General features: G+C 40.8%; 4 protein-coding genes across 9 annotated transcripts; 2 read left to right on the top strand and 2 right to left on the bottom strand.

The window, feature by feature from the left end:
• The first annotated feature begins 37,389 nt into the window (after positions 1-37,389).
• Positions 37,390-83,011, top strand: RAF1 (Raf-1 proto-oncogene, serine/threonine kinase). 4 transcript variants are annotated; one of them, XM_086470418.1, is made up of 19 exons: positions 37,390-37,436; positions 47,668-47,723; positions 56,360-56,575; positions 57,467-57,579; positions 59,385-59,487; positions 61,020-61,177; positions 62,135-62,233; positions 63,684-63,837; positions 65,373-65,432; positions 67,266-67,293; positions 67,386-67,513; positions 68,586-68,703; positions 72,645-72,729; positions 73,722-73,898; positions 74,870-74,916; positions 76,420-76,538; positions 78,898-79,029; positions 80,770-80,904; positions 81,864-83,011. In XM_086470418.1, the coding sequence occupies exons 3-19, from the start codon at positions 56,369-56,371 to the stop codon at positions 82,002-82,004; spliced, it is 2,004 nt and encodes a 667-aa protein (XP_086326544.1). In that variant the 5' UTR covers positions 37,390-37,436; positions 47,668-47,723; positions 56,360-56,368; the 3' UTR covers positions 82,005-83,011. The 4 variants fall into 4 exon arrangements, 3 of the variants coding, with proteins under 3 accessions (XP_086326544.1, XP_009960301.1, XP_086326543.1); XR_015183781.1 differs by lacking the exons at positions 37,390-37,436; positions 65,373-65,432 and adding an exon at positions 81,251-81,404 and having other exon boundaries at positions 47,691-47,723; positions 81,864-81,895; XM_009961999.2 differs by lacking the exons at positions 37,390-37,436; positions 65,373-65,432 and having other exon boundaries at positions 47,691-47,723.
• Positions 83,012-84,356: 1,345 nt separating this feature from the next.
• MKRN2 (makorin ring finger protein 2) lies at positions 84,357-95,829 on the bottom strand. 2 transcript variants are annotated; one of them, XM_086469832.1, is made up of 8 exons: positions 95,804-95,829; positions 95,187-95,315; positions 93,353-93,531; positions 92,334-92,638; positions 90,712-90,926; positions 89,635-89,745; positions 87,440-87,584; positions 84,357-86,837 (listed from the first exon to the last, which is right to left on the bottom strand). In XM_086469832.1, the coding sequence occupies exons 1-8, from the start codon at positions 95,827-95,829 to the stop codon at positions 86,694-86,696; spliced, it is 1,254 nt and encodes a 417-aa protein (XP_086325958.1). In that variant the 3' UTR covers positions 84,357-86,693. The 2 variants fall into 2 exon arrangements, with proteins under 2 accessions (XP_086325958.1, XP_086325959.1); XM_086469833.1 differs by lacking the exon at positions 95,187-95,315.
• A 223-nt stretch (positions 95,830-96,052) lies between these two features.
• On the top strand, positions 96,053-100,039 carry MKRN2OS (MKRN2 opposite strand). Its single transcript, XM_086470318.1, has 4 exons — positions 96,053-96,258; positions 96,607-96,656; positions 97,582-97,744; positions 99,356-100,039. Exons 1-4 carry the CDS (start codon positions 96,053-96,055, stop codon positions 99,573-99,575), a joined length of 639 nt encoding a protein of 212 aa, XP_086326444.1. The 3' UTR covers positions 99,576-100,039.
• Positions 100,040-102,877: 2,838 nt separating this feature from the next.
• Positions 102,878-112,375, bottom strand: TSEN2 (tRNA splicing endonuclease subunit 2). 2 transcript variants are annotated; one of them, XM_086470266.1, is made up of 12 exons: positions 112,202-112,375; positions 111,319-111,400; positions 110,645-110,681; positions 108,443-108,808; positions 108,277-108,388; positions 108,086-108,163; positions 107,464-107,514; positions 106,676-106,814; positions 104,895-104,931; positions 104,131-104,242; positions 103,449-103,538; positions 102,878-102,965 (listed from the first exon to the last, which is right to left on the bottom strand). In XM_086470266.1, exons 1-12 carry the CDS (start codon positions 112,373-112,375, stop codon positions 102,906-102,908), a joined length of 1,338 nt encoding a protein of 445 aa, XP_086326392.1. In that variant the 3' UTR covers positions 102,878-102,905. The 2 variants fall into 2 exon arrangements, with proteins under 2 accessions (XP_086326392.1, XP_009957139.1); XM_009958837.2 differs by having other exon boundaries at positions 108,277-108,808.
• Between the last annotated feature and the right edge of the window lie 30,987 nt (positions 112,376-143,362).

Here is a 143,362-nt window from a genome sequence, read left to right as displayed (position 1 = left end):
TAAAACCTTCAGATTTGAATTTAATTTATCTATGCCTTCCACAATTATCTTCATATCATTGGTTTTAAAATCTGCCTTCAACACAATACAGATTCCTAGATTTACGTTTTTTACCATGTCCAAAAAAAGAAAGAATAAGTCAATGAAGGAAAGAGCAACGTGCGTGCAAGAAACATGTCAGGGTAGGTAGGAAGCAATCTTTCTTTAGAGATTAGTTGAAAAGAAACTGTTTATTAGTGGCAGCTACACAGCACACAGATTAGAGTTTGAACAAAATACACTTGCATTTGAGAATAAAACAGAAGAATTTATGTTTACCCTAATGCACAGAACTCACTATCTGCTTTACAAATATTTACATGCTGAGAGCTTAAGGCTTCTTGTGTGTCCTGCTCTCATGGCCTTGCTCCTCTATATTTCTTGGTGACAGAAATGCAAAAAGACAGTGAATCATAACCAGTAGTGGTAACTCAGTCCTTACTGTTAAGTCATCCAAGCAGCACCCCATTTTCTTTTTATAACTGCCTTAGGCTACCATGTAGTCTTCCTAGAATATCTGGCTGCATTTCCTGCCTAGCACCAACATTTCTGCACCATGCATCACAGAAAAAGCAGTGCCATGTACATTCAAAGCTGTATGTGTTTTTATGTATACAAACACATAACCCACTTAAAATGACTTGTAGCAAGGTTACTTTTTAAATAGGATGTAATATACACTCCAAAATTATACTTTGGGGGTATATATTACAACACTGTAAGGGCTCAGGTTGTGGCTATCCACGCTTTCTCATGGAGGATTCGTCCCACACAGGGAAGAGCCCTGCTGACAGAGCCCAGTGTGGTGTCACCAGTTGTCTGTGCTGGTGTCACACCTGCTTTTCAGTGCTGATTACATTGTGGGTTGTGCTGACCTCAGGAGGCTCCTTGGTGGTAGATCATCCATGGCTGCTTCCAGTTCCCCAGAGACCAGCGTGCTCTAGCATTCGCTGCACTTTCTGCCATGAGCACCTTCTCCAAGCCCTGTGGACCAAGCAGAGAGCTTTCTGAGGCAGCCTTAATACTTCTGGGCTCTCTGACAACTGCTGTGTCAGCTCGCACTCTCTGACATCATCTGTGTATAGGCTGAATATTAGAAAACAGAAAAAAAAGTAGCAGATTGGGAACTCCCTTAACAAATCAACATTACTGTTTTACCAGTCAATGGGCAAATTGCCAATGGGCAAATTGCAAGAATCTCCTACTCATCTTTAAGCCACGATCTGAAGCACTTTCAGGTAGGTGTATCAGGCTGCTAGCCAACAGCAGGAAGAGAAAGCTAAGGCTTTGGGTCACTTAAGGAAAAACCTTGACGAGAAGACCAACTCTACAGAAAAGTTACATCGATATGAGAGACTAGCAAGTTTTCCACTTCAGCTCTGCTTGACATGGCAAGACACTGAAGGATCACAGTGGCAACAGCAGTTCCTGCTCCTACAAAGAGTAACCGAAAAGTTAGAGGATAGGAATACAGCAGGAGGCAACACAGGGCTCGTTTTTACCATCTCTGCCCAGATGTGCCGCAGCAGCCCCATGCAGGCAGAACACCTTCTGCGTGCCTGCAAAGTGGTATCACTCACAGCGGGCAGAACTGCTTCAGGCTGGCTGTCCACGTGTTGAATTAGTTGAGCAAATATGAATACCGAATACCATCTATGTCAAGGAAACATGCTCATGTTACATAATTTGCCCAAACCAGTTTTAAATATGCCAGGAATAAAAAAAAATAGAACCTCCCTTATGCAATGGAGAAAACTGACAGATAATGTTAGTTGCTTTGTCCAAGATCTCTGCTTTACAGTTTTTTTACTCTGCATTTGTTAATTTTGAAGAGACAGAGAAGCTACTTTGTAAAAATATGCATTTTCAAGCAATTTCAATGTTACGCAACATCTATATATTCAATGTATTGGCAGACCAGTGTTCTTGTTCTCTCCAAGTGGAGTTCTGCTGTTGCGGGGCCCTTTGTTCCATGGTAAAACCAATGTTTTTGCTGGTTTTCTTGATTGGCAGTCTTTCTTGGCAACAAACAATTAAGCCTGCCAAAACTTAGATAAATAACAAGGTAAAGTGTGAGGGCAGGAGTTGAGCTAAATGAACTTTATTCCTGGGAGGCTGGGGAGGAGCAGTAGTTCAGTGAGCTGTGTGTGGGCTGGGCAGTCTGAACGCTGTGTTCTGATCTGGGCTCTGATGCTGACTCATCATGTCACCTTTGGGAAACAACTGCCTCCATACACTTGTTTTTCCTTCCATGAAGTGGTCATGCTCTGTTGTAGGTAGTAGTTACCACAGTTACAGATCCTACAATAGTTAGGAAGAACAATTTCTTGGTCAGATAAACTGGCAATCCTTCATTCTGTTCTCTGCTACAAGAAGAAAGGGCCAGAAGTGATAGAAAATGAAAAAGTAAGTTCAAGCAAGGTAATTCAGCTCCTTACTATCAGAAATCAGATTTATTCCATTTGCATACCCTGAAAGGGTAAGGTAAAAACGTAACACCTACTCACCAAAGGCTGAGTGGAAGATGGTGGCCCATATTGATCCTGAGCAGAACTGGTGGTTGCAGTTATGTGTGTATCGAATGAGCCGTCATAACTCGGAAAATCTAACCTGTGAGATTACTGTCAGCAGTGACCAGCTGCCAAGCAGCCTATTCTTATTTATTCTGCTAAAGTCAACCTTGCTGACACAAGCCTTTTTTAAAGGCAATCTGCTTTGTGCCGTCCCGTCGTGTTACTAGGTTACTGGAGAATGAAATATCTCTGTTTTTTTGGTAAATCCCTGTTCTTGCTTTTGGAAGTCTGGTCACACAAATTTGTTGTAGAACAGACCTATTTGCATCTTCCATTTCCACTTACTTACCCCTAACCTTTCCCAGCTATTCTTTACATTTTGATGAACTTTTCTTGCCTCCTTTCCCTGCCATAAGATAAACAGAGGATTCAGACTATTTGATTTTGAGCAGTGCCAAGGTTTGTGCTCTTGGCAGCGTGCTGATCGTGGCTGCAATTCCTGGCTTGCAGGAACTTAGGATCCAGTTACATTTGCTGGCGTCAGGCAGACTCTACAGACCACTGTGAAATACTGAATCTAAAAATAAAAGAGTGAAAAAGTACAAAACCAAAGAGAGCAGGGTAGTAAAATTCCAGGAAAATGTAGAAAAGTTTCGAAGAGGCACATAAACAATCTCAGGGGAAAACACTAACATATTAGGGGAGTTTAAATGAAGCCTTTGGGTTTGCCTTTTTTAGCTCTGTCACCCATGTGATGCTCGAGAGTTCAGCCTGTGGGTCCAGGTATTTCTGCTAACCCAGAGAATGCATCAGAGCCTTTTGGAAAGTCAAAGCCTTTGGGCTGTCCCAGCATCTTGCCTCAGCTCTCTCCAGGAACTGCTAAGCCCAGGTTAACGCTTGGTGTGTTGTCACCACCCCCCCATCCGGGTCCTGGCTCAGCCTTTGGGTTTCTTCTTCGGATCAAAACCACTACTGAGGGTGCTGGTGGGCTTGCTGGGGGTGGGATGGGGTTCCAGGCTCTGGTGAGTCTCAGGGGGGATGGGTGGGGGGAATATGACTTTCACAGCTTTTGCAGTGCTTTTAGTTGTACCGTGACATACGGAAGATTAGTGAAACTGTGAATCCAGGCTAAAGGGTCAGGATTAAACACTTGCTGGACCTGCTTCACAAGGTGAAATTAATTAGTCTGACAGCAGATAGAAAAGCCCAAATGCTATTTCTAAGGGGTATTTTATGAATGTCATATAAAGAATTTGGTGGGAATTTCCTCATTTTCTGAGGAAAAATCTAATAAACTTTGAAATTGTCTTTTCCCATTTGAATATTAAACCAGCACAAGAATTAAGTTTTACCAAGTACAAAGTTGCATTTTAAGCACAATATTTATTGTGACTGTCCTTCACTGAGCAGCACGGTTCCATTTAAGGTTTCAGACTGCCTGTGTTTGAATTGTTTGTAAAAATTCTTTCTAGATTTAGTCGAGGTCTATTTGCAGGAGGCTTCATTTCTGCCTCCTTTTTGATGCTTTGAAATTAAAACCATGATGACTGTGAAAAGGAGATTTAAAAGTAGATGTGTGTTTGCGTAACTGTATTATATGTACACAATACTGGAGCTCTGTGGCTACCCGTAATTGCAGCTGATAGCGTATCTGCAGCGGTAGCTCCTTGGAAGTTTGCATATAGGCCAGAAGTTTCCAAATGATGATTGAGATTATATGTGTTATGAATTGCATTTTCCAAGTATGCCACAGTCTAGTCATGGGACTCATTAGCAGTCGTGAGAGCTGTGAAGTTCTGCTCCTTCACATGAAGTTCTGTTCCTTCACACAAAAGGGAAAGTCCAGTTCTGTGCACCTGAGCCAGCCCTGTTCTGTGTTGCTGAGATACTGCAATGTCTCATCTTACCTCTTACTTTAGTTTCTTAATGCGTTACTGCAACAGCATCTGTTGCAGTGGATGAAGCAACAGGACCCAACACCTTGCTGCCTTGGCCTTGTGTGTTGTGCAATTTTTAGATTTGCTTTGGTTCTTGATCTCAAGTGCAGGAGATCACACTGTGCTTTCTGAAGAAACCTAGAAATAATCTCCTGCCAGTATGAAGTGGACATTTAAAACTGCATGGGTATTTTTGTTGGGGTTCCTTCTAATACTCTAAGACAAAATCTCTGTTGTCTCAACTGTGTGACCTTGAAAGTACTTCACATGCATCATTTTATGCAAGTTAATTGGTTTTTAATAGTATAGCTAAAATGAAATGTTATAATAACATACAACAATTTGAAAGACACAATCCAAGTATTTTAAAAACTACTGCTAATTTGTATTTCTTCATTTTCCTCATTAATTTTGTTGAAGAAATTTGGAACATTATATTTTAATTTACAGCAGAGGAAAAGCTAATGGAACCATCAGGCAAGCATTTGAATCTGTTTCACCATGGCTCAGGCTGCATGTGTTCTGAACAAAAGCCACCTAAAAATAAATATGCAAAATGCCCGTTACTTACGGATATGAATATGGCAGATTCCTTTACAGTTTTGCAGCAGATCAGGTTTGCAGATGAATAGCTGGTAAGTGCATCTTACAGTGAGGGATTGTGAGAGTATGAAGGAACTAAACACATGATTGTACTACCTGACGCAACTTGCCATGTTGGTGAGTCTGATCTGGTGTAACTCAGGGCACAGTTTGTGTGAGGAGTTGCGGCCACTGTGAAATAGCCAGAAGGGCCAGGCAGGACCCCAGCCCCGCTGAGCCAGGCACCCTGCCCCTAGAGCAGGGGTTCACCTGCTTGCTGTTCTCTCTGGGCTCCCCCAACACCTCATCTAACCATTGTTTCTGCTAGAGAACAAATACTTTGAAGCCTCTATTTAATAAAGATGAGTGAATAGGCTGAATTTCTAGTTATAACAGAAAACTGTCAAACTCACCCTCTGAAGATTTAGGTTTTACATTTTTCTCCTAGATAGTCTGAGGTTAATACATTTCAGCTATTTATTTGGAATTCATTTTAAGGAAGAAACAGTCATTCATATCCTCTGATAGAAAAAAAAATCCCATGCTTTTTGATTACTGTCCACAGTTGGACAATATCTGGCAGCAGATCAGAAGTGTCAAGTAAAGCAGTAATATCCTCCTTTATCAAAGCCTGTATCAGCCAGGACATTCAGCACACGGGAAGGTCTGGAGTTTCTGCCAGACTTAAGTTCTTCAGCTGTCTCAGAATTGCAGCTTCTCTTGCCTCCCTCAGCCTTGTGTGCATCCATGTTCTTGTGAAATCCTTCCTCTCACTGCCCAGTGAAAATAAGTTAGTACATGTGTTGTATGAAACCCTACTCTGTCCTTTCTTATAACTGGAACAGAGGGCAAGACAAAAGGTAGGGGACATGAAATACCAACTCCTCTTTTCTACCATGGGGAACTGAGGCTGGGTGAGTTGCTCAAGGACACATGGTTTCTACTACAGCTGAGAGAGCCTCTGTAGACTCGCTGAAGCTCACAGGAGCTGTGAGCAATGCAGAGGAAGAGACAAGCAGGCTTCTCTACCAGAAAGATCCAGTGTAACTGTAGGACAGATGATGTCAAAATAAACGGGTGTTTAGGAGTGGCAGAAAGATAAAGTTCTGAAGGAGGGTCAAGAGCAGCAAAAAAGAATTGTAGAGACCTGAAAGATGCTTAGCACAGTCCCTGTTTCAATGTAGTGAGGAAATCAAGTGACAGGAGTATCATTTATCTTCTTTCTTCATCTTACCTTCTTTCTGATGTACCTTCTAAGTAAATGTGTTAAAAGTCTCATGTAAAGTCTACGTGTTGCATTCAGCCTTTATCGCATGTTTCTAAGAGCACACCCAGTGAAGTGGGGTATGCTCTGGGGAGCATGCAAAAGTTCCTTCAGAGGTTTGATGCAGATGTGTTAAGTTTCAGGCCTTCAGCATTTAAACTCTCTCTCCACCATGAGAAAGGATAACAGATGCAGTCTTGGCCCCTTGCAGCCCATGTAGAAGCCCAGGCTGTTAATTATTTCAGTTTGGTAGGGACTGTAAATGAACAAGTGTCAGCCTGCAGATAAAACTGATGGAAGTCCAGCAAGGGGAACTTCATCAGTCTACAAGATGTCAATAGACACATTCTTAACCAAAGCAACTAACTCACCAAATTGGAAGCGCTTGCTTGAAAGGCTGGGCACACAGCTTCAAATAAATAGTTGGAAGATGCTTAAGAGAGTAAAGCTTACTGTCTTTTCTTCTTGAGCAATTGGTTGCTGCTATTTTATCCATACGGACACACACACACATCACCTTAGGGCAGAGACCCAGCATGAAAATTTGCAGCCCAAACTGTTGGCAAAATAATAAGCAACAGAAATCAGGATTTTATGTTTGGAAATCTCAAATGGGCATGGTTATCTGTATCACTTGGATGTATAGTGTGTCTTATGAGTCATGTTCTCAGACAGCTTTAAGGTCTAGCTTACCTTCTTTATATACTTCATATAATCCATCTATTATTCTGAATTTTTCTTTTGGTTGTATGTAGCCATAGATGTTTCACAGAAGTCAGCTCAGTTTTGTTAACAGAGCTGCCTGTCACAACCCCACAGGTGTGTCCCCTGCTGTTGGCAGCAGACACTCGCTGGGCTGGCACTGAGAACAAATTCAGTGTGTGCACAGGCTGCAGTGTGCCACCAAAATCCTTTGGTTATTGGATGGTCATAGAAATGTTAGTAATTCAAGATTGGAAGTGTTGAGCAGTGTTTCATGACCTCTGCACTAACTCTGTCACCTTTACCTGTTGCTATATTTTAGGCCCACATAACCAGTATAGCAGAGTTAGGACTAGTCCTCCAAAGATCTGGGTCACAACTCACTTTTCCTGGTTTCTGAAGTCGTTAAGGTAGCAGCAGAGTTCATTTTGTATGATGTCCTTTATTTTATGCCTTAGTTTAAAGAATCATTGCTCAGCAAGTTGAATGTGTTGTGTCTTGAGTATTATTGAGGCTGGAAAGCAGCCAGAACAACCAAGGAGCAAAACGTCTAGGCAGTTTTCCATATCTACAATAAAACTCATGTCTCTAGCAAAGTTATCTAAGGAATCCAGGCTGAGAACAACAAATGAAAAAGGAATAACACAGATAGGACCATGCTGTAAGGGAAAAACAGTTAAGCATTTTATGATTTTGGACAGTTTCCTCCTGCACAGTTATATCACCACATTGCTTTTATTCCTCAGAAAAATCAGAGTCAATGTACTGCCCCTTCAGCAGCTACAATCAGATTCTCATTCTCTGGCAACCTGGGTGAATCAAAATTATCTTGGAGAGGCAGATCAAAAGCTATTTCCCGACCCTTGCCCATTCGTACATGAAATAAACTGTGGTCCTCTAGCCAAGCACCAAATGGTTGTGTATACTTCCACCCAGCATTTTAATTATGTGGCCACTTGACTATGGTACAATTGGTTGAATATTGTTCCATGCTTCTTTAAGAACAAGAAGACTGTGGTTTGAATGTTAGACTTCATTTCAAGAAAAAAAAGATCCACATTGCTCTATGAGCCGCACAACTAAAGCAACTTCACTACAGATTTATATGGTCTCATCCATAAAGCACCTTTGCTCCCTACTGTCTTAAATAAGGATATCTTAACTGTGTTTCTCATTTCAATGTCACCCCTGTAGGGCACAACCCTCACGTACTGTGGCTCACTCAGCTGTAAGTAAACAGGGACTGGGCAGCCTGCTATAGCGGACGATACAGTGTACCGTGGCTGGTTCCTGAGCCCTTTCTTTTTTCAGCTGGGGAACAAATATGGTTCCTTTTCCTGTCTTCAGTTGCTGACTGCCAAGAAACTCGTAGAAATGTAATTATTTTTGAGACCTTGGCTCATGTGTCAAATACGTTTGAAATTTGGAGCAAGAGATAGACTGAGCCATTACATAAGCTTCCTCTCCTTAGGAAAGCAAGCTAATCACAATTGTTCCGCAAAAAGCCCGACACCCAAGTGACTGGAAGTGCATTTTTTTTACAACATAGCCCTAGGCCAAACAACAGCCATCAGAACCCCTTTGCCTAATGTCCTTTTTCTTGGCAGTGGTACATGCTTGGGTTTGACAATGAAGCACATATTGTTTGACGTCTGCTTTGAAGAAGGAGTTTACAAGTTAATTATAATGTTGAATTGTGTTCCCAAATTCGATGCAGTTGAATCCAAATCATTAATAGATTACTACTAATCAGGCTGCAGGAGAAAGAATAACAAAATGGAAATATAGTAAGATTTTTTTCCCCAGAATGTTAGGTTACTGCACTCTTTTCCTCTGAGCTCCAAAGCTATACTGTATTTCATTTCATTAGCAGATATCCCATACTTCTTCAAAATCTGAAGCAAAAAGATTGGGATGAGCATTCATAGTATGTTAGATTAATATTGTTGGCTATCTACTCTGCATACCACAATGAAGTCAGCAGTCCCTCAGCTGCTAGCTAGCCTGGATTCTGTTGCTGTAGCTGATGTCGTTGCTATCTGCTTCATTTTTGAAGCCTGAATGCTATCTTTTTTCGGGTTTTTGCATGTTCCTCTAGTATGGATTGTGCCGTGTGCTGGGGTGCTCTGTGCTCCTTCCAGCACCTCTCTCTGAGAGAACATGAGAATACTGACTGTGCTTTTCCTCCTGAGCCCAAAGATACTCTATTGCTCCTCCTGGGAGAGCCCACGGAGGGTCACGGTGCCATACCTATAAACAAGAGCAGTAGCTGCATGCAAAGCCAAAGCATGGACCAGCATTTGCAAGAAAATGACCCGTGTTCCCATTGCCACTGAACAGACCCTTGCATAGAACCCTGTTATATTTATGGAGTTCTCCCACAAAAGATGTGTTTGGGCTTATTTCATTTTTAATCGTGCTGCACTGGAAGATTAATTCCGTACCTGTTCATTTTGCTACTCAGAATTATGTAAACTTTTACAATCAGTTGCATACAAGTAGATTCAGTTTGATGCTCAAATTTAATACTTGTTCATTTTAAGTCCAGAAGTTGTACAGGAGGCCCTGCTTAAAGAACCTTATGTCTGAGGATCCTTAGTTTGTTCCCTCCTTTGAGTATTTCTAGCCAGGGATCAGTCTTTTACCCTGCCTCAAATCTGGTGAGAATCAGCTTTTGTTATCCTGGAGTGTATCAGGCAGCGGTAAATGTTGGGGGGTTAAGGCAGAAACCTTACTTTGGTGGCAGCACAGAAAGGTTCTATAACTCTGTCGTAAGATTTTATTCTGCTCTGTCTTGTACCCTTGTTCACTTGCAGTACAAGAAGGAAGCGTAAGCAGTTCTATAAAGAATGTGGATTTTTATTGGAATGGAAGAACACATCCCTCTGGTGTCCAGACACTCTGGTATGTAAACAATTGTTTCGTTAGGAAAAAAATAAATTAAAAAAAGAATCACAGTTTTGGCAAGCCCTGGTTTTGCACGCCCCAAACACCAGGTAGATACCTGCACGACTATTGTTTGTATACAAACACAACTGTGTACACAGAAGTCTGGGGAAAAAAATGTAAAGCTGAACCACAGTATAGAAGCCAAGCCCCAAATCTCCATCTTTTACAGTATGTCATTATTGAAGTAGTGATAGTTTAAAGTAATTTTATTAAAGGAAAAAATAGACTAAATATTTTTGCTAAGTGAAGACAGATTCACACCCTCTGACACTAAGACTTTACTAGCATTTTTAACTAGCTGACTGAATTATATGCACAGGTATTTCTAGCTGCACCTGCGCGTTGTTTTTGCTTTTGTAAAATATCTCCACACATACCTCCAGTCTTTTAAACTACCCCACTCTATGCACATGCCGACCAAAGCAGCACCACACACGTAAAGTCATCTCCTAGAGACCCTTGCCAGCAAGCTACCTGAAACAGCCAGTTCTGCTTTATAACAGCCACAAGATCGCCAACATCCTTTTCTCTTTCTGAAAATGGGGAACCTGCCGGTGGGCAACACAGAACCTGAGCTGTCCTTGAGCAGAGTCCCAAGCATGGCGGCTCCTGTTGAGAGCCCCTCCAAGCCTAGCGTTGGTGCTGGGGACACTCCCGGAGCACAGCCGGCTCCCTGTGCTCACGCGTGGTGCATCAGTCATCATCCAGGTCTGCACTGAAATGGAGAAAAAGTGGTGAAACTAAAAACATGGATTTATGGGCACCAGGACAATATTTTCTTATTGAAAATATTGAACTGAAATTAAGTCTTCTCAACTACCAGCTTATTTTTTCTCACTTTTACTTGAGTTACTTTACTTCTTATCACACACAGAAGAATAATTTTAGTATTTTTACTAGGAAACTGGAATTTAATATTTGTCTACCAATTCACTGGTACCTAAAAAGCTGGCTAAAACTGAGTATCTTTCCCCAACTTTCATATGGAAAATTATTTGACTTTTTTGTTAAGAAATCTGTAGTGGGTTTGAAATGAACCTTGTAGTTATGAGAACTAAATGACATGAAACAGTTTTGGATACAGAAGCTTGAAACTTGATGCAGAGAAAGCAGTGCTGCTGTCTAGATTAAAGGCTACCCCAGACTTTCTGCTATAATTCCTGTACTTTCTGTGCCTTCCAAAAGCCAAACTTTGAGTACTTGGGATTGATCATTTTTCTGGTGTCTAGCTCAGACTTTTTAAAAAAAATATATACTTAAAGATGTAAGTAAAATTCATTGATCTCTTGATGAGAATCATAGTTAGGAAGGTGAATGTTTTACCAGAAATGTAAAAGTCATTAAGTTTCCTTGTGTGCTGAAATGGCTTTGTGCTTCAGAGAAAGGTGCTGACATTGGCAGACATGGTCTTGGCACATTTTGCAACTTTCCTTCTGCATCGCCTTGGTTGTGCGCCTGATTTCGGAGTCCGGATTCTTCACTACTGGGTCTTGCATTTGGCTTACGTGCCATGGTTGGTTTTAATTTGAATCTGCATGGGTGTACACCTGCAGTGGGAAGCGGAGACGCGCTGGTTGTTCCAAAAGTGGGCTGTCTGGAGGCAGAGCAATGCTGTCCCGCTGCATGCGCAGGGCCTGCCTGGTGACTGGCTGCAAGTCAAAGGGATGGCTGGGAATTTCTGGTGCCACCTTGTCCTGCCCAGTAGATCCGATGAGTAACACTTCAGGGAAACATTTCATCTCCTCACAAGAGAATTGACTTTCTTTCTGCCCAAAGCTCATGCATATTGAGTGAAAAGCCTGATTGGTCTTTGTCTTGTGCTATCCTCAGCACGCTTGTCTGCTGTACTGGGGATGCCCACAGGCCGCAGGGGCCTCAGGGACAGCTGAGGGAACAGCAGGCAGGACAAATCCGGTGTTTCTCAAAAGGAGGACAAGAGAAGAAGAGTCGGTATTTTAATGGGTCAAGCTTAGGCATGCCCATTGCTGACCTGCCAGATTGCTCAGCACCTGAAGCCAGTGGGCAGCAGCAGCGATCGCAGTTGCTCATGAAAGTTCTTCTTGCCTTATTAAATCAAGTCAATACTTGCTCCGTTATCAGAATCTCTCTCAGCTCCACTCTTGGGCTGGAGCTCAGGGGAGGAGACTCATGTGTGGGCTTCATGGTTCTGCTTATAAGAACTAACAAACAGTATAAAAATGAAAGCATGAGCAATCTGTCTTGCGTGGGGACATTATTGAAACCTGGTTTCATGTAGATTCATTCTTATTTGGTGATGGCAACTCCCAGCCTGGAGTCACCTGTAGCAGATGAGGTGGAATTCCTTGGGTGTATCAGATACTTCATTTCCCTTTGGGCAGATTCCAAGAAAAATTACAGGTTCGTTAGCTTGTTCAGAAGGGAAAAAAATGCATTGCAATTAGGGAGCTCATGATGATGAGACTGATGCCTGCCTGGCTGCGCTCAGGGCTGTGGGAAGCTGTGCCCAATGCTGGTCAGTGACAGGCAGGAGAAGATGCTGTGAGTACAAGGCTTTGATTTTGAAATTATATACATAAATATATATACACGTGTAGATTATTTCTTTTATCTGAGGGAAGATTGCCATCACTATTTAATCAAAGATGATGTTTTCAAGGTGCAGAAGCAGCTCTGGTCTTCTTCAGATGATATCTGAAAGTTGTCTATACATTTATAAATCTTGTTCTGTCATGAGCAAGGGCTTCAAATTGTGGCTGTGGTTTTACTTTGAACAGTGTATCATATATTGCTCACTAAGTACAAAAAACGTATGGTTACTACGAGAGTTGAGCATTTAATGTGTGGTAAATTGGTACTACGCTAGTTGTGAAAAGCATTTCAGTACCATAACTAATGTTACACCTGGACTGGAGACAGCTCGAATTCCCTGTTCCCATAAGGTATGTAAGGGACCCTGAGGACAGCTTGGTGCCCCATCTGGGTGCAGGCAGCTCCCGCATTAAATGCACACAGGTTATAAATGCCCTGTAAGGGTGTGGAGCTGGAAGCCCATGTGGCTGCGCTGCTGCAGCCCCTGAGATCGGGTATTCACACAGTCCCCGCAGTTACAAATGGGCATACGCAGCCTGACAGGCTGTTCTACTGTCCTCAGCTTGCGTGAACTGTCTCCCAGCAAAGTTCCCACCCCCATACTGGGAATGGTGGGTGGCACTTTGGAAGTGTGTAGTCATGTGAAAGAGGGGATTCTTGTAGCAATGTTATTCCTGAGAATACAAGATTTCATTATAGAAGCCAGTGATCCTACGGACTGAGATTAAAAAGCAAGACACAGATTTTCCCAATGGAATTGAAGGAACTTGGATCTGAAAGACAAGTAAGAATGCTTAGGTTAACAATATGCTACTTTATTATTATGAAATTATTTGGTTTAGATTTAGACAAGATTCAGTGCTTTAAGAGGAGTTCGCACCTGCCTAGAGCCCAGACTGGTGTAGTTTGGCGCATTTGAGTAACAGGGAGATCCTTGCCTCATCACTGCTCTGCTCCAGCAATAACGACCTGTCCCTGAGCCCACGCTGACGCAGAAACATCCTGGAGCACGTGGAGAGAGTGAAAATGCTCCTGGGCTGTGCTCTGCAGTGCTGCTGCTTCTGCTGTGCAGAAGGAAATAGCCATGGGACGCCGCTGTGGGGCACTGCTGTGGGGCACCGGTGTGGGATGTAAAAGCACAACTGAAATGGCTGCACCTGGAGCCTCTCTTGCAGTGAGCAGCCGTCATGCAAAGGCTCTGTTCCTCTGGCCTCCTCAAGCGAGGGATGGCCATGGCTGCCCCTGTGCAGCTCGGCAGCCACCATCTCACAGTCCTGGTAATTATCTCCTGTCCCACTGGTCAGTGCCACCCCATCCACCAGAACGAAACTGTAAGTGAGGTCTCAGTGCTGCTCTGTGACAATCCACCCAACCCTGGTTCCATTCCCTCTCACCCCCTGCTGCTGTCTCCCCACCAGTCCCCTGGGTTTCACTGCTCTCTCCTATCTCACAGGCGAGTCCCTTCCACCAAGGGCTTCCCAGCACCTCTCTGAACCTGGGTTCTCTCACAGGCTTTGCATTCAAGTGCCTTCATACATTGCCAAAAGCTCGTGGTCCTTTCCTCAAAGTCTCAAACCCCAAAGAAACGCTTTCCCCAACTTCTTCTGGTTCTCGCTGTTACCCCATCCCCCTTCCAGATCCCAAGCTGATGGGTGCTGTGGCAGCCCCACTCCCTTCAGGAGGGTGTGAGCAATTAATAGTGTGTAAAGAGCTGATGAAGCTGTGAGTTTCTAACTCACATGAGCGTATGCCAGTTCTAGTCAAAGTTTATTTGCTAACAAGGGCTTGTGGAAAATCTGTTATTTCATTGAAGAACTACTTAAATTCTTGAGTGTGGGCTAATGAAGAAGAACTGTTACATAAACCAGAGCCAAGTTTTACATGTTTAGGTCTTCGTCAGAAACTTGTGCCATATTGTTTTTATAACTGTCTAGATTCAAGTGTGGTTGTTATACTGCTTTTCTTAAGTCTAAGCAGATGCCATGGCACATAATAAGCACTGGTGTTCTGATTGGGATTGTTGTGAACAAAAGTGATTCCTGACTAAGGTGTTTGTTTGTGGACGAAGACCCAGAGATGGGCCCCGGGGTCAGCAGGCCCATCATTCGCTGCAATGAGCGCTTTGTGCTGGCAGTGCCAGTGCAGCCTGCACATGAATGCTGCTCAGCCCGTCTTTGCCTCTCTTCCTATTTTCCACACCCATCACACCTTTATATTATTAACTACCAATTTCTATGAAAAATGTCACTTACACTATTGCACTCTGCCCCTTCGATAACGACAAACTGCACCAAGTCCCACCTTTCTGTATCCTGTGTCTCCAAATGTGAGTCAATGCTCTCTCAAAAGAGACATTTTGTTTTCAAAAGACAGTTTTTTATTCTCCTGGTTTCAATTACACACTAAACTCTGAGATTATAAAAAGATATGATCTCATTGCTTGTATCTCCAACCATCAGCAGATTAAAGTTATTTTTCTTATTCAACAAGCAAAATGCAGTATTCCACAGCTCTTCTCAACACAGTTGTGGAAATCTGAATGCAATATTGGTAGCTTTTACATCCATGTTGTGGTGGCTTTTAAAAAGACCAGATGGGAAACAAAACCATCCTGGCCATGTCAGCAGAGCTGTGCTGGTCCCTCTCCTGTGGTGCAGTAACGAGACATTGAATATTCAAGTCAGCCTTCCACCGGGGGAGGGAAAAATTACTGAGAAACTGCAGTGATGCTTGTCTTGTTTCCAGCAACTTTTGTGCAAATGGTAACTAGAGACTGTCCAAGAAAAATGTATTTTAGAAATCTTAGTGCCAGAGATTGAAATACCCAATAAATTCTGTTAGCAGTGACTTCTTGAGCAGTTCTTGTATCATAAACATCGAACATCTTCAAACGTCATATCTGAGTTCCCCACTGTAGGAGTATTGACGTGCCCAGCGAAGGTTGTGTCGGAGGGTGGGTAGGCATCTCTTTAATATGTCTAAAGGCAAATAAAACTGACTGGAGTCATCTTCGGCATAAATACTTAGAGTAGCCCCTGGGGAATAGATATACGCTAAAGTTGCTTTCTAGGTTGACATCCATAATAACTTACCTTAACTGCCACTTTTACCTGTTCTACCTGTACTAACACTGGCATGGATATACTGTGATCACATCTTCTCTTGCAATGTGGCAGATATTGTACGTACTCAAATGAAAAAAGACTTATTATGTATCTGCTTTGAAGTAAGCAGAAAGATAATTCAAAACATTCAGATTCTCTTGTGTTCGTTTAATTTAACTGCTTTAATTTAATTTAGCATCCCATAAATTAACACCTGATGGGCCTTAAGATTCTGCATCCATGGAATTTGCTGGGTAAAATCAAAAGCAACTGAACAAGTTCAGAATGAAATACAGCTTCCAGTCTAACTGTAGTGTTCAATACTGAGTTGTCCACATAAATTGTAATTGCTTTCCAACAGGAAGCAAAATATGTTTAATCTCTTTCAGAAGTAGGAATTAGTTGTTCACAGATCAAAATCTATTCAGATGCAAAGATTACTCATCTCTAAATTGCAGCTGCTTTCAGAGGCAGTGTTATTCACTATACCCTGAAAATAACTGCAAGCCAGTTTTTGCACTTGTTGGATGACACTGATGAAGCTCATGATTTTCAAATATTTCCTTGTCCTACACAGTGATTACTCAAAACATATCTGTGCAGAAAGAGAACTCATCAAGGATCTTTCAACAAAATGCTTTGTCATTGGATAATGAGATTCAAAGCAAAAAGTTTTGCATGGAAATTAATTTATTATGGTGAAGCTTTTGTCAGGAAAGGTTTCAGTATTCCAAGACTTCCAAAGTTTCTGGTTTAGATGAGACATCCCTTGATTCCAAATTATCAAATACTGTAGGCGAATTGCTTGGGACAAAATAAGTGCCAGGATTTTGCTCCTATTCATGTGTATTTATAAAGAGTAGATCAGTTCCATCAGGAAAGACTAAAAGACCTACTGAAAACCAGCCCCCAGAGCTGGTTTGGGTCCCCAACTTTGGGTATTGGTTTGGGTCCCCAACTTGGTTATGGCAGTAACGTCACAGTAACTTGGTTACCTACAGGCCCTAGCATGTGGGTAAGAGATTTTACACCTAAGGTTTGTTTTATTTTATTGACAAGCTTCAAAAATTGTCTTGGCTTTATCCTCTAAAAGTTTTTAGGAAGCTCTTCCCAAAACACTCCCACCCCGTAATTAAGTCAGTTCTAATCCAGAGAGAACTGATTTGCAGATTCCAAATGCAGTTGCACTGTTACGGGACTCAAGCTAGGAAACAGGAGATGTATAGTCATCTGGATCACCTGGATTCCTCACTTCAGATAAAAGTAGTAAAAGAAGGAAAACTAACTTTCTTTAAAGCAGAAGCATCCTGCTTGAGCCTTTTGTAACCAGCACCACAGCAGTCCTCATTTTCCCAGGGTCTTCAGCTAGCTCTTTCTCCCCTAGCACCATCCCCCTTCATACTAAGTGGAATCTAAAAACCCAGCTTCCTCCCTCTCCAGTATGCTTTGTGATGGGAGAAAACATGGATCACCATTCTTTTTATCTTTTTCCCTCAGGGTCTAGTCTTGGAGACATCACTAAAAAGAAGAGATTAAACCTTTCTTTTTTTGGGGGGGGGTGGGGGGGGGCAGGACGAGAATGAAGAAAACCCAATCCCAACATGTATATTGTTTTCTGAATTCTTTTGCTATATCTTACTGACCAATTTCTATACCTATGACTTCATGCCACTCTCTATACTTTGATTACTTAATCTTCAGCTAGCACTCCTTATGCAAGTGCTGTGCATAGGCTCGCAGTGCTGAATAGCTGGAGAGTATCTTCAACTATAAATTTGGTGCTGGTATTGCAGAATTAACCTCAAAAAGCACAGGCTGGATCCCAGAATATCCCAGGGAAGAAAACTTCCACACAGCAACAACAAAACCAAGAAAAGCATATGGAGTGTGTGTGTCTATTTATTTGATTATCCTGAGCACTTTGAACTGGGATCCGTCATGGTGCCAGTCCTCCTCGATGTGTAGGACGCAATTTTCCTTTGGGGTACAGGAACTTTTGAAACTGCCTGACAATAAGGGCTCCCAGTAAGGCCTCACATTCTGTTTCATCACTCTTATCTCCTTACATCAGTTAGGGATCCATCCGATGACAACATCCCTTATCAATACTTATGGTAGCCAGCTTTCACTTAATCGTGGGTTTGATGCCATCCTTTACAAGTTGCCCTGATTTACATTTCTGTTCTTTGTGGGCTGCAGCATGTACCTGCTTTTACCTTTGGCTCGAGGTGGCTTCTAGGCTGGAGTCCTCCAGCCAGATGGCAGAAAACCCAAGAGCTTTTCAGTCCACCACCACTGAGAGAGAGAGCAAAGTCCAGTTCCACCATTTGCAGGAACGGTAGGGATGAGGGCTGGCCTGAACTTGTGGACACTTTCTGCTGCTTTTCTTCCTATAAGGGCTGCATTAATGATTCTTCTTCCTATTTAAACTCAGCTGAAAAAAATCATAGTGGGTATCGAAGGAGAGAAAGACAGGTCCATCTGCCTTGTGAAGTCATGACCTGGATGCTCTGCCCCAGGAGATGGGAGTAGCAGACAGTCAAAGGAAATTTCCACAGACAGGGCTGAAAATGATGTGAGAGCTGGAGCTGCTGAATTTCCAAAAGACTGGCTGGATACCAGGACAGAACCATTCGACTCTTGGTAGAACCATCAGAATTAACAACACTGTACTATCAAAGTTCAAAAAAATTGGTCAGGGACTACAGTCTGTTCCTCAAGCCAGACCAAGATTATATTGTGGATGAGCCATACTACTAACTATATGTGGAAAAATTTCCATTTGCAGGATTAAACACTGAGTTGACGTTATACGACTGGCTTCAGGAGATCAGAGGTTAATGCAAACAAAAACTTGTATGTGGCCAGAGAATTCAAGATAAGTTGTGGCCATGTAACTTATTACTTTAAAATTTGCACTGGAAGTCTTCGTACATTTTCAAAGATTTGTAAGCAATACTACTTGCTGTTCTCCAGAACTCCTGGAATGTTAGATCTCGATAGTGTTTAATGGTCCTCCCCATTAAAGATTAGATGAATCAAAGTGAGAGAAAACTGCATGTCGCAGGACAGCTTGGAAACACCTTTACTCTTTAGGGAACTTGCTGATTTGTGGCAGCATTTGCGTTTGATACTTCTCAGATACTTACAATTTTTGAACAAATGGCCTCTCTAAAATAATGTCAGAGGGGCAACCAAGGATCTCTGTAATCACTGCAGCATGAGCTGTTAATTTTCTTGCTTCTTTACAGGTCATGTGGAAAAGAGGGCTGCTAGCCAGAAAAGTGCAAGGTTCATAATATTATAATGTCATCTCAGTACGCTGAGAAGTGAGTAATTCTTAATTTTGATTCTGTTTATGTTTTGGACAGCAAAAGCAGACTGTTTATGTGGTAAGCATGCTAGTGAAACTCTTCCTAGGTAGACATATGAGATTTTACAGAAGTCTGGAAGAAATGTACAAATGCTATGAGCGGTAAGAGTGCAAAAAAAATATTAAACTTAAATCAGAACCAGTTTTTCCTAGTGGAAAAGGATATGCATGTATACACAAGGATATGCATGTATACGCTCTTGGAGAGCATGCCCTTCTATGATGAGTTTCTCTACCGGTTACTGAGAGTCTTTTCCCTCTTTGTTCCCCATGGCCAGTAGCAAAGCAGGGAGGCAGATGCCTCGGATGAAGGAGGAGCTGGTTATTTGCAGGTGGAACTTTCTCTTCCAGACAGTGAAGATTACTGTGCATAGACACCCACATCCACTTGGCCCAGGAACATCAGAGAGGTTCACTCTTGCCTGAATTCCATGGCACGCTTTGCCTCTCGTCCACCAGAAGTGGAATAACACTTACATAGCTGATTCATGGCTGAAGGGGGAACTTTATGCAGTAAATAGTTCTGTTTTCTATTCTCATGTGCTCTTTAATCCTTCCTTTCAAAGTGTTAAAGGGGCTTTTTGTTGTTTTCCAATGTCTCACTCTTCATTAATACAGTTTGTTGATTTGGTTTGTTGTTGGATTTTTTTGTAGCTTTCCAGTGTTAGTAAACATTAGAGATATTTCTCTTGTTGATATTCCAGTTACGTCCAATTCTAGCAGGAATGCTGGCTTATGAATGAGTATGTCCCTTGTATAACCAATGTTGATGCCTCATGAACAGTTGAAAGTGTGGAAAGAAGAAGGGCAGCATGCCTGTTTCCGTTTCAAGGATAGAAAATGGAGGCATCAGGAGGCTATGGACCCTTACTGACAAAATCTTAGAACTGAGTCCTCAGTAATACCCAGGAATCTTGTGATATTTAGCTTATCTTTGCTTCCTCGATGAGGTATGGAGGTGTAAAGTAAGAACAAAAAGCAGGACTGAAGACTGGAGGCTGATGTCTCTCATGTCTCCCAGAGACAACCTCTGAGATGGCCTCTGCAGCACAACCTGCCTTCCAGAGGCTTTGAACCTCTTGGTGCTGCTTTGGGCACAGCTGGAGCACAGTCCAGTCAGCATGCTGTCGGTTAGCAGCCTGTGGCAGGGCAGTAGGTACAGGTGCTCAGGTGTGGTGTGCTCACAGCTGCTCTGGAGATGGCTCCTTCAGAGCCCCTTAGACATAGCTCAAGTATGTGGACACAGGCAAACCTCACAGCAGAAATGACAATGTCACCTCAGTCTTCCTAGTTCACTGTCGCCAAGTCCTGTGACTTCCTTGAAGCATGCGAGTCTGGCGAAGGCTGGTATTAGTCTTGTGAGGACATGAGAAGTTCCAGCCCCACTGTGGGTTTTAGCCCTCCACAGGACAGAACTCTTCTGAAACGCTGCTTTCCTTCTCTCCACACTGCAAGAAGTGGCAGCACTAGTCAGGCTGGAGTGGGGAGCAGAACTGACCCCTGTTAGAGTGGAGGCAGGCGGGGCAGGGCATGTGAGAGTGCTCTTCAATTTGAGGTCAAGTAAATTCAAGAACGCTGGTAATAATATGACATATGCTATCCCCTGGTCTTTTGGGAATATCTGAGGCAGCAGAAAAAAACAACCCTCCCCAAGGGACAGACCTAATCCTTAAACAGGGTTATTACTTTTTTACTTTGGTGTAACCTCACAGTTATGATTCAATGCTGTTGGAGCTACAGGTGTGGCTAACTATGGATAGTCCCTGTTACTGCCTTGCTGCTTCACAATTTTTCCCAACGGATGCACTTTCACTAGCAAAGTAATTCTGGCACTCTTGAAAATCTCTCTCTTGTGTTGAACTTCGTCTCAGAGCCAGTAAAGCATTTACCATCTGCTTAATTCAATTACTTGCCTAAGTGACTTGAGTAAGTAGTTTCTGGTAGAGCCACAATTTGAGTCCTTCACTGCTTTAAATCCAATGCCTTTGTAGTTGTTGCGCATCATAACCTAAAATTTGCTAGAATATTGTATATATTTTTATTGTGCATTTTATCTTAAAACCACATTATTTCCTTATTACCACCTAGCTCCATGAAGAGAATTAAATGGCATAAAGCATCACACTTGAATATTCAAGTACTCTAAAAGAAAACTGGAAGTAATGGAGCTGGATAATAAGAGTAACTTCAACAATGAGGAGCTATGACAGGCTCCACAGCCAAATGAGTCTGTTGCTGAACTCCTCAACGGTGTTATGATGTGGTAGAAAGAGAAGATAACACAGAATTTATTTATGGGATAATTTAAATTCAAGACCAGTTCTAAAAGCTGGACCTGGTAAGTCACGTGCAGCTCATAGCAGATCCATTTCTTTGTTTTGTTTTTTCTTAAAAGACATTCTCAAACTTTTTTTTTTTTTCCCTTTTCTGGCCATATTCCATGCTGGAAGGAGCAATGCTCCTCTCATGTGGTTTGGAATATCCAGCCACTTGACCAATGATCTCATGCACCAGGGCATAGAGAATGATGCCCTTTGCTTGCATTAGTGTGTTAGCACACTGCTTACAGCTATTAATTTTCTTTAACCATTCACAGCTCAGCACTGGGGTGTGTGCTTTCCAATATATTCTAACGGAAATCTTGAAAGTTGTTTTCTTTTCTTTCTGGCTTCCTTAGAAATGTTTTAAGATTACATTTTTAATAAGGTCTCTTCAAAATACCTGAGGCCTTGGAAAACCTTATCCTGGAGCACATTGCTATAGGAGTGGGAGTGCAGGCTGGCAAAACTGCAATGCAATCCACTGCCCTCTGCGCATCTCCAATTTCCTGGGTAAGGGAACATATGGTAGAACAGCAACAGACTAAAAATCCTTAATCTTTGAGAAGTCATGAACCTCCTTCATGAGGACAGAACCTCAGAATGGGGTTGCTTAACCTATTTCTGTCCTTGAACAGAAGAGCTTAAGTGGCTAGACCATGATGCATTTAATGCAGAGTAACTTTTCCAGAAATGAAGGTCTTATCCATTACTTCTGTGCAGTGCTCTGTACTGTTATCCCAAGGTTAGCATAAGATTTTTCTACCATGATGTAAGCATCAAATGCACACAAATGAATGCTGCCCTTGACCTGATTCAGTGCACTAGGGCTAACCTTCTTGTTGGTTCGTGTTTTTCCTAGAGTTTCACTGAATATAAATTTTTCAGTTTAAAAAAAGCAAGGATTTATTCCATGTTCACATTACATCACTCCATGTGACTCCCTCTATGGCTATTTTTGTAGCCTGTGGTCATATCACTTAGTTCCTAGAATCAGGTTGATAAATTTTAACACAGAACATGTATTTAGTTAGTGAACTTCTGTATTTTGACCACAGGGTTCCTCATTTCACTTCTCTTTTGAGCCTGGCTTTTCCATAAACTGTTGGGTTACTATGTTGGGTGGAGTCTGCCATACTTTCCAGAATACATGCATGGGAAAATGTTATTTCTCTTTTTTCTTCCCTTCCCCCCTTTTTGCCCCCCGCCCTCCCCTTTTTTTTTTTGGTGAGCCAATCCTATGTGCTTTAAACTTGCTTTTCTAAAACATGTTGCATACTTTAACACTGCTTTGTGTTGCCAAGAAGAGTGCTATGTATAACCAAAACCTCTGACACCACCATCTTTTTATATACTCTGTGTATCTGTATTCCAGAAGTTAACACCCCAGATGTTTCCTTAGGTTATACCTCTCAAGGATTTTCATGGTGTTTGCAAAATTTTTGTAAATACAGAGCAGCTTTTTAACCCTTCAAGTTAAACCAGATGGTATCTGCTTCACTGTAAGAACTTTAATAAGTATTTTTATGTCAAATTGCTATTTTTCTCCTCTAGTTCCTGGGTGTTGGAGAAACAACTGTGTGTTTATCCTGCTTAATTAAACGAAGGTCAAGCAAGGCAAAACACGCACTCTCCAGAGTTTTGTGAGGATTTTGTGAAGGAACAAGAGCATCACTAAATCTGAGGCATAATTTTTCTAAAAAGACTGGGCAGTCCTGGATTAGCAGATCAAGATTCTGACAACTCTGGAGCAGCTGGAGAATAGATCTGGATCTAAATCTTGTGTCCTAAATCCTTTTCAAATTAGGGGGTGCACATGATTTAAACTATAAGTAATGTATGTCAATAGATAGATCACTGATTCTTCTTGGTCAAACTGGGATGAGTTAGAACCCTGTACTCTGGGCACATTTTGGAGACAGAAAATCTGCCCGTTTGGTATTTCACTAATTGGACTAAGAGGAAAGTAATCAACTAGCCATTCAGGATGGAAATCAAGCAAAATCAGATCAGCACAGATTAGAAATAGGAAAGGGATGAAAATGTCTTGAAATTACTTAACTGAGATGCTGTCACTTAAAAGTGACAAACTGTGATAAAATTTTTGATATACTGGCTGCATTTTGTAAAAGTAGAAATTAATTTAAAAACAACTGCAGATACACTGTTTTGGTGGGAATTTGCTGGGTAATTCTATCATACTTCATGTACTTGCCGCTTGTAGTAAAACATGAGCACCTGTATTTTAACATTTCAGAGACACATGTAAATTGAAATTTGGTAATTCAGTTCACAGGTGTCTCTAAACATGGTAGTCAAACTGTGAGCAGTCCCTTTACACAAACAGAAGGCACCTGCTTTGTAAATGAGTTCTAAAACTGCCCAGTTGTGCCCTGTCAATAGGGTACGTGTTCTGCTGTAACTGTGCTTTGCTCTGAGATAACACAAACCCGAAATCTCAATGGGTAAGAGGATTTCAATATTGTTCCGCTCTAGCATATCTCACGTGTTTGGCCCTACAGTGAAACTGCAGGACAACTGTTGCTGAGAATTGAAGGTTATTGTTGTCATGCAATAAGAATTATGGGGGGAAGTTGTACAGCTGGATATCGAAACAACAGATTGCCAGCCTTTGCGCCTCAATTTTGTTCTCCATCTCCCTCATTAATTCACCATATGCCCTTAGAAAAAATCTCTGTTTTCATTTTGAAGTAACAGTTAAAAGGATAAAATGCTTGCAGGTGGTTTAGAGTTTAAAGGTGCTATTCTAGAGACTCAATATAATCTGCTGACTTTAATTAGGAAAAAAAAAAAGCTGGAAGGACCTTTCCCTCCAAATCTAAGAAAGATAAGCAGAAGAACAAAGAGCACTACTAGCTGAAGAAGTCATTTGTCAAAAAGTGTAAGTTGTTTCTAAATGAGAATTTAAAAGCCCTTGGCTCTGGTATTTTAAATATAAAATCATAGTAAGGTGAACACAAAAGCCAAAATACAACTTACAGAAAGCATAAATCTGTAAAAGACTTTCAAATGCACAGAAACAGAAAATCAGCCTCTAATTCAGGAAACCTGTACAGTGATTGCTATAATGTGGGAGGTCATAGCAAGGGAAAACACCTTTCTCTTTACAGCACTCTTTCTAATCACCTGTCGCTGGATTAGTTGTGGGTTTGTGATGTGCTGTAAGAACCGAGGGTAGGAAATACCTACAACAACACACCAGAGTATCTGCCCTCGAGTGTGCCTAGGTCTTACTCAAATCTATTGTTTTAGTCCCTAGGAGATGACTATATAGGCATGTGAGAGGTACTTGTCTGACGAAAATAACTATTTTTCTCTGTCATGCTCTTGTTTTCCCAGCTGAGGAGCACTAATTTAGTTGCTTATCGTGTAGAAGCTGCTTTATCTCTCTCAAAATCCCTACTGCCCTTTTCTGTTCCTCTTAATTTTATTAAACATATACTCTGGCACAGGAGCAGATCTGCATGCTGTATTCAAAATGCGGTCACATGCTTAATTTACACAGTGTAATAAGTACTCTCACTGTTTTGTTCCCAGCTCTCATCCTGAATTCCTAACATTGTTTCTTGTCTTAACCATGGCTGAGCACTGAGCTGGCATTTTTAGGGAGCTATTCACAGTAAATCTCTCATCTCTTTATCTGGTTGACAAGAGCTAAACCAGGACCTCTTACTGTTCACATACGATGTAGGCTGTCTTTTCCTAGACTGCTGCTTTGCATTCACTTGCATAAGATTTAATCTACTGTTTCATAACCTAATATAGTGCTTTTTCAATATGTGTGTTTTAGTCTCAAGTATCTTGAAAAATTGTGTTTGTCAGCAAACTTTCTTGCCTTCCTATTTATTCTTATTGTTCTTTTTTTAATAACCTTTTGAAGAAGTCATACGGGCTTTTTTCAAACCAGACAATACCTATGGTATAAGAGGTAAATTAATTATAATATGTGGAATTTACGAACAATAGGCAATTAATTTGGTGACTTCAGCTCTGATTGTATATGGTAATATTGCTGCTTCTGTCAGTGTGATAAATAGATGAGTAAGAAGGTATAGCCTTTGAGATATGCTTTGCGTGTGCCAAAGATCTGCTTGCTGGGATCAGAGAGTTGCTGATTTCCCGGGCTGTGGTTCCACAGACCAAGTCACTGGATATGGAGGCTGTTGCCAGATGGGGAGATTCCAGTCTCCGCAACCCTCATCCACCAGCAGGGCTTCCCTGCTCCTTCCCTGGCATTGATCAACAAGAGCTGGGATTGTGAGATTAGTCATGAAAACACAAACCCTGACTCACCATGCTGTGTCATGGCTGCTGGATCCAGCACGAAAGCAGGGGCAGAGATGCACAGCTGGGGCTGAAATGGGGAAAAGGACTGTCCCTTCGGCAGTGGCAGGTAATTAGTCTGTGTTATGTGTGTTGGGGAATGGCACCTCACCCCTAAAGCACAGCAGTGCTCATGCTTTTTCTTTGCAGAAGAGAAACCTGCAGTACGCAGAACTGAACCAAAGTTACACAGGTTTTCTCCATGTGACAGTTGGGAAGGTAGCCCAAATGCTCTGATGGGATGTGAAGCTTTAACCCCAGACAAAACTCATGAACTGCTTGTCCACATTATCAGACCTGTGACTTGCTCTGAGCATATCACCTTTGATTGTTATGCAGGTTAGCACTCATACTGACGGTGCTGGAAGGGAAAGCTTGTGTCAGCAAAATCATCCAAAAAGTGAAAAGTTCGCTAATGAAATATAAAGAATCAGTTAAATTTGTCTGATAGCATCTAATTCTAGTAAGAATAACTTGCGAAACTTTTTTAGCCTAATTCTAGGACTTCTATGAATTGAAAAGCCCCCTGCAACCTCTTAATTATAAGGAGATAACTGTGTTTGGTGTGCCTGGTGGGGAAGCATACTGGGTGGCACACCCCAGTACCGTGCAGGGATGCAACCACCTTGAAGCTGATGGCGGTGGTGAAGGCGGGGGCAGAGAGAAATGCATGAAGACAGGCAGTGATTACGGCTGCCTGATAACAGCAGCCCCTTTGCTGTTTGTTTACTCTTGTCATATTGATGGGAAATCAGAGTAACAAGTGCAGGTTAAGCTTAAAAATACAGCAGCTCAGACTGTTTGAGGACAGATGCTAAGGTAACTGAGAGCGACTGTATAATGTATCAACAGCTGCTTCAGTATGACATACGGACGTTCATAATGACATTCATTTATTCTAAAATGCTAATGAAGACCAAGGTGTTACATCTTGTAGTAAGTAGTTGTGGTAAGAATAGTCTTTATACAGCTTATTACTTTGAAAGTTTTCTACTGCATTAAGCTATCATGAAAAAATAATTCTATATTCTCTCCTTCTATGATAAAAGTTTTCTTGAAACTGCCATTCTTTCTTTTCCTTGAATGGGGAATACGGTATTCAATATGAAAACTACATATTTTCATAAGAAAATAATCATTATTTTTAATAACCTACATAAATGATTATTTATAATAATGCTCAGCTTTGGCTACCTAGCGTTTTATATCCTTGTCAAGTCTTCTTTTATAAAACTTTGTTTTCAGTATGTCCTTGGGTTTTTTTGAAAGACTGCTTGGGTTTCTGGCCCAGCAGAACAATTGAATTTACTCAAGATTATTGAATTCTACAGTACTAGCTACTTCCAATTAGCATTTTCTTACCAAGAAATTGAACTGCACAGTAAAAGTAATTACAACATATTGGTGTTTTGCCAAATGTGAAGGTAGGCTTCCTTAGCAAGCATTACCTCAAAAGTTTCATAGAAGTTGTTCTGCAGCAGTTCCACTTTCCTCTAGAGGAAGCTATTTTATAGAACGGGAGTTTTAGTGATCCTTACTCCTTGACTATTTTATTATTTACTGTTCTATATCACTAAACAGCAGGAGTGTATTTTATTGTAAATTCTTTCCATTACTCCCAAAGCCACACAAACATCTTGGAGCTTCCCTCAGAGAATTCTTAACTTCCTACAAAAACAAGCAACAAAAAGCTACCAGGAAAAGTAACCAGAAGATTTTTAATCACTTGAGTCTATTCCCTGTCCCTAAGAGAAACTCGGATTTTCCACCTATTTAAGTTAAATACTCAAGTGAATTACCTGGCCTGTATTAAACTAAGTAAATCTATGATCTATTATTTTATATGAGCTATATTGTGTCTAATATGAGAACAGATCCTATTTCTTGCCCATACACAAAGACTTCCTAGGATTGCTATAGAAATGGAAATTCTCCTTGAACAGGCCTGGTTTATCTTTTGGTCACTTAGACATGAGGTTTCATTGTGTTTCTCAAATGTCTGAACTACTTGCCATCGCTCCTTTTGATATAGGGAAGCTTCTTAAATCCCTTTTTTTTTTTTTTTTTTTTTTTTAATATAAAACACTGGCTAACACATGTGTACAGTAACTCCAAGTCTTTAATTCGGAGTTGACTGTGGTAACACTCACCGCTCTCCTCCCAACACCAGAGGAACTGGGAGAGATTGTAATATCAGAATTCACCACTTTGAGTACTGCAAGGACAGATCGTTACACTTACAGTAGTGCATGATGCTAAAGCTTTGCACTGATAATGTTTAAATACTCCAGACTGCTCTAAGGTGCATTCAAATGAAAACACAATTGCACTAAGGCTTGGCACATATTGTTACATATTTGTGCATTTAAAAGTAATGGCCCACCTTGGAGAGAATCTGGAAGCAAAGCGAAATGCCAGGTGTGTCTGGAAGAGATGATTTTTCTTCCTTATAGTCAATTAACTCATAGGGAGTTTACTAGATTTAGTAAATCCTGTCCTCTGACACTGACAGGTAATGATTTTTTTTTTTAATCCTTATGTGTTCTAAGGTTGTGTTTGGTTTGCTTTTGTTTCTTTGTTGGGTGGTTTGGATTTTTTATCCCCCATCTCAAAATTCTATGCTAAATCTTGCCTTCCTGCATCTCTGTGAGCTATATGAAGATGGGTAGGAAAGTACAATTGCAGAAGGTAAAGGGCAAAGTGTAGTGATTATCCATAAAGTAATAAAAGTAAACAATCTCAGTAATGTGCTTTACTATGATAGTACTAAAAATCTGAAGTTAAACCTTTGGTTTCAGTGTAAATACCCTGATCTCTCCTAGATATAAACAAAGGAGGTGTGAAATATTGATTTATAACATATGTAGTTTATAATAATTTATGTAAGGTACCCATATTTCAAGTATTCTGGAAACATGCTTATAAAATTATGCAATATTTATTTTTAACAAAACTGTGTCTATAATCACCAACACATATTTAAGAATAAGCGTAGTCAACTCTATGTTATCAAATGCTAAACAAAGCCAAGGGAGAAAAAAAAAGGTAAATCATTTTGCTTGCATTCTTGTCAGCTAAGAGCATGACCCTACTTGAAAACTTGACAAATCAAAATCCATTACTTGGGGAAATACCTTTGCTGCTTTGTACTGAATGTTTCACCCAAATATTTAGTTAAAATAGCTAATTTTGAAGTCTGTGAACCTGAAAGCTACAAGTCAGATAATTTACCCAGAAAGTGCTGGGTCAAAGCATCTGAAGACTGCGCACGCCACCATGAGATACCTTTGGTCAGACTGTTTCCTATTGACCATATGACCCTCACAAGAGAAGGAAAAAAATCCACCTTAGTTTATTTTCAAAAGACAGTCTTAAAAGAGGTGGACCTGCCAAGTATCTCCTGGGGAGGTGTCTCAGCAATTGGTCCTCCTCAGATAACAATAATGGTTTTGAGTTTCACCCAACTTGCCTCAGGAAAGATTTAACTTCAATTACAGAACCATCATGAAGCACCACTGACCCTATGATACTGCAAGTAATATGCCAATTAGAATTGAGGTAATATATATGCCATGGCATACATAAAAGAATTAAAATGGTGGTATGTTGAAGTCATCAAACCCCACGTTGGAATTATAAGTAAATATGTATTATGTACTGGGAACAAGATTTTGCTATTCCTTTCCCTCCATTCAACTTTACATGTGTTAGGGAAAAAAAATGCCCTTTTTTAAATTTCCCGTCTGAAAGTTAGTGTGTGAACAGAGAAGCAGGTTACCCTAACTCGCAAAGATGTTAGCAACGCTTACTTTATGAAAAACAAGGCTTTAGTCCCCCCAAATTTATTATTTTTTTTTTAATTCGGCCTTGCTATCAAATAGAACTGATGTCTCAGCAATGATGTTTTAGCAGTTACTTAAGTTCTTACATCACTCTTCTGTTTAGGTGAAATGCAGAAGAAAGGCTTACATAATTCGTTGCTAATAGAAAGCTTCTGTCTCCACCAGAAATAAATTTGAAATTAAGGAATGTCTGAATAAATTAATCTGAATACATCTGAGTATTAGATATACATCTTGAAAGTATTAAAAATACTCAGGTACAACCAGACATGTTGATACTCATTTCTCTGCAATTGCTGAAAGATTTAACAAATCTACTAACGCAGCACACCAGAGTTTTGCAGCGAGGCACAGCAATAGACTTGTACTTTTGCATTCCTTTGACCTGATGTCTTTGCTAATTACTGTTCAGGTAATTCAATTGTTTTGCTCATAGCATTGTTTTGGGTTTTTATTATCTTGCAAAAAGAAATTAAAGAAAAGTTCTTACAAAAATAAAATAAGGCCAAAATGAACATCATCTTGTATGAGAAGCTTTAAACATAATTAAATTGGATTTTCCATCAGAGGAGAAGCATATCCAGATTTGTATAACCAATCCAATTACCACTGTCCAGGCTAAGAGAAAAGAATTTGTAACAGCAACAAAGAAGTCTTAACAAATGACATGAAATACTTGACAAGAACATCACTGACCTTTATAATCAGAGACTAAACTAGCCATATACATATGCAGTTGTTTTTAAACAACGTACCTAAACTGGTGTGTACCATCATACAGAGCTTCACAGGGTGCAATCTCCTGATGCGGCCTGATGCTGACAGGAATGACGCTGACACCTGGAGCAGCAATGTGGGCCAGCAGCGTAGACCAGGCTTGTCACCAAGGCACCTTAGTCTGGCTCTGACATACTGTGTCCATGCAGATACATTACGAACTTACACTTGTACAGTGACCAAGTTTAATCAGCTTAGTAACAAAAATCTTTCACTGTTGTCATATCATCATTAGTATGCTGTTTCTGAAGTTATGTGCTTACCACGTAATTTTTACTTGTCGTACCCTTCTAAGCACAATGTGCTATGTATGACATGGAGGCACAAAGTATCAAAGGCTAGCTAAAACACAGGTACGTTGCCAAAGGGAATGTATGCCTTTGATCACTTATCTTTGTTTATCTGAATGTTTGAGCTGAACTTGAAAGACAGTGGATAAATAGGCTTGTGCTGAAAGCCAAATACTTTTTTTTTTTTTCACTTTGCATAGCTTTCTATAACAGAATCCAGTAAACGAGAGTTCCATTTCTCTTAGTACATGAATGTATGCATGTGGCTAAAATGGACTTTACCCTTCTTGCTAGATACACTGAACCTTTGAATGATGCCAGGTATTTATAACCTTATACCTATATTCTAATTAGTCTGGCTTCATCTGGGAATAGCAGTGCTGGAGTGCAGCTGGGATAGTCACGCTGGCGAGGCTGCTTTGGGTTCTTTGTCTCTTAGAATCTACCTCTGAGAAAAGCCGAGCATGATGTCAAAAAGAGCGTGAGTGTTTCTATAAACAGCACAAACCTATGACAACAAGAACAGGTTCCTCATCAAAACTATAAAAAAAAAAAAGGCTTTTTATGAAGAATCACAATAGACAACAAAAGAAAAAAATTATAAACTTCCCTTTATCTTTTCAGAAATTCTGTCATTCCTTCATCTGTTTTGAACATACATATACACACACACATACACTCGGAGACAGTCAGGTACATATGTGCACGTACACACATCTTCCTATTTTACTCTGTTGCTACTGATTTGACCCTTGCGTTTCTTCACAGAAAACTGAAATTTTGCTGTCATCCCAATGTACATTATTACAATAAGTAACTGCTAGAGAAACCAAGTATTGAATGCAGTTCAGTTACCACACACTAGAAATTGTCCGTGCACAGGCAAAATAATGCATCGCTTGGGGTCATGCCAAATCAGATGATCAGTCTCTTTATGTAGCTCTGCATCAGGTATAATAAAAACCTTCTGCAGCTGAGCAATTATATATTCAGGCTACATTCTAAAACTGTTTGTCAGGAAAGAGCTATTTATGCTTTATTATTTTTAAACTGTAGTACCTAGCTCTGAATAGATTTTATTGTGGTTAGACTATTTCAGAAAGTCAAAATAAACCAAATAAACCAGTTTGGTGAGGTTTCAAAAATAGAATACATGTATAAAGCAAAGTGCTGTATTTATTGTCTATGAAGCAGGAATGACTGTTCAAATAGCCACAAATTAAAGCCTTTTTTGATTTTTTTTTCCCCCTATTCAAGCTCAAATAATTCAGACTGGCTATTTATTCACTATGCGTGGCACCCATGTCAGCACCTCCACGCTACATTTATAAAACTTTATTCTCAAATTATTTTCATGCTTTGATATTCTCAGTGCATGGTGGTGTACCAATTGACTTTGTACGTCTCATGCTCCTCTTTGAAGCTTCCCAGGTTCTGTCTGTGACAAAAGGAACATTACCCAGATTCTTGATCCTTCTACTGGGGATCTGACTGCTGTCCCTCCAAAACACCTCCAACTACAGGAACAAGCCACAGCTGCAATTACCTAATAAAATACAACTATACCTGTCAGACACAATTTAACAGAGATCACATCAAAATCACGTGGCTTTAGGGATATTTCTATTTTTTTGTATTGTGTTTTTCAGTCAGCTTGCACTGCACTTGCAAACAAAGGGGCAGCCAAGGTCTATAACAGCAAATGAGTCAATGGACACGGGCTGAGTCATGCAGCAGGGACGATTGTCTGTGAGCAGGAGCTGGGCTTTGCATCTCGGGTTTCAAAGTTATGACCAGCATTCTTGTGGCAATAAGTACTGCAAATGAGTATCTAAAATTCAGGAAAGCAACTTAACTCACCCTGTCTGGAGTCTGAGAGAACTGGCTGGGGTAGTGCAGTGCCTCTGAATTTTCCTAGAAGCAAACTGCATTGCACTGAAATTGGAGAACCAGAAATTCTCTACTGCACTGCATGTAACAAGCTCAGAGACGCCGGATATCTGTAATACCATAAATTACAGTAGGAGCATATGGAGGACTGAAAACTGGTAGACAGTTCTTTGAAAATTTTAAGAATGTTTCATGTAAGATTATCAGTGAAGAAAGGCTAATATAACTTCTTTCTTTTTTCAGTAAGAGATTATTGTTTACTGTTTATAGAGCTGCTCTCAGAATAATTTATTTATTAGTGCAAGGCTTAATGAAAATCTGTTTCAATTTTACTCTGAACTGTTGCCACACAAACTTGTATTGAAAATCTATTGCAATTGACATTTTCATAAAATATTTTTATTGTTACGTTTATATAAGGACAAGTCAAGAACCATATAAGTATGAATATGTAATAGATGGTTTATAGTTAATTAGAGATGCAATTGATTCTGGAAGAATATAAAAATCTGTAGAAGCTAATAGTCCTTGACACTTAAGGAATTGTATATGTTTTTCAGATAAACACATTTCTTAAATGGAAGCGTTAAAGCAGTAAAAAAGAAGAAAGGAAAAAATAAAGATACTAACTTAAATTTATATACAGAAGGAAGTGGTCAACAGATAAGGCAAAACTTGTTGGCAGTATTGTGGAGGCAACCATGGCACAACGTATTTACCTTGGGCAGTGTGTCTCACAAGGCGTGTGCATGTGTAAAACATAACAAAAGAAACTTGGCATGACAGCTCTTGGTAACTGTCTTAAAGCACTTAAATTGGCTTGACCCTGGAAGTACATGAACTAAAGTGAATTTAAAAATATATGCTGTCTTTACTTCATGATTCAGTGTCCTGAGGTTTCTATCTATGAGGACAGTCCCTTCTGTATCATACAGTACGTGGCTTGACCTTACCTTGAGAGGTAGGTTTACTGAAGGAAATCCTCAGGTGTCAGAGCCCGTAGACACACAAGCTTGCACAACCCAGTCTCATAGTCCGACTGACTTCCCCTCTGTTTTCCGACTGCAGGAATTGCTTAAATGGATCTGCTTCCAGAATCGAGCCTTTTTGGGGAAGTAATGAAGCCACTACATGCCTAATCTAGGCCTGATGATAAAGACCGAAGCTTTTGGAAGGAGGTGTCCTTTGTGTCATGCCTATGGGAAGTCAGGTGTTATTTTCATAAGGAAGAGAAAGTCTCCGCAGATTTAGCTTCACTATTTGGCTGAAGAGATGCTGTACAGCGTGGTGAGAGGTATGCACTGTAGCCATCCCAACAGCAACCACATTTAGTTAGATATGGATGAACCAAAACATTAAGAGTTCATTCAGGATAAAGCAACAAAAATAACTAATGTGAACAGAATGTGCTAATGGTTTCCATTTCAGCAAAACAAGTTTACTGCCTTGTTAACACCTTCATATATAAGATGTCCTATTGTTGTAAAGTGACGTATGTAATTTAAATTCTACAATGCATGAAAAAAACCCAAACAAACTGTAAATTACCTTTGCACCCCTCTTCTTTGATCACTTCAGTGACATGGGGAAATTATGATAAAGCCTTTCATCTGAACTATAAAATATAAGTAGTTTATGCACCACCATGCAAATAAAATATTCCTTATTTGGAGTACTTATCTTTTAGGTTGCTATTGCTTGATTTGTTCAAGGCCACTTTCTTCATGGCCTCTGTATGTTTTACTTCTTTTGTATCTAACTTGACTTACATTTTCCTAAAAAATGTTCTCTCACTCAAAAAAAAAAATCTTATGGGCGAATAAGAGAATAATTTACAGCATATATCAAAATAACATACAGAAACACAATGCTCTTAATGTGGCTCAGATGTGAATAACCCTGGATAAAATGGCAAAGTTTGTCTACAGCAACCCTTGGCTTGAGGAGTAAGGGAATAAGATTTGATACCCAAATAAAGTGTGTCTATACATTTCTTCTTTTTCCCAGCCAGTGCTACACTCTCGTTCTTCTGAGGCTTATAGGTATTTTACGTACTAAAGATACAACTAAGGGTATATGATGCCCTTAAAACATTTTCCATTTTTTGAGACTCCTCAAGAAATCACAGTTGAGCAGGCTGGGAATACATGAATATGGCACATAGCAAACTGAACCACAACAAATAAGTAACAGGTTTAACTTTTACGTGCTTCTTTTCAGCAGCGAGTATTAAAACTCTTCTCAAAGATGGTAACTTAGAACCGTCCATCCCATTTTTAATCATAAGGAAGCAAAGGCCTTGGAGCTGAGGTGGCTTTGCCTGTGTGACATCCCCGTGGGAGGAAAGGGAGTTCCCAAGCCCACAACCACTGGCCAGATGTGCCAAATATCTCAAGATAACAGTTGCTGTCATTAACGCAGCCCGCTATAAACCCTCCTGGCGCTGGTTCTCATTCTCTTTCTAATCACTCCGTAGGCTGCTTCCCATAGAGGTAGAAAACACCCCAAATGGTGAAAATGTAAGATTTTATTATATGCCTGGACAAATGAAAGCCTAATACCTGGACATTCACATGTTAAACATATTGTAAACCCAACCACTAAACACAAACATCAATCAGATCAACCTCAGAAAGAATGCCCATAATTTTCAGTTTCTTTTGGAAAGTTTGTTCAATTTTCCTTTCCCTTCTACTGTAGTGCTGTACCGTTTTGAGTTTCTTTGCTTAGTTTCCTTGTTTGCTTTTTCTTTCTTGTAATTATTGTTTCTTTGCATGTGCTGCATTGTTTACCTATCTGAAATTTGGCTTACTTTCCTCCCTATCTGTGTTCATTTGTTCCATGACTACAATCCTTGATCCTTCTACTCTTTCACAAGAATTCTAAAACTTTATGAAAGGTCTTCTGTCAAAATCACCTCTTCTGGAGGTGGTTATTCCTCTTTTCTTTCCCTTTTTCTTTTTAAGCTTCTTGTGGCATGTTCTTATTCATATTTTATATTACAACATTTAAAGTTCTTTTTGCATATTTTGCGAAAATCTGTAATACTGTCTGCTGTATTACGTGGATATATTTAGTCTTAAGCCATGTGCATATTTATTGTACACACTGCTTTCAGTTTATTTGTTTCTCCTGGGCCAACTCTCGCAGTCAGATGCGTGGATATGACTCCTGTTAAAGTAATGTAAACTGTGTATGTGCATCAGAGGACTCCTTCAGTTTAAATGTGACATTTAGGAGAAAAGCTACTCTACAAGAATTTGAAAAGAATGATTGCCACCTAAAAATGTTGTCCTTGGTAGACACCATCTTGGTCTGGATTTGTTTTCCTGGGTTTTTTTGGTAGGTCTGAGCTCATGGCAATGGGGAAGAGAAAAAGAAGAGAATAAGCGCTTTTCTTAATAGAAATCTCCATGTGGTTATTCTGGTAAAAGAGTGCTATAAAAGTTTAGTTAAATCTTTCTTTTAGCAGTATTTTCTAAAATGGAGGCATTATCACACTGGAATGAGTGGATAACTTCCAGAACATATGGGAATAAAGTACTGAATGACAATGTTCTAGGCGTGGAAATTTGTGTTTCAGCCTTCTAGAGCTCCTGGTTGCTATCCCCATTTCAATCTCCTATTACCTGGCAACGACAGCCCTTCCTGGAGGGCAGCAGCTACACTTTACACAAGCCAAACTTTGTATGGTTTTTCTCTTATTTGGTGCTCAGGAGAGGCAAGCCCAACAGTGCTGCTTCTTTTCTTGCCCTCCCTATGCCTCTATGAGGGTGATGTGACTTTAGCTCAACTCGAGCCTTGGTTTATATCAGAGTAAACCTTCTTTCTGCAGAGAAATCCAAAATAAGGCTGAGGGAATTTTGCTGGAGGCTCTTTTTAGAGATGTGCTTATTTAATTAACAATTAATGCATTACATGACTGTAAATGCAAAGGTGTATGCTCTTTCAAAACAGTCCTAGGAGAAATGTTTTACTTTACAATGACTAGCCTTAGAAGTTTCGGGCTGGCATGATAAATTAACTGTTTGCCGTTTAATGTGCAGTGCTGCACATTCTCAAAGCCTGACCCACAACCGGGCAGTTCGTGGTGCAGCAATTTCGCCGAGTCCTCCGGCATCTCTCCTCTCGCACGGCGGCTGCCTGACAGCTGCTCCCCGTCCCCTCCAGGAAAAGAGGTTATACGCTATATATATATTTTTTAAAACTTCTCCCCAGATACCTTTCCCGGCAGTTCACACCCCACCCCCCTCAGCACGGACCGCCCCTGGGGAATTTCTGCCTGTTCCCTTCAGAGAGACGGTTTGCTTTTGAACAGGTAGGACCGGAGAGCTGCGTGCCGGGAGCCTGCTCTGTGCTGATGCCCCCCGTTTAATTAACTGTCGAACACCCGAGAGCTCTGGCGAGGCCGGGCAGGGGCCGCGGGGCTGCAGGCAGGCGGCTGTCAGGTCGGGCTGGCGGCAGCGCGGCGGGCGCCTCCGGATGATGGGCGGCTCTGTCGCCCCGGCGGGGCCCGCTCCAGCTCCCCTGGCGCAACGGCAGAGCTCATCCCCGACACCCAGAGGGGTTCCCGGGAAGGGCTGGAGGAGAGGACAGGAGATGCGGCGGGAGGGCCTCCGCTCCCCCCCCCGCGACCGGCTGGGGGCAACCCGCCGGGCCATGGCAGCTGTCGCTGCTCCCAAATGGCGGCACGAAGAGGAGGAGCGGGTGCTATCGACAGCGCGGCGCTCCGCGGTCAGGCCGAGAGGCGGGGAGGAGGAGGAGGAGGACGGGAAAAGAAGGAGACAGGGGCGGAAGGGAAGTAGCCGAGTGCCGAGAGGTCGATGGGCGGAGGATAAATGTCTCGCTGAGTGTGAGGCCGCCATTTTAGATGAGGAACGAAACGAACGGCGCCGAGCGGGACGAGAGCCCGGAGGGAGCCGCCGGCAGGGAGTGACATAGGTAGGAGCGGCGCTGGGCTGGCGAGAGGTAGGGGACGCGGCAGGGAACGAGGGAGAGAAGCGCTGCCTTTCTCCCCTTTCTTTTCGGCTCTCCCTTCCTCGGTGCTAGCGCCTGGAGCGGCGCCGGCTGCTCCCATTTGGCGGCTCAGCTCCGGGCGCGCCGACCCGGCCGCCGCCTCGGCCGCAAGAGAGGGCGGCCGCTGGCCCCCTGACACGGACCGGGGGAGGAAGGAGGGGGAATCGGCCATCTCCGTACCTGGGGTCGCAGCTCATCGCGGAGCCCTTTGCGGTCGGATCGTCTAGTGCGCGCCGCCTCACCTCCGTCCCTGCCGCGGGGCCCGGGCGGTGGCTACCGCCTCCAGCGGAGAGGTTGTGCGGCGGCCAGGAGCGGGGAAGGTGCCAAAAAACCCGGGCCGGGGGGTGGGGGGTGTCCGCGCCCCGTGGCCGGTCAGTGCCGGGGGGAGGTGCGTGGTGCCAGCGCGGAGCCCCGGGGCCGGGGCTGCCCGCCGGGGGCTGCGCGGCCGAGGCGGGTGTGCACCGGGGCTGGGCCCCGCACTGCCCGGCCCGGTGTTGTGGCGGCCGGCGGGCGAGGTGAGCGACGGGCATGAAGCAGGGGAGTGGGGTGCCCAGCGGCGGCTCCGCTGGCCCGGCCTCTTCGGGGCTCCGCTTCGCTGCTGGCGGCTGTGTCCCTCCCATGTTCCAGCGAGGACTGCCTAACCTTCCTGTTGCAGCGGTCTGCTGTCTTCTGAGCCGAGAACGGAGAGTGTGCTTAAGTTGTATTAGCATAACTGAGTGCGTTCTGCTTGGGCATTCTTCGGTTTGAGCTGCATGCTTGTTTTTTTTGACTTAGATTAAGCTTGAAAAAAGACATTTGAAAACTGACGTAAGATTCTTTAGTTTTCTTGTTTCTTTTAAACTGTTAGAGTTTTGCCGTGTAGAAGTGGTGTTCCTTCAGAGCCAGGGCTTGAAGATTGCACCGTTTCTGGACTCTTTTTATCTACAGGCTAAGTGTACACACACATGTACTCGTGCTAACAGCACGTGCTAACAGCAGCACGTCTCCTGTCCATTGTTCATCTTGCCTATGTCAGGCTAAATAACTTCTGTAGAATTTTTTTTTTTTCCCCTTAGCCTTTAAGTGAGATCCATAAAGACAGGGACCTTGCCTGAAACAGTGAGACCTTAAAACCAGTTGTAGTGGAATTAGTTGCTACAGCACGGTGTGCATTCCAAATGCAATTGTAGGTTGTCATAGGTGTGCAAAACAAGAAGGGCCTGTAATGGAGTAAAACTAAGATTCTTCCGAAACCAAAGCCAACTTAAAATATCTGAAAGTAGTTTTGTATGAAAGACTTCTAAAATGTCTTTTATTTTAATGCTTCTGAGAAACTCAGCTCCAAATATTGCTTAAAGGATCACTGCATTGTGTAAAACTAGGATATAATTTGAATGGACGGGCTTATCCTTTAGGATATGTCTGCAATGTTGGTGCAGAAGAAAAGATTGAGTTGGTGGATGTGAGAGTTAGTTTCAGGCAGTTCAGTTAAGTCTGCTCTGTGGACACCCATTCAGAATGGAAGTGGCTTTAATTTAATTTGTCTTAAAGAAAATTTTTTGTAGGTAAACCCTAAGGCTACAAGTAATCATAAAAAAGGTATGGATCTGAAATGCATGACTAATTAATATGGTAAGCAATTTAATCTTAGATTATTAAATCAGAAGTGAAGTAGCTTACTTGAGTTGGAGCAGTGGTGCTTTCAGAAATCTGGAATGTGTTTTTCATACGGTTTGTTGCTGTACTTAGTATCTTCAGGACTGTACAACTTATTGTGCAACACTGCTGACTAACCTGCTTTGAAAGAAGGTCTGGAAGTACCAGAGAAAATACCTGGTTTTTTTCTACAGAAGATATAAAACTTTATTTTTTTGTTTCTGTTGAGTGCCTTTGGTGTTCACCTGTAATTTTCCATTTTTTTTTTATTCTTTAACAACAACGTCTGTTCAAATTACATATGAAGTTAGTGCTGTCTCAGGGCCTGAACTTACTACAACTTATTAAAATAACTTTTTTTTTTTTTAATAAACCACAAACATGACCCACAGAAATCATTGGTCAGCACTTCTCAGTATGCTACATCAGCACTCATTTCTTCTGGGACATACACTCCCCTCCTTCCCCCAGTTTATGTATTTATTTGGCTCCTTCACTGTTGGGAAGCTAGGAGTTGAGGAAAACAAGTTTTCCTTGTTTTCTGTCTTTGAGAACAACTTTAATTGAGATGGTGACAGCTGTTGGTTCTAAAACTTCTGTGGAAAATGGGAACCCAAAGCTGTTAGATCAGATTACTGTGTGTAAATCAGTCTTCAGTCCATTAGTTTCAAATGCAGGAGTTGTGCTGATAAATTCACTTCAGTGTTACGGTCATAGAATGTTTAAATTCTTTTTATATTCCTAATAAAGTTAGGAGAGCAAATGAACTAACGAAGTCTCGTTCAGTACAGATTTGTTTTTGGGTCTGCTGCAAACATGTGACACCTTCGGTCATTCCCTTTGCCACACCTCCAGCATCCCTTGCTTCCCCATCTTTGCTATTGCCTTACTTAAACACCCCCCTGACTTTTTCTCCTCCTCTTCCTCTGTTCTTACCTTGCCCATCCACCTTCTCGGCTGCTGGCTGGGCCAGAGGGAGGGTTTCTCTTGGCGTGGTCTCCCCATGCGATGTCATGGTGCCGCAGCTGGCACACCAAAGGTCTGTGCTGTGGTGTCCTGGCTGGTGAAGGGGCTAGGGGAGCGAAGGGTTCTGCTGTAATTTGGCTTCCGATTTCCATAGCCCATGGGAATTCTGTATTCTTGATGCCCCTACCTAACTGTTTAGCTGAAACAAGCTAATATGTCCCGGAGCTGCCTGAGGAGAGGCAGAAGGACAGCTGGGTGGCAAGCTCAGGAAGACCAGTTGCCTAGGAAAAAAGGGTAATGTAGTTTTCTGCAGTGAATTTCCAAAACTTCCATGAAAATTCAGCTTGAAATAAATGAATAATTGAAAAGGTTGATTGTTCTGTGAGAAATAAGTTACTGGTCTATCTTTTTACTTAAAAATGCAGAAATCTAGAGGAGAAATAGAAGTCAGTGTTCTATTTCTCATAAAAGCGTCAAATTTATAAGGCAAAATTATGTTTCTTTGGGGAAGTAACAAACATACTCAAAGCAAGATTAAAGTTGTGATTTAAAATTTCGGGTGTGGTAGTTTAAGCACGATTTTAGTAAGTTTCACATAAGTTTAATTTGTAAATAAACTGATGTGTTTACATCTGCATTGTACTGATTTTGATAGATTTTGTGTAATTGCTTATCTAACACCCTTCAGTATTTTCTGGTATGAAATATATCCGTTGTGTATTGAATAAGGTTGTGGAAACATTTTGTCAGCTCTAGAAATCAATTGAAAGAGGAGGTCATGTAACTAGGAAATCAGGTAAAAATACTAGCTTTAAGACAAATTAACAAGGTGTTTTAGCGATGAGCATGCATTACCTCATGAGTTCTGAGACAGCGTGAAGTAGATATAACTTATTCTGTATGAGTAATCCAGATACTTAGCGATGTTCCTAGTTTTTCTGAAAAGAAAGTCTGTTTTGGACAAAGTTCTGTGAATAATTCTCAGTGCTCTGTTGGCTCTTGCTGCGTATGCTATTTTTTTTGTAAACAGCAATTTTGCTTTGAAAAGCAGCTGGCACACATTTATTCCTTTAGTGACTTGAAAATTGTTTGTACTGTAAATGCCATCTGTTTCACACAAAGTTGATTTTATTGCAGCAGTGTGTACTGACCTTTTACAGTTTAGCTAGAACATGGTCATCTTGTGTACTGCAATGCTGCAGTGCACACGGTAGGTGAGGATAAACAAAATGCTGTTGTGGAGCCGTTTGTAAATGAGTAAAGCATTTTCTTGGTAGATTTTATTTAGAGCTAAGAATTATAACTGATGGTTAATAAATAGAATGTTTTAATAGGTGAGCATCTTTTTTTCAGGATTTTAAGTGACATAGTCAATGTGACTGAATTATGTATTTTCCAGGAGTTTTTGCTTGCTCATGGTGAATGACAAGCTGGTTAGAGCTACAATTCTGATGCAGAAAAACTCTGGATTTGTGTAGAGCAGTGCAGTGGCAAGTGCAGGTCATTGGGTTTGTTTGCAGTGGCAGGTGTGCCTGTGCTGTGCTGTGTCTCTGGTGCATGTTCCCTGCGTACCCTGCATGCTTGCAGAAATGAAGCAGGGCAGCAGCACTGTTAAATCAAAGCTGGTTGGTTTTAACTTCAGGCAAAAGAGTTTTGGAATTGCCTTGCAAATAATTGGCGCATGTGGTGAGCATGTAAGTTACTCTGCTTTGTGTTCTTTTCACTATCTGAAAATCTGCAAATGGGACCTGTACCTCTGGCTCTTCTGATATGAGCCCCTTTTCATGTTGCTGTTCTCGGTTCCACTGCTTTGTGGAATCACTTCAGTTGCTGTGTTGTGGCTCTCTGCAGATGCTGAGTTGATTACAGTGCTCTAGCCTGTTTTCCCTTACTGCTGCCTTACATTGCGTCATTTCAGATTTCAGCTTACGTTGCATACTTGCTGTTGGTTTGACCCTAAAAATATTTTGTTTCTGACAAACAGCTGACAAAAAAGTGTTAATTAATATTGCATTCCAATTGAAATATGTAGTATCGGTTAAGAGCTGTTGAGACATCTTGTATATTTTTAATTCACAAGCTGGAGGGAGGTTGCTTCACTGACTTGCAGCTGGGTGTGGCATGGGGTTAACCATATTAATTAAAGCTGGCTCAGAGGTTCAGACTTTTATAAAATGGCTCAGTGCCCCCATTACAGTCTTGTTACATAAATTTTTTCTCTGTAGAACAAGCTAGAGTTTTGAAAATGAGTTTTAGGAACACCCAGCTGGAGAGACTACCAAGAGGGAGATGGAAGGTCGTGCGCAGCTAGAAGAAAGGTCTCTTTAATGCCTTTGTAATGCCTTTGTAAATGTAGGGCTAACATTTAGGTATCTGTTGAGAAACTTTAATATATGACTAATCTTCCTTTCTCTTTTTCTGTAATGTCTTTTGTTTTGCTAGTCCTTTGCTTCCAGTGTATGTCCCTGTCAAGTCTATGAGTAATTTGTGCTAGTTTTTGCATATTCCAATTTCTTGTTCTGTTCTCAGTCCTTTAACAGTGTTTGCTCAAAGTCTGGTCATGCTTTCGGTATATTGTAGAGTGGCCTTTTCAGTCTGTTAGCGTACCTCAAAAGGCACTGCTCTCTCTTTACTCTTGTATTACCTATGAAGGAGATGAACTGTCTCCCCCACTGTGACTCCTTATTGGACACACAAGTAAATTATCATTCTTTTTTCTTTATTCTGTAATTTTCCCTGTGTAGAAGTAAGTAAGTGTGATATTTTACATCAGAGTTTCTTGGTGAAGCTGAAGGAAGCGTAGTGAAACAGATGAAGAGACGTGTGCTCCCTTTTGTTTGCGTGGAGCTGTTAGAGGCATGTCGGAGCACAGAGGGGTAGTCCTGCAAAGGCATACGGCACATATGGGAATGACCCTTAGACTGGAACCTTCAATGGTGGTGGTGTTGCTGGGAAGAAAAAGTACTAGTTAATCATATTTTAATGATTTTTAAAAAAATATTCTTACTTTGTTCCTACCTGAAAAAATGCTAGTTGTGCTATTCCCAAATAGTTATCAGAGAAAGCACAATATCTTTATAAGTTTCTTGTAAAAGAAAATGCAAGATGAGTTTTATACTTGTGGAGGTGAAAGAGCCTATAATTAGCTGTCTGGCTTCCAGTTGAAGAGGGGTGTTTTGATACACAGTAACAACTTGGGGTTTTAAAACTTTGGTTTAGAAACTTTGTTTTAAGTTTCACTGAAAGTTGATCATGTTTATGACATAGGATGTGACTGCAGCTTCAGATTCTATGAAATTTTTTTTAGAATCCTAGAAGTTCAGAATTTACCTAGTAGTTGTTAATTCCAAGATTACTGTCAGGTTAATATTTTCCTTATTTTGGTAATTCCTGATAGAATTTGAATTTCTGATAGAATTTGAATTACTTCAGGTCTTATCTATTTCATAAGCCTATTAAAATAGTTTTTATCAGGTCTTTATTTGTGCACTTCTTGTTGTAGTTTTACAGATTTTTTTTTTTTTTGTAAAACCTGTATTGTAAACCTCATGGATGAAGTGTGGCAAATGCATCTAAACTGTCTCTACTTTTGAATTTGCACAAGACCTGTGTATATTTCTTCATGTAGATACACAGTTCTGGAGCCACTATGTGCAAATAAGAAACACATTTTTGATTATGCCAGCACTTTCAAACTTAAGGAGAGTTAAATATGTTGATGATCATTCAGTTTTTCTTAGACTGAGGGGAAAAAAATGTGATAGTAACTGTGCCAGTTAAGTGACGTCCTACTTTCTTACAGCTTTCTTTTCTCTCCCTGTCTCCCTCTCCAATGACTTTTGTAAGCCATGTCCAATCAATACCAATCTGAGGGCATGAGCAGGCAGAAACCTGTTTGTAGTGTGGAAGGTGGGAGGATACTGGTTTCCCTGGTACCTAATTAGAAAGCTAAGCAATGTCAGTCATCTGTAAGTCAGGCTGCTGGCTGAGGAACATGAATTTCTTCTCACAAAACAGCATTTCTGCCTCGGTTTGATCACTGGTCTAACAGTTTTAAATGTTCATGTTATGATGGTTGTTATCTTTATATGGGAATGTGGAAGAAAAATGATTTGGAGTTCAGGTGCCTGGGAGTGGTTATTCAGGGTGGTTGGAGTGGAGGGGGTGCATTTGCAGAAATGGGCCAAAATGGGTTCGTGGGAGGATGGCACGCACATGGCTGCTAGAGAACGTAGTAAGTGAAGTAGCTTCCAGAGTGTGTTGCAGCCAAAAGAAACAACAAAGTGTGCAAGCCTCTGATTTTATGCTGACATTTAACGCAAAATAAACCGTATTCTGAATTATGTCACTCATCTGTGTTAAATGCTTTAGAAGCAAGTATAAAGCTTATGCAGGCAATAGTAGCATACCGAAACAAAGTGTTCGTGTTAGTGATGCAGTGGATTGATTTCACCTCAAAGTGGGTTCCAGAGTTTACTTTTGGGTTTCTCAAGCCTTTTAAGTTGGCTGTGTAACTTGTTCACTGGCAGTTGAGAGGTTATAAAAAGAGAGCCAGCTGATGTTGCAATCTAAGCGCTGGCCATAGAGTGGAAAGTCTCTCCTTTGGCACGTTCTCTAGTGCTATTTTTACCTATTCCAGTAAGATCTGCCCTTGTGATGTTAAATTGCAGGACAATACCTGGAATTATTTTGTTTTGCAAAAGTGCTGTATGCTCTGGAGAAAATTTTCAATAAAATTGTCAGGCAGATTGAGACTAAAGTTATCTTACACATCAAAATATTTTTTTCTTCTGTCACCACAAATAATACTGCTGCTGTAACTATAAAGGATTCTTTCACTTTTGTTTGCATATTTTATGTGTGGCAGAGGGTTTTTTAAAATTTTGGTTTCCTTTGTGTATCGAGCGTTCTGTCTTTCTCAGTGTCCCACGTGGAGTCTTTAAATAGGCAGTGTGATTTTTAAAGACAGGGAATTAACAGTGTGGCCCAGGAATAAATGTAGTAGGAGGTTTTTGTCATAGCCTCCAAAAAGCCTAGCTGGTGTTGATTAAATTTTAGGTTGATGGTTCCTCCATACAATAGAAAATTATTTTAATATTTTTTTTCTGGGAATAGACTTTCAGCACTGCCAGTGACAAAGTGCTGTATCTGCCAAACTGATTGTAGGGAAAACTGGAGGAAACAGCAAGAATGCCCTGCCAGTGTAACACTGGGGCTCAGTTGTAGAAGTATTGCATGTAGGCTGGCATATATGACCGTCTGAATCACAGTGCTGAAATGTCTAACATTTGTGATCACCTAATCTTAAAGTATTGCCCAGGTGTATTTTCTAGAACCATCAGGATCTAGTTCAAAAGTGGCTTGACAGCACTGAGACACAAACCTATTGTTTTACAACTCCATTTCAAACTCTCATTCTGGGTATTTGTGCATTTAGGTGTATATTTGTAGCAGAATTTTTAATTTTTCAAAAGCAATGCTTGGACACTGAAGAGTGATGGTGATCAGCTGGCACGAGTTCGGCGTTCCCCTTACAGAGCACTTGCTTTCCCTGCTCCTGTGCTCTGGAGTATCTCAGGTGGAAATCCTGCAAGTAAGCACACTTCCTCCAGTGCCGGGCCGTTTTCTTCTCCCTTGGCTTTGCCATTGTCTTAGGTGAACAATTCCACTTCTGAGGTTTAACTGAGTCTCACATCTGCAGTAACAGCTGGTATTTTTGTCAACTCTTTTGCTTCTTAAACCCTCCTTGTTGCCAGTTTTGTTACCAAATGTTCTTACTGATTTTTGTTTTTCATGTGTCTCTTACCTGTTAAGAAAATACTTGATTTTTACTCCCTTACAGCTATTACTTTGGTTGCAGGCTGAAATATTGTGCCTGCTGCTTCTTTAGCCCATCACACGTGTTTTATGCTATGCCTTCTCTTCATGGTTTGTAGATGAGATTCTTTTTTTCTTCTGGGTGATTTTGCAATAAAAATGCTTTGGGTTTTCAGTCTGTAAAACCTCTACCCCTCCCCATCACTTTTCTCTCCTCTTTTTCATCTAACATTACCCATCATACTGACTGAATCAATTTTCTCAAAGTTTGTCCCAGACTCTTTTCAGCTCAGTTTTTAGCTCTTTGTTTTCCTCAGGAGCCGGTCTTTATAAATCTCTTGATCTCGTAACTAAATGTGAGGATCGTAACTATATCCTTGTTTTTATCAGTTTGCTAGTTGACAACCTAGCTACTTTTAAAAAACAACCACCCAACACTTCCCCCTCACCCCCTCATGCCTGTATTAGTTCCTGTGAGGATATCTTTCTCTCTCTCTCTCTTATTCTTATGGTGTTTTTAACCTTCCCTGTTTTTCTCTGCTTCTGGCCCCCATGTGCTTTCTGGTCACATCACTTTCCACACCTTATTCCTCAGTGATCTAGTCTGTTAAAAAATGAACAAACAAACAACACCTCCTCCCCTTTAATGCAGTGTGGATTATTTCCTAAATATGTCATTATTGCTGACTGGTTGTCTTCTTTTAGAGCTAAAGATCTCAGCTTTTCCTCTGGTGTGCGACAGACAGAATTCCTTCCTCCCTTCTCCCCAGCCTCCCTGCTTATCTTTTGGGGGACAACGAGCACAAATTAAAACTCATGAATCTCCAGCTGAACATGAGAAAACACTTTTTTTGCTGTGAGGGTGGTCAAACACAGGAACAAGTTGCACAGAGGGGCTGTGGGGTGCGTATTTGTGGGGACACTCCAAATTTGTGGTCCCAGTAGCCTGCCGCAGCTGGCCCTGCTGGAGCAAGGAGGGTGGCCTAAGTGATCTCTAGAGGTCCCTTCCAGCCTCGGTGGCTGTGACTGTTGCACCTTTGCTTCTCTAATCATCTCTGTGTAGGGTTGCTTTAGGAATTGCTAATTAGGGTGGGAACTTTGAGTAAGAAAGCATTTTACCAGTTACTATCTAGTGAGTATCTTTGTGTATTTGACTTAACACTTCTTTCTTTAACTAATCTGAGCTTCCAGTCTTTTAGTTAAGACTTCCTCAGGTTCCCTAGGAATTCTTCCTCTTACAGTTGATGCTTATATGCAAGATACAGAGAGCCTTCAGAAGCTTAGCTTCTTACTACTTTTGTTTGTTTTGTTTTGGATCGAAGATTTGTCATAACATTTGTGAGTCAGCAAGGTGTTTCTGTGTCTAAGTGAGGAACTGATGCCTGAGAAGAAAGTATTCAACTTGTACTTAATTTTTACTTAAGTGAATTTTTAGCTGTAGACGATTTTTATGATGTTTTTGAGTAAGAATGAGATTATGTTGAGCTGGGGGCAGGATTTGGTTGTCACACGGTCTGGTCTTAACACAGTGTGCTTCGTTACACTGAAGTGTTGTGAAAAGTAATGAAAGGCTGGAAGGTCTTGAAAACTCCTTAACAGTGGAAGGATGATAAGTTAACTCTACTACTGATGTAACTCCCAAAGTAATGTTTTTGTTATTAGATTGGTGTGTTGTGCATGTGTATAAGTTTGTTTATTAAAATAGTAAATATCTTCTGTTTTGTGTTATCTTCCACAGATGATGTACTTCATCCTTCTGTCATAGGACTTCATCCACTTAAAGGAAAACTAAAGGTATAGCTGCCTTTCTCTGGTTATCTTTCCCTTCCTTCTTACCCTGCCCCAGTCTTTCTTATGAGGTCCCTGGGCCTTTCCTGGGGGAAGGGAGACTTACCGCAACCCAGTGCTGTGTTTCTGTTCCTGCACTGCTACGGAAATGTGCATTTCGTTGTTCAAAAAATTCCACAAAATTGGTATGATACCTACAGTTGTTTCAGTGTTTGCTTTATCAGCAGCGTATGTTTAACTTAAGCTCTTACTGTAGTCAGTCTCCATGGATATTTACTTTTCAGGGGGAAAGCCCATCCTCAGTTTGGAACTTTAGATCTTGATGTTTACCTGTCTTCTCCAAATAACATTTGCCTTTCCACACAGGTACAGGTCTGTTGTGAATAATCCAGACCTAATGTAAGTAATGTCTGTGACATTATTTTACAACTGGTGGTATTTTTTTTGTTGTTGTTAAATAAATAAAAACCCACCCAAACCAGAACTGTAATTTCACAGATGTACTTAGAAAGGTAATGTAAAATAGAGTTAAAATGAAGCATAATTGCTTTTTTGAGGCACTCAGGACAGAAAACGTTTGACATAGTCCAAGTAATTTTGCTTGTATACAATCAGTAATTTTTAATTACAGTCAGTTTTTATTTGCCATTTTATCCCGGCTTCTTTGCAAATACTGGTGCATAGGAAACAATAAAATAAAGTTACTATGTAGGCAGTTTGTAACTAAAATACTCCAGTACTGTCATGCTAGATTTAGTTCACATTGCAGAAACACGTGTTCAACTATTTCCAGGTGCACTTAATAAAATATAAGGGAGAATCATTTGTTCTATCTGCTCACAGAATAACATCTCAAGGCCCCTTCCACATCTTTCTTGGTGCTATTGCCCCTATTCCCTGCCACCTGCACCCTGATCTGTGCTCCGCTTCCATGGCCAGGCTCCTGGAATTGCAGTGGTGACCTCCTGGTGGCACTGCTGCTTCTGGCACAGAGCCTACGGTTAATAAACTCGATTTATTCATTTGAAGGTGCCCTGAGTGAATGCAGAGAACACCTAACTCTTGATTTAGCTGGATCACTGCTTTCTATTCTGTCCAACTGCACAGATCATCTAGCATTGTCTGGGATTTTACAGGGGTATTTTGCCAGTGGCTGTGGTCTGTCCGCGCTGCACAGTTAGCCTGCGTACCTAGCAGCTCCATGAATAACCAACCTCAGGCTGTTTTCCGGCTCAGCAGAACAGAAGTTGGGTTAAAGTGTGTCCTCCGTGGTGGTGTCCTCAATATGACTTCGTTTAGTACGTGCAGCTGAGGGAGGAGAGAGCCAGCAATTCTCTGTGCCGAGATTCTCAGTCACTTTTGTTTAATCCTTAAGAACTCATGTGGGAAGGGCATTTGGTGGATTGCTGACATTTGAGTAGCCTTTTCATCCTTGCTGTAAAGTGGGTGAGTTCCAGGCAACTGTAAACACAGTTTGGGGCTTTCAAACAATTCAAGCATGAGCAAGTTCAGAATGCCAGTAGGCATGTGTCAAGAGTGTACCTACAGTTGATTGAAAGACTTGGGGAAAAAAAATGCTTGTCAGTGTCTCGTCTGTGTCATGTCAATACACATGTGAACTCATTGCCCCGCTTCTGCAGTGTGAGGTCCACTTTAAAGATCTGTCTTCTAAATCTCTCTTTGGAGGATTCTGCTGTGAAGAATTTAACATTATGGTGAAGAAACAAGAAGTCTAAGTGTGTCAAGAGTGTCACGTAATGTGATTCCGATACAATCAGGTACAAGAAAGCAGTGTTCGATATGCTTTTTATTTCTAGTAACGGACTGAATTTACCAAATTAAAAAATGACAATGTCTTAAATATCACTTCAGCTTTAATAGTCTTCATAATGTTAAGAGAACACATTTAAAACACTGAGTGAACACCTCTCAATATTTATCAATTTTGATAAGATAAAAATTATAAATTGTTATGCTAAAAAAAAGGTGGAGGTTTTACTCAATGACATAGAGTCCTGGTGCTTTGTTAGCAAAACTTGTACGAAATGTGTGTGCAAAATTTGTGTATTTTCCTTGCTTGCCTTTTCTGTTCGCAGCTGTTTTAATAGCAATTTTATGAACTTTTTTGTGAATCTGTGTAAACTCAGCACCAGTATTTAACTAAAATTTGGAACAGTTCTGATTGGGTTAATTTTTCTTTTTAACTGAGATTGCTTTTTTGCTTTGGGAAAGGGAAGGATTTGGGTTCTATATCCTGTTGCACTCATTCAGGCACAAGCAGAGTGTTCAGTGCTCCTATTTCACTAAGGCAGGAATTCAGGTTTTGTAGGGAAGCTTGAGAGCTCCACATTTGAACTTGATAGGAGTTTCACGTGGAAAGAAACTGGTAACTGACAAGGGAATGATCTGTGTGGAAAAGACAAACCAAACAGATCTTCCTAAAAATGGGTTAGCAAAGTAGCCTGGAATCATTCTAATCACCAGAGGGGAGCAGGCATAGAGTGGCCAAGGGTGCCGGTAGTTTTGGTGACAAACACCTACTAGCCAGAGCCCAGAGTACAGCCAAGTAGTGTGACTTGGTTTACACTTACTAACCAAGGTTTTACTCTGAAAGTTACTCTTAAATACAAAAAGGTGTTAATCTTGCAAAGGATTAATCAGAAAGAGTGTCAAGCTGAGAGTTGTATTGCTTGTGCCCTCCTTACCGTAGAACCTAATTGTTGGAAAACCAGTGCTATTTTTTTCCTTAAATACTTTAAAGTTACATTAGCAGCATAATGGCTGAAGTGGTGACTAAGAAACTAATGGTTCAGAGAAATAGAGAAAAAGATGAGAGAAGATACTTCCAAGATCAGAACAACTGAGGCAGAAATTGTATGTGTAACCTTTCAGTATTGGTTGCGGTTTTGGTTTGTTGGTAGATTTTTTCTGTTGTGTGTGTTTGTTTTGTTTTGTTCCCGTTCTCCCGCCCCGAACAATAACATTTCCTCCTGTTACTTTTTTTGTCAGTTGTCACTCTCTTCAAATGAAGGATGTTTGGAGGAAAAACGCCAACCTTGTAGATGTATGAGAGATCTTGGGTTGTTAGACCGATCCTAACTCTTGTCCTGCATTTGTGTTTACATGGATCACAGCTTTATTAATGTTGGAATGGCTCCATATTTATCTTCTACTGCTACGAAAAGCTACTTTAAAAAATTCTGCTGTATATCACAATAGGTACTTGTTCGGTGTGTTTTGGGGTTTTTTCCCCTCTTTTTTTTTTTCTTTTTTTCATGGTCACGCATGCAATTCTAAACCGAAAATCACTGTATGGGAAGGGAACTGAGAAAAGACCACAGTTTAAATGTATTATTGATCTTTTTAGGTCAGAGATGAAAACTTTTCTTCTAAGCAACTTTTAAGGCTTATATTTTCTAACAAAGTATTCCATTTTGAAATGGGTTCTGGGTTTTGTTCGGTAGTGTTTTGCCTTTGTGCGTTTGTTTTATTAAATGTGAGTCTGACTGTTAATTGTTCGTGTGGATAAAGATGGCACCGTGTCTGTGTGGTGGGAGGGGGAACTATTTACATTTTCTTTAAAAGTTTTTGGTGTTTGTTTCAGAAATAAAGGGAAGGGCAAGGCACCTAAACTCTATACTGAGAGGAGTTTAGCTTGTGGGGTCCTGTGAACGTTCAGGCTTCTTCATTACCAGTTTCAGTATTCCTTAGGGAGGCAGGCTGAAATTTTTAACAGTTCAGATTGAACACTTTTTGCTGATTGTGGAAGAAGCTGTAGTAACTTGACGTATCTTTTGGAAGTGAATGGTGGAAGTGAAGTGGGTATGAGCGAGTGATCTCAAGGAATTTGTTACTGTGAGGTGTGCATGTTGCAAAGCTCTTTTGTGCATTTGGGTTTAGTGCTTGTTCAAATGACCAGTTATCACAATCTGTAATCTATGCGAAAGTACTAATGAAAAGTGCAATCTTGGTCATGGTGTGTAGCATACCTGTGGGAGGTGGAGGAATAGTGTGATATTTTTTTTTTTTCCTGCTCAGATTGAATGTTTAATAGGAAATGAATCAGTATCAGTTTCCTACCAGTACTGGATCTACAAGGGGACTGATATACTTTAATATCTTAAAATATTCTTTAAATGCTGCTCTTGCAGTTTTTCAGTTGTAGCTGGCCGTCTGAAGTCATTTTCATGAAAGTGAACAGTTGCAGGAAGAAAAATTTTAGAAAGATGGATGAAAACACTCAGCTGGCAATGGGTTGTTTGAGCATGTTGTAAACAAATCAAGTATCTGGTAACGATTATGTTTCAGAAAGATGATTGTAACTAATTTAAAGGAAGAAAAGCTAGTTTTCCTAGAATAGGCAAACTAAGAGTTAAGTATTTATGAAGACAGCATTGTAAAATCTTTCCTCCTTTATTTTAAATTTAGTTTCTCTTTAGAACATACCAGACATTTTGCACTGGCGTGAATTTCTGTGGGTCTTGGGAGAGTTGGAGAAAATTAATTTAGTTTCAGTAAAGATGGCTTTCATCAATTACTGCTTGGAGCAAAAGACCCAAAATGGATAAATGAATTGGTGCTAGGACACAGGTGACAGGACATGGGAAAGTGAGCAGTGCTGTGCACATGTCCCACCTCTCAGGGAGGCCGGAAGGTGGGCACACCAACCTGCCTCCTGTGAACCAGCATGTCCAGCGTCTGCTGCCCTTGTGCTTGGTTCTGTGTTCAGTGTACTAACTAGCAATCCTGTGCGTGTGGTGTTATGTTGTGACATTATATATATGTGGATTTTTTTGTCAGTTCAAAGCTGATCAGGTAGTTGCCATGCAAATTCTCTTACCTCATATCTATGTATGCAATAAGCTGTTTGAGTTCAAACTGGATGGTTTTTTGTATATTTATGGAAGTTTTTAAGCTAGCTTTCTTTACACTAGAGGGCAGGGGAAAGGTGTAATTAATTTGTAAATTACTTTTTAAGAAGCAGCTTTTATGACTGTCTCTATTCTCCCATGATAATAATTTGGAATGAGAACAGTGACTAGGTCTGAGAAGTGAACATGTCCTGTGTGGTATCATAATTGTTCTTGACTAGAGACTCCTTGGCCTGAGTGAAGAGGTATTTCTGAGGACCTGAGCCTCCATCCCCCATGTGGGTTGTCTCTGAATAGTTGCACAAGTCAGCAGCAGGACAATTGGTGACTGCTGTTTCTTCAACAAGCTCCACCTTTCCAGCTGTGTGCCCTTATACCATGGATGCCAAGAGCAGGTCTAGCAACTTTTCATCACAGATTCCCTGTTTCTTCCCAGGAGACTGTAAATGTCTTTTAAACTTCCCTTTCTCCTCCCCTGCCCCTCCACCCTCAGGCCACTTGCAGGTATTTGTCCACTCCAGGCCAGATCTGAGCTGAGTTCTCATCTTTTCCCTTCTGTGGTGGCTCCTTCGTGGAAGTGTGTGAGTAGAACCTATAGCCTTCGGTGTAGGCAGGAAGGAGAGCTGAGGGTGGCATGTTTTAAATTTACCTGCTGAGATGAGGAGGCCCTTTAATTTTCTAGCAAAAGAACTCTCAATATCCTGTGAGTGAACCCAAGCTACTGGGGCCACAATCATCAGCTGCAGCCAAAAAGATGGCAGAAATGCACTGATGAAGCATGGTGGCGAGAGAGAGCAGGGCATTGCTGGAAGAGAGGGTTGTGCCAAACATACACAGTCCAGCACTTATCTGAGGCAAAGATCCTAGGAAAGACAAGGATACAAATGCACAATCGAAGGTACAGCTGATGTTTATGTCATACAGAAGGCTGATAGCAGTTGCTGTACACACAGTCAGAAAAATGCAAAAATAACAACCTCAAAATGTGTTCCTGTGATCTTCTCTAGTAGGCAGTTCTACAGTATGTGGTAGGCCTTTTCTGTTTGGGTGAGAGAGCACCGTTAGAGCAGGGCCATGCCACTTATGTCAAGGTGCAAGTTTGAATTTTTTGTCATTTCCTGTTTTCTCTTGAATTTTTCAGGAGATGTTGGCAACATGTCAAAACATTAAATATAAAGGCTGTAATGTTAGGGTATTGTCAACTTAGGTCAGCAGGGACAACAAAGAGGTCTTGATGGTTGCCCTGCTATTCCTTTTCTCAACTTACTCAGTGGAGAAATCCAGCGGAGCTCCTCTTCTTGTTTTGTCTCATGTATTGCCTGGAAGAGTGAAGTAAGTGGGGCTCCACAGTGGGTGAGTTAAGTGGAGGAAAGAGAACAGGCTGTCTGAGTTTCATCTTACCCCTCTTACCCAGCGATTTATCTCCACTCTGTTGTTATTGTTACTGCCTGACTAGTTACTCTTTTAGCCATTTGTCTGCATCACACTTGTTGCAACTGTACCTACCTTCTCTTTCACCTGATTCCTGCCAGTAGGGCAGTGCCGATGAGTGGAGAGACTGTTATAGTTGCTTGTGCATGCTGAACTTGGTTGTATTCTTCCCTCCTTTTTTTCAGAATGCCTCTGTGTCTTCCCATTCCTTGCTCCCTTTTCACATCAAATGTAAGACTGTTGTCGTTTATGTGCCATAGATTTAAAACAAAATAAGAATTCCAAGTATCTAAATCGTATTAGATTTCCATTGGGTATTGAGTTTTAAGTCTTGCTGGCGTTTAAATATATTGAACCTTTGAACAACTGTACCTGCACAACTGATGGCATTGATGCAGGAACGGCAGCGATTGGCAGGAGGGAGGGAGAGGGTATGTATTTTGTCATTGTATACATTGTCAGTGAAAGAAATGTGAGTGACCAAAAGATCACTTTGCAGCAGAGAGTGTGAGAGGTCTGGAATTCTGCTGCTGCAGGGTTTGTGTGCTTCAAATAAACCAACCTTCTTTCTTTAAATTTGTTGTTGCATGTTTTCTTTCTAGCTACCAGTCGGCTCTGGATCTAGGTCTGTAGCAACATTAAGTACTTGGAAATCTCGCTAAGCTTTTTGAATTTGTGCTGTGAGTGAAAACACGCTGAAATTCGAAGTTTATCCTTCTGGGTATCCCAAAATGGACACTAAACACTAGTGGAGATCTTTTCTTCCAGTGCATTCCGTTACTATAGCTCTTCAACTGTAACAAACATTGTCATCCTTTCTCTCACATAAGCATGTGGGTGTTTGGGATAGGAGGAGCTCCTTTTTATTTTTTGGCATGGGGCTACACGAAAGGGCCTGGGGAAATGAATTGGAGGGTTCAAATAATTTGCCACAAAGGAGGTACAGGAGTACACATGAGGTGAGGCTCTAATAGATGCTAAGTGTTCAGTAAAGGAGTATTTGATATTATATACTGAATTAAGTTGTTGGTGATTTCAGGGAACAATGTAGGTCTTTAGGTGTAAGACTCTCCTGTACCATAAGGGGACAGAATTAGGATTGCTTGGAGGACCTTTATTTTGGGATTTCCTGACTGATTTGCTTTTTGACTTTGCGGCTTTAGTATGACTTTCTTTATCTTTCGTAGAGGTATGCACAACCACTGAAGATGGATTTGGAAAGAATCCACTACAATGGCAAAAGATGTGTGCTTGCACCCTGTAGTTCCGAATGTCAGTTTCTCAGATGTGTATAGAAGGATGAAGTGCTCTGGAGGAAATAAACTACTGTGCTTATTTTCACTGTTCTTTTTTTTTCCTATTTGAAAGTTTGGTAATGAATCTGGCTACTTGGAAATTTAGCAAGGAGTACGCTTCACTGTTCAAAACTGTTTCAGACTTTGTTTTTGCTTAGTTTTGAATAAGATGCGTTTGGAATATAATTTGGAGTTCATGCTACATTGAAGTTGTAATATCTGGGGAAAAAAATACACTGATACCTTTATATTTGTCCCCGAGTGTGCAAAAATAATACTGTGTGCTGATTTGAAAGTGTGCAGGGGGTTGTTCCTGTCCCTGTGCTGGGAGAGGTTTGTGCTGAAATGTAATGGAGCATAGTGTGTGGGGGGGCTTAAATTTTTTTTTTTCTGTTTCATACTGTGTAAATTGTGGTACTATTAAAATGTTATGTATTTCATTGTATACTAACAGCATAAACTTGCTACCCTTTTTAAAAAACAAACAAACAGCCATCACACACACACATCCCCGACTCCAAAAAACCCCAAACCAACTCCAAACCAAAGCCTTCAAATCACTGACAAAAATAGAATTTCTTCAATGAATGCTTTTTATTGTAATTACTGTTGGGCCTTTTTTCTTAACAGTGCAGTCTGTTAATGCTGGCATGCCACGCCTCGCTTACTGGACTGTTCTTTTGGCCTGCAGCTGGCATCTAGCCACCTCTCTGAAGGCCCTGCAGGCATCAGTTACCTAAATTAATATGATGGTAAACTGCTCCTGGGACACCAGAGGTGCAGTGAAAGGAATTACACATTTATTACTGATGATCTGTTTATATGCAGGAAGGCAAATGCTGGCAAGACTGAGGCTGATTTTGCAGATGTGGGTGAGCTGTACCATGTATGTGTGGGTTGATCATGTCACAAGAGAGAAGGCAGTGCAGTTTTCAGATGCTTTCAAAAGAGGCTGTGAGGTCTGTTGTCTCAGGAAGAGAAATTACCCCTTTATAGTGAAGGATGTTGTAGTTTTCCCCCAACTCTCTCAATTTTTGTTTCTTAGACCGCATCAATGGAGCATATTCAGGGAGCTTGGAAGACTATCAGTAATGGTTTTGGACTCAAGGATTCTGTCTTTGATGGCCCAAACTGTATTTCACCTACTATCGTCCAGCAGTTTGGTTATCAACGCCGAGCATCTGATGATGGCAAAATATCAGATACTTCCAAAACTAGTAATACTATTCGTGTTTTCTTGCCCAACAAGCAGCGCACGGTGGTAAGTCAGCATTACCTGTATGTGAAATGTTATACTGTTCCCATTGCTAACGCTGTGACGTGTATCTGGCAAGAGAAGTGCTGAGCTTCACAAAAGGTCTTACTGTGATTAGGTGTGTTGTCATTAGTTTGTTAATTCTAGAGGACCTATTTTGAAAGCAGTGTATCTGTATTTTGAGAACCTGTCTTCCTCTACCTCAATGTTGTGTTTTTCCAGTGAGCAAAGTACTTTGCTTACATATTTAATGTTAAAAGGCAGTATCTGGCTGACCTAAACAGAGATGCCTGTATGAAGTAAAGCGTGTAGTCACTGCTGTCACCATTCTTTTCAATTGGATGCCCACAGTGAAGTATGATAGTTAAAGCCGAAGTGAAACCTCTTGAGGGAACACTTCTGTTAGATTTCTTGGATCTGAGTGTACTAATAATAGTCTTACTCAAAGTTCCCTCAAATATAAAGCCTTTTTCTATACTGACATAGCTCCATTTTGCCTGCATTTCCATTACTTTTCTAGGCTACCTACTTGTATGAGTGCTGTACAAAATCCTGTTTCACAGAAACTTAGTAATTGTAAGAAATTGAAGCCTTTTTACGACTTTTCAAAACTTCCTTTGCATAAGTACGCAGTAGTTATGTATGTGACAGAAAATGTGCCTGTCTGTCGGCTTGGCTTAATGTGTGTTGAGTTAAATCGGAAGGCACAGCAGTCTGTTGTTACATCAGAAAAGTAATTTTTGTTTCTCTTTATTAACTTCACACATGAACAGCTGTGCAGTTTTACTGGAACTTCTAAAGAAAAGGAGAAAAAAATTACTTCACCTCCCAAAAAAAGCTTAAAGAAATTCTGCAGTCACTGACTAAATTTTTTTTTTTTTTTTCCTTTGATCACAGGTAAATGTGCGAAATGGGATGACCTTACATGACTGTCTTATGAAGGCACTTAAAGTAAGAGGTCTGCAGCCAGAATGCTGTGCGGTTTTTCGACTTCTTACTGAACCAAAAGGGTAAGTCTGGAATGTTATATGTGAAACTTGCAACTAGAGAATGTAAAAATCTTGGGTTTAGTATAGCAACAATAATGCTTTCCTCCTCTCTTGGGAGTTTCTTCTAAAAACACAATTTAGTTGTGAACACTTCCATGTTGCTTTCTTACACTCCTCTAGGGCAACTCCTCCAGTTTCTTGTGTGTCTTGGTTTGAAAGACAGGTGTCTGCGGAGGAAGGCAGGAGCCTCCCTTGAAATGGAAAATGCAACCCCCTTCCCTCCAAATTATTATAATTTTGAAGTTAACTGGCCTTCGGGCAAAGATATGGGGAATAGGAATAACAGTTCTTTACTTATATATATATATATAACACAAGGCAGGGAAAAAAAACCAACCCACTGGTTTATACTGACAGAGTCAGAAATACAACCTGACACCCTGTTAGGGTGGCAGTAGCAGTCCGATAAGATGGTGGCTGCAGTCCTCCTGAAGCGATGGATGTAGTGCTGTTGAAGGAGCGATCTTGTAAAAGGGTCTGGTCTTCCTCCGAAGGTCCAGTGGTAGTAGGTAGCTCTTGTCCTCTGGAACTCCAGTGGGGGGGAAAACTCCTCTGGGAATCTAGTGGAAGAAGGCTGCTAGGGTGTTCGAGATCTCAGCTTTTATTTAGCATGGACTGCTTGGCTCCTTCCCCCGCCCCCGGGCGGAGCATCTCACAATGGGATGGGGAGTCGTGAGGCAGTTCCTTGATGGGCCATTAACAGGAAATAGTCCAGGAGCCGGTTATCTATGGGTCATGCGGATAAGTCATTGTTGTGCCCATTAACAGAAGATAGTCCAGAGGGGGGGAGGCAGGGAGTACCGCCCCACCTGGTCTCAACAGCTCCTGAAGATGGTAATAGAATACTCTTTTTTTTCCTTTTGGCACATTTTACACTGTAACCTAGGACACTGGGTATTAAAAATTTTAGTTTTGTTTTAAAGCTAAATATTAAAAATGCTCAAAATTGAGGGTACGCTCAAGCGCTTGTACCATCTTGCAGAGACTTTTGTCATACTCTAGATGAAATGATGTGATAAGCATTCATATTTGAGACACATTTCTCCTCTGCGTTTTGTAGTCGGTAAACTTCAGTGCTAGTGATTCTTAGCCAGCTGAAATGAACATTTCCTCTGTGTGCTCAGTTTTAAGGCTGTATATTCCTCTACAACTTTTCAGTGTCTGGATTTAAATCTTACTTCAGATACTCCTTATTTTTTGTAGGACCGGGGATGATACTAAATACCAAATGATTCTTTTACAAGCTGAGGGAGTGAAGGTATCTCATGGAGTTAATACATTTAACTTCACACCTCATAAGGCTTGGGCTTAATGCTCTTTTAAGCCTCAATCATGAGGCAGTCATTTGTGGGTTTACATCTCTCTATAACTAACCCCATTCTGGGGTCACCGGTAACTTCACTGCTGAAGCACATAATACGGCTTTCATGTCACTAAGTCTGCCATTCATAATTTCTTAATTTTGTTTATAAGGGTGTTTCTGGGACTCCATTGCAGCTTCTAGGTGTCTTATTTCAAATAATTTATGTGTAAGTGACTTGCACATTAAAAAATAAACAGAAAAAAAGAGGAATTGCTATGTTTTCAAAGTTGCTTCTAAATTTTTAAGTGAAAGACACTGCAATATAGCTCACTATAAGAGGTTAGCTGTGCATTTTTTGTATTTGTTTTCAGTTTGCTCAAGAAAACTCACAAAACATAGATCACTGATTAGGCCAGACTTTGTATCTCTTAAGTAATGTTGTTGTTCCTGTTTTCTCTTTCAGAAAAAAAGTGCGTTTGGATTGGACTACAGATGCTGCCTCCTTGATTGGAGAGGAACTGCAAGTGGACTTTCTTGATCATGTTCCACTCACTACACACAATTTTGTAAGCTTTTCCTCTTCTGTGTTTTGATGTAATTTGTATCAGTTGAATCACATATTCAGTCAGAGAATGTTTTAGGCATTAGGTACCTTTTGGCTTTCTAAACACTGTGGGGAACATTTCAAAAGTGATGATTTGCTTCCTTCACCCCTACTCTCCACAAATTAGATTGGCTAAATATCAGTTTGCAATGAAAAGCCAGAATTCTAGTTACGTTTAGTAATTCCTAGGTGTCAGACTTTAAAAGCTCTCATTATGCATATTTCTCAAGGGTCTGATGATTGCCATTTGTATTTTATATAAACATATATTTCTGTAACTGTCATGATAAGATGATATGTCTTTAAAGTCCAGAACTGGGAGATAACTTGCATTTTCAGTCTCTGGCTCATCAGTCAAAAAAAGGCTGGATAACTGTGGTACCTTTACTGGACTGTTGGTAATTGTACTGGATGTACAGGGGTGCTGTTAATTCTGCAAGGTTGTGGCGTTGTATTGTGAGCCAAGGCTGCCTTGTAATTTGTCAGAGAGTTTTTTGGCAGGGTGAAAGACTTCAGATTTGTAGTTCTTTCTCAAAATGGATTATTTTCTCAGTATAGAGCAAATATGGAGCTTTTTTTTTTCTTTTACAAAGAGATAATGCCTAGCTGTAACACTTTTACCTTGCATAATTTTGTTCCCCCGGGAAGGACTCTATTCCTATATTCTAGCCTTTTTGTTATTTTGTCCCAGAAACATATTGTGCCAAGTGGCAACACTAAAGGGTTGTAATTTACATAGAGTAGAAAGGCTAGGACTGATTTACAAAAATTGAAAATAACTTTGCCTTATGCGTCATGTTTTTAGAAAACTACAAATAAAATTATCTGCAGTTGGTCACTAGAAAAGTATTATTTTTCTCCAAATCTGGAAGAAGCTCAAACTTCGAGCCTTCTTCCACAGTATGCTCCAAAGGAGATAACCCTTTGGTTCATTGTAATCTTTTTCATACTGCAGAAACTTTTAAAAAAAGTATGTTAGATGCCATTTAAAAAAAGCAGAATTTCCTTAAATGATTCTTTTTACTAAAGAATTTATTTCTTCTGTAAGAGGGGGTATTGATTAGTCATAAACACAAAACAAGCATTTTGACTAATAAAAAAAATGAGGTGGTTCTCACAATCTGATCCTCCTTCACCTCCTTGGTGATACTAAAACCAAGCAAAAAACCCAGTAGTTGGCCCACCCAACTTGGTCACCTTACTGACCACAAAATAGTACTTTTGGATTTGATAAGAACACTTCTTTTTTTTTTTTTTTTCTTTTTTTAAATTATCAGGTAAACGAAGCCTTCAATGTTTGTAAGCTTTCCCAGTTTCCAGCCAAACTGGAAATATAGGCAAGAACACTCAAGTGTGGTTTTAAGTTCAGTAGCACTTTAAGGGCACTGATAACATTTTAATGTGATGTTTATTTATGTCAGCCTCTGGAGATCTTCATGTCAGCTAATGAAGAGAAGCTAGTAGCTTGGACTAATCATTTAATGTCTTTTCTAGGCTCGGAAGACATTTCTAAAGCTTGCTTTCTGTGACATCTGCCAGAAGTTCCTGCTAAATGGGTTTCGGTGTCAGACATGTGGTTATAAATTCCACGAACACTGCAGCACTAAAGTTCCAACCATGTGTGTTGACTGGAGCAATATCAGGCAACTCTTGTAAGGACTATTCCTTTTTCATAGCAACAGTAATTCTCTGTGACAGACAAGCATTGGGGTTTTTTTCATCTGTTATAAGTTTGGATTGTTAGGAAGTGTAGTGCCTTTAATCAATGTACAGAACTTGTGTACTGATTTCATAAAACAGCCAGCAATGATTGTCTGATCCCAGGTGAAGAAGGCCGTTTGCATTAAATGCATTTTGTTCTTGTTACAGATTTTAATACTCTGGGACAAGCAAACAAAGCTCTTGCATGACCAGGCAGTTGCTATAATGCCCTCTGTTTCAACAGAGTTGTAGAAATTCCTCTGCCATAACACTTCTGTTAGAAGGGAAAAAGGTCATGATTCAGTTGTTTTTTGGCTGTTGGAAGCATGAGTGTTCAGAACTGCCACAGCTTTTGTCACCCTGTTGGAAATGTGTGGAATGGTGAGAAAACTGATGGAGGATGGTATTTCTTAACATTGATTAGGAAAAGTTGAAAATAATTGTTGGATATCCTTTTATGCAAAAGTGTTAAAACATATAATTGATTTTATGTGTGTGTCTTAGTGATCGTATTTTTTATAACTAAACTTGGTCATAGTTAGCATTTTCTCATGAGTACTGACTAGTTGTTAGAGTGTAGGATGACTTGTTCCACTTGGTGCTCCCTGGGTTTAATAGAACTTTAAAAATTTGGTGACTAATACCCGTTCAGGAAAATCTGAAGTCTGATGTAAAAAAGATTTGTATCTTCGCTTTAGAAACAACACATGGAAATTTTCTTTGGGAGTCTGAAGACATAGTTTTAGTCATACCAAACACAGAGGAAAAATACCAGGTAAAGATAGGAATGTGTTCATGAAGATAATTATGCTGGCAAGAAGCAGCTCTTTAAATTTTCAGCTTTAAAGAACATTGTACAGGAGGTAGTGTAGCAGTTGAAATTGTAATTGTTTTTGTTGATATTTCAGATTGTTCCCAAATTCAAATATCAGTGACAGTGGTGTCCCTGCACTACCCCCCTTGACAATGAGACGGATGCGGGAGTCTGTCTCCCGGATACCTGTTAGGTAAGCTAGTATTTCCTGTCGTTTCTGTTTTGGGAAATACAGTTGTTTAAAAACAAAACAAAAAACCCACCACAAAACACCCCCAACTCCTCAAAAGTAGAACAATCATATAGAAGGTTGGGATAAATGTGCGAGAAGGCAACACCACTTGATCACAGATAATGTGTAGTGTCCTTTCTTGTTCTTAGATTCAAGCAAAACATTGATTTGGGATTTTGTATTTTTAATTTTTATTCTTAAGATTTTAAGGGAGGTTATTAAAGGTTTTCTGGAGACCTTTGTTTTCCTGGCTAAGAAAATTCAAGGCTCCCTTGGTATTTTTGTGAATTTTACTTGATCTGATCAGGTCGTATACGTGTAAGGGTTTGTGACTTGTTTTGTGTGACTCTCATAGATAAACAAATAATGTTCTAGTGTAAAGATGACAGGTAAGAGTTTAAAGAGAGAACAGTGGAAATGGAAAATATGCTCCTCTTAAAGAAAGTTCCGAGACCTAAAAAGAACGTTCCTGCTAGAATAAAAATTGCTTTCCTTTCAAAGGGGCCTGTCTTCTGATTCTGATTTGTGTCTGTATTCTTTTCCTTGACATCCAGAGGCTGAAGAGGGCAGGCCATCTTTTGTTTTTTGTACATCCTTTTGGAAAATGTTAGCCTATTCAGGAATGAGGCACAGAGCATGTAGCTGACTTGCCAATGGTTCTCTGTGTTCATTTATTTAGTGGGAACTGCATCAGGAATGGATCTTACGTTGTCTTTGCCATCTCTGGCCCTTTCCAGTGTGGTTGAACAATGACTCGTTACCTTGATAGGTTTTAAGCTTTTTGTGAAGGCTGGTGGATTTCAGTTAAGATACTCATGTGATTTGGGATAAATGAGGTTTGAGTGACCTTAGCTGTGATTTATAACTCTTTGTTGAACTGGATTTTAGTGTTGGCCTCCTTTTAACTGGTGTTGGGTTTCATGACTTCCTTGCTGGCTGTTCTGTACGAACTGTTGAACAGTCTTGCAAACCTTTACAAATTCAGGGCTTAGCGGTAAAAGTAGCTATCAAGCTATGCGTTTTAACAGGCTTGAAATGAGCAGTTTGTTTAAATTTCATGGACCTGAATTAATCCAGCAGAGCCAGTATTTTATCGGTATATCAAATGTGATTTGATGGGGGTTGAGGTGAACTGTGGCAAAATTTATAACAGCTGAAACAGACTTATGTTGAACACATTAGATGAGTATGTGAGCTGACCAGATCTTCAAGTTTTTTAACTTATTTCCTAAGTTAAACTGGGAATGATTCAGCTGACTGAATGGTTTAGTTAATGTACAAGTCCCGAATGTTTCTCTGTTTGGAATTCTGTGTTTATTGCTTTTGGACAGGTGACATGGAAGAGTATTTTTCAATTGCTAGAGGGGAAAAAATAACCACAACTTTCCCTTTCTCTCTCTTTCCTTCCCAGTTCCCAGCACAGGTATTCTACACCTCATGCCTTCACATTCAACACATCAAATCCTTCCGCTGAGGGCTCTCTTTCCCAAAGACAGCGATCTACATCCACACCAAATGTCCATATGGTTAGCACTACAATGCCTGTAGACAGCCGGATAATCGAGGTAATATTGGTAGGGAGGGAATAGCATAAAATTAAACTAAAATTGTGACTGGCCATCTAGTAGTCACTGGTTGGTTTCTTTTTGCTTTCTGTCATTTGCTTATAGTTTGCCTTAGTTGGCTGAGCGATAAAGAATATAGGTGACACATTTGTATAGAAAGCTAATAGTTCATTCTTGCAGTCTTTATCAATTTTGCTGAAGTTCCAGGTTGATTTTTGGTGTCTGTAAAGATGGAGGGGAGCTTAACAATCAAGTTTCACAGATCTGAAAAGAAAATAAGTTCAGTTTTGCTGAAGAAATACTTATTAAGCATGTCTAAAATGTTCTCTCACATTAAAAATATGGATTTGTGGGGGACTGGTGTTTATTTTAAATCAGACTACAGGTACTCTAAGTCTGGATGTAGTTCTTGGAGTTGGAATACTCAAGTCAAAACTTACTGGCTATGTGTTTTGTGTTATACCTATACAGAATTAACAGTGATTCTGGGCTTGTGTATTAAAGCCCAGGATCCGTATCTGAGACTTATTTCTGCTGTTACTTGCTTACAAGCATCTTTTTCTCTTATTTTCCCTACCTTAGACTGGCAGTAGTGAGAAACACTCTTTGAAGTCAGGCCTGTTTTTTGTTTTGTTTTGTGATAACCTTAAAATAAGGGAGTGGTGTGCAGGAAAGGCTTGCAGAAAGAGGGTGCTGAACCACAGGACTACAGAGAGCACACTGTTTGGCTTTTTGCTCTAGGATAGTTTAAAAACTCTTTAGGCCAAGGTAAAGCCCTTGACTGCTGAGGTTACTTGCATCTTCAGCTGGTAGATTATAGGCTTCTATGAAATGTGCAGACTCTCTGAAGTGTGTTGGAGAAGTCCTCTGAACTTTTGGAACTGAAGAACAGTGCACTGCAGCCCCATAAAGCTTGTTTGGTTAGAAGTGTTGTGTCATCTGGATTTTATGGGGCAAGGTACCTCCCCTTTTTCTTCAGTTTTCTTAGGTGTAGAGTCTACTGCTTCAGAAGCTGGGCTGACCGTCTTTTATGGCACAAAAAATAATGAAGCACTCAAGAAAGGGAATATGTATTATCGAACTTTGTGGTGTGATGAGCCTTTAAGGAGACATTGCTTTCTTTATCCTTTATGCATAGCAGTAAAGACAAAAGTGCTTTCTGTTCTGGCTCTTCATAATATCATACGGACTGACTATAAACAGCTGTCATGTCTTAAAGGCAATAGATGCTTTTCCAAAAGGCTTTAAAAAAAGAGAAAGTTTTAAAAAAAAAAAAACCCCACAAAAAAAGGTGGTAGAGACCTTCTAGTATGACATGAGAAAGACCACCTTAGGTGGTTTTCCAAAGGGTGGACACTAGTGAACTTCTGCGTTTGAACAGGAATACTTACTTAAAAGTTGTACTGCGCTTAATTATCGTATATCAAACAAATCAGGTTACTTTTTCTTTCATTTAGCCTAACATGTAACTAAAAAGAAAAAAAATTTTATACTTCCTCTGTTCTTTTCTTTTATCTCTTACCATGTTGGCCTAGAATAACAGCCTGAATGCTTCTCCCAGTTCCTGGTGCAGACGATTTTGTTTGAGGGGAAGAGTAGGTATTTTCTTGGTGCCTTTTGTTTTCTTGTGATTAACAGGATTGCTATAACTTGTCAGCCATGGCAGTGTCCACATAAAATGTTTAATCTGGAGTTCATTTGATGAAAACCTTTATAGCATGTTTATACTTAAATATTGAGGACACTAACTGGACGAGACAAATTGATAGAAGAGCTTCCTTTTTAGTTGAGCTGGGTGAATCTATACTACTGTGAAATTTGGTGTGAATTTGAATAGGCTTGGATTAGAGATGTGTTTGTTCACACAGTTTTTAAAGCAAAACCTTCTCAAACATACCTATTGTCTGGCTTTTCTCCTCTGGAAACTATTTTGTTGAATATAACTGTACAAGCCGCTTAGATTAAGAATGTGATGCACTGTTTTTATTTCATATCAAAGCAAAGGTGACAGGCTACACCACTGTATATGGGGTAGTACTTCTGTTGTAAAAACAACTCTAAAGAACATTGATTTTTGGTTTGTTCGCTCTAAGATTCTTCAAAAAAAAAATTCACATCAGGACTGAAGTGCAAAAATACTGTTTTCTTAAATAAGAATTAACATATACATGAGAACAATTTAAAATTATTTAGTTTTCCTTTGCCAGCTTATTTAAAAGCAGTTATGTTCTCAGGCTGACACACAAAACCCATCACTTGTTATTAATTCAGGTTCTTAAAGATTTTTATTATCCTCAAAATGGTCAAAAGTAGTAACTTGCAAGAGTTCTTCATTCTTAGTTTATGCAGATTGTAATCCAGTCAGGTGTAGAGCAGAAGTACTCTGTAAGAATACTGTCTGTAGAATCAAGCCTGGGGGAGTGCAGCTAACTAGCTAAAATTATGTATTTTGTAATTGAATCTTCACTAAGGATAGCCTGAGTTAATTTGAAAACTGTATGGTGGAATGCAGGCTTGTTCTGTCCTCCTATGAAATCTTACATTCATTGTTCTACTAATTAGATAGAAAGTTTGAATTTACTTCTATTAACTTTGTCAGTATTTAACATTTCTGTAGTGCATGTTCTTGCTTTGTTACTTACACAGTACCTGGATATTTTACCTTTCCTGTATGTACTTTGGGATAATACCTAGCAGGTGAGAAAAGCTGTGAAGTCATGTGTGTAAGAGCTTAGTTGATCATGTGCATGGCTGTAGAGTTGTGTTGTAAAGTGCCTGTGGCATGAAGTGAGAGCTGTTGCGCTGTACCAACTAGTGAACTGTGTAAGAACATGCTTTTCAAATATCAGACTTCAGTCTGCGGGAAAATGTTTTGAAAAATAGATGGTTTTGTATTAGGGCACTAGACATAGCCTTTTTTGGGTTGAAGTAGTGTGGTAGAGATATTTCAAAATGTACATTGACTTGGAGTATTTCAGGGGCTTTTAAAGAAAGTTTTCCTGCTTGGAACCCAAAACCTTTTTGAGCACTTGTCCCTTAGAGACAGAGGACCATCACAGGAGCTGTGTTCAGGTCTGAAATACAAGCATGCAGAGAAATCCAGGGGTGGGAATGCAGACAATATTTCTGGTGTTTCTTCTTGTTCCATGTCTTTTTTTCCTCTTTCCTGTCTTTTTTTGGTAGCAATACCTTTTAATATGCTGTGAATATTTTTAATGTTTTGTAAGAATTCACAAGTTGCATGTTTTTTAGCATATAGGATTCTTGTAACTAGAAAATAACCAAGCTGTCATCTTTTGGAGGTTGTTGATCAATACCATATCACACTTGACCAGAACTGTCAAGAATGATTTCAACACTATTCCTGCTTGTTCCTTTGTGTGCTGTCATATATTTGTTAACTTTATTATCAATCTTCTCTGTTTTAGGATGCAATTCGAAGCCATAGTGAATCAGGTATGATTTCAAAAAATAACATAGTTTATAATATTATAAAGTGTTTTATTTTCTTGTTCATAAATTGTTTTTCTTCTATTTTTATATTTAAGCCTCACCCTCTGCTCTGTCTGGAAGTCCTAATAATGTGAGCCCAACTGGCTGGTCTCAGCCCAAAACCCCAGTCCCAGCCCAAAGAGAGCGAGCCCCTGGATCTAATACACAGGAAAAAAACAAAATTGTAAGTATGGTAGTATTTGATTTTTATTTTGTTTTTTAATATGTTAAACTAGGCTGGGAGTAGTAGTGTGTTGGGATAAATTTCTGTACTTAAAAGGCAATAAAAGCTGACAGTAATCTTGGATTGCTCCGCACTGTGTGTATATAGTAGTGATATAATTGTAACTGACTTGGGAAAGACAGCACTATTGCCTTGTGTTATAAATACCTAGAACAAAGTGTTCTGGATTGAAAATAAATTTCAGTCAGTATTGTGAAATTATTTTTCGGTACAGGTCCAAGGATTATCTTTCTAGATCTTTAAGGGCTGCATTTTACTTTTCTTTTTTTTCTTTTTTAGTATGTTTAAAGTTAGCCTTATTATCTCTGAACTGTGTTCAGCCATAGCTTCCACAGAAAGTGGGTATTGGTAATACCATCATTTTCATAGTGCAGTTGGTCAAAATGTCTCAGGGGAAAATAGCTTTCATAAAATGCAAGTTTTCCCTCAAAGGCTTGATTTAAATTTAGGGGCGTGGAGGAAGAAAGAAAAGTTAGAAATAATAATGAATAATATCTCAAATTTTTTGAAGGCTTACAAGATTTAAAAATCAAAGTACAGTTGCTTAATGGGACTCACAGTTGTTAATCACTTAGACATTTGAGAATTCTGCTCTCATCTTTTTCGTTTATTCCTTTTAAATATGTAAACAAGTTCCTGAGTTTTGGTAGTGTAATTTTGAAAAAGTCACTAAGTTTTGTAAGTGTTTTGAATGTCTTTAAATAGTTGATTATAAAATATTTGTTCCTCTTAAGAGCTAAGATCAGGGTTGAAGTTTCTAGTGCAGAACTTAATGATAGCTTCTTAAGCAGTTCAAGCCATCCAAGAAAATGTTTTGTCTTTTTTTCTTCTTGTTAAAAAGCCCCACTACCCATCACAAATTGAGGAGAAAAACAGAAGCCCAAACTGCAGACAAAACCCTCAAGGTTTCAGTGCATCTTAAACTTTTATGAAGTTATTTCATTCTTGTTGTGTATATATAATATATTTGATTAAATACTTTGAGTACAAGCCATGTCAATTTTTGTTGCAGAGGCCTCGTGGACAGAGAGATTCCAGTTATTACTGGGAAATAGAAGCAAGTGAAGTCATGCTTTCTACCAGGATAGGGTCAGGTTCTTTCGGAACAGTTTACAAAGGCAAATGGCACGGTAAGTTCTTGCTAACTGTTACAGTCTTCTCAAAATGTTGATGTGGTAGGAGAGCAATCCAGAAAAAGGTAAAATTGTTCTAATGGTGCTGTGTGCTGATCTACCATCAAAGGTACTATGTGAGAAGTATTGATTTCCTAATGTTAGTGGGGGGGAAATTAAGGCAAAGAACAGACATCAAAATCTGAATCTCACAGCTGCCACCTACATGTCCACTATGTTGGAGCCAACGTTGCTTTCTTTATTTCCATGTTGTACAACGGCTTGTTTTGTGAAAAGGTTTTGGTTTCCATTAGCAGGATTGAATTAGCAGAATTAGCTGGAAAATTGCACAGCCTGATGTTAAATTATATTTACCTTTTTTTTTTAATAACTCTGTGGTTTAATTAGCATACTTATATTCAAGGTGGCAGGGTCAGGAAATCAACATAAATTGCTTTTACTGTGGAGTTCTTCCAAGGAAAAAAAATGGTTGATGTGAGAGTTTATGATATCGAGTTAGCTGGAATACTTTGAAAAGAGGCACACTGCAGAACTACAGAATTAGCTTCCAAATTCAGGGCTTGTGTTTTAAAAAGAAACACACAAACCTCTCCAGGCCCTAATTTAAATAGCGTTGTTGTCATACAATAAGCTGACAAAAAAAATCTGGAAATTTTTCTTTCTCCCTCTATTTTTAAAGAGTAAATACTTGCATGTCGTACAGCCCAGATATTGTCAACATCAATGGAAGGGCTATTCTTACGCTAAAAGTAATATTCATGAATGCTTAAACTGATTTTCGTTATATAAGTGAAATGGAACACAGAAATCAAGAGGAAAGATGGCTTAAGTGGGATTTCATTAAATAAGGTAATAAATTGGAATTTCTTGTTAATTATTTTAATAAAACATTTGCAACTCTTCGTGCGTCAAGAACTTTGGTGTGTTAAACAGGAAGTGCATAGAGCTACACATGTAGAAGGAACTCTCACTTGTGTGCACAGGATGGCTGTATAGCTGTCTCCCAACTTGATATTGATACAATTCAATACCTTATTTGTGGTAACTGTTTATAGTTTACCTGATTTCTCAGGAAAGTCAAAGTTAAATTACTGAATTTTTTTTTTGTAACCATCATTTGCAGTGTGGTCTTAAAAGATTCAAAGGCTTACATTTCTTGCAAGTCTTTTCTGTTTGAAATTGAAGAAACTGGGCCTTCACTGTGCAAAGCAGCGAACCTGCAGACTCTTTTGAAGTAACCTGTTCTAATAGTACAAATGTGGCAATAAAAATGTCGTGGTAAAGCTGAATGAAATTAATTGAAGTGAGCAGATTGTTGCAAGCCTAAGTAGAAATTCTAGATTGTTAGAGGTGTTGGGTTTCCTGACGTGCCCAGCTACGAAGGGCTGTGTGTAGTGAACCTTTGGAGAGCACCTACGGAAGATGGTGTACAGCCATGTACAAACCATGTTAGGTTTCCAGTAGGCTTCCCTGACTTAGTCTTCCAAACTAAAAATGAAGTGTCAAGGCCAGTCTTGTTCTGAGGAGTGCGTGTCTCGTTGAACAGGTATCTTGCACTTCCATATATTTCCAGGTTGTTCTGATGGTTAATTACTAATTTTCATATTTGCACCACTTCTGTTACAGACCCCTTTGGATCCTGTAGTGTCCTGTAGCATGCTTCTAAATTTAAAAGGCGGGAAGAGAACCAAGGCAGTTTAAATGGGTTGGAAGACTACCTATCATAAACACTCACATTTCCCTTTGACCCTGGTAATCAGTTCTAGGGTTTTGGTGGTTGGGGGGTGGTGGAAGCTGACTTGTCTTCAGATTGCTGCTAAACAAAACAAGTGCTATTGTGTATTTGTTGCTGTAGTGAAAACTGCTTGAGAAATGTCATCAAGCCTGAAAAAAAGTGTGGCACCTAATTCAGTAAGAACAGCGTTGGGTTAAAAACATCTCCTCATCTGTGGAGCAAGGATCATAGTAAAGAATGTATTGAAAAATAATCTGAAAACGTTTGGCCTGTAATCAGTGGATGCTGCATCCTTGCCTGGGCATAGCTCATAGCAACAGACTTGAAGTCTTGGTGGACCATCTGTTGTATGTTATCTTGTGTTGTATGTCAACAGGGGCTGCAGTAGGAACTGGCTACTTCAAAGTCTGTGATTTTGGTAGTGATACAAAAATGTAGTCTTTCTACCAATTATAGTTTCCTGTTCTGGTCTGTAAGCAGATATCTGTGAGTTATAAAATATACATATGGCAAATATGAGATGGTTCTCGCTATGAAGATGCTGGAGGATGAAATAGGAAGTATATTGCATTTACTGAAGTTAAAGCAAGAAGCTTTAAATGTATAATAATGTGTTCAGTATTTGTGCATCTTTGTGACTTTAAGTTACACAGCAAATGAAGCAACTGGTATCTTCAGCAGAAGATACTGCAGTTCACTCAGGGCTCTCTGAAACTCTCAAGCGCCAGACTGCATATACCTCTCAGACTTTGTTGGCAATGTTTGTTTTTTTTTTTTAATTGAGGGGTTAATATTCCTAACGTACTCAGCTGAGAGACATGCTAACGTATTTTTCACGTATGTGTCTGAAAAGAGACCATATTAAAAAGAAAATTAGTGATTGTGGTAGCAGGGAAATCTGTCACTCTAGGGATTTTGTTAATGTAGGTGGTGATTCTGTAATGCTGAGTGGCAGCAGCCTTTAAACCACAGGGTAATAAGCCTGTGCTATGTAGCACACCTCAGATCTTTTTACTGCTTGTGGACTTGGATTGATGTTTCAGCTTTCCTAAGCTGCTGTCATCTTCCTGTGACAGTGTCAAGGCAAGTTGATCCCCTTCTTGAATTCTAAAGTGCTGTCCATGCATAGTTAAAAGAAATGTGAAGCATACTTCTTTCACTGAGGAATTGGTGGGTCTCGCTGTTAGTGCTTTTACTTTTGCTAGAACAGTTGGCTTTGTTCCACTATTGTACATTTTTTGAATCAGTTCAGTTCTGCTGTTTTCTGGATGTATGCTGTGTAAAGGTTTTTACAAATTCATTCTCTAGAAGCAGTCTCTAAACAGAGAGCACTGGATCATCACATGTTCCTCTCTGTGTTACCCTTTAACAGACACTGAAATTTAAAGCAAGCAGTGACACTGAAAGCAATTCAGGTGAAACTTTTAAGTAAAATTACTTGATGTATCAGCTTAAATAAGAGTAAGATACTCTGCTTTCTGTAGTCCCCAAATTTGTTGTTGAAATATAAAATCAGTTATATCATTCATGATTTTTCTGCTATTCCTGGATAGAAGAGTTATCCCTGCTGTTCCTGAAGTTTAGCAGTATTCAAATCAAGAAAGTTTGTTTTTAAAATAAACTTCATATTAAAAAATGATGTCTGTGTATATATACATACAGGGTTTTTTATATCTATCTATATAAACTTTGTATTCTAAACTTAATTATGTAAAAATAGAAAGGTGTAGATATGTGCATGCTAAAGCTGGATAGAAGAGGAACAGTGATGAAACTTTGGATACTGTTTGGAAGCAGAGAGACACTGATGTGACTGTGGTTGAAATAATGTACTGATAATGTACCTACCCTAGAGTGCACCTAGAATACCTTACTTTTTGACAACTACTTGAGACTTTATATAGCTTCATATCCTGCAAAAAGCATACATCTAGTTCTAGCCAGCCATAGCTGTTAAAAAATAGAAGGGAAGCATGTGAACAATTGATGGCTTTTTCAATTAGACTGAAATTCAGGTAAATGAATTGCTTGATACTGTGGAAGTTTATGTATCTGCAGGAAAATCTTGACCTATGTACAAATTAGAGAAGGTGTACTGTGCACAAGTTAGGGGGTTTAAGTATACTGTATATTAATGTTATTTTGGGGGAAAGAAAAAAAAAACCTGCATTTTTAGTAACTTCTATGGTAAATGTATTTTCAGGTGACGTAGCAGTGAAGATACTAAAGGTTGTAGATCCAACCCCAGAGCAGTTCCAGGCTTTCAGAAATGAAGTGGCTGTATTAAGGTAAGTTGGTAGTTTCACTGCTAAAATCCGTTATTTCAAGGCACTGTATTTGACTGCTACCCCTCTTGTAAGCCGTCTTGCCCAATATTGTTTGTTTGGTAGACATAAAACACAGATCTCCAGAGAAGAAGAATAAAAAAGAGAGTGTATAGTGATACTTCTGAATATTGTTGTGAGCTGAGAGACAGCAGTCATAATTCAGAGTATTTCAGTGGTTCTTCACTGTTTCTGAAGGTCGTCTTTTCAGATAAATAGTACTGACATTCGTAATTGTTCGGGTCAAATTTGGCATGCAGTAAAAGGTGAGGGTTAATAAATTCTGCCATAATTCTCATCACTGGACAGAATACTTGAACTGTACCTATTAAAATCGCAGCATAATTCCTTTTTTTTAATGTAACTCTTTTCTGCTTTCAAATACTGTTTTTGTAGTGTCCAGTTAACTATCTGTAATGTTAATGCTGAAACTGAACCAGAGTATGTAAGAACAATCTTCTCACCTGTTAATTCCTTCACAGTCTATAATGACCCTTTAGTTTCCTGTGGGGATTCAGTCTTCTCTCTAAAGTTGTCACTTTTTCACAGCTTTCAGGGTGATTTCTGTTATTCCAATAACTTTTTCTAAAACCACTTGCAAGTGTGAATGTTGGTTACTGATTTCAAAACCCTTGAATTTTCATGGCATCGTTTTCTTAAAGGTTGATTTTAAAATAACTAAAAGGGACTTGGGACTAAAAGGAAGTATTTTATCTAAAAAGGCAGAAAATCAGCTGATTTTATTTAAAAATTATAAATTGGCAACTGTGGCATATTTTTATTCTTTTTCAAAACAAACTTTACACACACATCCACCTAGCAAAAATTTCGCAGGAAACTCACGGTTTTGGACTCAAATGCTGAATTATGTTCCTTCAGCCAGGAATGATTTTTGAAAGAATTTGAAAACATTTTTCATAAAGATACTGATTTCTCTTTCTGCTACATCCTATTAGGAAGACTCGGCACGTTAATATTTTGCTCTTTATGGGCTACATGACTAAAGATAACCTGGCCATCGTGACGCAGTGGTGTGAAGGAAGCAGCCTATACAAACACCTGCACGTGCAAGAGACCAAGTTCCAGATGTTCCAGCTCATTGATATTGCCCGGCAGACAGCGCAGGGGATGGAGTGAGTAGGATAAACAATGCTGGTTTTGTTCTTGGAGTGGTGCTTCCCTTCTCCTCCCCAAACTCCAGTATGTGGAGTTACTGTGCTACAATAGTAACGAGTCAAAATGGTATAGCCAGTAAAGGTTTTGGGCAGCCTTAATTCAGCACTGTTGTATGCGTTCTTACTTTCGTTTCATTTTTTTTTTCCCCCCATGGATTCTTGCCTTAGACCACTAACCACTTAATGGGCAGCTTTTCTGTATTTTATCTTCTTTTGTAACTTGAGGTCTTACTGTGACACACTAGATGAGATCCGATTCTAAACATAGATTTAACTTCTTAATTACTTACTATAACAATGCCGTGTTTGGCAAACGCTAATTTACACTCATGGTACTTCTGTGAGACAAGGGGATGGCTGTTCCTATTCCACAGCTGCAGGACTCACACAGGCAGATCAGTTTTAGAGGCATCCTCCAGATGTCTGAGCTGATGCAGCAGCCACCTCACTGCTCTTTCAGAACACGTTACAGTGTTCGTAGCAGGGAAGAAGCTGTCATTGGCTGATGCTGTCAGTGCTCCTCCATTTTGTAGATCAGGACCCAGGTTTCCAGGCAGACACCTGGAAAACACGTGGCTGCAAATTAAAGCAGTTTGTAAAAAGTAAACCTTAGCACACAGATTTCATGCATATAGGGCAGCAGTGGTTTTTCTAAGGCATTACACGGTTTGGGAACAGCGATGCCACTCTTTCTGTTCCTGAGATTTGTTTATTGCATTGCTTCCACTTTCTGTGACACACAAGGTAGTAGCTGTCAGCTGGCACTTGCTACGTTTCTCGTTTCCCAAGGCAGTCGCATCCTGTAAATTGACTAGAGCAAGAGGTGTGTGAAGTGGTTAAGCACGTAATAAACTGTTGCAGTGTCTGTCAATAAATGTGTGTGTGTGAACAGCCTTCATAATGGCACTTCTCTGCTTTTTCTTTCACAGTTATTTGCATGCAAAGAATATCATCCACAGAGACATGAAATCCAATAGTATCCTTTCTGAATGTAATTGTATTTCCTTTAATGAGAGTAATTTGTTGTTAACATGGAGCTTTTTGGGGGGTTGAAATATCAGTTTCGAGTCTATATAAATACTAATGAGTAATTCCTCTTGAAGAGTACAAAGTTACTTTTTAGCAAGGACTTTCCTAGAACATAGGTGCTGGCTTACCAAACCGTTGTGATAAAGATGAAAAAAGATGTGCAACAGTTGTGCTCCAAAAGCGTCTTACTTTACTTAAATGGTGTTTATGCAATTCCCTGTTAGCTGATTGCCATATTGGAGAGAAGCTGCGCTCTTTTCTTGACAGGAAATATGTGTGCATGTGCGTTCTGACACAGATGTGCCCATGTGGGTTTTGTTACTCTTTCCCATATCTTTTTAATAAATTTAAAATACCTTCACATGACTGGCAGTAATGAAGCCAAAAATCTTATTTACCCTCAAGAAAAAGCAACCTTTTACCACTGTATTTCCTGCAAAAGTATAAATTTAGTGATGCATATGGAGTAAAAGTGTTGTGAACTGAGTTCTTATGCCTTTGAAAATGCCTGCTATCAGAATTGCCAAGAAGAGAACCCATTAAGCTAGCAGCATAAACCTTTACTTCCTTTCATAAAATGTGAACAGAATGTTTTGCGAATGTCATCATAAAAGAACATGCCAAACTCAGTGGTTCCATAATGTAACGGGGTTCCCACTTCAGTTAATCTACAAAAAAAGAACCATTTTGGTATATAGGAGGTCAGGAGTTTGTGATTCCTGGTAATGACAACCATTTTTGTGAAATAAATTAACTCTTCTCTTGACATGGAAATGAGAACTAGAAGTCTGTCAGGTTTGTATTTCTGAATCCTCTTTTTGAACTTAAAACATTCTTAAATGAATTTGTAAAATGATACCTTATTAAAGTAACCCCTACGAAGACAGGGCTAGCTATCAATTTTGACTGACAAATCTATTAAGTAGATAGGCTACAAATCATAGATGTGCGTGTTTCCAGTTGAAATAGTCAAATCAAAGTTAAATCCCAGGAGATCTGTCAGAGTGCTTTATGTAAATAGATTTTTTTAATATATATTTGTTTCTACTTGTAATTGTTTTGTCTTGGTTTTCTTTTTAGATCTGTGATGACTTCTATGTGTTTTCCATATGGGTCTCTTGACACCAGTTGTTTAAGTACCTGCAGTCATTGGTGTTAATTAACACAGTTGATTTCTATCCTAACTCACCACAAAGATAAACGTACAAATAATGCTGAAATGTCTGGTCTGGTTGAGTCTTAAATGTTAACTCTGTAAATATGTATGTCATAAAATTACTTTTCCTCTGTTTAAGGTACAACTCTTAGCAGGTTTAAATAAAATAATCAGCAATACTCCTGGATAGTCGGCTTGTGTTTATGATAACCTAACCAGACACTTCGTAATCGTGTCAGAAAATTCAGAATTGTTTACTCAAGTTTTCTACAGGATTTCTTTAACAAGCATTAGATATATTTCTTCATGAAGGCCTCACAGTGAAAATAGGAGACTTTGGACTGGCAACTGTAAAATCCAGGTGGAGTGGATCTCAGCAGGTGGAACAGCCCACTGGTTCAATCTTGTGGATGGTGAGTGAAACATTCCACTGCTTTATAATAGCTGGCACTTATTCTGTTAATAAGCGCTTTGTCAGTTGAAGGCTATTTTAAAGCTTTCAATCTAAGTGACTCAACATAGGCTGCTAGTCCTGTGTAGACTTTTATTCCAGTTGTAGGACAAGTTAAAAATGAAGAAACAAAGTGCTGGAGTGCTTAATTGCCCAAGCTAGACACCATCCACCTAAGGATTCTCCTTTTGATTTTTTGGAGCTCTTTGCAGTATTTTGGGCAGAGACAGGGCTATCAGGGGAATTGCAAGAACTCTTCTGAGGGAAGAGGAGAGCCTCTCTCCTGCTGTAATCTTTCCTGCCTTTCCCCAAATGGGCTTGTTTCGTTGGAGAGCAGGCTTCAATCTGCTTCACAGTGGCTTTGTGGGATTGATGAGACCCTGCCTTTCTCCCTGTTCTTCATTGCAGCCTCTTCTTCGCCAGCTCCCTGCTTGGGACTTAGCTGTGCCCCTGCTTGCTTGTGCTTGCTGGTCGTGTGTTGGGCAGCTTTGGCAGGGCTTGGGGAGGGGATGGGGAGTGCTCCGTGAAGTGTGGGAACAGGTGCAGCTCATCTTCGGTGCTGCAGTGAAGTGTTTCGTAGGTACCAAGAGGTTGCCACCGCTGCACCTTGCCCCGCGCCAGGTCGCTTTGGTGGGTGTTGAGGCAGCTCAGAACTGTGGTGGATGAACGTCGGGTTCAGGGTCAGAAGTTCTCTGGGTCTGTGGGAAAGTTACGGAGTTTCTTTCGGAAGTGGTCTGCAAAGTCCCTATCTGAGAGGATATTCCCCACAATTGCCTTTGTTTAACTTCTGTCAGAACTTAAAAGGCAGTTCCACAGTTTTCCTTTGAAGCAGCACCTGGAGAAAATCTCTTTAGTAACTTTTCAGATGTGGGACTTCTGTAAAGTAAATGGAAAAAGTGGAACAGTGCTTGTTACTAGGTTAAAAAGCATCATTAAAATTATGCAAGAATGAGCTGTTTAGCACTCAGAATATTTTGTTGAGGTTTCATTTGTCCCATTTTGTTAATACTATGCAGTTCACTTAAATTCAGAATGTAGACTGATAGGCAATATTTTCTAGCTCCCAGGGTAGGGCACGCAGCAACATTGTGCTTCAGGGAAGTAGAACCAAATAAAAATTACTTGCTGAACACTACATATTGGTAGCTTTTAAAAATTTTGGTAGTAGCACTGGATGAGCTGCAGGTGTTACTTGAAACATTTTTTTCCTTTTTAAAACCTATTCTTTATTACTAGGCTTGCAGCCTTCCTTGTTACTTCAGTATTTGTATTTTGAGGACAGTCAAGAAGTGTTCATTAAGAATGTCAGGAGGCTTGGCCAAGATTTGTTTGTGACCTATAAAATACAGAAATCACCTGAAACAAAGTTACAGGAAGTTTCTTCTTTTTTTTTAAAAAAAAAAAAAAAGAAAAAAAAAGCCAAAGCTTTTTACAGCTTTCCATGAAACGATTTAAAACTAACATACCTAGTGATATGCCTATATACATGAAACAGATCTTGGAAGAAAACCCTGGATTATAGCTCTTTGCACTTTTTTTGCTTTTTAATCATTTATAGACCATCTTTACCGAGTTGTCATTACATAGAAGGGGAGGTTGATTCTGTTTCCTTGAAAGCTGACATAATCTCTTACTGGGTTTTTGTTGTGCTGATGTTCTGTAACTAGTGCTTTCTTAGTAATTCTGAGAGACTTCTTTAGGTGGAAAAAAATTAGTTAATAGGAAACATATTTTGATGGTTTATATCTTGTTTTATTAAATCATTCAACATTGTTTAAGTTCTTAATAATTTTACTTGTTTTGCAAAGACGCAAGAATGCTTTTGCATTTCTTCACTGCTCTTCAGTATGTTCTCTTTCGTATTGGGCTTTCACATTTCATGTAAACATTTTGGTATCAATTTTGCAAGAGATTAGAATTTTATATTTTTCCCCTTTAACATCAATACCTGTTTAAGAACTGATGGTGAAAGGGTTAGACTAAGCTGTATGTAAGATGTAACAAAAGTCAAATAACTATTGCAAGCTGGAATAATAATAATTTTTCTAATGGTAAAATGCTTGTTAAAGTAAAGTGTTGTTTTTTGTTTACTCTCAATTGTATTGATTTTTTTTTTAAGTTGTAGAGTAGCATTGCTGGAACATTTCCAGAGCCTTAGGTAAAACTCACCAAAGATTTTGAGGTTTCCTTTGTTCACTGATTTTTGGTTGAGCTCACTCTCTCACTGCTTTCCAAATACTTTCCCCTTCTCTTGTCCTTTCAGTTTCTGAGTTCTTCTAATATTGTTCAGAATTTGTTTCTTTTTTTCCCCCCTTTTACAGGCACCAGAAGTGATACGGATGCAGGATAGTAACCCGTTTAGTTTTCAGTCAGACGTCTACTCCTATGGAATAGTGTTATATGAACTAATGACAGGAGAGCTGCCGTACTCCCACATAAACAACCGGGATCAGGTAGGAAATGTTCTTTGAATACTGCATTTTATTTCTGGGCATGGTACATTTTGTTGTCCTCAAGAAAAGTAAGATAAAGACAGATACAAAACAAGAATCGAAATGTTGTTTACAGCATGATTTGTTTCAGCTACAAATCTGTGTAACTGAATGTTTACTTAAATATTGACAGTGACAGCTACTCAAAAGAAAAAAAGAACTTTTTACTAAACAGTTAATAATAAACAAGTAACAAGTGCCCTGTTAATTTATTCATGGGTTAAAGCTTTTGCTACATCAGTAAAATCTTGGTTTACATGTTTGTGGTGATGTGATTTCCCTTTTGATGTTAAATACACTGTTCTTATATGAGCAAGACTGCATTCTGTGCTTTTTACGCAGTGAAAATAAATAGTGGCTATTGTCAAACCTTTTGGTATTGAATGTTAGTTTGTGTGATTTGGTCTTTGCTAAGTTGTATTCTTTCCAGTCAGTTAACCAGTAATTATGAAAGAAGCACATTAAGGACCGAAACCTCAACTGTTCTCGCTATGTGAATGCTTTTTCTGGCTTAGCAAGTGTAGAGCCAACTTGTTCTGTAGTGCATGGACTTCAGCCTGTTAGAGCTTTCTGATCTCTGTTTTGCTGATCCGCCGTTGTTGTGGTTGTTGGGTTTTTTAACTTAAGATCTTATACGGAGAAGTGTGTGTGTGTATGGGGACAACCTACTAGATTTTAGCCCTTATTACATTATATAGTCTGTAGTCCAAGTTGAAGAGGCCAGTTCTGTAAAGTTTTTTTCTTATTTTTAAGGTTGTCTACAAAATGGGATATTGGAATGTGTTTTAATTCATAATATTGAAATTATATGCAAACTTTAATAATCATTACCGTTTCAAAACATGCAACACAACCCTCAAGTGAGTTTTCAGGGGAGGGATAGAATATTTACTGGAGAACAACACTGAGACCTTATTTTAGCAACATTATATTGACTTTTTTTAAGCTGAGACAACATTAGTTGAAAAAAGAAACAATAGCACAGGTAGTTCCGTCTACCCCTGCTCCCCCTCAATAAGACCCTCAAACAAACTCTCCTCAACCAACCAAACCTACTGCCATTTTACCAGGTAATAGTCTCTTCAGTGTTATACAGTCAGCTATTAGGTGACTGGAAGTCTGATGTGCAAATCCTAAAAGATGACTTTGACTAAACCAGAAAATGTATTTTCCAACACTAAGAACATCTTTCATTGTTTGTCTTGAAACAAACCAAACCAAACCCACTTCCTTTTCTGTTGCATTAGTGATGACTAGTTCTAATGATCTCTTTGAAATCGCCAGATGCACATCTCCTTTTGTCACAGGTTTTAGGGATACCTGAAAACACCATCCCACTGAGGGACTGAGCTGTTGTGCCGGATTGGCTGGCTGCTTATAGCCGCCCACGTTGAGCATTGTTTGTCCTTGTGACCTTCAGCCGAAGGGAATTGCCATGCCATGTCCATGTCACATGGCATCTCCTGTCCTGTTCTGAACGCAACTGATCCTTCACCGGTCAGGCGTTACGCAGCACCGTGTTATGCTGGTTTAACTGGGTCCTGACTCACAAAAGCAGGACTGTTGTTTCCGTTCACTGATTTGGGCAAGGCTGTGCTGGTGCGTGTGCCTTTGGTACGCGCGTTTAACCACTTTGGGACACTGGAGCTATCAACCAGTGAAACAACTTTGGTTTTCTCCTACTTGCTTGTTTTTTTTCAGATTATTTTCATGGTTGGCCGAGGGTATGCTTCTCCAGACCTCAGCAAACTGTACAAGAACTGCCCCAAAGCAATGAAGAGGCTTGTAGCAGACTGTTTGAAGAAAGTTAGGGAAGAACGACCTCTGTTTCCACAGGTAAGTGTGTTTTGTGCATAGAAGTTTCAGAGTACGTTATGAATAGCTACTAGCACACACAACATTCTACACAGATACAAGTTTTGGTTTACATAAAGTGCAGCCTGCTTCTTATTTTTGTCTTTGTTCATATGTGCATTTTTCATAACCCAGCCCCCTTAGGCGGTTTGTAATTCTGATTGTACGTAGTTCCTGTAAAGGTCATTAAAAAAACCACCATGCCTGCAGACTGAAGCAGTGTTAGACTTTCAGCAGCTGACCCATTTTAGAGATAAGCAAAAAAAAAAAACCAATGCCGTAACACAATAAAAATCAAATCTGTCTTTGTATTTACATTTTATTTTAGTGTAGGTTTGAGGGAAATGAGACCATTCCTCTTTTCCTTCCCCACAACTATGAACAAGCAAACAAAATCCAGTGGGAGATGTAAATTCATGTAGCAGTTCTGGGTGTTTTTACAAAAGGATACTTCACCTTTTTCTATCATGAGGATGATGAAGGTACTTTCTGATACTCATTAAATAGCTGAAATTAAGTATCAGCAGATTTTGAAAAATAACTTCTTGCTGTTACAGTGAAGTATGACTTCTGTTGTTTAAAAAGTTCTTTCTAAATGTTGTTTTGTAAACAGACTGTTAGGCAGAAGATGTAATTCTTTCCCCATTACTCTGTTGGAGAATTGCATAGATGCTTGTTAGTTGATCGTAATGTCTGTGAGCTAATTGGAAAGTGTCCTCCCAGCCTCTGAAACTCTGTGAGACTTCTCACAGCAATAAGACCATATGGCAGAGTTGGATTATTCAAACTGGAGGATTCCTAGAGCATTGTTTTCCATGCCTCCACATGGTCTGTTGTTGCTTTTAAAGATATGCTTAAAGCGATAATAAATGGAGGTTTAAGACTTAAGTAGAAAGAGCTGCTTGTCTAACAAGCCTTTTAATTTTATGTGTTTCCCTCAGATACTGTCGTCCATTGAATTGCTGCAACATTCTTTACCCAAAATCAACCGGAGTGCTTCTGAACCGTCCCTGCACCGTGCTGCCCACACAGAGGACATAAATTCGTGCACATTGACGTCCACGAGATTGCCTGTGTTTTAGGGTCGTGCTCCCCCTTCCCCTGTTCTTTCCAGTGAGGGGAAAGGAACAGGAGTAACAGGAGTTGTGCTTTTAATGCCTCCATGTACAGGATCAGTGCCAGCAGGATGATCTGTGTCCCAGTTTTAAGAACAAGCTGCTAAGGATTTCTGCAGTTCTTATCCTGCAGGGACACAGCCCCACATCGCCTTTTTCTATGGTTTCTTTTACTGAGGTAGTTAACAGACTATAAATCAAGAGATCTATTACTATTTTTTTAATAGATGCACTTGAGCCTTATTTTTCCCATACACAGAAGTGATGGATGTTTCTTTGGCAGTGTTTCTGGATTGATTTGAATCTGTTGGTAACTTGGTGTTTTTTACATCAAGGATGGCTTGCCTTGCCGTTTGAGGGAAGAGGATGCATTATGGTGCTCCGTGATTGCCCTGTGCCGTGTGCCACTGCGAGCTGGGGGAGCTTTGCCTGAAATGGGTATCAGCAAATAAGACTGAGGGAAGAGGAGAAAGCTTTCTGGAAATCAGCTCCTGCCTAAGAGCTTTTGTCAAGCAAATCAAATAAGTTAAAATGGTAATTCAACACAAAATAGTTTTGCACATCGAAGAAAAACTCTTGCAAAAGAATGGAATATCTTCTGAACTGTACTGCTTGGAGGAGGAAGCTAGTCAGCCTTGTTGCGGTCATCGGCAGTAACTTCAGCAGCTCACTTTGGTACTATGGACTTGTTCCTGGCAGCCCAGGGAGGCAGTAAGTGCAGAGACAGGCTTTGGGGGCTGAGAAAAGGCTAATTAACATTATCCGTCTAGTTCTGCGACATGAGCATGGTCTTCATCCCATCTGAAGCTGTTGTCCAAGAGATGCACTATCAAGAGGAAACTGAGCATATACAGTTTTTCTTGCTGATTTGGGTTTTAATTTTGTTTTTATTGCTCCTGAGAAAATGCATTTATTGTAAGCCAAGGTTCCTCTGATTATCTTATTTTAATAAAATAAATTAAATTTTAAGTTCAAGATTCAATGTCATCATTTAATGTAGCAATCCATAGTTGACATGTACGTCTAGATTTGAAAAACTCAGAAAATGACATTCTGAATAATGTCTAAATAGTAGGGCAGGTGGTAGCAGTTCCAGCAAAAACACGCTTGATAGGACAACCGGTGTGTTTCCTGTTGCTTCAATTGCCAGCTGGTTTTTATCCTACTGTACTCATCTTCCAGCAGCACCTACTCCTTATGGTGCCCATGCTGACGTGCCAGCGAGCTGTTGAACTGCGCCTGTCTGCTCTGCATTTTGTCTGCTGTGAACCTGCCGATTGCTTGGGTGGAGTTTTTCTTGGCTGAGCTCCACTGATGACAAAAACTAGGTGAATCTAAGGATTTATTTTTTTAAATGGGATTCTGCTTAAATATGTTTCTTGGGGAAAGAGTGGTGGCCAAGTTTCCGTCCTTGGAATGGGAGCTTGGGATTTAGTGTCTTTCCTTGTGCATACAGGTAAGGGTGGGGCTCCTGGCTGAGGCCCAGCGAGTGCGGAGATGAGGTGTCCATCACCACTGTGCTCTCGATCTAAACAGCTGACTAACATCTGTCAGGTGAAAAACTGTTGCTGTGAAGTCTGACGGCTCATGTGTGTCTCTGAACTGCCTGTCGTGGCCAAGTGGTTGTTCCAGCTGCTTGTTTGCAGCAAGTGAAAACCCCCAAAGGTTTTGTGATGGGGGAGGGAGGAACTTGAAGCACGTAAGGCAGGCACAGACCTCAAAAATAGTATCATCTCAACTGTTTGTCCTCAGAATGTCGTACAACGTTGTAAGAAGGGTGGAATAATCATCCTTGGGTGATAATTGAGATGACCATAAAATTGGCTTGCTAAAAAGTAAATTGAGGGTTGAAGGAAACTGTTTGGAATAGTTCTGCATGATTTTTAATAATATTCTTGGTATTTTAAGTGCAGCCCTCTCTAAATGTCGTTTATCTCTCACTTTACCTTCATTATAGTAAGTTCTAAGAACTAAAAAACCAAAGGCTAAATGGTAAGCTGCTTTCACTTTAGCTCTAATTTAGAAAAAGAAACTATTAACTCCTCATTTTTTAAAACTGATTATGTGTCTCTTGAAAAACTAAAGTATTTTTGATAAATAGGCTTATTTCAACCAGTGCTTGATGCCAAATTAGATGAATGCTGCTATGTGAAGAATTTAAAAGGTCTCTGTTTCTAAGTTGTACTGCTCTTAATTTGCTTTTCAGAGCTTCAGTTTTAATTTAACTTTTTAATTTCAGACTACTGTTACCTGGTTTATGTCTTCTTGGGGCAAAGTAAGTTAGGAATGTCTTGTTTAAGGCAAAGAACATTCTCACTGTTGACTTTTTTTGGTATATTTTATTACTGAAAACATTTCTCTGGAAAAAATAAGGTATGTGCAAGACCAGCTAGGAAACAAGCTTCAGCAGGGAGGCGAAGGGCTCTAAGTATTTTGGGGTAGAAAGCACACCTGGGCAAGTGCTCGTGAACACTAAGCCAGAGCACGACACCTGGCTGAGAGATACTTGGTTTTTTTCCTTCACCTTTGTCGTGAGTGAAGAGGAATTACAGCACTGACTTGCTTGAGTAGGATCTTGGCTGGTACCTTCTGCGTGCCAGATCTGAAAAGCAGCTGACACGTCAGTGGTTACACATGCCAACCAGCTGAGGCCTGACGTTGCAGGAAGCACTGTTAAAAATCAGCTCTACAGGGGAAATAATTGTGGAGATGTTACATTTCCTAGGTCAGAACAGGGAGTGAAATTTGCGTTCTGCCTGAGGGAACTATGGGCCAGCAGAGGTGGGAGGGGTTCTCCCTCTCCTGTTGTACCCATCTAGAAATGCTGTATTTCCATCCAGAATGTTTCTTCGCTGCAGTTTTGACCCAGAAATGCCAGCCAACTGTTGAAGTGAATAATCCTGCAGTCACTGACTCCCAAATTAAGGTTCCTGCTGTTTGCCTTACAACAGTGACCCAGATCCTAGTTTTTACCCATCAAAGCAGCACCCTATTTGCCATGCTGACGTCGGGGTTTTTGCACAAGTGTCTCCAAATAAACTTTGCATCACAACAGAGACAATTTCTGTTGTCTCTGACAGTCAACCTTTCTGGAACGCTCGAGACCTTAGCAGACAAGCAGCCTCAGGGGTAGCATGCAGCCTGATCCTACAGGCGCTGGTATGTTGGCCTGCTCCTTGTGTTACGACTGTGTGCCGAACGTACTTGAGGCGCCTTGACCGAGCCTCATGTGAGCTGCTGCTCTGTGCCTCAGTAGCCATTTCAGCTGCGCCCAGACCGAATGCTCAGTTTAACTGCAAAGCTAATGACTTAGCAGAATTAACCTCCTCTATCTAATTTCCCAATCCAGTTGCAAATTGCTTTCACCACACAAACATTAAGTTTTTAACAACAGTAAAATTCAGTAACAATTCCATTACCTCAGAGGAGACGTGCCACCCCTGGCCTTCATCTGAGAGGGGCCGACAGCTGCTAGAGACTGAGACCACCCCAGAACAGCCGCAGGAGCCAGCTGGCGGGATGGCCAGTGCTCGGCACAGTGGGGCCACCCTCAGTGTAACCGATATGGGCAGCGTTTGAGCCCCTGCCTATGCTTCTGGTAACGGCAGTTGCCAGCTGCAGCCAGGACCTGCAGGGAAAGGGGGCTGGGGTAAGGCTGTGTTACAGCTTTGGAGGGGCCTTGCTACGCTGGGGGTACCTGGGGATAGAAAAGCCTCAGTATCGGTCAGCCACACAGTTCAGTTAAGAAAAGCAGCAGTTAAAACTAACTGATTTTGTAACTGAAATTATTTATGTTGTATACTTGCAAGCATAAGGAAAGCAGAAAATTATTTAGTTAGTTCATTTAATTTTGGCTACTTCATTTAACTGATTCAAGGTGTCCCTTCCAGTTAAATACAGTTGAACTAATAATAAAAACATAACTAGGACTGTTGCAATGACTATTGCAAGGAACTATTTTCCATCACACAGCTTCCCCAATCGCGCTGTGAGGGCAGAGCAGCTGTACATTATGATGCCAGAGCTTCTCTGCCCAGGCCTGTGCTGCAAGACAGCTCCTGCCACTATGCATGTCAGTGATTTTAAACCAAGGGCAGGAACTGAATGTTGGGAGCCAGGCTGGGCCCGGGCCCCGCTGCTGAACCACTTGCTGTAAGAGGACAGCAATCGTCAGCCTGAACTCTAGCTACTGCTTTGAGGTATAGCACATTAGTTCCTACATCTTTTTAAGAAAAAGATACACTGACCCTTATTCCCAGTGGGTTTTTGTAGATACACATTTAGAATAGATACTAAAAAAAACCAACCAAACAAAAAAAAAACCCCACCCAAAATCGATTCAGCAACAGTTTTTAACAGCTTAAGCTTTAAATGGTAAGAGAGGAGCTGTATTTACACCACCACTTGGCTCACAAGACAGTGTATGTTAGGCCAAAGAGTGAGAAAACCCTCTTGGGATTAAGGGATTTTTTTTTCCATGCAATCAGTCTAACTTTTTAAGTGTATTTTAGTATTTTTGTTGCCATATGAAAACTGAAATGTTTGCCAGGACTGCACAAGTGAACCACGAGGCACATTCATTCTAACTGTGCTGTGGACTGTACAAGCACAGCTAAATAGCCAGGTGGGTGGAGAAAGGAGCATCTTCAGTTCTCCTTATTGAGAGGTAGCAGGTGCCTCATCCGCCCCAGAAAGGTGCATGAAAAGTTCTCCAAGTTCTGTGACCTCGTTGTCTGTGCTGGTCACAGTCCTGCTTTCTCTGTCTTCAATAAAGTCCCACAGGCGAACAGAATTGAAGAACTGGAAGAGAAGAAATTCTGGCTGAGCATGAACCAGTACTGGTCACAGTCCCATCACCACATCCCCCCCATCAGTCTTATTTCTTCATTAAAAAAGAAGCTGAGATTCAAAAGGCAGGTTTGTGCTGGGATTTACTAACACTCCCAGCAACAGCTGCTGCTAAAGCAACACCCTCTCTCTTGAGTGTTACAGTGAGGTCGAACTTGATAGCACTAACGAGCTGGTTACCTATGTTAAAGCAGTCGGCCTGCCGTGACCACTCAGGGTGGTGGTGAATTTTTGAGGTTTTAACCTTTTTAGCCGCTCTTACTAGCAGCTGTATGCAGGCAAGGGAGCTGAGGTTATAATACTGCAGGTGAAAGCTTTAACTGCAGAATTCCTTAAAAGAAAGGTTTGCCAGGAGGACTGGTTGAAAAAAAAAGTAATAAAAAATTGTTGCTATTAAATGAAAGGTGCCTTCTCCTTTCCCTAATGACAAAGCTTTGCCCCAAGAAGTGCTTTCTTCCCTCCTCCCAGGCCCCGCGTGGTAGAGAACATGCTGTGGTGGGCCGCTGCCATGCCGAACGCAGTTTTAGTTCCGCATGCCAGGAGGGTTCCCTTACCCGCACGGTCCCCTCCGAGCTCAGCTGTTTCCTCGGCTTCTCAGGTTCGGCTCGTGTCCCATCTGGGTAAGCATGAAGGTACAGACACTTCCCTCCAAAGGGACACGTTCCCTTCCCTTGCTCAAAGTACTTGCAGGGCTTTTTCCTGATTTAATTAGAAGAGAGAGTTATTGCCTTCAGCTAGGCCAGGAGCAGATGCAGTTCACTCGCCTCCTCCCTCGCCAGCAATGCGAGGTGCTGCTCCTGTTAACACACTGAGGGTTTGGGCTTCCCTTCCCTAACCAACAGCAGCCAAAACAGACCAAAAATGAACAAAGAAATACACAAAAGGACAGCAAGGTAACACAAAAAAAAACCCCAAAAAACTACCTTAAGACACGACTCTTCAAGGAATGTCATTGATCCCACACAGGTGCATTTCATCATAATTTTTCTAGCAATGTGCCTCTCCTGTGTTTTCTACCGCTACATTTTTATGAACCAGCCCCTCGCACCATCTCCCCTGGAAGCTCTACGGCAATGCTGGGTTAATTTACGTTTCCATCAGCTTTGCTGTGCGGGGGAGATTGGTGGCGCGTTCTGCAGTGAAAAACAGCTGAAGAGGAAACTACAGAGAAAATGCAATTGAACTTGTGAACTTAATACACAAATAGTGGTGAAATGAGTCCTGAGACATAGATACAGTCTATCAAATGGCAACTAAATGGACAAGAAACCTCAACAATAATAGACGAAACTCCCACAACCAGAACCCCCAAACCAGGCAGTGCATTAAAAGCAGAATGAACTTGTCTTGGTTTGGAGCACAAGTAGTCTGTGGTTTCCAGGTCCGACTTCTTTCATCCTGTGCTGGCATATAAATCAGAACGGATTTGTGCTGGCATGACCCCTCCCTGCTCTTAGTTTAGACCCCACTTTATTAGCGGTTTATTAGCATTTTTTTGATTCCATGTAATACTAAATCCTCAAGCTAAACTGACCGCCCAGAGACCTACGCATAGCATTCCTGTACCAAAGACAGTTTTCTCTACAATGCAGCGTACCAGTCCCAGCTGAGCACTTCAGCAAAACCCCCTCTTGTATTCTCTTCTGTACCACAGAGAGCCACACCCAGCTCCCACCACCTCCACCCCAGTAACACAAAATACCTTGCTGAGAACATGGCTACTTAAAACCTGCACTAAGCTGAGGCTTCTGAGCACAACTCCCTGCCCTCAAGTCCAAGTCCTTATGAATTAAAATGAAAAACCAAACCAGCACTAGGGTGCTGAAAACAAACTGTACCTGAAGAACCTCAGTTTAAAATTATTAGTTTTATTCAAACATTTTGCCTGAATATAAGATAAAACAAGCCAAGATACTGGATTAAACGCTTAATGGAGTAGCATGACTTTCAACAGTTGTGCTACCGTGTTCTAATGGGAGTTCAGAGACTTGCAGCTTCCCCAGCAGCTGAAAAGCTGGCAGCAGCAGCTACGCACAGACTGAAGCAAGGCCTGTTTTCCCTTGCGCTCCAAAGGGCACGTTCAAAGGTTGGTGCACACCACAGCCTAAAGCTGCACAACCTTCAGCAACACCATCATCACTCACACGGGCGAAGTGCACCTCTGCCTGTTTACCTTGGAGTGGGCAGGAGATAAGCCGTGGTGGCGTGCTGGGCTGCGACCTGTGGGACCCTTACGCCCCCCAGGCAGGCTCAGCTTTGCAAAGCTGCTGTAAAACTGCCCGTGCACAGACCTTTCCCAGCACCAGTCAAATCGGTATTAGGCAGTAAAAGGAATGCAGCCAGGCAGTATTTTCCATTTCCAGGAGACACTACAAAAGCCCCGTGAGTTGTTAGCCCTATTTCAAGAGACTACTACATTTTCCTTCCCTATTTGTTTTCCTCCATAACTGACAACCTTCCAGGCAATTATGTCTAAGGGGTCAACAGAAAACGCACAAAGCCAATTTTATCGAGTGAACTGAAATACCTTCGATGTTCCAAAGCACAGTGAGTTTGAATAATTTCTGATCTGTAACTGCAGACCCTGTCGTGGCAGTCACAAAGTTAACTAAAAGTGTTAACAGAGAATAAGAGTTCTCTGTGGAATGGGTTGTCGTTACATCAAGTTTACAAATACAGGCGCTTTGATTGACTAAGTCTTAGCGTACCTTAAAAAAACGTAATCAGTGTTTGTGGTTCCTGAACTTACCCCACCCCCTGCTTAAATGCTTCCATCAGCTCGTTTTTCTTCTCCTGGTTTTCTACCCAGTACGCACTGGGAATGACAAACTCAGATATCACACGGCACTCCGGGCAAGACCTGAACAGATCAAGACAAGACAACAACGCTCTGTTACTTTCTGAGAGTGACACTTCTCAACGAACATGCCAGAAACAGCAGTCTCCTGAGGGAAAAGGCGACGGCGTGTCACACTGAAGCAGCAGACGGACACCTCCTCGCACAGGGACGTCTGTTACCAGTTTCAGTTGAAATAGTCCAGCTCTACAGTGGTGTCTCAGTGTCTGTCCAACATGAGCTCAACTCCAATACAGGTTACAGCCTAATGAGCCAACACTCACTTCAATTAAATTTATAATGAAAGTTGTGCAGAAACATCTATTTTGGCAGAGGACTGAAAATACTTCCCTCAGCATGCTTGTAACTTGGGAGAGTTTTCAGAGATGCTCAAACAAGGAAATTGTCCTAATTGGATGTTTTAAATTCTCTCATCTGAGGAGGAGCATGTTTGGAATGCATTTTTAATAGAGCTAGAACATGAAGGCATTTACTCAGATACAGATAAATGTGTGATTAGTGGGACATTTAGCTTGAGTAAACTCTAATTTAGAGAAAAAAAAACACTAATTAAGCACATATACAGAAGAAAAGGAGTCACTGGTTTTGCACAGAGGGTACCATGAGGGGCACAGGTTAGCAAGGTCTCTGCTGTTGCAGAGTCCCCGCGTGCGCACTGTGCCCCACCGTCAACGTGACGAGAGAGGGCTGAGGTCACACAGGGCCACGCAGTACACTGCTACCAAAGGACCACCGAGGCACACTGCTGTTCCTGAAGGGAGTTCTCATAGCCACGCTCCAACATTCAGGAACTTGCCAGCACTTGGACCAGGGTTTTCTAATCTCAGATCTATTAACAGGTGTGTTCATATCTACAGCCACGGCATCCCTCATCACCAGCTTTATTTCCGTATCAAGTCACAGCACACCGGGGAGCCCGTCTCGCTGACACAGGCCACAGAGAAGAGCCTCTGGTTAACACCAACTTACTTGATGATGGGATTCTCGAACTGCTTGGCACACCTCCACTGCCGGATGCAAGACAAGCAGTACGTGTGATTGCAGTTGGAAAGGATCCCAAACCTCCTATCCGAGGCCGACGGTTTCTCGTACACCACTTCCATGCAGATGCTGCACACTTTGTCCTGACTTGCCTGAAAGGCAAAGGCCTTCTCCATGTCATGCTCGAACGTTGCCATGCACATCTGTCACGGGAGAGATGGCACTGGTTATTGCAGCCCATGTACCAGCCGGTTCCTTGTAAAACCAAAGTGCCTATGAAAGGAACCCACTACAGGAAAAACGAGGTACCCCAATTAAGAGCAGCATCCCTTCACTGTCATCATTTCATTTTAAGAGCATTAAATTTAATCGCATATTTCAGCCCTTCAGCGTTCTCTGCAGCTTCAGAGTACCAGAAGTACGGCTGCCCAGATGCTCCTAATCTACACATTTCCGTATCTCTGTCACTGAACAGGTATTGCACAAGGAGATGCTTCAAACACCCCTAAGACCCACCCAGTTCAGGGTCCAGAAAGGGTGCCACTCTCAAACCCTCATCACAGCACCCCAGCAGTGACAATCAATAACCAATTCACACTCTCACAGCCCTGCAAGAGGAGCTGGTGGTTATACCAGTGGAATTCTACCTCTTTACTTTTCAAAGGTCTCAGGACTTGACATGTAAAGTAAATTTAAAAGACTTTGATTAGAATAATAATAATAAAAAAAAGGACACAAAATAACTCCATGTTAGTAGCACCATTTTGACTAGAGCCCCTTCTCCCCCACACACCCTTCTGCCTCCGGAGCTGAGCACCCAGCCGCAGTGGTGATTGGATACCATGCCAGGTAACAAGCAGCTCCTAGGAGAGACAAAAACTCCTACACCAGCACGTTTTGCAAGTACCTGATGACTGCACAAAACCTGAGGGTTCAAACTCCTTGGATTCTACTCCAGACACCAGAGAGACTTATGGTTCAGTAACCACTGATGCTGCTGGCCTTGCTCCTCCTCAGCCTTGAGAACCCCTGTTCCTGACCAGCCCTGACCCAAATCTGGTAGCCAGGCAAAGAACAGAGCAGCCCCTTAAGCCCATCTTTACCCAACCAGTTCCTCATCCGGTCCCTCCAGTCCTACTTCAAGTTCAGCTCCAAAACCTCTGTGTTCCACTCAGTCTGTCCCTGCTTGACCCTGCCCTGAAATCAGCCACGGCCCAGAGGACACACCCGAAGCGGTGACTCGGCAGAGCCATCACTCAGAACGCACCAGCAGCCCACAATTCATCTCCCCCGCTGCACATAACGTACACCGAGACGTCATGTAAGCTACAAAGGGCATTTTCCTGGCAGAGTTTCAGGGTGTTCTGGGAGCAGACTGCAGGCAAGTCTCCGATAAGGGTGAAATGGGGAAAAAAAGAAGTTGCTGTAAAGGTCTCTCTGCGTCATGATTACCAATTAAGCCCCAGATGCTTAAACAGACCACTCTCAGAATCATTTTGTGGCTAGACGATAAACACTAAAACAAAACCTCTTTGGAACAACAGGCTCTTCTACAAAACACACCTTTGGATTTTAGAGCAAACCAACCCAATCTCTCACGTTAATATTACCATCTCATGAGCCTTCCTCTGCTGTGGGTCGAAAGGGTGAAGCACTTGCAACCCACAGATCTCACACACATCTCCATGGAGGTAAAGGCAGCGCTCCCCAAAGTGGCACGCTCCTGCCACGGCGTAAGGACACAGCTGCTCCCCGTTGGCACAGGAGCCACCAGCTACCGGATCCTCCAGCCCGCTGCAAATAGCTTCCAAATACGAGTGGGGCTTCACTTCCAAGCTGTCATTTTGGTCACTGCAACACACCATGTTGCTTGTGGCATTGGGTTTCTGCTTGTCTTCATTCAAGCCACACAGATCTTAGGAAACAGAAACGTACTATGAACCATGCAAGACGCTCCATATACTTTCTTTCCAATGACTACCAGGGTGGGTTTTTTTTTAAAAAAAGGTTTCTTCTCAATGAAATCTCATCTCTAAGCCCCTTTTGCTCAAAAATCACAAGAATCTTCCCAAACTACCTACTGAAAAATTTGATTCTAAGATTTCTTCAGCTCTTTTCTGTTCATAAATAGGCTAAAAAATCCCAACATTTCACACTAGGGGAACTGGCCCATTCAGTGTGACAGGGAGGGCAGGAGCCAGGGGGCTGGGCTCCTCTGCCTTGCCTGTCAGGCATGGGTGGATGTCTCCACGCTCATGTTCCCAAGGGCTGGCACGGTCCTCCACAAAGCACATGCCAGGTTACCTTGGCACAAAGCAGCTAGGTTTCTCTCCATTTTGAATGCCCTCGTGCTGAGAACAAAATGCACAAAAAGATCTGAGGGGTAGAGATATTTTAACCCAAAAACCCAAATCAAAACAAAAAAAAACATCCCCCAAACAAGACCCATCCTTCAAGGAACACCAGGCTAAATGCCAGCCAGGCAGACACGGTCGTTGCCAGGAAAGAGGCCTCCTAGGGTGGGAAGTCTGACTGCACCTCTCCAGCTGCCCAGGGAACTCGAGTAATAAAGAGAGAAAAACTACCTAACCCCTACCAAGCACTGTGGAGGCCGAGCACTCCCACTCACTTCTGTCCCTGAGCACAAGCGTCTTCTTCTCCCGCTTGCCAGTCTCATGCGGTTTGCTCCAGATCACCGGCGCGCCATGCTTGGAGGGATGGTGAGGGTTGTGCGGTGCCACTGAGGAGTGGGGAGGTGGCGCAGGGGCTGCCGCCCCCCCCAGCGCAGGGAGTCTGGTGTGGTCATACCTACCAAAGGAGAAGGATGGAACAAGGGTTACAAAGGTTCAGCTTGGCACAGAGGCAGGACGCTGCCCTGACGAATACCAAAACAAAATAAAGCTGAACAGACAGTTGTTGGGTTTTTTTTTTTTTAAAGGATTGTTCTGACAAGCTGACTGAACCACTCAGTCTCTTTCAAAGCCAGACTAAAAGGTTTCTCAAGTCTCAAAAAATGGATGCCTCTGACAGCACACCTCTATTTTCTTCTCCAGATACACCCAGCATGGCTAAAAGAACATTATTCATGTGCACATTAAATTAGATCTTCGTCATCCCCTCACACAAACATGTTTGCTGGCATTTCTCAGAGAAGCAACATCAAAACGCCAAGCAGGAAGGAGCGAGATTTCATGATCTTGGTTTCCCCGTGTGTCCTAGGTTACAGTGTAAAATGTGCCCCAAAAAAAAAAAAAAAAGTATTCTATTACCATCTTCAGGAGCTGTTGAGACCAGGTGGGGCGGTGCTCCCTGCCTCCTCCCTCTGGACTATCTTCTGTTAATGGGCACAACAATGACTTATCCGCATGACCCATAGATAACCCGCTCCTGGACTATCTCCTGCTAATGGCCCATCAAGGAACTACCTCACGACTCCCCATCCCATTGTGAGATGCTAGAAGCTAGATGCTACAGAAGCTAGAGTATTTTTGATGGGAACAAGATCATTCTCCGTATCTCCTTCTGATTCTGTACTTTGGACCCATTTGCGCCCACAGACACGCCACGCACGTCAATCGCTTATGTGCCTCGAGCACCCCAAATTCCAGAAAAACAACTGGAGAAAAACAGCAACACCCTCTGCAGCCACTGTTACAGTCCGGTCAGCGGGTGACGTGGTCCCCATGGATAACACCGTACGTTACTAATTCAGCGTGAGCAGCTCAGGGAAGCTGCAGAAATCGCTAACATTCCATCTCCTGACCCAGGTTTGGTACCATGAACCAAGCAAGGGGAAGGAAATATAACTGTGGTCAGGTGAAGGTACAAACACAGGCTTCGCATCCGTGACCAGAGTTTTTCCACAAAGGACCCACGGGCTGCCCCGTGGCACATCCCCGACAGACTGTAACATTAACTAACATGTAGTATTTCTCAAGGACTGAACCAGAAGACTTCAGGAAAAGGTGTGGTACTGTTCAGCTGTCCACCAAACCAAAGGGTAAGACAGAATGGAAAGTCCTTGAAATTGTGCACTGGCGTCAGCATGGAGGCGGCTACAAGCTAGACCAGGAGACCCAAGTGAAGCGTTACTGGAGCACTGTCTGCATCCAGCCACTGCAGCCACGTGGAAAGCAAACCATGCTGCCAAATGCTATTGCTGGTATTTTTTGCATTTAATAGCTCTTACTGCAGTAAGAGCTGGATGAAAAACACATGTGAAACCTAAAGTTTCATTTCTACAGACTAAAAGAATTGCTGAAGCCAAGGCAGGATAAAACTACAATACCGGATCCATAAGCTGGTTTTGACACTGAGAGAAAACGCTCATATTCAATATTTTAGTTCATTCTCATTTTATATTTCCTTGATCTTTGATTTCCCCAGAGTTTAAAGCTGACTGCACATGATCATTATGCCTAGTTCTCCTGAACTCGCTATTCCAGACAGCGTCAGGTTTTTACCTGCACCGAGCTCCGTAGGCACAGTGTCCCTTCTGGTAATACCTGCAGATGGTGGAGGATTTGCTCGTGGATAAGTCATGGGAGAACAGACACTTACTTCCCTCCCGACACACTCCTTGCACATAGTACCTGGGGGAGAAGCGGTTCTGGTCACAGAAGTCGGTTTTGCCCACATGACCCCCGGAACGGTTTTACTTCTCAGAGAAAACTCTGAAGAGCATTTCCACCCAAACCTGAGGTGGCTGCACCAAGGAGGGAGTGACAGCTCCCTGCACCCCCAGCCTCGCCTGGGGATCGCTCCCCGCCCCAGGCACCGGACGGCACCTCCCGTCGCCGCACCCGGCCAGTCATCGCCTCGGCGGCTGGCGCTGCCCAGCCCAGCCTTCCCCGGCCGGAGGAAAACGTGCCGGGGGTCGGGGTCGGGGCCGCGCCAGCCCACCAACGCGCCGGGCCGGGCCTGGCCGGGCCGGGCCGGGCCGGGCCCAGGGGTGGCACGGGGGCCCGGGCGGGGGAGGCCTCCGCCACCTCGCCCTGGCCCGAGCAGGCCCCGAGAGGGCCGAAGCGGCGGGGCCGGGCGGAGGGCGGCCAGGGGGGTGCCGCGGGCCGGCGGCCCTCACCTGCAGGTCACCTGCTTCGTACTCATCCTCGCCCCGCGACGCACCGGCACAGCTCCGGCCGGCTCCCCGCGCCGCGCACCAGGGTTCCGCTCAGCCGCGGGGCGGAGCCACGCGGGGCCTCAGGCCCCCCTCTCTGCGGCCCGCACGGACACTATTAACCGTCGCACCGCGCCACAGAGGCGCGCAGGGAAGGCTAGAGCGGCGCTCAGCCGGAGTACAGAGAGGCGGGCGGCGGAGAGGAGCGCTGCCATGGCGGAGGCCGCCATCCTGCGGGTGCGGCACTGCGGTGCTGACATCTTCTGCCGCCGCTCACCGCCGCGCTGCCCTGCCTGCGGCCGCCCCCTGCGCGGCGCCGGGCTGCCTGCTGCCCCCCTCCGCCTCCCCAGCCCCTTCCGCTGTGGCCACCGCCAGCCCCACGCCTTCCTACTCCGGCCCACCGCCGGCACCTTCCTCGGGTAGGGCCCGCGGGGAGGTGGCGGCTACCCCTGCGCTCCGGGGGGGGGGGGGGGGGGGGGCGGGGCGGGGCGGCCAGTCACCCACCCGGGAGCCGCACGGCGCCAGCCGCGGGGCCAGGCCCGGGGAGAAGGCAACTTTCGCCTCGTTGCTGGGTTGGCGGCCCCGCAGCCCCCCGCCAAGCGCCGGGGCCGTAATACCGGCCGGAAGACGGTGTAAGTCCTCATCAAAGCCGTCTTCCTCTTCCCATCAAATGCCTCTTCCAGGTCTGAGGGAGGTAGGGCGAGGATGTTGCTCACGGGGACGAGCACTGCTTGCATCCATCGCCACCACTCCTGTTTGTCTTTCAGAGGATACGACGGGAAATCTGATCTTCATGTTGGAATAACCAATAGCAACGGTAAAAAGAACTTTGCTTTACAAACCCCTGCTCCTCTCCCGTACCTTGTAGCTGGACTTCGTGCCCAGTTCAGCTTTTCCCCCCTCCGCCTGAGGCGATCCAAACTGTGCGACAGTTATTTTAGAGCCACCTCTGCCATGGGGACAATGCCTGCTACGTGCTAAAAAAGCAGGCTGCAACATCTAAACAGCTGGTGCTGTGCTGCTGAGGAATGCATGCTTCCTCAGCGTGCTGCAGGTATTGGCACTGGGAGCTTAGCTGCTCACTACAAAAAGAGAGTATCAAGTGAAGATCAAAAACATCTTGAGTCCAAGAATTTATCCCGCCTTGCAGCAGCGAGCACACAGAGCTTCAAATCAAAGCCATGCACCACTTCTCACACGGCACAGAACGGAATGGACAGGTGACTTATATTCCTGATAAGGGAAATAAACAGCTAGGCAGCAGATGACTTTAAAGAAGTTACAGGGAATTTTGACCTAAACACAGCTTTTGCTAATTCTAAAAATACCTCTAATTAACAAACAAACATTTAAAAAGCCACATTAAAAATCCTACCAGGTTCTCCTAAAGTAGCACCACCTTGCAAAATCTCAGTTCAGATGTTTATTTACTATAAAGACAGTCTAATTCGGTTGTTTAAAAAAGAAGCCTGGTTGTCCTTAAGTTGCTTTCATTATCAAAAGACATGTGAAATACATTGTAAAAAAAAAAAAAAAAAAAGAGGACGGGGTTTTGATAAATTTTCTTGAATCATTTTCTACTCTCTAGCCACAGAAGGCCACTGATGGAAAGCTAAGGTATAGCTAGTCTAGGAAAGAATGGCAGTATGGAAAACTAGCAGCAGCCTTCATCACTTAAAAAAAAAAAGATGTGGATCTGATGCCCCAGTGCCACCTGACAGTCTGTTGCTCCTTGTTTTCAGGCGTGGTGTATCACTACAATGAAGAGGGCATCCACAGAGCTGAAAGGGGATGGGAGCAGTGCATTAGTATCCCACTAGTACAGCCAGACATGTTTGGGCTTCTTCAGCAGTGGGACCAGCTCCTCAAGGAGTTTTCTGTGGGAGAGGCCTGGCTTCCTCACAGGTACGTAGTTCAAAAGCTGGATGCAACAGGAGGTTTTAGTCTGGGATGCTAAATTGGGCTGTTTTGTTTTGGACCCTGTGAGGCCTGTGGTTCATTTGGAGCCTCGCTCCTCAGCACACACGTTTCTAACAAACTAGTCTGAACCACGCTGTCAGGCTGTCTTGAAACCTACTGGCCTTGCTGAACAGAAAGAGAGTATTTTTAAGTTGTAAGTAACAAACTCATCTGCTGGAATGTAAAAGCTCTAAAATAAGAGATCATTTTAGGGAAGGTTTCTTCAGCATCAAAAGAATTTTGTGAAAAGAACAGTTCAATAAAAGATTACCTTTGAAAGTATGCTGCTGAGTACAAAAGTAGAAAAGTCCAGGCACAATTCCGTAATCACTTCTAGGTTTCAACAGTTTTAGGCGTATTTGTATTTACACACTGACCATGCCGACAGGATTCTTGCCCAGACCATACATCCAGATGACTTCTTTGTTGTTGATCAGAAATGGGAAACAGGGTCAGGCTCATTTCCAGCTCTTCCAGCTGGTCTGTAACATTGCTTAGAAATACATAAAGACTTCCATGTATTTTGAATTAAACCAGCATGTTCCAACGAGAACGTTCAGTTCTTCGTAGCTTTCCTTGAAGTTAAGGCCCGACGACAGCATTACAAGTGGGCAGCCCAGCTAGAACATGCTCTGCCACATCACCAGCTGGCTGGTGGCAGAGCAGCCTGCTCTCCAGGAAAACACCAGGCCTTGAGCTGCTCACCAGGAACCGTACACGTAACAAACAGCCTGCTGAAGCACAGTGCAGTGACGTCTAAGTTAATGAACGTAGATGTCATCTTATATGAAAGAAAAACCCCATCAAATCAAAAGGTTTTAGCAATTCTGTATGTGCTTGACTATAAAATTTCAGAGATAGTTTAGTATCTCCCTAACACCAGGAGATGAAAGAATTTAACCTAGAATGGAATTTTCAAATGTCTATGGAACTTGTAAAGCTGACAGGATTTGTGTCTCCCTGATAGTCTGGCAGTTCCCAGTGCCATCTCCAGTGGCTACTCCACCTACCCAGTAAATGCTTCCATACTTGCAGTACTGGCACAGATTGTTGCCAATGGCAGTTCTACTGGCACACCGTATAGCAACTGTTATCAGCCTAATTGTGATAGGGTTTACTTGGGTTTAAGTGCGCTGCCAAGTCAGTGCCACACCGACAGAAGTGCAGGTGGTGGCACACGATGAACGTTGCTGCTGCAGGAAGAAGTTTTCAAGATAACACAGTAACAATACATGGAAGAGCAAAGGTTAACAAGGTAGAAGCCAAAGAAGTATAAAAAAAAATTCATGACTGTAAAGTCTGCAGCCTTCTTTTCTGTTTGTTTGGCAGTTTTTTGTTGGGTTTTTTTTTTTGTTCCCCATGCTCGCAGTTTCTAGTATCCCCGGCTGGTAAGTACAACCTGCAATGAATCAAATATATTTAAGTACCAGTATTAAAGGAAGGTGGCAATAGTTCTTGGAGAGCATGCACTTCCTTATTTCACGTAGTAAAAGGTTCCTGTGTGCACAGTAACTAACAGATTAGTGCTAACTCTTACTAATGAGATGCTTTCCCTAGGTACCAAGAACATGACCACAACTGCTACACATTTGCACTGGCATTCATTAACAGCGTACTGACCGCACAAGGAAAACGGCAAATGACTAAAAGTGAATTTACAGAGATGTTTGTGATCCCACAGATGAAGAAAGCTTCTAAATACATTACTCTGCATCGGGAGCTAACAGCTAACGAGTTCTATATTGCACCCCTTCCTGAACAACAGAAACAGCACTGAAAATAACAAGTTGCTCTATTAAAACATCTACAATGTGCAACGGGAACAGGCAGTCATAAGACCTCGAATCTCAGGGTTTGCGGTACATGATCTACTTAATGTATTTAAAAACACTATTAACTTTACACACTAAGCTGGATCTCCTGGAAGGATCAAGAAACTGAACTTGTGCATTTGAATGAAGTAACATACATACCATGTACACACTACAGAAAATTTCTATGGGAACTACTCACATGGAAAAATGTTTTCCTATTTACGTTCACTATGTCCTCTTTTCTGCCAAGACATCTCATACTAGAAGTCATAACTGCTGTGTAATCAAGGGTTTTAACAGAGGAACTGTGGCCACCTAAGCTGTAACAAACCAAAATGTTTTTTTCCTGTCACATTTGTTTACCGATGAGTGAAAAAAAAGGGAATTTGTGCTTGTGTGCTGCTGAAATCCAGAGTCTATGACATAATGCAGATTCACCACATACATTATTTTCCTTTACTTTAATTACTAATAATTCTAACAAATAAATCCAGCCTTTTTCCCCAAAACATTTCTTTTCCAATTCTTCTTTACATTTTGCACATTTACTCTTCAAACCAAGACAGATGCTTAGTATTAAAAAATGGTAATTTAGTGTCTGTATCTGTTAATACCTGTAATAAGCAAAAGACTCCTCAGGATTTATCTTGGGGTTAAAACTTTAGAACTTAACAAGAAGAAATATAAGTTAAAAGAAATTAAAAAGATCCTCCAAACAGCACTTTTACCTATGGTGCATTACACAGAAGTGTATGCTGAGGTCAAAATTCTGCAGTCCACAATTTTATGCAATTTCACTTTATTTAATTACATTCTAGTTTAAGAAAATTCCGCTTTTTTTCCCTGCAAAGCAAGCTGGCTTTAGTCTAGATGTAGGTCCTATTTTCTCAAAGATGGAGCAGTAATCATAAATGATTTGGGGTTTGTCCACACCTAGCTTACACTTCTGAATGCATAAGCTGCATTAACTCTGCCCCCTCAATGCTCTCTGGCTGCACACACCACGCTTCACACACTCCCCCCACCCATGTTCTTCCACCTGTCACTAAATTCTAAGTTATGGCTCCTTTAAAAGCATACTCAAAACCCACTTCAGAGACAAACAGCTTGAAATGCACCATTGGGCTGCTGTGAGAGACCTGCTGCCTGCCTGCCTGCTCCCAGTGTGGGTCAGCTCTCTTCAGCTAGGATGTGACTCACTAACACAAGTGCTGAGATTCTGAGTGAATCAGAATCCACACTTAAATGAAGTACTGCATTTTAATTGGTAAACAAATACCATGGCAAGTATCAGTGCTATGGTACAACTGTCTAATACAAGTTATTTGATACAACAGTCCTGAAACACGAAGTACAGTCATCTGCAGCTAGAAACTGAACACCTTGCCTTGCACAATCAACAGATGCCTACCTGTTCCGCTTGAAAATCTTAATTGCATAATAGCTTTTTCATTTTACATCTTTACAGTAGAAGTCATATTAAATGAAAGCAAAGACTAGAAGATCTTCCACTTTGAGTTGCATATCGTTTCCTGCGTTCATGGCATGGCTTTACAATCTCAACCGCCTAAGTGAACAAGACTGTGGGGTTTGTGTCTGGTGGGAACAGTCCCAGTTGACAGAATTTTTACCAGCCCTGGAAAATGCCCTGCGACCAGGAGGCAAACCCGCTTTTACAGTGAATGAAAACAGCACAGAGAAAACCCAGAACTGTCATTGTCACCAGCTGTAATGTATCCTGACAGTTGTAGTGGATGTGTTCTCTCACAGTGTGGGGGGGATAAAAATCTTAACAGCTCGGTGAAGCAACAAAGCCCATTGTTCAAACATTAAGATGGAATTCAAATGCCTGAATCTAAAGCAGCAGTACTTACAATGCAGTGTAGTTGATGCTTAAACCTCCCAGCTCTACTTTACAGACAGCTGAATGCCTGCTGGGTTGGTTGGCTGGTTTGTTTTCCAAACGTGGCTTAGCAATGGTAACCATCATATTTAGGAACCTGCAATCTAGATGATGAAATCTTAACAAGAAACTTAGAAAATAGCAGGCACTGAACTGCTCAGCGCTGTCCTACACCTCACTCCATACAAAACACAGCAGCGTCTCCCTGTCTGTTTTACAACATATGATAGGCCAGAGCAGAGAGAGCTATGAGTGCACTATGAAAAATAAATGTATAGTCTGCTGTAGCTGCCAGATAAAAGAGAAGAACGCAGTGATGAAACTGAGACCTATACTTGCCAAGCCAGAGAGACCAACTGCCTCTCACTAGCTCAGCAAATCTTCATTATTTTCTGCACAGTAACCCATTTTCAACAAAAGTAAAGCTACTAACCAGTGGTCAGGGCATCTTGCTGTCATGGGGCACAATTAGGCCCTTGCTTTCACAGAGGAATCTTATGCTGCAAATCCCAAGGGAAGAAAGGCATCTTACTCAAATGGGGAAGGGTGCCTAACATCCAACTTTGCCGTTAGACCCCATAATTAATTTAAATCCTTGCACATTCTGGGAAGAGTTCCTCAATTCTGAGCAGTGCTTGTGAAAATAAGCCACTAAATTCCAGGGTCTAGGCACCTAACAGCAACGTGTTACAATGCTCAGTGCTGCAGCAACCAAATCTCTCCACAAATCCGAGTTTCTGCAACTTCATCAGGCTGTGAAATCAGGTCTCGTTGAAGAAGAATGGTACCACAGGTATCCCCCACAGGTTATTTGACTCGCTGTAATCACTGTAAACTCGAGGACTACCTCGTTTAAGTCCTCATTTCTGAAGAAATGTAGGACCCTGTGCTGCACTACAGAATGAAGTTAGCCTTCCAGTTCCCAAGTTCAACTCTGAAGAACCTGTGAGGTATTCCCAGAAAATGGTTTGATCACTCATTGCTTCAGCTGTCAGGCAGGCACTCGGTTTTGGACTTCAGTGGCTCTGCAGGCTCTAGTGCCTATTCAGCACTAATGCCTGGATCTGTCAGAATATTAAAAATACCGTGACTAATCACTGCAGTCTACCCCCACTCAAACATACACAGCTGTTAAGTTTTAAAGATTTAAACAAGTATTTTGAGTTGGGACACAGCTTTAATTTTTTCCCCTTCATATGCATTATTATAGTTCAGTTATGTTTTTCAATACAACATTCTCTCCAGTAAACAGGATATACCTAATTTTAAATAGCATTTATACATACCAACTGAATATCTTGATAGAAACTGTTCTGAGGCAATGGTTCATCATGATCAGGTAAACAACAAGAGGTGGTTTTAAAAAAATAAGTTTTTCCTATACAGTCAGTTAAAGTTCATCTTGCTCACTACGCTCACGGGAAGAAACCCAACGAGTTACAATCAGTTCCTGAAATAAAACACAGCAATTACTATGGACAGAGAAAAAAAAAAAGCTACAGATAATCAGTGAGGGATGGGGACTAAGCCTTTATCAAACTGACATCCATTATGTGACCATTGAGAAATTTTAGTAGATGACTCCATGCGTTCCTGAAGCAAGCTGGTCTCTCACACATTTTTCTCCCTTCATTTTCAAACATACGTGAACCTTACAGTCTCTATAGGCATCCCATTTCTCCGTGCAAACACTTACGTTCACAGTAGCAGCAACGTTAAAATTTAGACTAGAAGATCTGAAGTCTTTAGAGAGCCTGCAATGCACTTCTCTTGCCTTGGGGCACCAAGGAATCTAGTTATTTTATTGCAGCTCTGCGTGTAAAACCAACACATACTAAGAGCGAGCATCACCACCTCCAGGGGGCTCTGACACCTAGCTGTCCAGCTGCCGTGAGGCAAAGCTACACAGGCAAAGGAGAGAAGTAATACTCACCTGCACCTTTATTCTTTTCATACATTCTGGTGTCGACATCTCTTTTTCAGTCATGTCAGATGGTCTAATCAAATAGCATAACATAAGTTCCTGTTGGTAAACAGAAAACATGAATACGTGAAGTTCAACCGATTTCCTTCTATACAAGTTTTAGATTAATTAGAAACACAGATACCAAGTTTCCTGCAAAATGTCTTCAGGAAACCAAGTTGGGGAGAGCTGTGTAACAGGTGTAACTCATTTTCCTTATCAAAGCATAATACTGCTACAAGATAAACTAGAATCAGAACATCACACCTGAGCACGATGGCTGTGAGCACGGAAGCACTATGTCTGAGGCTCTATGACAAGAGAAGATCTTTCAGAAACTTTCAGTTTCACTGTTCAACAGAAAATCCTGGTAGATGGAGAGGACTTAAAAACAAGTGGCAAGCAAGAAAGAAGTGTCACGTGAGTCTCTGCTGTTCGTCATGCAACGTTTAACGTTCCTACAGGTGACAGAAGTTTAATAAGCTTCTTCCAGAATTCATCTGGACACTGACAAAGGGAACTCCTGTTTGCCCGCAGCCAACTAGAAACACAAGGGTTCTCTTTCCAGCCTCACTCCAACTCCCTGTTCTTTGGAACTAAAGTGTACATTTATCATCGTAAAGCTGTTTTAAAACTAGCATCTTACGCTTACCTTAGAAGCATTAACAGTTGTTCTGTTCAACCCAGACAAGGACTTCCAGCTGAGTGGTCTGCGAAGAGAACCTTCAAAATTATCATCAACTAATTCAGCAATGACAGAGTAACTGGAAAACAAAGCAAATCGGACAATTCACATAAGGAAAATTACCATTTTAGGAAGATCATGAAACTCTAGAATTAGAGCCTAAAAACTGGCATTAAACAATACGCCACCACGCAGTAAGCAAGTTGTGAAACTGAAGTCTCTTTCTACTAGGAAAAGAGGAGAAAAGATGAAGTTGTGAGTATGCTCACTGGCACTTTCCCTCCCCACTCTTCTGCTGACGTTTGTAGCGTTCTCTTATGAATGCCAATCTGACATTTATCACCAATTTACTATCTATATTTACAGCTAATGAATAAAGACAACTATCATCCCTTTAAAGATTTTACTCCCAAATTACAGAAATTATCATACATTTTTAAAAATCAGTATTACTAAATCACATTACTTTCCTGAGTGCATTCATCATATGAGTGCTAAATATGCTCATTGCAACCTTTAATTTTTAATATCTTACTACTGTCACACGAATTCAATGAAATTGTGTTATTTAGTATCTCTGCTAAAAGGACTTTTGCATTCCCAGTACGGATGCATCTGGCAAAGTATTTTGAGTGAAGAATATGTGCTTAACCAGTGAAGATACTAAATTTGTGTGAGAGAAATTTACTAATTTGAAACTAAGAAATTAGACAGAAACACGAGCTTCAAACCTTGCATGACAGAAGGGGGGGCCTTTTCGATACAGCACTGAAATGAAAGAGAAACACCTTAGTTAGATAATTAGATAGTTTCCATCTGAGTTTAATACCGGGGTCGGTATATATTTTGAAATGTTTTGTAAGTTTTAATTACACAAAACGAAACTTCAACACTTTTGAATTCCGATCAGCATTAAGTTGTCCCAGCAAGTAGGGAGAGAGGGAAGAGATAAAAAATGCAGAGGAGCAGCAGGGTAGTGACAGGTAAAAGATAAGGCAGAGGAGTGGAAGGACAGTTAGCAATTGGTGTGGGAAGAAGTTTAGGATGGTATTTTTCTGCAACAGACTCATGATTTTAACACTGTATTTGCAACAGAAGTTGAGCCACTGGAGTACAAGATCACAATAAGCCATCGAGTTTCTGTTCCAAGCAAGCGTTTTGCACAAGTTCTAGGAGAGGCACAGGGCACAGGTCTTACATCCTGCCCACCAGACCCACTAAAAGTTCCTTCTTTATGCAAGTGTACACAAGACTCACAGCAGCTGGACTGCCATAACGGAGTGAAATGGTTGCATTTCCCATCTTTTTTGTCATGAGCTTATAAGAGGGGACTTCTTGTAACTAGTGCAGCTTTTCTTATACAGCTCGCTAGCACAGACCCTGCCAGGAAAAGGATGAGCAGCACCGCATTCCAGCGAGAACCATGATTTGCAGATTATCCATTATAAGCAACTGTGGTAACATCAGCTCTAAGGTACTGCCAAAGAAGCAGCAGCTAGAGGAGCTCAGGAGTAAGGCAGAACTCCCATTAGCCTTAAGCTAAACCACTTCCTTTGGCACAAATCAAAAGGCAGTGATCTGCTAAACAAATAATCCAGGCCAGAACACAAATGAAGGGTCAACAAACAAGTATCGATTTCACGTACACATCAGGTGATCAATAGCAGAACCCCATCTCCAGCCCAGGGTACTAAGAACAGTGATACTGAATTCAGCCAAACCTACACACTGATCTAAAGGACTAGCTCAGCACAACCTTGACATACTCAAAATACCCAAATGCCCAAGTTATATAACTGCACCAGCAGTATTAAAACACCGGCTGGTTTGCATGCATACATTAAAAAATATCTCCTTTTATGCACATTTTCTTGTAATGACAGGCATTACTGAACTGTTCCTGTTGATGTGAGCTGAATGTAGTTCTTGAACTAGTTAACAAGGGATTATAGACACTACTAGTTCTTTCTGTAAGATTAAAAACTCTACTATTAAGAAACAAGAAAGTCCCTTCCCCCTGCCCGCCCCCCCCCCAAAAAACCCATACAGAGAAACAGTCTTAGCAGCAAGCTCAGCAAAGTCCAGCTCCCATTAAACAGGATGAATAATGAGATGCACAGACATTGATGTGAACGGGGACCTAGATGCAAACCTGCTGTTCCAGAGACTGTCATGTTAATGCTGCAGAAGATGTGTTTATAAGGGGATAAAGAAACTTGGGAAGGGAATTTCAGTGCAATCCTGTATTAATGATGAACCTCATGAAGCAAACCAACAGGCCTTTCAAGCTATCTCTTCAGCTACTGGATATGTGATGTCATTTTCCACTCACATCCTAACTTCACTGCTAACCCATAGTCTAGCCAAAAACATCCTCTGCCAACTGCAGGTACTAAAGCCTGCTCTAGTCATGCAGCTCCTCATCGCTGAATTCACCTCTGGTACCGAGTCTTGCACTACCTGAAAAGAAGTCAGTTGCAGATGATTCCATTTTTTGCAGGAAGGTACTCACGGAGATCAGTTCCGTACTTCAGTCCGACTTTGGGGACCCAGCCCTTACTGCGAAAGTAGTGATATGCCATGTAGGTGGTTTTAAAATCAGGCTTCACTTCACTGAAAAGTTCCCACAGCTTCAAAATAGTCAGGGGCTCCTGAAAATCACAAAGGCATTAATGTGACTATATCAGTATTAAGCAGCTACAGAATACTGTGTGTAGTAGAGCAATACAGCCAAATACCGAACATCACAGACTACTGCAAAAAGCATGAACTTTGGGCAATAAAACACGGAATCTCTAAATATGAGACAGAAATCTTTTGCTCCATTTAGTGGGTGGTTTTTTTTTAGCATTTCACAATCAGGCCCATAATGCCCTTGTTTAAAGGAAAACCTGATAGATCTTAAACTAGAAGCATAGGTTTCAATTATTTTGTCATTACATTAACAGTAGCTTGATATAGTTTAATGCTTAAAATGCCAAGGAATTCTCCTGTTTCAGGAAAGAGAGACTATTCACCATATTATTCCTCCCATACTTGCTTTCCCCACATTTACCACTTAAGTTACAATAAAAATCTTCCTCTGCAGAAAGACTGCGCTTAACTATATTTGCCTTAACATAAAAATTTCAGACACAGAAATATCATTATTTATGTGAAAAACTTCCTAATTACTCTTTTTGCTATTTCCTCTTTCAGAATTAACAGCATAAAAACCCCTGCCATAGTAGGTAAAAATTTCAGACCAAATATCCAAACTAATGGTATCCCCAGTAATCAAAAATTAATCCAATCTCTTACCTCACTATAAAAAATACTTAAACACCCCAAAGCATACACCAAGAAAAAAGCCTGAAAAAATAAACAGAATAAGTTTAGCCGATAGCTAGACTCTTCCTGTAGTTTATATTCCATGCAAGAACAAAGGCTCAAAGTAATTTCATACAAGAATCCTAATGTCATCAAGAAAAACAAGTTGCCTGTAAGTTTCCTTTGAGATTAGTCTTCATGGCCTTTACATTTCACAGACACAGCCCTACGAAAGATCTATGCACGTGCTGTAGACTCTTGAAGGCACGGTGTTAAAACTAACACACGCGAATATATTTAGAAGCAGCACCGTCGAAGCAGGATTTATATAAATGTTATATTCCTGGTATTTCTATACTTAAGTCCTATCACTGTTCTCTGTCAGTGGGATTATTCATCTAAAGTGACTGGGATTGGACCCTACAGATTTTTTTAAAACATATCACGTAATTATCACAGGTTATTATGTTTAATGACTAAGACAATACAAATACTCAGGAGACGCACAAAAACCCCGCACTTCAGAAACGGGTTTTAAATTGTGTCGCAACATAGATTAATGGTGACTTTTCAGATTAAAAGTAAAACAACTTGTACTGTACTTGAAACATACCTCTTCCAAGCTGAGTTGTAAATACTCAAAAATCCTAAATGGATTTCTTCTGCATACTAGTTTTTCCTTCTTGACAAGCTACAAGAAAAATTTACTATATTACTAAAACTAAACTGGAAAAAATTCTGAATTCTGAAAATAGCACTGATGATATAATTTTTCTAAAAGATTAGGATATGCTTTATCCTTACATTTTCTTGCGCATGAGCAGAGTCATCTTCAGGGCATAAGCTACCTTCTTCTTCCTCTTGCACCAATACATATTCTGGAGCACATTCTTTTGGCTTGATCATGTCACAGGATCTTTGCTCAGTGCTCTCCTTAGCCTTGCAGTCACAAGGCACGAGAAAATCATGCTTCTGGCAAAACACTTCAGCCATCTGTTCCAAGTCACCTCGTTCCTGCTCTGTAGAGCCACACGTGGCCACAGGATCAAACACTGGGTTTCCTTCCAAACAAACTTTCTTGTAGCCTTCTTTCTGATTCTCAGGACTTAGGGCTACTACATTTCCAGTATCTGTAGAAAATTGTCTGGAAAGTTCTGTATTTTCTGTATTTGGGCCCATTCTGTTGCAACTATTACTGGTTTGTTCAGCTCCATCCTCTTCCAAAAACGGCAGCTCAAGAGGTTTAGTGTAATTTTCAAGAATTTTGGTAACCGAGCAGTCATCAAATCCTTGCTCTTGCAAAATACTTTTAGTCCACTGAACATGACACTGGTACCTAGTAAACAAGTAAAATAAATGAGAAGTTCTAGGGTATTACATCCTTTAACTAACATCATAAAAACAAGCATCTTCAGAAAAAGAAGATTCAGCACAGTTCACAGACCAAATTTGAACACACCCCCCAAGAACTGTGATGCAAAGCACAACACGCACAACGTAACAGGACTCCAGTCTTCAGGAAACTGCAGACATTACCAAACATCAAGATTCTGTACTTTCTTTGGCTTTGTTTTGCCTTTTACATTTCTGTGGCCACAAACACTTTACCAAAGGTTGCACAAGAACCACGCACTGAAGACTACTGCTATACAGTTTCAAGAAGCAAGAACTTCACCAGGCAAAAAAATCCTTTCTCCCATGGAAGCCTTAAGCCTGAATTCCCTGCAAAAACATCTTGGTATCAGAGCTGGCATGATTAAAATATGCAAAAAGACTTTGCATATAGATCTTTCACACACTTCATCTATTACACAGTTAACTACCGAGAGCAGTACCTTTACTTTTGAAATAGCAATGGCACAGCAAGAACACAAGCATAAAAATCTTGAGCAGAAACTACCTTCAGTTTTAACCAAAACCCTCACAACCCTGAGAAATAACAATAATCCTATCAGTGAGAAAGTACCTGAAAGCTACTAATATTTCTAGTATTTTTCAATTATCATAGAGTTTTTAGTGTCCCTTTATTTCTCCTTGGAGGGCAAGATTAATATCCAGTCAAAGACAGGCATCTTTGTTCTGTGAAAGTTAGCTTTCAGGTAGCTGAGTGCAGCTGTCCGTATTCAAACCTGGACAACTCTAGTACAATAGTCTTTTATTTCCCCAAACAAAATCCTAACACAGCAATTACAGACCAGGTAATGAAGACCTGCAAAGACAATTAAATGCAAATTGCACGTGTCAACACAAAATCTAAGTCCCTCTGAAGTCTCATAATAAAGCTACATAATTCAGTGCTGCACTTTTTGTTATAAAGAATAGTCTCCTCTTTGTCCTATGATTTAATTACCGTATAATTTTCACTTACAGATCTCCGAAACAGATCATGATGCACCTTCTGCACCAATGTAATGACACTTTTCAGCTGTATTTGCTGACACGTGAAGCAGTCACAAAGTAGAATGACAAGTGTTTCTGCAAGCAGTAGTAACTGTAGTAGCAGGCATATTGCTACTGTTTGCCTTACCTAAAGTTGAGGACTGAAGGAGCATAACTTTTAAATGTAAGTAAAAGTTAAATTTTTTTAAAGTTATCATAGGGCTAAAGCAAAGTAACTAACTTGCACACTCTTACAGTCAGTTCGTATACTATTTAAGCAGAACAAAATAAATACGTGGTCCAACACTCTGTATTCTTAAGTGTACAAGTTAGCAATGTCAGTAGAGACTTCAAAAAAAAAGCCAACAAAACATTTATGTACTATAAAAGTTCCAAGAGCTGCTCCAGCCCATGCTGTATTAATTCAATAAGGAATTGGGAAAGTTACTTTAAATAGCCTGCGCCCAGAAACTCCTCTCTCTCCTCCTCAGCTGAAGAATAAGTTTATTATGGTTGATATTATTATTAATTAATTACCCACACTACTCTGCATGCACTCAATCTTGGCTTCTACTCAACAGTTAATACATGCAAGCTTACAAGAAGATCCATGCTGAGTAACACCCACTCAATTTTATTTTTCTAATGTGATTTATAAATGAAACACAAAAGAAATACAAGCAAGTCATCAGCATCTATACAGCCAACTATTTGAAAACCAGTAAGATAAAACATAAGATAGAATCATCTGTTTTCTAAAAAACCAAGAATAAAGTAATATGAATTAACTTACTTTTTGGATGTAATTATAGGCATGTTTATGTTAGCACCTGTATAAAGAAAAATCATACACTGTTTCACCAATATAAAAATGTTTTCATGTGATTTTGAGCACTGAGGCCTGATATTTACCCACATTTTCAATCCTCTATGCCTCTTTGGTCCAACTTGTAATCAAGAAGGACACAGCAGAACTAGAAAATGTACAGAGGTAACGAAGACTGAACGCCCTGCACAAGCAGAACTACTGAATACACTGTTTTTCTCGAGCCTGTAAAAAGTCAGTCTTTCTATAAACAACCAAGAGCAGACCAGGCATAACTGGCTATAAGCAGATTAAAAATTTCACACATCCTTGCCTTGTGATTTCATGGAATCTACAGATTAAAACCAAGAAAAACTGCACAGTTATAGGAAGAAAAGTTCAAGGATGATACCTTTACGCAGGGACTTCCTAAGCCACAAATCAGGCCTAGGGAGCTACTGACCTATGGTTCCTGCTCCTGTGTTTTTCCTAGGGATCTGGTACTGGCCATCATCAGAGACAAGGCAGGGGGGCAGAGAGATCCCTGGTCTGACCCAGCAGAGAGATTAGCTTTCTGCGTGTAAGTTATAAACGCCTACCTTCAACAAGTGAAGAAAAGTACCATCACAATAGTGATGGAAGCACAAATGGGCACAATTTACCTTGCCACTTAGCAACCAGTGAAGGATCTGAAATGCTGTACACTGGTCGACTTCTTGAAAGGACACCTTTTCCAAAATAGCCCTTCAAAGAAAAGGAAAAATCCTTATTATATCATCGGATAAAAATGACCATTTTTCCAAATATAAAATGTTGACAGCCAAGATCAGCTGAAAAAAACACTGAAACTCTGCAGCATTTAAGCTACGCCTAAAGCTTGTTGCTTAGCTTCTGGTAACTAGTTCAATATTGAGCACCTGCACTCAAAGATTTAACCAGGGGAGAGTGTTGGGTCTTTTTCCACAATTTTAAATATTCATCAGTCAGCATCTCCAAGTCGACTTTTGAAGGCGGACACAGAAGAAAACACCTGTGTGTCAATGCTGTGACAATGTACAATAGAAGAGAGATGGATAAACCTACTGCGTAAGAATGGTGGTGAAATGGTACTTGGACTAAGAAGCTCAATGTGACTTATTTTACTCAGGAAGAAGTCACTCTGAGGTTAAAAGAATGATACAAGCATTTATAAACCCTTAATAAACCATTAATATTCCAGCCTCCTGAACTTTAAAAACAATAAAATGCTTTTGCAAGGTTGCATAAAATGTTGAAAGGACAAATAAACATAAAAACCATGAAGTCTTTGCAGCTGTTTTTTAGCTCACATCACTTCATTCCAAAATTGGCTGGGGCAAAAATTAAATACTTTTCACATTTGATACAGCATATAAGTTTTGTGTGGCTTTCAGGAAAGAAAGGAGATAAGGAGAACTACTGGAGACTGAAGGGGAAGGAATACATAAAGGCAGTCAGATTTTAACAAGTATTATGCTCTACCTATGTCTAAACCACTAAGAATACAGCACAAACAGGGTACAGCACCTTGTTATAAAGCCATTCAATATCTTCAGGGTTCCTCACAATAACATTGTTGTTCATGATTTCTGCCTGGCATATTCTGAAAGCCTTCCCACCTACATCCACAGGAAAGGGAGACTCATATAAGTCAAAAATTCTTCTTTTCCTTCTCGGGGGATGGAAAACTGCTTCTGCCATTTCCAAATATTAATGTTTCCTCCTAAAAAGTGGAAACAAAACGTGTAATGTTCAGGAGTTAAAACTCACCCATTTTTACATGTTTCAGCAATATTCCTCTCTCAATAGCAAATCAGTAATAAACCCTACAGTATAATCTAAGTTTAATTCTGTAACTGTTATGCCAGATGAACATGAGCGGTGATTTGCTAGTGTTATCTGTTAATCTTTTTCTCTTGGGCACTCACCTGAAGACCAGGTAGGGACAGTTCTCAGCCAAGAGTTTATAAAGTAAACTTAAGTTGGAAGGTGAGCGCATAAACTGCGGAAAACGTTTCAAGAATAAAACAGACGAATAAGCAGAAACCACAGCACACAACTGCCTAAATATAAACTGTTTTGAATAACGACGGGAGCGAATTCTGAAGAGCAGCGCCTGGCAGGTTTCTCTTCCTGGAACAGTGGGGCGCGGACGGAGCAGGGGGGCAGAGGACAGGGCACCTTCGCCGTCGGACGGCACCACCGGGGAGGGGTCTGCGAGACCATCCCACGACCCGCCCCAGGCCGGCCACTAGCTCTGCAGGCGCCTAGCGCAGGAACCGCCTTCGCACAGCCGGGCCCGTCCCCGGCAGCATAACCGAGACCCACACCTCCGCCCGCCCGCGGAAGCAGGCCCGGGGCCGGCAACGCGGCGCCTCACCCCCGGGCGGCCTCAACCCTGTTCCGGCAGCCCCGCCCGGGCCGAGGCGCCGGGGAGCCGGGCGGCGAGCGGGGCACCCCGGCCTGGCACCGCGGCCACCGGACGGCCACGGGCCGGGCGCGGCCGCTCGCCCGTCGCCATAGCAACCGCGCGCCTCACGCACCCCTGACCGCCGCAGGAGGAGGAAGCCGCGCGCTGGCGGGCGGGCAGCGCCGAGAGACCCCGCCCCGCGCCTGCGCACCGAGCCGCCGGGCGGGTGCGGCCGCGCCCCGCTGGCGGCCCGGGCGGGAGGACGGCGGAGGGAGGGGCGCTGCCATGGCTGGGCGGAGGGGGGGAGGGGGGGGGGGGGGCGGCTGGCTGAGGGGTAGCTCACGCCCGGGGTGCCAGCAGGGGCAGCCGGGCAGCGTGCGGAGAGATGGGCCGGCCCCGGGCTCCCGGCTGCGGGACGGGCCTCGGGTGAGAGCGGCGGAGGGGCTTCCCTGGGGAGCGCTGCGGAATGGCCCTGCTGTTCTGGCAGCTGCTGGCGTTTGTGCTGCGGCGGGTCCTTAGGCGGCGAACCAGCCGATGCTGGCGATTCAAAAACAATATAAGTGAGAGAAAAAAAAGACATTTTGTGTGGAACACCCGTCCTGAAATGAATTATGAGCTTCATCATGACAGGCATTGGAGATAGACGGGTGGATGAAATTTTATAGCTGTGGGGGGTGAGGCAGAGAGAATTTTCAGCTTGAGGCAGCTATTTTTGGCTCTGTACACCCTTGACATGGCCGTGACTCATATAACTGCCAGGGATGATGCTGTGCTACTTACACAGCTTGTTAACAGCAGTAGCTGTGATCGTGCAGCTGATTACCAGAGCTGAACTCGGGAGGACATGGTGGCAGAGTTAGAAAAAAAAAAAAAGTACCTGAATAAAATGCAAAATATTTTTGCCCGTGAGGAGCAAACATCCCTTGTTCTTTTTTGAGACACAGTGAACTTGTTGCCAGTTTGAGCCTTGCCCATCAAATTCATAGTCATACATGCAACTTCTTTTTCTCATTTTGAGGTTATATTGTAAGGTGTCACTAGCAAAGAAAGGGGATCAATACTTTTTGGCCCCAGGGAGGCAGACTCTCAGTAAAGTCTGTCTGATTTTCAACAGAGAGAGCAATGAAGTCACTGATGAAAAGCTGTAAAAATACACCATTCTTATGAGAGATTTTCTCTCTTATTCCCGTTTTCTGGGCAGACTCGTGAGGCAGAGGAGGGGCAGTGATGGTTATAAGGCCACAAAGGAAATGCAGTGCAGAACATGGGAATCCAAGCTACTGCTCTCACCGTTGTTTCCCACAGAGGCCCACTGTGTGCACCAGCTCATGAGCGTTAATTTATTTTGAATGCTGATTCATACACAAAGTGTTGAAACTAAACCAGGGAGGACCCTGTTGTATTCCTGTCACCAAAGTACACAGCAACACTCTGGTTACTTCAGGTTCATTCTTAGAGCTCCACCATTAAAATACTCATGAGTTAAAGTATTCTAGATAGCAACAGGAAAGTAAGCCAGTATCAAGGATATCACTCTGTTTCGAAATTCCTTCTAAATTTGTCAAATCAAGTCTCGTTCAAATGGAAGTGGAGTTTATCTAGTCTAGATAGATCTGTGTTTTCTGATTGTTCAGACACATTACTGTGAGACATGTTCCAGTGAGAAGAAGACAAAACACAAAAAAAGCTGTGGGTCAGTTGCTTTCCTTAACACCTCATTATCTTCACACAGCCTTGAGAGGGAAACGGCAGCATGCGCCAGTCGGTCGATTCACTGAATTGCACTCGTGCTTCTTCAACTAAGTATCTGCTCCCATTTCTGACTGTAAGCCCAGATTGTTCTTCAACTTGAAATTTTGCTATCTGAAGGACAAGCTGTCTCTAAGATGAGTCATGCCCTTTTTTTTTTAGAATACCAATGATGGTACAGACACAAATATCTAGATCTCCCTTTTTCTGATGAGACAGCAAATGACAAGGTGGCACCGAAATGAGGATGAGGCTGTAGCTCTGAAAAGCAAACCCTTCAGGTTATAGTGAGTCACAAACCAGGAATGAGTCAGAAGTGTCATACTGCTGTCAAGAAGTGAGTGACAGGAATGATTGTTTCAGGATCAGTTCAAGTCAAGTTAGTCCTGCCTTGAGACGAGGGACTGCACTAAAAGCACTGAAGATCCCTTTCAGGAGGGTTTTCAGGGTTTATCTTTCCAGGAGCTTTTCTGATCTCTCTGCAGTGCAGCAGAAACTGCCGTACTCCGTGCTGCCCTGCAGAGGCTGAAAGCCTGCAGCCTTTGTTAAATCATCTGTCAGCTTTCCATTGCTGTTTTACAGGCATTCGCTTCAGGAGTGTCGTTATGAGCACCCACTATCTCATGTTGTCTCTGGCTGATTCATTGCTTCTAATACAGAGCACTCAGTCGCTTACTGTTTCTTGATACTCAGCTAAATTATTCCATTGGAAAATGTAAGTTGCCATGTGCAGGGATGTGCCAGGGAGTTTTGTTTTCTAAGGTGGTTGTTTTCTGGATGTTTGGGGACTTTTATAGGGAGTTGGGAAGTTAATTCCCAGTTCTATCTCAGCCAAAACATACAGGCCATGTACTCTTTAAATATATATTTTACATTCTTAGGCTTATTAAAAGAAACAGAAGTGTCAGCCTGTAAAATTTAGTCATAAAATTGTAAAAGAATGATCTATTCTTGTAGTATCTTCAGGTGATTTTGGGTTGCATACCAGAAAAAAAAAAGTTTTCATAGAATCCCATGAAATTCAAGTCCTGATTCATCATCAAGTTCGTTTCTATCTCTGGTTTCCACAGAATGTTACTGTAAAGTTTTCTGACTCCACACTAGTTGTAGTCTGCAAAAGAAACACTATGACACTTTCTTTTCAATAAAGCTCCTTCCTTTCTCACAAGGTGGTTTGAACAGGAGTTGGAGGATGGGCTGTAGTTATTTACATCAGCCAGTTCCAGTTTCCCCAGACTGACAGAAATTCCCATGGAAATTCTGGTTACATTAACTTTGACAGAGATACAGGACTGGTTTTGGAAACTTAAAAAAAAAACACAACTAGGGAATAGTTTTCATTTTTATTAATATGCAGTATCTTCATTTTTTTTATTAAAGGAATAAGTCAAGGTTAGTTTCTGCTTAGTTTCAGATGGTTTTCACAGGAGACAAAAAAAGACAAGTCAGACAAATATTGGCCAAACATCAACCCAGTAAGAAGTCCCATAATAGCAGAAATCCTGAGGTGGATGGCAATAAAGTGAACAGCATGAGAAAAGAGAACATTAAAAATGAGTATGTGGTGAGCATACTTACTTCAGACATGGAAAATTATTTTTTGTTCTTGGAGATTAAACACACATTGCTGAGGAATTCTTATAGGACGTTTTGATCCAGCTGACATCCTATCAAACCTATGTCTCTCTCCAGACAGCGCAGTGTGCAGCATCACTTTTTTGCCCTCATAGCTAGCTCTCAATTTGTACCACAAACTATATGCGTTTGAAAATCTAAACATTAATTTTCGCTGCACCAAGGCTTTCAACACCCCCAAAATTATCACTTTCCTTTTCCCCGTGGAAAATAATGCAAAAGGTCTGAGCTTGCGATTTCAGGGGAAATTAAGGGCACTTGCAGCCTCCGATTTTTGCCCATCCCTTGAGCTCCCATATTAGATTTATTTACCTTTGTTGAAGAAACATTTGTTCCTTCATGGGTCGTTAGTTTTTCTGCTTCCTCAATCACCTAGGTAAGTTGTCAAATGACGCACAGCTGCTGTTTAGCCAAATTCTGACTGTCACCTTCACCTCATGCAACTAAGCAATGGGCCAGGCAGTGAAAAGCAAGGACAAAACTCCAGGCTCCAGCAAGATAATCAGTAAAAGCCCACTTTGGTTTTTTTTTGTATTTCCATTGGAAAGAAAACTGTAATAATTAGATGTCCCCACTAGATGTCCATATTTCAGCGATTTTCAATTAGAAATTCATTGAAGGTAGCTGCCCTGTGCGAGATGCATAAAAATGCTATGCTCCATTGAAAGATGTAAATGCAAGGTAGATTCTCATATCAGTGAAGTTGTGCAGCTGGCTCTTTGTCTAAAAGGGCACTGAATCTACTGCAAACACTCAGAAACCTCCTCTCGCTTTGTACATCTTATACTCTCAGAAAAAGGTCTTTTAAAGCTGTCAGGCTTCTTGGATATTGAATATTATCTCTCTGGTTGTTTACAACCTTTCCTGTCTTACTATTTTTTCACATTATTATGCTCTTTGTATTAATTCGTAGGAATAAATATTTGTAAAAACCTTTCAAGATTTTTAGTGTATTGGTTTTTTTTTTTCCAGATTGGCTTCTAGTTTTTCTATGCATGGTTCTTTTCTGCACTCAGATGTGTGCAGATTCCAAAACGATTGGCAAAGATTTTTAGATATGCCTGCATAATTGTAAAATAATTGCTTTGCTCATTAAATTTCTCTTCAAATATTGATGTCTAATATTTGCCTACTTTTTCTGGGTATCTAATGGTGTTGGAAAGCGCAGTTATGCTGATGTGCATGTGCTATGGTAACTAAGCACACATTCTTTTTTTATGCTCACAATTTTAAACAAACTGTGTGTAGACTGCCTTTTGACCCTGCTGTTCATTTACTTCAGATGCTTTTCACTGTTTTGGCTGGGCAAGGGAACCTCATGGCAATCGTGAAGAGCAGGGTTTGCACTCCATTTTAAGTGTGTGCTCATCCCCTGCCAAAGCGGGGAGTGCTGCGGCATGGCAAGTGCCAGGCTCCAGCTCCAAACATCTGTGTGTACAAGCTGGCAGAAGAGGATCTCTGTCATTGCTCAGCTTGTTTGCCTCAGCAAATCTAGTGAGCCATCTTTATCTTGCCAAATTGGTAGCTCACTTCCGTGATTACCTGTAACGCTGCAGAGATACCAGTTTCTGTCCTCTGGGATGTTTTCGTGATTTGCATACTATGCGTTAATAATAGGTCAGAGAGCAGCGGTTTAGTTCAAATGCTAGGGAATTCCAAGGAGCTGAAATGAAGGCCCTGATTGAGATTACTGAATTCCGTTCTAGGAATAACCCAGAAGAGAGACTTTTCTCACTGTTTTTCATCTGGTTTCCCAGGCATTTTCAGTTTTGTTAAATGTAAGGATCGAATAGATTTTAGAGAATGCTATGTACCAGGCCATTTTAAGGCAGCTTCCAGGACCAGATGCAAATTAAGCAATAGTGATTTATAATTCCCGTAGATGTGAGTATAATATCTAAAACTGAATTTGTCTCCAACAGTTTTACCTCATTTACAATATTAAGGAAGCAGAATAGGTTCATTTTATTGTGTAACAAAATGAAAGTTTGATGTCACTCCATTTAATCTAAACCGTGCTTGATCCAGGAACATGCTGTAACGTGGCTGTCTGCCGTTAAGCACATAAACAATCCTACTGGATTCAGATACTATCTGAAACATATCTCAAAGCTCATCCTAAATGCTGTCTAGGTTCGTGTGTCATAGCTGACAAAAGGACAAAAGAACAAGCAAATCAAGATAAATCCCTAAATCATCACATTCTGGGAACTGAAATAAACCGAATAAATCAATTTGTTGCCAAAATTATGTATGTTTTTAAATACAAAAAACCCACTAGAACATCCTCTTATGGAATATATCCCAATCTTGAATATTTACTTTCCGTTTGTTTAATAACAGGAAAAGGTTTGTAGCTCTTTTGTTGAGTTTTACATGTCAGCATCTTAATATTCCTATGGTATTCTTAAAACTTTTACCAGGAAAAAAAATAGTGCCATGGCCTATACTAGGAAATGTTCTGTTTATTTTAAATGCATTTATGAGCACACAAAGACAAACAATTACCTGTCATAAACCAAGGGAGCAACTTATAATGGCTTGGTATCTCATTTGTACTTCTTTATATAGTTCCTTGGCTCATTGGTCCCTGCCCTTCCTGTGTTCCATTTGTTACCTCTCTCTGTACCTTTTGAACCCAAGTGTAGATTAAATAATTTTCTTAATTTCCCTGTTACCTGCTGGGCTCTGCTTCTTTTGGTGTCTCAGCTGTAGTGAACATTGGGCTAAAGGTTTGTCATACAGCTGTGACTGGATCTGTACGACAAGGATTGTCACTGGCATGAAGAAAAGAATCCTAAAACTCAAGGGCTGCTTTTTAAGTACACAGCCCTTAGATTGGACTCTGACAGAAAGTATGACAAATAGCTTTCAAAGATCGTTGGGCTTCTTACAGAAGTACTTTAACCTATTTTGGCCTTGACTGTTCTATTGTGGCAACTGCAGTAACCACAGCAAATTTTGGCCTAATCATGTTTAAAAAGTAGGATAGTTCTGCCACTGCAGGACAGACCAAACCATAACAAACAGGGTAGTTCTCATAGTTAAACATGATGTGGGCTTGTTTAAACAATGAGTAAGGTATAAACAGCTAGCGGCTGGATTCCCTAGGATTGTAACTGTGGGCACAGTAGCATTTGAAATCCAGGCTTCAGATAAAAAAAAAAGTAAATAACTCGTAAAAGGAAGTGCAAACAGTAGGGAAATCTTGTTTCCGTCTGTCAAGCTGTATAAAGGACAGACATACTGGAAAGAATGGTTAGCTTTATGGAGGCTACTGGGGCTCGGGCTTTGAGGACATCTTATATACTTGAAGTAGTTGGGGAGGGATGTGTGATCTTCACCCGGTTCTGCATCTTCACTAAATTAGCTACACAACAGCTCTCCGGCACAGACAGCAAAGTTTCAGAGGTAAAAATCAGGCTCAGAGGCCCAGGCTTTATTGCTCATGTCTATCTCCTGATCATTAAAAGGACATTCAGCAGAAAACTAGGATCATTACCACTCCTTTAAAAATTACTGGTTTCACAGCCATTGAATAAAAAAGCAATGCTGTTGATCTGAGATCGCTTACCAATAGTTAGCTTATCTAGGAAACACTTTTCATAATTCAGACGACTGTGACCATTATCGCTAGCATGGGTAGGTCAAGCATGGCCTTTTAAAACTGCACGCTTGCTTCTTCAGCTAAAGTAGTCTTTACAGGAAGATACGAAGTCTATCAAATGGAATTTAAACATTATTTAGTAGCGAGGACTCTGAAAGCAAGACATGATTCGTAAATCTGGGGGCGAAAAAGAAGGCGATTGCCCAGACTTCCTACATTATGCTAAGACTGAAAAACGTGAGCATATTAACCCTGCTCATGAGCACATTAACCCTGCTCATGAGCATAATCACTGAAAGAAGTCACTGTGTTAGTATGAACATATCGATAAGATCATATTAACAATGTGAATAAATTAAAGAGGTTGGCACAGGACAGAACTGATTGGTCAGGACTCTTCTGAGCAGTACAACCAGTAAGCAGGGCTTCAGATCTCAGAGGATGCATTGTAGGTTGAAAATGACCTCTGCTAACCTGTTGAAAGCGTGGCATTTTATGTTGCGCTCGACCTGGAAATGGATGAACTAATACAGAAGCTACCATATTACAGAAGGCACTGTTTTTATTGCTCAAAATGCAGGCTTTTACACCTTGGAATAAATCACTGTTGTAACTATTCTGAAGTAAAACCAGAAGACTAAGCACTTTATTTTTACTGTGATGTAGCTGTGCTGTTGTCCAAACCCACACTTGGAGCTGACCTTGGTGTGTTTAACTCAAGGCTAAATTGAAGTGCTTGATCTTCACTGTGCTTTTACCTCAGGATTGCTTCTGTACGTTAGCTGCCACAAAGGAAAAATCAGAGCTTTTTTAGAGGCCAAGTTGAGTTCTTGCAAGGTTATTTTCACACATGATAAAATTTACAACAAGCTACAATTCATTTGCTACTTACATAAATCCAGAACAAAGGCATGTGGCCAAGCAATATGGGTGGCTGTATTTGAATACAGACAATCCTGTCATCATATTGCAACATGTTATGAAACCTACTGTGCAATTTATGACTTGATTGGATTTCATATCACAAGGGAAGAAGCTGATTAACGGTCAAATGACTACTTGATATTCATATTCCAATTTGTAAAACGATAGATACAAACAAATCATACACGTATAATTGAATGTCCCAGCAAAACTGTACGTAAACACCCTATTTCTCATATCCTTTCCCTGGCAATAGCAGATAGAAATTTAGTGATATGAAATATACTATTTGCTTTCAACGTTTATCGTATTTCATATAAATTATTTCCATTCTGTTGTGTCCTGAAACATTAGAGAAAAATGAGGGACATTTGAATTGTTTAACACCTTCAACCTGTCACAGATGGAAAACTCCATCTATAGATGAGTATGTTCCATTCATTGTATTATACCCATATATTCCTGTAGGAAAATCACAATTCTGCGAAATGCCTTTAGGGCACTGGATTACGTATTTGGATCTTGGATTAGGAAAATCAGTTGTAACCAGAGACCACCCTGGTGAATACACCTCTGAGAAGGCTCACATGTATGCTTTTTAAAGTCTTTAAGGTCTGGAAGAGCTTACACATACTCATTTTTTTCTAGATAATCATTGTATGAGTTTAATGTATAGGCTGCCTAGAGCAATGGGATAAAATTTCCTGGTTTGCCACACCATTGTCCACCCGGGGTGAACAGCGAATTGTTGTGTGCTGGCACATAGAACTTAATCATTTGAGGAACGATAATAGAATAATATTGTGAACAGACAATCTGCAAGACACATGTATTTGCATTTTGCATATGTCCATATTACACGCAGGTTGATGTCACGGGGTGGCTGCAATTTTGGAGCCTGATTCTGCAGGTGTACAAAGAGACATTCATAATATTTAACAGACCACAGTCATGTAATGACATCTGAACTTCACTACCTGTATTATGATGGCTGAAAATAGAAATTTTTTTTAGCTTTCAGCTATAAACTTCTGTGCTTACTTCTAAAGAATGTTACAATTTAAACCATACATACTTTCCTTACTCTTTTACCAGACCCTAGAGGTCTGTGATACCTTTTTATAGAAAACTGCTTCTTTAGCTTCCTTTTCAGCTTGAGGTGTATGTTTTCCACTTGGTATTGCTTACTGATACGAGTAGTTTAGATATATCACCTTTGTAAAAAATGGTTTTCTAGAACTTCTGAATTGTAGTGTCAGTAGCTATGTATTTCTGTCTCATTCTCAATGTTCTTCTTTCACTTAGCTTGTAATAGCTACTTGTGTCTTGCTTTAACCTTTTCTAGGGCAGGGACTGTTTTCAAATGCAGCCGTAAAGCAGCAAAGTAAAATCTTGTTCCTGCTTGAATCCTTCGCACTGCTTTAATGCAAATATTGGGGCAGTGTGTATAATTTTTTAAAGCTAAAGTTACTCAGTGAAAAGTCTCACAGGTCCCAAATTAGCAGAACTTTTGTAAAGTTCGTATTACTAATCTATGGAATTTATAACAAAGGTGTTGAAATCACTTATGCTTTTGCTGACTCATTTCCCCCACGGGGTAGCTGATGACCTCATAAATACCCTCACAGAAGTTCAGGGCACGTAATTGCCATCTGTACCATAAAGAACATGCTGAACTCTCAACTCTAGTTCATTCTAACATTTTTGCTTGATATACCTTATTGCACTGCAAGCCCAAGTCTATTGCAAATGCCATTTTCTTTTACAGTCTGTTCTGACTCAAAAGCTAAGTTAGTATGGTGTTTACAAAATATCTGTATTGCCATGAATTTATCTTGCCAAGAGAAGTTAAATGGTTACATATTAAAAAGATTTTATAAGCATACTATGCCACAGTAAACATGAGTAAAAGCTGTTCTAAAACTGTTTCTGTCTTTTGTTGGGAAACAAATTATTGAGGCTTGAAGGGGAAGCCTGCTTAGTAAAAAGAAGGAGAAATAAACATGCTGAGGTTTTAAAGGAACTCTGCTTTGCTGATTAAGTGCTTTCTACTGAAATGCAACTAATGTTTCCTTCTTTTTAAATTCTTAAATCAGGCCCAACTGCCAGTAAATGTCTTTCTTTACTGTGGGTGGAGGTTTATTTTTGGTCACAAGAACAGTATAGATTAAGACAGCAGGCTGAAAATCAAGGCTAAATAAACTGCCACACACTTGAACTCTTGTTGTCAACTCATTCATCTCACTGTGGCACAGCTTAACTTTTTGTCAGAAACAACTTTGCAGTAGCCATCTGACAAGGCTATAAAGCTGCCTGACAACCAAGTCCCTTTTCTTTAGCTTCCTGAAAGCATCTTTCAGTTTTTAAGCTTCATGCCTTTGATTTTACTGTGGTTGAATTTTTGCAGTACTTTGAGACTTGGAGTGGAGCTGGATTTTCATCTTCTTGTCTCTAAACTCGCCTGTCAATCTAGCAGCAGGACTACTTGACAACTAGTATTATCCCCCTTGGAAGTCTGATGAGTGGTGGGCACTATAATCACACTGCCCTTTTAAAACAGAGTATCTGTCTCGATGTGTGATAGATAAAATTGTTCAAAACAAGACTCTCACCAAATGTTTTAACATCACCAGATGACAACCTGGTAACCAGCTGGTAAAAGACAGAATTAGGTTTTTTAGAGGCCTGCTGGGCTGTTTGTGCAGTTTTTCTGAGCAGGTTGTCACCTTATTCCAAATTACGAGACCCAAGAAATCCAGCTTTTAAAGGAATGATTTTCCTTTGCTCTTGGAGGTGTTTGTGTCGACCAATGCTGTTCACCAAACTATAGTTTATGCTGAGCTACTACTTTTCCCTCCTGTTCCCATCCCATTGAATCAACACATCAATAGAGAAAGTAATTCTGATATAGTCAGCATAAAGTGTTCATTACCTTATTAAAGAAGAGAACTTTCTCTATCATGTCATCTAGCTTTCAGAAGTGTTGAAAGACTAAATTGTTAATGCTTGAGAGGTTCCCTGAGATTCATACATAACCTCTGGTAAATGTAATGTTTTGTTTAAAATAAGTGCAAGCCTGCTCTGAAAATTAGGGTGCACACAGTGCTGCTTCTTCGGTAAAGTTGTACTTTGTTCGTATCAGCTGACTGGTTAAAAAACTTGGTTTTTTCACTCCTCCTCATACTGTATGGTTAACACAACTCCAAGTGAGTGAACTGCTGATTACAGTTCATCTCCTGAAATTTCAAACAGAATTATTTACTGAGTTTCAAACAATTACACCTATACAAAGTCATAGTAAGTGACAGGTGGGTCACTGAGGGCATAGTTTGCTGATATGAGACATGGCATGGATGAATTTGAGGGCCTAATCTGACCTCTAGAACTTTATTCTTTTGGACACATGTGAAGAACCTGAAAGACCCTTATCCAGGGTTTGAGAACCCAAGCTAAATTTGCCAGGCTAGTAGTTGGCAAAAAATTGTTTCTGCAATGTCTATAGTCAGCGTAACTTCTTATACATGTAAATCTACGTGTCTGCTGTCCTCAAACACATGATAAAGTCATATGCATGTATCAGCCCTAGTTGCTTGATATGGAAATCTTACGAAGTAAATACCCATGGATTCTTGTAAAAATCTTAGGATTTGAGAGTACTGGGTACTATATAATATTAATGGCATGGTTATCGAATGACAGCCCGATGACAGTAAACTATATTAACGGAAAGTCTTGGGACCACGAACTATTAACACAACTCGTTGCAAGACTGTAGCACGATTGCATCAATTCTTGCACTGGGTCTATGAATCCCTTGAGTCAATGCTATCTGATTAAAAAATGACTCGTGGTTGGATTTGAATACTTGGAATAAATAAAACAACAACTGACTATTATGCAAGGTCTATGTACTTTCCCCATAGACTTTCACAAAAATGCCACAGATCTGACAACTTTCCAGCAGGCTATTTAAAGGCACTGTGGTCTAGGCAGACAGGATGCTAAACTACAAATATGAACACTGAGTCCTATTCCCCGTTCTGACAGGCACTTGGCAAATAACACCTCAGTTACTCAGTATCCCTGTTTGCAAAACAGAATGAAGCCACTTACACTCCACTTACTTTGATATTAATAGAGAATGGTACTGTTATTTTAGACTTATTACTTAAAATTCCTTTTAAAAATCCTTTAAAAGTAATTCTTTTACAAAAATTGATTTAAAAATTATTATGTATTCATAGGAATAGTAGCATCTATCTAAATGCAAATTTACTCCTTCATCCTATTAAGTATCTACAATGCATATTTAAAATCTCCATAAACCTCCTTACTCCATAAGGAATATTCTGGTCTCACAGGTAAGCAGGAATATGAAAAGGCTTTCTAATACACATTCATGGTCTGTATGCTGGTTGCAGAAAATTGGAGAGACTCAGAAAATACAGGTTAAAGTAAAACTGCTCTTAAGGACACAATTTAACTGTACATTCACGTCTACAACTCCAAACCAGCAGTAATGGGAGAAGTTCAGATTCTGGACCATAGAAAAGCCCACTCCGTGACATCTGATAAAGTGAGAGTCTTGTATTTGCTCATGTAATATCAGTTCCAGAAGGTCTGAGAACCATCATTTTTTTACATCGCTGAGGAATTGAATTATTATATCAATTAAAACATAACAGGTATTCACACAAAATTAATTCCTTTCTTCTGCTTTCTATTGTTTCTGATTTTATGTTAACAAATGACATTGAATCAGAACAGAGATATGAAATAAAGCCATGTGCTTTTTGATTAACAAATCAAAATCTTCCCATGTAAGTCCATACATATTTTTATGGATGGCAAATTTAAATGAAGGTCTCCCCTAATGTGCCAGAAAAAAGAGTTAGGAATTGTTAAACTGTATTGGACCCCAGGTCTTTCTAAACTGTATCACACCCCAGGTCTTTCTCGTTTGGTAGCACGTATTCCAGTGTGACCTGTCCTCCTGCTTCAAAGGAAGGCATGAAAAAAGAATGTAAAATGTTACATTTCTGCAAAAGCTGCTGTCTTTTCTGAGATGATAACTGTGGTTGTGGAAAAAATACATGTGTTGTGCTGAGTAAAGACCTGAACTTCATGGGCTTGAACTCATTCTCAAGAGGTAATCCCTTTCTCGATACACAACTGAAATAGCCAGGTTACGTTAGGTTTCAGAGGAGAGAAATCCTCGCCTCCATCACAGCTCTGAAGCCATGGGTGCAGCAGTACAGGGGCTCCCATTCAGACTGTGCCACATAAACTGAGATAGGTTTGGATCTGTGGTCTGAGACCTCCAGTGCCAGCCCTGCTACACTGCTGCTTATACACGTCTGTTCTTTATGGAGGCATGGAAAATAATCACATGCATGACAACTGCTGAAAGGCTAAATGTTGTTCAGGTTATTTCTATCTCTCATTTTTTAAATAAGAGGTTTAGGATTAGGAAGGATCCAGAGCTCATCATTGTAATTTAGACTTCTGCATAGAATATCCATGTAGATAATCTCATCAGTGTTTCTTCCACGTACCAGAATTTCAAGGCAAATTCAACTGTTTAGTCTCTGTCACATTGCTGCAAAGTTAAATAATGTCAATATATATAAATAACTTAAATATATGCACTTTACTACCTATGATGTAGGAACTTCTGTTTGCACCACAGGATACCTAAATTCAGCCTGCTGACTGCTACTTGAAGAGAACAGTAAAGAGTTGTGATCTATGTTACATTTCTGTGAGGCAGTGAGTATTTAAAAGTAGCAGATTCTAATTATCAGTGAAGAAAGGAGGTAGTGGATAACTTATTTCATAAGAAAAACAGGAGTCTGCTATATCTTATCATTGTATAGCCAAAACAAAAAGGAGGTGCCAAAGTACTAGCTTTCTTCAGAGATACTCCACTGCTATCTGTCTAGTGCCATTGAACAAAAGGATCCAATGTCATTTGGGTCTGACTGTGGTGTACAATATTTTGGCGACGTTATCAGGATTTATAACTCTATGGAAGCCAAGGTAGTTCATAGTTTACTACCTGTTTGCAGCCACTTTTGGGAGAAGAATTTTCAGTAGCAGTCAGTTCATATTGACAATAAAACAAAGAGAGTCTTCTAGGGAGAAGGGAAGCTCCACTTCATCAACTGAAATGGAAAATAAAGGCAGATACAGTATAGAATCAATATTTTAAAACTGGTTAGGAACAATGTTAAGATCATTAACTCTAGGTGATTTTTTCACACGAGTGGCCAGAATCTTCATTTTATGAAACCAGTACTACAATGTTCACAACTATAAAAAGAAGTGAAAGGGGTGAAATGGATGGTTAGCCCACACAGAATTGTTTTCTACAGTAAAATTGCTAGAATTTTTTTTAATCTATCTTTACGTCTATACTGATCATTAATATTAAGTATGTCCTCAACCTAAACTTTCTGATGAACCTAAAATAAATTGAGAGTATCATACGGAACTTTGGGTTTGAAAGCAAACCCTATCCAAGTCATCTCCCAGTCTGTCTTTGTGCAGCATTTTAAACCTTCTTTCAAGGCTAGGAAGTCCACAGCAGCAGCTGCATATTTCTTTGATCCAAATTGCTGAACTTCCCATAAAGCAAGAATGATAACCTGCAAAATAAATCCTAGAAGAGCTCCTTGTCATAAAGAGGCAGTCAACAACTCAGTGTTTCTCTTTTTAGAATTTGTTCCCTTCTTCCCTGTAATAATGTGACCCAGGCAGGCAGTCACAGCTATGCTATGTATTGTCTAAGCTTGCAACCTTTGGACACCTAGGGCAAATATACAACAAGCGGCTCTTCCCATATCGCGGTTGTGCCAAACATCTGCTATTCGTGAACTTCATGTGGCTTTGCCTGGTACTGAGGTAAGGTGAAACTTTTGTGGCCTTTTTCAAGCACAGGCCTATTGCAGCACTGCAAGGTCCTGTTGCATCAAGTGAGGTTTCAAAATAGAGTAAAACCAACTTGGCCCTAGATTATTTATTTATTTGGTACTAATGTCTAGGAGAGCAGCAGCATTACTGACAGCAACAGGATTCCAAGCATCTGTCCTTAGCTTTCCAGTGACCCTAGGGAAGCAACCCATAATCCACATATTTTAATTGCCACAGGGGTTTGCGGGCTGTGGAGGGGTGGGAATGTGGGCAAGCATATTTCTGGAGTTATAATTAGTCCTACTTGCTGTACGTGTGTGATTTATGTGACAGCCTCATCATTGCAGGAATAAAGGAGTTGTTATAAAGAGATATAGAGGTATATTATTTGAAGGAAGAGGAATATATAGCAACTTCACTGTCTTTAATAAACCATGCATATCGGACAGGCTCTCAAAATACAGTAGCATGCTGCCAAGAATTATCCTTTAGTTTTCTACAGCCTGAGAACTATTCCAAATGTGTCCATAGAGTTTTTTGGCTACTGAGATCAGGATTCACCAAGAATTTGAATTCAAGGCTGCAGCAGCAGTCAGAGCTTGCTAAATGACACAAATTGGGGCTTCCAGATCTGACAATAGATGTAGCAGAAGCACACGATCCCCTGCTCACTTCTGCTCCTTCTCAGAGCATCCTGCCATCAGTATTTGCCCAATTCTCTCAAAGAAGCACAGAAAGAAAGAAACGAACCATTCTGCCACAACTTTTTTTCCACTTTGGCGCAGGCAGATAAGATATAACCTGGGTATTGTTTCATGCACAATTTATTTTGAAACAGTCATCTTTTAAAACAGTATCGGGTATTTTAAAATTTTCCTCTGCCAACTCTTCAGCTTCATCCAGGATGATTCTGCATTAATACAGACTCTGTATCATATTTCAGAATGAATTACGGTGCTGAAACAAATTAGCATATCAGGATTCTTTGTCATAAATATTTATGAACGTGCTGACCTGCACATTTTGTGTGACCAAAATCAAATGTTTCTACAGAAGTACATCATCTGACATCTGTATCTTTTTTGCCTCCATTGCTTCCTCTTTCTACATATGATGCTATGAGGTGATGCCATGCTGAGTCACCCATGTGGTGGCAGGACACAGCATACTGTTAGTAAACAGGTTTGGCTTACATGAGCGCTTGTAAAAGATAAATTTTAATTTCTAGATGCACTTGACATGGAGCAGTTGCAAAATATAATCCCCTTCTATGGCTGGTCAGAATACAGCAATTTGTTTGCCTGTGGTGTTTAGAAGAATAAGATGACTTACATTCTCTCTATTTAAACTGCTGGGTAAAATGTAAAGGAAGGAGATTTGTCATTGTGTTCCCTCAGTTAGCATCCTGCCATCCCCACATGTTGCCTCATAGTTTGGGCTGTATTCAAGTTACTAATTTGGATGCAAAGCTACCCTTACCACAGTTGCATACAAATAGATATCATTTGCTCAGACAAGAAATGATTCTGTTTCTTCTCCTGTGAAAGCTTAAAAATTGCTATAGAAATTATCTGGTCGATATATGATTATCTATAATCATCAGCAGGTCAGCGATGGTATTATCTGCAGCTTCTAGTATACAAAATTTCAGGGTCTAATTTTGGCACTGGTGCAAATGTCTGTGGTTCCCATGAGAGTCTGGTAAGTTGGTAAATGCAATACTGGCTGCGTTCATTTACAAAAATTTCAGAAGTAGTACTGTGTTAAATTGCAATAATTCCAGAACTTAATCCTAATGTTAGAAAATATGCTAATGCTAGCACTGTTGAACCTTACATTATGAAGCAGGCATTATTTTTGCCTTATACAAAAGTTATGTTCCTCAAAAAATATTTTGTATTGAATACAAACCAAAAGGAACTTCTGTATACATCAGTAAAACTCCTGAATAGTGCAAAGGTAATGAAATATGGAGAGAAGCTATACCTATTGCTTTGCACTTTACAGAAAATTGGTTTCTGTTCATATAGAAAAGGATCCAGTCAATTAGTAAGCCCTGTTGTTGATTATCTCAGCAAAATGAATGGTTACAAATGCCAAATTAACATGCATCCCCTAGAATAGGCTTTCCAGGCTGCTGTTTGTAGGCATGAGTGACTTCACAAAAAGGTCCTTACAGTCTTGCTGCCAGAATCTTACCATTCTGTAGGTAAATAGACTTGATTCTCCAGAGATTTGATTTATATTGTATCTACAAACAGAGGAGGAAATCACTGGGTAAAACAAAACCCTGGTAGGATTCCATAAATCCAGCCACTCTTTCTAAAAACCTTGGAGGGATGTGACAGAAGCAGCAGATTATACAGGCTGTTAATCCTACCTATTACATTTCATAGAGCTACTACTTGTGAAAATAAAATAAAAATTCTATCTAATATCCCAAGCCACTGAGTGGTTGTGAGGTAGAGTCAGGGTATTAAATCTGATGTATTAGATATCTAGAATCTCTCTGTCAAAGACGTGGTTGGTTTCACAAAAGGAAAACAGAGAACTCTATGTGTGTGCCATGGTGGTACACGAGTAGCCATTTCCAGAACTAGGCTGAAAATATATCCCATGCCTCCCCTATCATTTCAGAAAGCATGTTTATCAGTGCTGGCTCAGACTAAGGGCCAAAAGACAAATTCTTTAACATGAAGGACCCTGTACTGTCCTACCTTGGAGCACTGATTGCAGGAAAGTATGCTGGCTCAGAGGCAGTATGGATGACAGAAGTTTAAAATGAGTCACAATTTTGCCAAATTAGGAAAAATAGCAAATATTTCATGAAGTAAATGATACAGTTTTCATCTTCATGAACACAACAGTGACGTATAGCCATAAATTCAGTGGTACTCACTTTTCAATATCTAGAGAGGCTTTTCCTGTTTGGAAGCCATAAACCAAAGTGATACTTCATGATCAGCCACCAAAAATTCACAGGCCTCCAAGACAAGGAGGCAGGAATAGAGGACCAGGGAACAGAGCGGCTTAGCCCGTTTGAGATGTTTAGATGTCATCTAGCTGTTTGCTGAAACAACTGAGTGAGAAAGAACAGTCAAAGGTCAAGACAGGTAGCTGCAGAAAGTTGGTCAGAAATGTAAGTCCAAACATGTAGTCAATCAGTATTTTTAAAGCCAGTTTATCTGAAAACTGCTGAGATTTCAGAAGGATGGCAATAATTCTTCACCCTGTGGTTCTGCTTACAGATCTGCCTTAAACCACTTCAGTATGAGTGACTTCCAACTCTCTCTCCCTGATGGAGAGGCATGTTGCCTCTTCTGTATGTGAGCTCAGGCTCTGCTGTTCCTTCTGCCTCTGTCAGGACAGCCTTTTCTCTCATTGTGAGCAACCAGGCAAGGCCACTGTCCCATTAATCTTCGCTGACTAATGTGTGGGGAAGGGACGTGCCAAGTTACCTCTCTGTACACAGATAGCATAAAGGGAATTCTCTTGTGTTGCTGCATTTGAAAGGATTTTTCCCCACTCTGACTGGCTTTCAGACAGAATACGCAATGTGGCCTCTCTTTCTGAGAAAATGACTCACAATGACTTCTGCTGTCGTCTGAGGATGTTCAGGCAGAACGAATAACATGTGACCTGAGGCCAATTACATCTGGGAAATGCATTTAAAAAAAAAAAAAAGAGGAATGATAGCATTTGTCACAGAATACTCCATCCTTCAAGAAGCAGAGAACTTTCTAATGGGGAATAAAAGCAGCATTTGTTTTTGTTAAAAATCCTTCTGTTTCACTAGTTTTTTCTGACCCTAAGAACACTCATATTTTCATGGAGAGCAATTCTCCCTCATGAGTTTGGCTTAGGGAATCAGTCTGTGAAACAATACGATATACATTCTTTGTCAGACTGGGAAAAGAGACTGCTGTGCCTGTGCAAAGCCACCTGCACCTTGCACTTCTGAACAAAGTTAAAAAAGCAATTGGACTGAGATTCTTTACAGTAGGTATGTGTGGGGTTGGTATCCACCAAACAGGGTCAGAACAAGGAGAAGAGTTTACACATATGTTGTCTGAAGCAAATGTTTGGGGAGTGTCCAAGGTAGGTTTTATAAGGGGATTATCTACTTCGAGTTAATTGTCAGTCAGTTAACCAGAGATTAAATGCTCACGTGTAGATACAAGGTCCAAGCAGTATTTTGCTCTGAGTGTTCACCTTGCTTTCTGTAGAACTACTGATGAAGGAAGGTATGTGGCCAGGTAGGTGACAGGAGTGTGCACTCAGTGGATCACCTACTGGGAACAACCACCAGGTTGGGGTTTTTTGGTTGGTTTGTTTGTTTGATTTGGGGTTTTGTTGCTTGTTTGTTGTTGTTGTTTATTTTTTGTTATAATGCTCATTTCTGCATTCCTTATTTCAGAAGAGGCACAGGACCATGACTGACCTTAGTGAATAGAGAGCTGCACAGTGCAGTCAAAAACATAGGAAGGGGCCATTTTATTCCCTCTCTGCTATCTGCTTTAGCACGGCATTTGCTCTTCAGTTAATCAGTCACCAACTCCTTCTAGATGGCCAGATTCTCCAGGCTACTGCCAAGTGGTTTGATTTGATTCTGCTGTAGTTACACATTTACCCAATTCTGTATTCCCCAACTGGAGTAATAATCAGACATCAGTACAGTCTGTAAGTCACAAAGTTCTCTTGCTGATAATTTTGTCATTTCTTTATCATCTGGCAGTGAACCACTGCTATCAATTTGGCAGAAATTGAAGCAGTGGTATTCTGCTTGCAGATTGTCACTCCAGTATTTTGTCTATATGCCCAGTCCTACACAAGCAACCCAAGGAATGTTGCTAACTCAGCTATGGCACTCATGCTTTGCAATGCTCTGTAAAAACAAGTTCCCAGAGAAGAAATCTGAGAGCACATCATGGCAGGGAAAAATATGTTTTAAATACATTTAGCAAGAATTACTTAAATAGTTCATCAATCAAGTGACAAACAAAAAGTAAGATCTTGTTTATAATCCTTCTTTGGTTTGGGTATAGTAAAAGGTTAGTTTATGGCAGAAAATTAAAATCATATTTTATTTTTCCACCTACTTCTTTCTATTATACCTTGGCCAACGGTGTGTAGTATTAGTACATTCTGTAACAGACCTCAGAGCAATGTGGGAGCAATAATGAAACATCATTACATTTTCTGGGAGCAACTGCAAAAGCTGATGGTGAGATTGGAGGCTCACTTCAGCTATAGGTTATTGCACACATTTTTCAGACAGCTGATAACAAGGAAAATAGCTATGCTGAAAAACAGAGAAACACTGATTTCTTTTATGTGCTTCAGGAACAGATTTCCAAGAGCATTGAGTCAGAAGAATGATTTTTTCTTATAGTTGTGTTTTCTTTCTTCTCTTAAATGTTGAAATCTATCATCTAAATCAAAGAAAATCTATGATGATTAGTAGGCTGAAACCTTCAGCCTCTGCTAAAGTAGTCCAGTGTGTGTTTTTGTCTTATTTTCTTTAAAATAGAATCATAGAATGGTTTGGGTTAGAAGGGACCTTTACAGGTCATCTAGTCCAATTGACATAGAAAACTCAATAAAATTTGAGGCAAGACTGTATTTTACATGGTGTTCACTTCTGAAGAATCAAGTTTTTCTCAGCTCTGAAGAACAGGAATTCAAAGAAGCAATAAAGAGCACTTGGGATCTCAAGGTCAGATGTTGGCATTTAAGGAAGCTAGGTGAGATGGGTTGGAGAAGGACCCAAATATCACTGTTTGAAACAGAGAAATAGAAGAATAGTGCTAGAAGGGACCAAGAGATCTTCTAATCCATTCTACTGTTCCAAGGCAGGAGCTGTGAGTCTTGAACTGTTCCTGATAGAGTGAAGGGAAAAAAACAGAAGTTGGAGGTAGATGTATCTGAAAGAGTGACTGCTGTAGAGGAGCATTTCTGTATAATTTTCTATTTTCTGAATTAGGTTTATTTGAGGTCAAAACTTTGTGTAACAAGTTGCTGTTGTACAATAGCAGGTGTCGCCTGGGCTCCTGCAACATCTCTTGCTTTTATGAGCAAATCTGTGAATTGCACATTCACACAGGTAGGTAAACATACAGCTTGTTGTCTCAAAGGTGGGGTTTTGCAGGCTTCATTGCCAGCTCCAGATCTGAAAATGCTGTTTACCAGTGAAATGGAAAAAACCCAACATATTTAAGCTAAGTAAAGGAAACACTTTGATGAAACAAAATTAACTTGCAGCTCCTGTTACCACAGGACATTGGTGAGGACATTTACATAGTAAGCTGTTTCTTTCGGCGAGTAAAGCTTTGCTAATGAGAACAGTGTGGACATATGGATAGAATAAGCATTCCTCTCTTTGAAAGTAATAAATAACTACCTCATTTATAGGGATAAGCATAGTAGCACTAGTTACATTAGCAGCAGCAGGTGATCATGTGACATTTGTTGCTCAATTCAACCTGCTACAGGCATTTTGTATTTTTTGCTAAAAGAGCAATTTCCCACATTTGAATACTTGAACCATACTTTAATGAGAAGTCTGCCTTGTAGATCCTTCTTCTGTTCTTGGATGTATCCACTAAAAATTTTCACCTCATCCATCCATAGTTTGCAGATGTTGCTGCTTCTTCCAGCCCTGATTGCATGTTATCCCCATGGTAAATATAATTGCCTAATAGAAACAACCATTAAGAAAGCATTTGATGTATTGTTACTTGTCCTCTAATAATAAATGCAATAGCTGAAAACAAAGAGGAGAACTGTCACCCTGAACAGCCAGTTCTAAGCACCCAACATTTTGGGAGAGACTCCAGTAACACACATGGTGCCTTCTGAAACAGGCTCCCAGGCAAGATGGGATCTTGGTTTTGGAAAGCCAAATTTGAACCCTTTTCTTGCATATTAAGAGAAATATACCACCTGTATTACAAGCTCAATCTGATCCTCTTACAATGATTTCCAGATGAGTGGATTCATACTGAGAGGTCTAAATTCAAACTTACGATGGTCTTTGAGAACTTGATCCCACAATTAATTGTTTTCTGAAAATGCTGAATGCCCTTTAACATCTTCTTGTGCACATAGTGCAAATGAATGACATAGATCGCCCTCAAAGAAGCTCAGCACTGTGCAGGACTGAGCTTATGTTCGCTAAAGCAAAGCTCTCAACTCTTTCAGCAAGGCTGTGTCAAGGTCCCTAGGAAAAGCCAGTGACAACTGTCTTCAGTGACATGAAATCATTGCAGCACTTGGGCACCCTGAAGGCTTGGAAACAATCTCGTCAACCACATCCCAGTATGGGGAGCAGTATCTCATCAAGTGGAGGGGATGTATAATAGAGTAAAATTTTAGGTTTTTTCAGACAGACCCAACATTTCTTGTGTTTGTGTCTCAGGTTTCCTTTGCCCGACACAAAATATTTGTGTCCTGGTTATTTTACACGTCTCACAAATGTGAAGGTGAGAAGGAAAAGAAGAGACCAGAGGGAGAAGAGGAAGAGAAAGAGTGAATTAATGACATCAGCTTTGCTAGGTTCCATGGATATATGGTACTATTTAGTTATTGTAGCAGAGTCCTTTAAAATTTCATCTATTATGTGAGAGAGAGAAGCCTTCTGTAAATGACTCGAAAGAAGATATAGGGTGTCACATTATTGTGGGGCGTATTATAGGCTAGGATTTGTCTCATTTTTACTAGTCATTTAGTCATCTAGATTTATTAGTTATTTAGTCATCTAAAATTCTCATCCATACCCTGTAGAAGGAGCAGCATCTCCAGAGTGCAAGCCCCATCACAGCCCGAAACTTTGATCTTTGCGGGAGATCAATGCTGTTCTTTACTCTCTGCTTTGTACAATACTACTTGGATGGTTGGCTTTTAGATAGTCTTAAATCAAGTAATATGAAATCAAGCCATAGTATACATGCACATTTTTGTCTTGTAAACAGTAAAATAGCTAGAGGAGAGGATCTAGGGGAACCTTGAAATCCATTCAGAAACAGACACTGACAAAAACCAAAATAAAATCTGAGACTCTTTGGTGCAACTTAAACATTCTTTTTTCCTACATAAATGAAGACCTGATGATTAGCTGAGCTGTCTTTCCTGTGTCTTGTGCCATAGATTTTTTCTGCAGCTTGTAGATCAGTACTGTCCTTTAACTCCTGAAATATCAGAGAGAATGTTAAAAAAAAAATAAAAATCTGTTACTTCTCTAAAAGGAAAAGAATGCTATGAAAACCAACTGCGGGTTTTTAGGATTTTTGCAATTTCCTGAGGCTTTTTCTTGAACTGGGGAACATCAAGTCCTCACTCTCCAGCAATTCGTGGGAACAGTAGACTATGCACGAGAGACTTGTTAGTGTAAGTCTATTAGAGAGGGAGAGACAGATTAATACAATCATCTGGTTTCAAAATGTCTTTCGAAAGAGTGCTGCTGTCTCTAAAGCATACTCTGGATTTGAAGCATGCGTTGTCAGCCAGTGTTGACACAGATCTATTTGAAATGCCATCAAGAAAAGACTAGAGAGAATGTATTAGGGGCTGGTTTACTGCTAGCTTGGGAGGTTGGCTTTCCTCACCAAGAAACAGGGTCCTCCTATGGAAAGAAATTCACATCCTACATAAGGAATGAAATAAGGTGCTTTCTTTTGTATTTCCCAGTTCTCCTTCCCTGTCTCCTTTTCAGGCGTCTTAGGACTGTGCCATCAAACTCAAGGCAAGGACATAATAATCATGGATAGTGGTGGTAAGAGTCAATTGTCAGACAAACAAATGTTTTGGCTACCAAGTACTTCTTGCCTTTTTTTGGGCAACAGCAACATAATACTGTTGTGTATTGGGATCATGATTTGCTTTATCTAGATACTCATGTTGTGCAGCAATGTTACGTTGCCAATTATTCCACAGTTTGTAATGGCATATTAGATTTTTTTCTGGTACAGGTAAAGCTTCACATCTATGTTTGCTGAACCTTACTGTATTGATTCCAGGCACTTATGCTAATATCTCAAGATCAGGTTGAAAATTCTTTGTTCCAGAATGATTAAGTCTCTGTAATGTGATTTAGAAAATTTCTAAGTACACTGTATATTTTGTTACCCTAGTCATTAAGCAAAAGCAGGTAGTACCTAGAAAAACTCCTGTGCATTCCAGCTAGTACAATTTCTCAGTTTGACCACAAACTATTGAGAAATACGTTTTCATCCATTTTTGCACCTGTAATACCTTCACCTTTCAACACTTCACTAGCTTGCTCGTATGAATGTTACATTCAGTTGTGCAAAGTCATGTCGTAGTGTACCTATTGTTTCCCTCTTATTCACAACGCCAACTATTCTGTCAAAAAAGGAAATTAAATTACCGTGGCGTGATTTTACTCTTGACAAAAATATGTGGACTGCTTATTATCTTGCTATTGGCTGGATATTCTAAGATGGACAGTTACTTGAACAAGTCAGTAACCAATCGGGTATTTGAAGCTATACTAATCTGTAATTCTCCTGGTCCTTTGTTTTTCCTTTAAGAAGGAAAAAAAAAGAAGAAATAAATTTGCCCTTCTTAAGTCCTTTGAGAACTCAGTTCTCTGTGATCCGTGAGTTCTTAAAGATAATCATGTAATAGTTCAGATTATTTCAGCTATTTCGTTAAATACTCCAGGGTAAATTTCCTTACAGCTTGCTAATTTGAATATATCTAACCCAGCTGAACATATTTAACCTATTCTTTTCCTACTCCCTATACTCCAGTTTGTTGCTAATTTTAATTATTCCAAGCATCTGGTAGGAATTAACCTTTTACTGTGAAAACTTAAGCAAAGAAGACATTGAACAATTAATCTTTACTTTGTCTTCTGTTATGTCCTCATCTTCCCTTGGTAGTACTGGACCTCTGCGATTTCTATCTTCCTGTTATTTTTATTTTAATGCACAGAATCTTTTCTCATCTCCTTTAAGGCCTCTTGCAAACTGTAGTTTTCTACTTTAATATTATAACACCAATGGATATTTCCCATCTTGGGTGGCTTTAATAAATCTGCACCAACAGAAAAGAAACACTTGATTTTAAAGCCAGTGTATAGTAAAGAAAATGCTGTTCTGGAAAAGTCAACTCCAGTGACATGCTCTAGCTCAGTGACTGGCTGCGTTACATTGGTTGGAGAACATAACATCAGATAGTTTCATTTTGATTTACTGTTGATGAAATAGCTACACTGAGCTGAGGTGATCTAGAATAGTGCTTCTTCACATGTTATCCAGGCACCCCTGCTCTTCTCTGAGACCTGAGAAGGTATCACATAAAACCATCAGAAAAAAAAAAAAAAAGAGAAAGAGGAAAAAAAAAAGAAAAAGAAAAAAAAGAGTTGCTCACTTGCAAACGAACACACAACTGGGGAAATGAAGTTTTAAAGGAACAGTCCTAGCTTAGCTTTCTTGTTTGTTAATAAAATCCTTCTGGTGGTGTTTTGTAAGACAGCCAGTGAATTTTTCCTTGTAAAAAGAAACATTTTTAAGAATACTGCAGAAGACACTGTAACAGGGGGAGTTTAGAATGCGGCTTAGTATGCAGCTGGCTTTCTGGATGATCTCAGGCTAATCACTTACCTGCAACCCTAGTGTTCCAGCTTGCCTCATCAGTAAAATGAATCTAGCTGGTACTGATTGTTATAAAGCATTTTGAGCTAATTGCTGAAATACCACTCCTGAACTAACCTTCTCCATTGGACTGGTCATGCGTCGTGTTGTAAAATCAGACAGCTGAGAATGATCTGAGTAGAGTAACTTGTTTTCTTTGGTAAAGGTGAAATTTGGAAGCTGAGATTTTATCTTTGAAACCACATTTGAAAGACATATTAAAATGCCCAATAAAACATGTTGGGTTCTTAATCCATTGAGTAATTACTCATTTCAAATTATAGCAGCAGCATTAAAATGCAGCTGGGGTAATTTCTAAGAAAATCAGAAGATATAATCATATGACAACATTCTTGTGCCCTACGGTCCTAACATAGGCAAAGTGCCTACCCAGCTTGAGGAGGTCTTGTGTGTCTAAGCATAGTGGAATGAGAAGTTCTTTAGCATGCGGCTATCAAAGTGAAGTTTTGTTCTTCTGGATGTCAAGTAGAACGTACCTACTGGCTGTGATTTAAGACTTACCAGGCATGCCAAGAGTATATTAGCTTACTCTTGGCAGTGGGAATTGCATTTGTGTAACAACAAGCTTTAAAACCCTGTTAAGAAACATTGTCTGATCTGTAGCATGGGACTCGTTCATTTTGTTGTTGTTGTCATTTTACTGAAAAGAAAAAAAATGTGCACAAGATATTTTTCCAGAAATCTGTAGGGTACTTTGGAATGTATTTTTTTAAAAAAAAAAAAAAAACAACAAACACCGCAACAGATTAGCTAGTAACTCCATCTACTACTTATTTAAGGCTTGTTTATGATGTAAAGGAGAATGTTTGTTGTGTCTCCTAGACACACTATTGTCCCTACACTATCTCACAATGTGAATTGCACAAGAATTTCAAAACCAGTGCCTAAATTTAGGCTTTTAAATCTATATTTAAGTATTCAGAGTCCAGTTGCTTGTTGCTCAGCACTTCTGAATACTAGACCTTGTATTCATGATATTCACTAAATGCAGATCAGGGAAAGATCAAACAAGGGACAAGACAAGGCCAATGAGTTAAAGCACTCACCTGTAATGTGAGGAGCAAAGGTTTCAAGTCCCTACACTGCCCTCCAGATGAGTACTGTGATGTTCTGTGCCTATTTATTGGTGCAAAGTAGAAGAGGTTCATCAGAAAAAAAACTAGACGAGAAACTGCAATGGCTAGAATACCTGCCCAAGATGAGGAAAGCTAGATTCCAGTACTGTGGCTCAAGAATAAGGGTCTGAACCTGGGTTTTCATAGAATCATAGAATCACAGAATGGTTTGGGTTGGAAGGGAACTCAAAGATCATCTAGGTCCAACCCCCTACCATGGCAGGGACACCTCCCGCTAGACCAAGTTGCTCAAGGCTCCATCCAACCTGGTCTTGAACACTTCCAGGGATGGAACATCCACAGCTTCCTTAGGCAACCTGTTCCAGTGTCTCACCACCCTCAGGGTGAAGAACTTCTTCCTTGTATCTAGTCTAAACCTTCCCTCTCCCAGCTTCCAACCCTTACCCCTCATCCTATCACTGCAGGCCCTTGTAAAAAGTCCCTCCCCAGCCTTCTTGTAGGCCCCCTTCATGTACTGGAAGGCCGTTGTAAGGTCTCCCTGGAGTCTTCTCTTTTCCAGGCTGAACAAGCCTAACTCTCTCAGCCTGTCCTCCTAGGAAAGGTGTTCCAACCCTCTGATCATCTTGGACTCGCTCCAGCAGCTCCATATCTTTCTTGTCTTGGGGGCTTCAGAGCTGGACACAGTATTCCAGGTGGGGTCTCGTGAGAGCGGAGTAGAGGGGCAGAATCACCTCCCTCGTCCTGCTGGCCACGCTGCTTTTGATGAAGCCCAGGACACAGTTGGCCTTCTGGGCTGCGAGCACACAATGCTGGCTCATGTCCAGCTTTTCATTCACCAGCATGCCCAAGTTCTTCTCCCCAGGACTGCTCTCAGTCCACTTATTGCCCAGTCTGTATCTGTGTTTGGGATTACACCAACCCAGGTACAGGACCTTACACTTGACCTTGTTGAACTTCATGAGGTTGGCCTGGGCTCACTTCTCAAGCCTGTCAAGGTCCCTCTGGATGGCCTCCCTTCCCTCCAGCATGTTGACCTCACCACACAGCTCGATGTCGTCAGCAAACTTGCTGAGGGTGCACTTGATGCCACTGTCCATGTTGCCGACAAAGATGTTGAATAGCACTGGTCCCAGTACCAATCCCTGAGGAACACTGCTAAAGGGTGTTCACAAGGGCCGTTCTTGATATAGTCATGGAAGTTTTGAATTGTGTCTTTTTTTTTTGTCCCAGTGCAGGCTAGAAACTAATTTTGTGGATTATATTTGTATTTGCTTTTGCAGAAGTGCATTCCTATTTTCAGCCCCACTGCAATAATTAAAAAAAATCTTGATCATGCATTCACACTCAGCAGGAAAACTGCCTGTAAGTTCTCACTGAGTTCTCTCACAAGGAGAGCTGTTGGGGAGAAGGTTTGCTGCCTTATAGAATTGGCAAGATGCTCCTTCCCGAGGTGCCTTAAGGTTGCCATAGACCTCAGGATAGCTGCAGAAGTCAGGAACAGCTGGGTCTGCATAGCTCCCATCCCCTGGCACAATGGTTTCTGGGGAAGGAAATGCTATTATAATTTGTATCCTCAGCCCCTTGGCTGCTAACCAAACTGTCATAACTCTGAGCAAGACAGACACTCACACCCAGCAAGGGCACAGGCCGGATGCAGGGAACAGGAACCGGGGACAATGGGAAGAATCTGGGGTGCATCAGCAGCCACAAGCTGTCCTCTGGTTTGACTGAAAAAGAATTTGGCTGAAAACCTTCTGAATCCAAGGAAAAATCTCCAAATCTGAGATCAAGCCTAGAATGTAATAGCTGTTTGTGTTTAGAGAAAAATCCCATTTGTATTATATATGACATGGACTAGGTGCTCATGGTTTGGATTCTGGCAGCTCTCAATCAGGCAAGATTTCAAGTTTAGTGGAATGGACATGGGCTGTTCTGTGTCAGTTGGCTTAAGAGTTGGGCTCATTAAATTCACTAGTCTAATCACATCTTCAGTCTCCTTTGGATGTTTCCTTATCTCATGTCCCATTTTGCATTTCCATCCTGATCAGCTCTTATGAGTATTGGAAAGGTTCTGCTAACAAAGGAGAAGAGGCAATATGAAAGAACTCCAGGTATAACACTTTTTAAAATATAACCATCTCTTAATCAGTTCTGCTATGTTTCTGTTCACAAAAGGGCTTCTGCCAGTGCACAGCCCCAGTGAACTCGCCTTTGAACCAGGACTACTTGTAGAATCGGCCTCCAGAGAATGACATGCAATAAAGAGTTTCAGGCTCTTGACCATTACCACTCACTCTTCAGTTACATGTAAAGAAACACGTACTGTGCATCAGAACAGAGCAGGTTTGGAGAGCAAAGCTCAACTCACATTGTCAGAAGCATTCCTTAATATCTCTAAACAGAAACAGCTACTACATTCTAGGCTTGATCCCAGATTTGGAGATTTTTCCTTGGATTCAGAAAGTTTTCAGCCAAACTCTTTTTCAGTCAAACCTGGTTAATTACATTCCAGGCTTGGTATTAGTTAACGTATACAGCTTTACTATGTACAAACGGAAGTGCAGTGAAGAGCGAACACTGATGAAAGATTACCTATAAACATCATAAGTGAATGCTTTACAGCCCATTATTTCCTCCCTCGTAATATATGTATTAAGTTGTATAATCTCCAGTAATGGCAATTTATTATGGTAGCGCAAGGTAGAAATACACTGCACTTACATTGTACCTTGCAGGTAAGCACCTCACAATCTTCTACAATGAGCAAATTAAAGGTTATGCTTATGGGGATACAAAACTAGCTTACGTCAGAGAATACCCACTTTATGAGTACAGCATTTTTATTGCTGGGTGCCAAAGTACCCTCTTCAGAACTTAGACTATCCAAATAACTCCTACATACCACCTTCCCAACTCAGTCATGTTTTCAAAATCCATTTTTTAGTACGATTTCATCCACTATGATTTCATTTTGGTATAATGCCATTGCTTTTAACAACATTATACCAGATTTGAATTATACTTGCAAGCAGATTCTGGACTTTTGCAGCACCATGGTAAATGCAATGATCACTTTTTGTAGAGTTCACCCAGAAACAAGTTGAAGAACTCCCAGTGACTTAATTTTCCATTATCTTTGTACATTTAATTTTTTCTCAATAACAGCTGCAAAATAAAAAGGATATTACTTACTAAGCATTTAATATGGTGTATTTCTAATATAATTTAAAAAAATGTGTTTCTGATAGTCATTTGCAGTATCTTTTTCCACTGGACTGCAAGTGGAATCTTAATAAGACTCGGGGAATTTTATTCCATAAATTGAAGTTGCAAAGGCAAAGCACCTTTAAAGCCCAGTTTTCCTTGGAGCTGGCTTTATTACCCTTGTTTACATTTTATTGTAAAAATGCATAGACTCCAAATACCTAACATTGTACCTCAAACTGTGTATGCAGAGTTGGGATGCAGAAGAGCCTTTGCCTGTCAGAGCACAGCTATTATGAGTTTGATTGCCCGGCAGTCTAGAATTATTCTGTCAAAAAAAGACTCTTGTAAAATGCAGAAAAATGTGGAAACTAAAGGAATAGGAAGTAAGAAAGACGTTTAGAAATGTTTAGTTGAGTAGCTACTAAATCTTTTGATTAAAATTCATCTGAGAGATGGCAAGTATAACCTGGATTCAGACACACAACGATGAAA

The sequence above is a fragment of the Leptosomus discolor genome, chromosome 9 (genome assembly GCF_034619465.1).
Source record: "Leptosomus discolor isolate bLepDis1 chromosome 9, bLepDis1.hap2, whole genome shotgun sequence".
Taxonomy (NCBI): Eukaryota; Metazoa; Chordata; class Aves; order Leptosomiformes; family Leptosomidae; genus Leptosomus; species Leptosomus discolor.
The sequence above is the reverse complement of the archived record's forward strand: the minus strand, read 5'-3'. Positions and strand labels throughout refer to the sequence as shown.

Excerpts from the sequence above, each read along its gene's own strand:
- RAF1 (XM_086470418.1), top strand. The coding sequence starts at position 56,369 with ATGGAGCATATTCAGGGAGCTTGGAAGACTATCAGTAATGGTTTTGGA. Across the intron at positions 59,488-61,019 it reads CACTCACTACACACAATTTT|GCTCGGAAGACATTTCTAAA; the intron begins GTAAGCTTTTCC and ends TGTCTTTTCTAG. Across the intron at positions 80,905-81,863 it reads AACGACCTCTGTTTCCACAG|ATACTGTCGTCCATTGAATT; the intron begins GTAAGTGTGTTT and ends TGTTTCCCTCAG.
- MKRN2 (XM_086469832.1), bottom strand. The coding sequence starts at position 95,829 with ATGAGTACGAAGCAGGTGACCTGCAG. Across the intron at positions 95,316-95,803 it reads ACGAAGCAGGTGACCTGCAG|GTACTATGTGCAAGGAGTGT; the intron begins GTGAGGGCCGCC and ends CTTCTCCCCCAG. Across the intron at positions 92,639-93,352 it reads GCTTGTGCTCAGGGACAGAA|ATCTGTGTGGCTTGAATGAA; the intron begins GTGAGTGGGAGT and ends CTGTTTCCTAAG.
- MKRN2OS (XM_086470318.1), top strand. The coding sequence starts at position 96,053 with ATGGCGGAGGCCGCCATCCTGCGGGTGCGGCACTGCGGTGCTGACATC. Across the intron at positions 96,259-96,606 it reads ACCGCCGGCACCTTCCTCGG|AGGATACGACGGGAAATCTG; the intron begins GTAGGGCCCGCG and ends TTTGTCTTTCAG. Across the intron at positions 96,657-97,581 it reads TGGAATAACCAATAGCAACG|GCGTGGTGTATCACTACAAT; the intron begins GTAAAAAGAACT and ends CCTTGTTTTCAG.
- TSEN2 (XM_009958837.2), bottom strand. The coding sequence starts at position 112,375 with ATGGCAGAAGCAGTTTTCCATCCCCCGAGAAGGAAAAGAAGAATTTTT. Across the intron at positions 111,401-112,201 it reads TTGAATGGCTTTATAACAAG|GGCTATTTTGGAAAAGGTGT; the intron begins GTGCTGTACCCT and ends TTTTCTTTGAAG. Across the intron at positions 110,682-111,318 it reads ACTGGTTGCTAAGTGGCAAG|GTGCTAACATAAACATGCCT; the intron begins GTAAATTGTGCC and ends TTCTTTATACAG.